Source organism: Balaenoptera ricei, chromosome 2, assembly GCF_028023285.1.
Source record: "Balaenoptera ricei isolate mBalRic1 chromosome 2, mBalRic1.hap2, whole genome shotgun sequence".
Classification (NCBI taxonomy): Eukaryota; Metazoa; Chordata; class Mammalia; order Artiodactyla; family Balaenopteridae; genus Balaenoptera; species Balaenoptera ricei.
The window spans coordinates 93965669-94109847 of NC_082640.1; the positions used below are offsets into that span (position 1 = coordinate 93965669).

Genomic DNA, 144179 nt, shown 5'->3' on the forward strand with positions numbered 1-144179 from the left:
GACGCATGCAAATGCAATCCACACAAAGTTATCACCTCACACTAGTCGCAATGACCATCAGTAAAAAGTCTACAAACAATAGATGTTGAAGAAGTTGTGGAGAATAGCATGACCTATAGCTCTAAGTGGGATGTGAAGTGGTAACAGCCAATAATAGGAACAGAATGGCAGTGCGTTGAAAAGGTAAACATTGAGTTACCATATGGTCCGGAAGGCTCACTATTGGGCCTGGCACCTGTGAAGACCAGAATCAAAACGCCACAGATGGAACATCGTGTATTGCAGCAGTATTTACCATAGCCAAGACGTGGAAGCAACAAAAATGTCCATCATCAGATGAATGGACGAAAGAGAGGTCCGTGTACACAATGGAATATCACACACAGAAAAGAATTGAAACAATGCCGTTTGCAGCACCATAGATGACGCTACAGATAATCATGCAACTTGAGGTAAGTCACAAAGCGAGAGACACATATCCTATGATATCACGTATAGGTGTTATGTAAAAATTGATATTAATGAACTTATTTCCCCAGAGAAGGACACTCACATATTCAGAAAACAAACTTGTGGTTAACCAAATGGAAAGGTGTCAGGAATGTATAACGGAGGAGATTGGGTTTAACAGACATATGCTAATACTTATAAAATATCGAATCGCCAAAGACATACCAAATACCAAGAGAGGTCTACACAACATTCTGTAATAACCTATATGGAACAGGATCCAAACATGAAAAGATATATGTATCAATGAAACAGATTCTGTACACCTAGAACCAACACAACATTGCAACCAAATTTGCTCTGAGAAAAATAAAAATTAAACTAAGAATACCAACACCAAATAAGAAGACAGAAGTCTGAGGGGGTTTGTCCTGGCACATTCCACTCTAATTTGCGACCTACAAACAGGACTTCCAGGAAGGCTCTGTTGCCCTAGTAACCAGAGTTGGGAATATAGAAATGCCGCCGATTTGTGGCCGTTTCCTGCAACAGCAGCTTTAAACCCAGTGCTATTGGTCACTGCATATTCACAATTACTACAGGGTTGTAAATGACACCTGCCCTCAGAAAATGTCCTGGTGTAGGTAATGGCCAAAAGAATTCAGAAGACGGCCAATGTTTTCAAGGAAACAGTTTGAAGAGGTAAGTTTTACTCTTTTCCTGTTACAAGAAAAAAAAAACCGGACGTGGATAAAAGCTCAATATCGGGAATTATTAGACGCATGCAAATCCAAAGTACAAAAAGGTATCACCACCGAACACTCAAAATGCCATCAGTAAAACGTCTACAAACGATAAATGCTGAAGGGGTTTTAGAGAACTGTGTACCCTCTACTTGCTGGTGGGATGGAAACTGGTAACAGCCAGTAGTGAGAACAGAATGGAGGTGCATTTAAAGGTAAAACTTGAACTACCATATGATCTAGTAGGCCCACTGCTGGCCCTATCCCCTGAGAAGACCAGAATCCGAAAGACACAGGCTGGCAATCCTGCACTGCATCAATATTTAGCAGAGCCAAGGCTTGGAAGCAACCAAAATGTCCATCAACCGATGAACGCACCAAGAAGAAGTGGTCCATGTACACAATGGAATATTCGCCGTGGAAAAGAATGAAACACTGCTCTTTCCGGCACCATAGGTGAGCCTAGAGATAATCACAGAACATGAGGTAAGTTGGAAAGCAGACGACAAATATCCTGTGATATCACTACTAGGTGTTACCTAACAACTGACACAAGCGAACATATTTCCACAGAGAAAGACACTCACAGACATAGAGAATAAACTAGGGTTATCTAAATGGAAAGGTGGGAGGAATGGATACATTAAGATTAGGGTTACCATACACATACAAATACATATTAAATACATATATCAAAAAGACCGATCCTATACCAAGGTAGGTCTACTGAACGCTCTGTAATAATTTACATGGGGGCTTCCTTGGTGGGGCGGTGGTTAAGAATCCGCCTGCCAATGCAGGGGACACAGGTTCGATCCCTGGTCCGCGAAGATCCCACATGCTGCAGAGCAATTAAGCCCGTGCACCACAACCACTGAGCCTGCGCTCTAGAGGCCACGAGCCACAACTACTGAGCCCACACGCCACAACTCCTGAAGCCCACACGCCGAGAGCCTGTGCTGTGCAACAAGAGAAGCCACTGCAGTGAGCAGACCGTGCACCGCAACGACGACTAGCCCCCGCTCACCGCAGCTGGAGAAAGCACACATGCAGCAACGAAGATCCAACTCGGCCAAAAATAAATATATAAAATAAATTTATTTTAAAAAATAATAATTTACCTGGGAAGAGGGTCTGTACATGAATAGATATATACAATGTTCTATTGAACCTGATTGTGTGCACCTAGATCACAATATTGTAATCAGTGCACCAATTTAAAAATTAAAACCACTAACAACAATTAATGAGACATAAACTTATTGGGGTTTTTCCTGGCACTTTCCATTCTAATTTACAACCTAGGAACAATTGCATCGAAATTGCTCATCATCAGAAATTAATAAAGACATGCAAATCCAATCTATAAAAAAGGTTCACCTCACAGCAGTCAGAATGATCATCAGCAAAACAGTCCACAAACAATACATGCTGAAGGGGTTTTAGAGAACTGTGGACCCTCTAGCTGCTGTTGGGATGTCAACTGGTAACAGCCAGTAGTGAGAACAGAAAGGAGGTGCGTTTAAAGGTAAAAGTTGAGCTACCATATGATCTGGTAGGCCCACTACTGGCCCTATCACCTGAGAAGACCAGAATCAAAAAGACACAGGCTGACAATCCTACACTGCATCACTATTTACCCTAGCCAAGACTTGGAACAACCAAAATGTCCATTAACCGGGGAATTCACCAAGAAGAACTGGTCCATCTACACAATGGATATTAGCCATGGAAAAGCATGAAACAGTGCTGTTTACACCACCATAGAAGGACCTAGACATAATCACACAACTTGAAGTAAGAAAGAAACCAAAAGAAAGATATTCTATGATATCACTTATGGTTGTTACCTAAAAAATGATACCCATGAACTTATTTCCAAGAAAAGGCCACTCATGGATTACGAATCCAAAATTACCTTTACCCAAATGGAAAGGTGTGAGGAATGGATAAATTAGGATATGGGGCTGACAGACCTATACTAATACATAGGAAACATATAATCACCAAAGACCTATGGAATACCTAGAGGTCTATTCAACACTCTGTAATAACGTACATGGGAAAGGATCCAAAGATGAATAGATAGATATATAGATATAATGAGCCAGATTCTGTACACCTAGAACATACACAACATTTTTATCAAATTTCTTCTGATAAAAAATAAAAATTAAGTTTAAAAACAAAGAAGAAGTAAGGAGATATAAGCTGTTGGGAGTTTGCCTTGGCATATTCCACTCTAATTTACAGCCTGCTAACACGATTTCCAGGAAGGCTCTGTTGCCCAAGTACCCTGAGTTGTAAATGTAGAAATTTTGCCGCCTTGTGGCCGTTTCCCGCAAGAGCAGCTTTAAACCACGGCTAATGGTCACTTAATATTCACAAGGACTCACGGCTGTAAAAGACAGCTGCCCTCTAAAAAATGTTCTGAGGTAGGGAGTGGCCAAAAAACTCAAATGAGAGCAAATTTTTCAAGAAGATCGTATGAGAGGTAAGTTTTACACACTCTTTAAAAAAAAAACGAGGGAAAATGGATAAAAGTTCAACATGAGGAATTATTAGACTCATGCAAATCTAATCTACAAAAAGGTTTCAACACACACCAGACGAATGACCATCAGCAAAAAGTCTACAAACAATAAATGCTGAAGAGGTTTTAGAGAACTGTGTCCCCTCTAGCTGCTGGTGAGATGTAAAGTGGTAGGAGCCAATAATGAGAACAGAAGGGAACTGCGTTTCAAAGTAATAACTGAGGTACCATTCAATCCAGCAGGCCCACCGCTGGGCCTTTCACCTGAGAAGGCCAGAGTCGAGAAGACACAGGCTGGCAAAGGTGCACTGCAGCAATATTCACAAAAACCAAGACATGGAAGCAACCAAGATGTGCATCAACAGATGAATGGACAATGATGAAGTGGTCCATGTACACAATGGAATATTAGCCTTGGAAAACAATGAAACACTGCTCTTTGCAGCACCATAGATGATCCTAGAGATAATCACAGAACATAAGGTTAGTCGGAAAGCAAAAGACAAATATCTTATGATATCCCTTATAGGTGTTATCTAACAACTGACACAAATCAACTTATTTCCACAGAGAAAGACACTCACAGACTTAGAAAACAAACTATGGTTATCTAAAAGGAAAGGTGGGAGAAATGGATAAATTAAGATTAGGGTTACCCTACGTATACCAATACATATTAAATACATATATCAAAAAGACCGACCGTATACCAAGGAGGGTCTACTGAACACTCTGTATTAATTTACATGGGAAGAGGATCTGTACATGAATAGATATATATAATGTACAAATGAACCAGATTGTGTACACCTAGAACGAATAGTATTCTAATCATTACCCTGATTAAAATAATTAAATTAAAACAACAAAGAAGATGTACTGAGATATAAACTTATGGGGGTTTTCCTGGCACATTCCATTCTAATTGACAACCTAGGAATATGACTTCTCGGGAATCTCTGCTGCCCTAGTAACCAGGTTTGGGAATGGAGAAACGCTGCCGCCGTGTGGCCGTTTCCCACAACAGCAGCTTTCAACCCAGTGCTAATGGTCACTAAATATTAACAACAATTGCAAGCCTGTAAGTGACAGGCGCCCTCAAAAAAAATCCTGGGGTCGAAAATCGACCAAACAATTCAAAAGAGGGCAAGGTTTTAAGAAGAAAATTTCGAGACATATATTTTACTCGCACTTTTTTTTAAACAACAACAAAAAGGCGTGGAAAACTGCTCATCATTAGGAATTATTAAAGACATGCAAATCCAATCTACAAAAACGTATCACCTCACACCGGTGAGAATGACCATCAGCAAAACTTCTGCAAACAATAAATGCTGAAGGGGCTGTGGAGAAATGCCTACCCTCAGCTCTAAGTGGGACTAAAGTGGTTAGAGCCACCAATGAATACAGAATGGAGGTGCTTTTAAAAGGTACACATTGAGCTACCATGTGATTCAACAGGCCCACTCCTGGGACTATGACCTAAGAAGACAGAATTAGAAAGACACAGGCAGGCAAAACTGCACTGCAGCACTTTTACAACAGCCAAGACAGAGAAGCTACCAAAAAGTCCATCAACAGATGAATGGGAAAGAACTGGTACATGTACAGGTGGAATATTAGCCAAGGAAAAAATGGAACAATGCCGTTTGCAGCACCATAGATGAGTCTAGAGGTAATCACATCTTGAAGTAAGTCAGAAAGCAAAGGACACATATCCGTTGATGTCACTTATTGGTGTTACCTACAAATGGATACCAATGATGATTTTTCCACAAAGAAGGTAATCAAAGATTCAATCAACAAACGTATGGTTAACCAAATGCAAAGGTGTGAGGACTGGATAAATTAGGATATTGGGGTAAACAGAGATATACCAACACATGTGAAATATATAAGCACCAAAGACCTATGGAATACCAAGAGAAGACTACTCAACATTGCATCATAACCCACATGGGAAATGGATCCGAAGATGAATCGATATATGTATATGTATAGAAGAACCACATCTTGCACACCTAGAACAAACAAAACATTGTAATCAAATTTGCTGTGATAACAAATAAAAATTACATTAAGAAAACCAACAAGAAGTAATGAGACATAAACATATGGGGGGTTTTCCTGGCACATTCCATTCTAATTTACAAGTTGGAACATTACACCCAGGAAGGCTCTTTTGCCCTAGTAACCAGATGTAGGAATGGATGTACTGAGACATAAACTTATGGTGTTTTTCTCGGTAGCAAAACCCCCATACGGCTTTTTGGAGGTAAGCTGGGGTGAAGGTAGAGAGTGGCATGGACATATATACACTACCAAGTGTAAAATAGAGAGCTAGTGGGAAGCAGCCGCACAGCACAGGGATATCAGCTCAGTGCTTTGTGACCACCTAGAAGGGGGCTGATAGAGACGCAAGAGGGAGAAGATATGGGGATATATGTGTATGTGTAGTGATTCACTGTCTTATACAGTGCAAACTAACACACCATTGTAAAGCAGTTATACTCCAATAAAGATGTTTAAAAAATAAATAAAAACTGCCAACATACAAAAGTCCAGGACCAGATTGCTTCACAGGCAAATTCTATCAAACATTTAGAGAAGATCCACCAGATGGCAGACAGCAGAAGCAAGAAGAACCACAATCCTGCAGCCTGTGTTACAAAAACCACATTCACAGAAAAGTAGACAAGATGAAAAGGCAGAGGGCTATATACCAGATGAAGGAGAAAGATAAAACCCCAGAAAAACAACTAAATGAAGTGGAGATAGGCAACCTTCCAGAAAAAAGAATTCAGAATAATGATAGTGAAGATGATCCCGGACCTTGGGAAAAGAATGGAGGCAAAGATCGAGGAGATGCAAGAAATTTTTAACAAACACCTAGAAGAATTAAAGAACAAACAAACAGAGATGAACAATACAATAACTGAAATGAAAACTACACTAGAAGGAATCAATAGCAGAATAACTGAGGCAGAAGAATGTATAAGTGACCTGGAAGACAGAATGGTGGAATTCACTGCTGTGGAACAGAATAAAGAAAAAAGAATAAAAAGAAATTAAGACAGCCTAAGAGACCTCGGGGACAACATTAAACGCAACAACATTCGCATTATAGGGGTCCCAGAAGGAGAAGAGAGAGAGAAAGGACCCGAGAAAATATTTGAAGAGATTATAGTTGGAAACTTCCCTAACATGGGAAAGGAAATAGCCACCCAAGTCCAGGAAGTGTAGAGAGTCCCATACAGGATAAACCCAAGGAGAAACACTCCAAGACACATAGTAATCAAACTGGCAAAAATTGAAGACAAAGAAAAATTATTGAAAGCAGCAAGGGAAAAATGACAAATAACATACAAGGGAACTCCCATAAGGTTAACAGCTGATTTCTCAGCAGAAACTCTACAAGCCAGAAGGTAGTGACATGATACACTTAAAGTGTTGAAAGGGAAGAACCTACAGCCAGGATTACTCTACCCGGCAAGGATCTCATGCAGATTCAATGGAGAAATCAAAAGCTTTCCAGACAAGCATAAGCTAAGAGAATTCAGCACCACCAAACCAGCTCTACAACAAATGCTAAAGGAACTTCTCTAAGTGGGAAACACAACAGAAGAAAAGGACCTACAAAAACACACCCAAAACAATTAAGAAAATGGTCATAGGAACATACAAATCGATAATTACCTTAAACGTGAATGGATTAAATGGTCCAACCAAAAGACACAGGCTTGCTGAATGGATACAAAAACAAGACCCATCTATATGCTATCTACAAGAGACCCACTTCAGACCTAGGGACATATACAGGCTGAAAGTGACGGGATGGATAAAGATATTCCATGCAAATGGAAATCAAAAGAAAGCTGGAGTAGCAATACTCATATCAGATAAAATAGACTTTAAAATAAAGAATGTTACAAGAGACAAGGAAGGACACTACATAATGATCAAGGGATCAATCCAAGAAGAAGATATAACAATTGTAAATATTTATGCACCCAACATAGGAGCACCTCAATACATAAGGCAAATACTAACAGCCATAAAAGGGGAAATCGACAGTAACACAATCATAGTGGAGGACTTTAACACCCCACTTTCACCAATGGACAGATCATCCAAAATGAAAATAAATAAGGAAACAGAAGCTTTAAATGACACAATAGACCAGATAGGTTTAATTGATATTTATAGGACATTCCATCCAGAAACAGCAGATTACACTTTCTCCTCAAGTGTGCACGGAATATTCTCCAGGATAGATCACATCTTGGGTCACAAATCAAGCCACAGTAAATTTACAAAAATTAAAATCATATCAAGCATCTTTTCTGACCACAACACTATGAGATTAGAAAAGAAATACAGGGGAAAAAGTGTAAAAAACACAAACACATGGAGGCTAAACAATAAGTTACTAAATAAGCAAGAGATCACTGAAGAAATCAAAGAGGAAATCAAAAAATACCTAGAGACAAATGACAATGAAAACACGACAATCCAAAACCTATGGGATGCAGCAAAAGCATTTCTAAGCTATACCAGCCTTCCTCAAGAAACATCTCAAATAAAATATCCAACCTTACACCTAAAGGAACTAGAGAAAGAAGAACAAACAAAACCCAAAGTTAGCAGAAGGAAAGAAATCATACAGATCAGAGCAGAAATAAATGAAATAGAAACAAAGGAAACAATAGCAATGATCAATAAAATTAAAAGCTGGTTCTTTGAGGAGATAAACAAAATTGATAAACCATTAGCCAGACTCATCAAGAAAAAGAGGGAGAGGACTCAAATCAATAAAATTAGAAATGAAAAAGGAGAAGTTATAACAGACACCACAGAAATACAAAGCATCCTAAGAGACTACTACAAGCAACTCTATGCCAATAAAATGGACAACCTGGAAGAAACGGACAAATTCTTAGAAAGATATAACCTTCCAAGACTGAACCAGGAAGAAATAGAAAATATGAACAGACCAATCACAAGTAATGAAATTGAAACTGTGATTAAACATCTTCCAACAAACAAAAGTCCAGGACCAGATGGCTTCACAGGTGAATTCTATCAAACATTTAGAGAGGAGCTAACACCCATCCTTCTCAAACCCTTCCCAAAAATTGCAGAGGAAGGAACACTCCCAAACACATTCTATGAGGCCACCATCACCCACCAAAACCAGACAAACATACTACAAAAAAAGAAAATTACAGACCAATATCACTGATGAATATAGACGCAAAAATCCTCAACGAAATACTAGCAAACAGAATCCAACAACACATTAAAAGGATCATACACCATGTTCAAGTGGGATTTATCCCAGGGATGCAAGGATTCTTCAATAGACGTAAATCAATCAATGTGATAAACCATATTGACAAATTGAAGAATAAAAACCATATGATCATCTCAATAGATGCAGAAAAAGCTTTCAACAAAATTCAACACCCATTTATGATAAACACTCTCCAGAAAGTGGGCATGGAGGGAACCTACCTCAACATAATAAAGGCCATATACAACAAACCCACAGCAAACATCATTCTCAATGTTGAAAAACTGAAAGCATTTCCTCTCAGATCAGGAACAAGACAAGGATGTCTACTCTCACCACTATTATTCAACATAGTTTTGGTAGTCCTAGCCATGGCAATCAGAGAAGAAAAAGAAATAAAAGGAATACAGATTGGAAAAGAAGAAGTAAAACTGTCACTGTTTGCAGATGACATGATACAATACGTAGAGAATCCTGAAGATGCCACCAGAAAACTACGAGAGCTAATCAATGAATTTGGTAAAGTTGCAGGACACAAAATTAATGCACAGAAATCTCTTGCATTCCTATACAGTAATGATGAAAAATCTGAAAGAGAAATTAAGGAAACACTCCCATTTACCACTGCAACAAAAAGAGTAAAATACCTAGGAATAAACCTACTGAGGGAGACAAAAGACCTGTATGCAGAAAACTATAAGACACTGATGAAAGAAGTTAAAGATGATACCAACAGATGGAGAGATATACCATGTTCTTGGATTGGAAGAATCAATATTGTGAAAATGATTATACTACCCAAAGCAATCTACAGATTCAATGCAATCCTTATCAAATTACCAATGGCATTTTTTACGGAACTAGAATAAAAAATCTTAAAATTTGTATGGAGACACAAAAGACCCCAAATAGCCAAAGCAATCTTGAGAAAGAAAAACGGAGCTGGAGGAATCAGACACCCTGACTTCAGACTCTATTAGAAAGCTACAGTAACCAAAACAGCATGGTACTGGCACAAAAACAGAAATATAGATCAATGGAACAGGATAGAAAGCCCAGAGTTAAACCCACACACATCTGGTCACCTTATCTTTGATAAAGGAGGCAAGAATATACAATGGAGAAAAGACAGCCTCTTCAATAAGTGGTGCTGGGAAACCTGGACAGCTACATGTAAAAGAATGAAATTAGAACACTCCCTAACACCATACACAAAAACAAACTCAAAATGGATTAAAGACCTAAATGTAAGACCGCATGCTGTAAAACTCTTAGAGTATAGGCAGAATACACTTCGACGTAAATCTCAGCAATATCTTTTTTGATCTGTCTTCTAGAGCAGTGGAAATAAAAACAAAAGTAAACAAAACGGACCTAATTAAACTCAAAAGCTTTTGCAGAGGAAAATAAACCATACACAAAATGAAAAGACAACCCACAGAATTAAAATATTTGCAAACAATGAGACCTAGATTAATTTCCAAAATTTCCACACAGCTCATGCAGCTCAATATCAAAAAAAACAAACAACCCAATTGAAAAATGGGCAGAAGACCTAAATAAAGATTTCTCCAAAGACATACAGATGACCAAGAGGTACATGAAAAATGCTCAACATTGCTAATTATTAGAGAAATGCGGATCAAAACTACAATGAAATTCAACCTCACACTGGTCAGAATGGCCATCATCAAAAGGCCTACAAACAATAAATGCTGGAGAAGGTGTGGAGAAAAGGGAACCCTCTTACACTGTTGGTGGGAATGTAAACTGGTATAGCCACTATGGAGAACAGTATGGAAGTTCCTTAAGAAACTAAAAATAGAGCTACTCTATGATCCAGCAATCCCACTCCTGGGCATATATCTGGAGAAAAACATGGTTCGAAAGGATACATCCACCCCAATGTTCATTGCAGCGCTGTTTACAATAGCCAAGCCATAGAAGCAACCTAAATGTCCATTGACAGATTTATGTATAAAGGTGTGGTACATATATACAATGGAATATTACTCAGGCATAAAAAATGAAATAATGCTATTTACAGTAACATGGATGGAGCTGGAGATGATCACACTAAGTGAAGTAAGTCAGACAGAGAAAGACAAATATCATATGATATCATTTATACGTGTAATTTTTAAAATGATACAAATGAACCTATTTACAAAACAGAAACAACTCAAAGACTTAGAGAATGAACTTATGTTTATTGGGGGGAATTGTTGAGGGGAGGGATACATCGGGAGTTTGGGATTGACATGCACACACACACTACTATATTTAAAATAGATAACCAACAAGGACCTACTGTATAGCACAGGGAACTCTGTTCAATATCCTGTAATAACCTAAATGGGAAAAGAATTTGAAAAAGAATAGATACATGTATATGTATAACTGAATCACTTTGCTGTACACCTGAAACTAACACTGTTAGTTTAACAACACTGTTAATCAACTATTCTCCAATATAAAATAAAAATTTAAAAAAAGAAATTGAAGGTACAAATAAATTCTGTGCTCATGGATTAGAAGAATCAATATTGTTAAAATGTGTGCTCTACACAAAGCAACCTACTGATTCATTGCAATTCCTATAAAAATTCCAAGGACATTTTTTCACAGAAATAGAACAAATAATCCTAAAATTTATATGGAACCACTGAAGACCCCTAATAGCCAAAGCAATCCTGAGAAAGAGGAACAACACTGGAGGCATCACACGTACTGATGTCAAACTATATTACAGAGCTACAGTAATAAGAAGAGTATGGTATTGGCATAAAAACGGACACATAGGTTAATGAGAGATAAGTTAATAGGTTAACAGAATGGAGAGCCCAGAAATAAACCCAACCACATATGGTTAACTAATTTATGACAGAGGAGCCAAGAATAGGCAGTGGAAAAAAGGCAGTCTCTTCAATAAATGGTTTTGGGAAAACTGGACAGCAACACACAAAAGAATGAAACTAGACTACTATCTTACACTATATACAAAAATCAACTCAAAATGGATTAAAGACTTGAATATAAGACCTGAAATCATAAAACTCCTAGAAGAAAACATAGGTGGTAAGTTCCTTGATATAGGTCTTGGCAATGATTTTTTTTGGATTTGACACTAAAAGCAAAGGCAACAAAAGCAAAAACAAACAACTGGGACTACATCAAACTGAAAAACTTCTATACAGCAAAAGAAACCATTAACAAAATGAAAAGGCAACCTACTGAATGGGAGAAAATATTTCAGATTGTACATCTGGGATGTACGGGATTAATATCCAAAATAAATAAAGAACAAACTCAATAGCAAAAAAATAACCTGATTAAAAATGGGCAGAAGATCTGAGTAGATGTTTTTTCAAAGAAGACATATAGATGGCCAATAGGTACAGGAAAATATGTTGAACATCACTAATCATCAGGTAAATGCAAATTAAAACCATGATGAGATATCACCTCACACTTCTCATAATGGCTATTTTCAAAAAGACAAGAGATAACAAGTGTTAGTGAGGATGTGGAGCAGCAACCCTCTTGCACTGTTGGTGGGAACGTAAATTTGTGCAGCCACTATTGAAAACAGTATGAAGGTTCCTCAAAAAATTAAAAATAGAACTACCATATGATCCAGCAATTCTACTTCTGGGTATTTAGCTGAGAAAATGAAAACACTAACTCAAAAAGATATATACACCCCTATATTCATTACAGCCTTATTTACAACAGCCAAGATATGGAAGCCAGCTAAGTTTCTACTGTTAGACGAATGGATAAGGAAAATGTGATATACATACAATGGAATATTATTTAGCCATAAAAAGAATGAAATCTTGCCAATTTTGACAACATGGATGGACCTCACTGGCATTTTGCTAAGTGAAATAAGTCAGACAGAAATACAAGTACCATATGATCTCTTAAAAGAGGAAAATATAAATCCCAAACTCATAGATACAGAGAACTGACTGGTGGTTGCCAGAGGAGGGGGTTGGTGGTGGTGGGGGGAATAGAAGAAGATGTTGAAAAGATACAAACTTCCATTTATATAATAAGTCCTGAGGATGTAATGTACAACATGCTGAGTATAGTTAATAATATTGTATTACATATTTGTAAGCTGCTAAGAGAGTAGATCTTAAAACTTCTCACCACAAGGAAAAAAAAAAGGTTTTAACTATGTGAGGTGATGGATGTTAACTAAACTTACTGTGACAATCATTTTGCATTATATATACATATACATACATTTATCAAATCATCATTATGTTGTACACCTAAACCTAATGCTGTATGTCAATTATATCTCAATAAAACTGGAGGGAAAAAAAACCAACCAAACAACTGATTGCCTGTTCCCCCCAAATGTGAAATAAAGACTTAAATGTGCAAAAGGTCAATGTCACCAGCAGATCTGTACAACAAGAAATGTGAAAGGAATGTAAAGGCAGTCAGTCTTTGAAGCCAAAAGAAAATGATACCAGATGGAGGTTTGGATCTACACAAAAGAGTGAAGAGCACCAGTAGCGGTAACTATATAGATAAATTATATAAAGACTTTTACCTCACTATTTATATCTCTTTAAAAGACAATTGAATAGGAGAGGAGAAGATGGCAGAAGAGTAAGACGCGGAGATCACCTTCCTCCCCACAGATACATCAGAAATACATCTACACGTGGAACTGCTCCTATAGAACACCCACTGAACGCTGGCAGAAGACGTCAGACCTCCCAAAAGGCAAGAAACTCCCCACGCACCTGGGTAGGGCAAAAGAAAAAAGAAATAACAGGGACAAAAGAATAGGGACGGGACCTGCACCAGTGGGAGGGAGCTGTGAAGGAGGAAAGGTTTCCACACACTAGGAAGCCGCTCCGTGGGCGGAGACTGCGGGTGGCGGAGGGGGGAAGCTTCGGAGCCACGGAGGAGAGCACAGCCACAGGGGTGCAGAGGGCAAAGTGGAGAGATTCCCGCACAGAGGATCGGTGCCAACCAGCACTCACCAGACCGAGAGGCATGTCTGCTCACCCACCGGGGCGGGTGGGGGCTGGGAGCTGAGGCTCGGGCTTCAATCGGATCGCAGGGAGAGGACTGGGGTTGGCTGCGTGATCACAGCCTGAAGGGGGCTAATGCGCCACAGCTAGCCGGGAGGGAGTCCGGGAAAAGGTCTGGAGCTGCCGAACAGGCAAGAGACTTTTTCTTGCCTCTTTGTTTCCTGGTGCACGAGGAGAGGGGATTAAGAGCCCGCTTAAAAGAGCTCCAGAGATGGGCGCGAGCCACGGCTATCAGTGCCGACCCCAGAGATGGGCATGAGATGCTAAGGCTGCTGCTGCCGACGCCACCAAGAAGCCTGTGTGCAAGCACAGGTCACTATCCACACTGCCCCTCCCGGGAGCCTGTGCAGCCCGCCACTGCCAGGGTCCCGTGATCCAGGGACACCTTCCCCGGGAGAACACACGGCGCGCCTCAGGCTGATGCAACGTCACGCTGGCCTCTGCAGCTGCAGGCTCGCCCCGCCTCCGTACCCCTCCCTCCCCCCGGCCTGAGTGAGCCAGAGCCCCCTAATCAGCTGCTACTTTAAACCCGTCCTGTCTGGGTGGGGACGAGATGCTCTCAGGCGACCTACATGCAGAGGCAGGGCCAAATCGAAAGCTGAACCCCAGGAGCTCTGCGGACAAAGAAGAGAAAGGGAAATTTCTCCCAGCAGCCTCAGAAGCAGCGGATTAAAGCTCCACAAACAACTTGATGTACCTGCATCTGTGGAATACCTGAATACACAATGAATCATCCCAAATTGAGGAGGTGGTCTTTGGGAGCAAGATATATTATTTTTTCTCCTTTTCCTCTTTTTGTGAGTGTGTATGTGTATGCTTCTGTGAGAGATTTTGTCTGTATAGCTTTGCTTTCACCATTTGTCCTAGGGTTCTGTCCGTCCGTTTTTTTTGTTCGTTTGTTTTACTTAAAAATTTTTTTTTCTTTTTTTCTTAATAATTATTATTATTATTTTTTATAAATTTATTTATTTTATTTATTTATTATTTTTGGCTGCGTTGGGTCTTCGTTGCTACTCTACTTGGCGCTGCACGGGCTTCTCACTGCAGTGCCTTCTCTTGTTGTGGAGCATGGCCTCTAGGCACATGGGCTTCAGCAGTTGTGGCACGCTGGCTCAGCAGTTGTGGAGCCCAGGCTTAGTTGCTCCGCTGCATGTGGGATCTTCGCAGGCCAAGGCTCGAACCCGTGTCCCCTGCATTGGCAGGCGGATGCCTAACCACTGCGCCACCAGAGAAGCCCTTAACAATTATTTTTTATTTTATTTTAATAACTTTATTTTATCTTACTTTATTTTATTTTATCCTCTTTCTTTTTTTTCTTTCTATTTTTTCTCCCTTTTATTCTGAGCCATGTGGATGAAAGGCTCATGGTGCTCCAGCCAGGCATCAGGGCTGTGCCTCTGAGGTGGGAGAGCCAACTTCAGGACACTGGTCCACAAGAGACCTCCCAGCTCCACGTAATACCAAACGGCAAAAATCTCTCAGAGATCTCCATCTCAACATCAAGACCCAGCTTCACTCAACAACCAGCAAGCTACAGTGCTGGACACCCTATGCCAAACAACTGGCAAGACAGGAACACAGCCCCATCCATTAGCAGAGAGGCTGCCTAAAATCATAATAAGGTCACAGACACCCCAAAACACACCACCGGATGTGGACCTGCCCATCAGAAAGACAAGATCCAGCCTCATCCACCAGAACACAGGCACTAGTTCCCTCCACCAGGAGCCTACACAACCCACTGAACCAACCTTAGCCACTGGGGACAGATACCAAAAACAACAGGAACTACGAACCTGCAGCCTGCAAAAAGGAGACCCCAAACACAGTAAGATAACAAAAATGAGAAGACAGAAAAACACACAGCAGATGAAGGAGCAGGGTTAAAACACACCAGACCTAACAAAAGAAGAGGAAATAGGCAGTCTACCTGAAAAAGAATTCAGAATAATGATAGTAAAGATGATCCAAAATCTTGGAAATAGAATAGACAAAATGCAAGAAACACTTAACAAGGACATAGAAGAACTAAAGAGGAACCAAGCAACGATGAAAAACACAATAAATGAAATTAAAAATACTCTAGAAGGGATCAATAGCAGAATAACTGAGGCAGAAGAACGGATAAGTGACCTGGAAGATAAAATAGTGGAAATAACTACTGCAGAGCAGAATAAAGAATTAAGAATGAAAAGAGCTGAGGACAGTCTCAGAGACCTCTGGGACAACATTAAACGCACCAACATTCGAATTATAGGGGTCCCAGAAGAAGAAGAGAAAAAGAAAGGGACTGAGAAAATATTTGAAGAGATTATAGTTGAAAACTTCCCTAATATGGGAAAGGAAATAGTTAATCAAGTCCTGGAAGCACAGAGAGTCCCATACAGGATAAATCCAAGGAGAAACATGCCAAGACACATATTAATCAAACTATCAAAAACTAAATATAAAGAAAACATATTAAACGCAGCAAGGGAGGGCTTCCCTGGTGGTGCAGTGGTTGGGAGTCTGCCTGTCAATGCAGGGGACACGGGTTCGAGCCCTGGTCTGGGAAGAAACCAGATGCCGCGGAGCAACTAGGCCCGTGAGCCACAATTACTGAGCCTGCGCGTCTGGAGCCTGTGCTCCGCAACGAGAGACCGCGATAGTGAGAGGCCTGCGTACTGCGATGAAGAGTGGTCCCCACTTGCCACAACTAGAGAAAGCCCTCGCACAGAAACAAAGACGCAACACAGCCATAAATTAATTAATTAATTAATTAATTTTAAAAAAAGCTAAAAAATTTTAAAAAAAGCAGCAAGGGAAAAACAACAAATAACACACAAGGGAATCCCCATAAGGTTAACAGCTGATCTTTCAGCAGAAACTCTGCAAGCCAGAAGGGAGTGGCAGAACATATTTAAAGTGATGAAGGAGAAAAACCTACAACCAAGATTACTCTACCCAGCAAGGATCTCATTCAGATTTGATGGAGAAATTAAAACCCTTACAGACAAGCAAAAGCTGAGAGAGTTCAGCACCACCAAACCAGCTTTACAACAAATGTTAAAGGAACTTCTCTAGGCAAGAAACACAAGAGAAGGAAAACACCTACAATAACAAACCAAAAACATTTAAGAAAATGGGAATAGGAACATACACATCAATAATTACCTTAAATGTAAATGGATTAAATGCTCCCACCAAAAGACACAGACTGGCTGAATGGATACAGAAACAAGACCCATATATATGCTGTCTACAAGAGACCCACTTCAGACCTAGGGACACAGACAGACTGAAAGTGAGGGGATGGAAAAAGATATTCCATGCAAATGGAAATCAAAAGAAAGCTGGAGTAGCAATACTCATATCAGACAAAATAGACTTTAAAGTAAAGACTATTACAAGAGACAAAGAAGAACACTATATAATATCAAGGGATCGATCCAAGAAGAAGGTATAACAATTGTAAATATTTATGGACCCAACATAGGAGCACTTCAATACATAAGGCAAATACTAACAGCCATAAAAGGGGAAATCAACACTAACACAATCATAGTAAGGGACTTTAACACCCCACTTTCACCAATGGACAGATCATCCAAAATGAAAATAAATAAGGAAACACAAGCTTTAAATGATACATTAAACAGGATGGACTTAATTGATATTTATAGGACATTCCACCCCAAAACAACAGAATACACATTTTTCTCAAGTGCTCATGGAACATTCTCCAGGATAGATCATATCTTGGGTCACAAATCAAGCCTTGGTAAATTTAAGAAAATTGAAATCGTATCAAGTATCTTTTCCGACCACAACGCTATGAGACTAGATATCAATTACAGGAAAAGATCTGTAAAACTTACAAACACATGGAGGCTACACAATGCACTACTTAATAACGAAGTGATCACTGAAGAAATCAAAGGGGAAATCAAAAAATACCTACAAACAAATGACAATGGAGACACGACGACCCAAAACCTATGGGATACAGCAAAAGCAGTTCTAAGAGGGAAGTTTATAGCAATACAAGCCTACATCAAGAAACAGGAAACATCTCGAATAAACAACCTAACCTTGTACCTAAAGCAATTAGAGAAAGAAGAACAAAAAACCCCCAAAGTTAGCAGAAGGAAAGAAATCATAAAGATCAGATCAGAAATAAATGAAAAAGAAATGAAGGAAACAATAGCAATGATCAATAAAATTAAAAGCTGGTTCTTTGAGGAGATAAACAAAATTGATAAACCATTAGCCAGACTCATCAAGAAGAAAAGGGAGAAGACTCAAATCAATAAAATTAGAAATGAAAAAGGAGAAGTAACAACTGACACTGTAGAAATACAAACGATCATGAGAGATTAGTACAAGCAACTCTATGCGAATAAAATGGACAACCTGGAAGAAATGGACAAATTCTTAGAAATGATCAACGTGCCAAAACTGAACCAGGAAGAAATAGAAAATATGAACAGACCAATCACAAGCACTGAAATTGAAACTGTGATAAAAAATCTTCCAACAAACAAAAGCCCAGGACCAGATGGCTTCACAGGCAAATTCTATCACACATTTAGAGAAGAGCTAACACCTATCCTTCTCAAATTCTTCCAAAATATTGCAGAGGGAGAAACACTCCCCAACTCATTCTACAAGGCCACCATCACCCTGATACCAAAACCAGACAAAGATGTCACAAAGAAAGAAAACTAAAGGCCAATATCACTGATGAACACAGATGCAAACATCCTCAACAAAATACTAGCAAACAGAATCCAACAGCACATTAAAAGGATCATACACCATAATCAAGTGGGGTTTATTCCAGGAATGCAAAGATTCTTCAATATACGCAAATCAATCAACGTGATACACCATATTAACAAATTGAAGGAGAAAAACCATATGATCATCTCAATAGATGCAGAGAAAGCTTTCGACAAAATTCAACACTCATTTATCATAAAAGCCCTGCAGAAAGTAGGCATAGAGGGAACTTTCCTCAACATAATAAAGGCCATATATGACAAATCCACAGCCAACATCGTCCTCAATGGTGAAAAACTGAAACCATTTCCACTAAGATCAGGAACAAGACAAGGTTGCCCACTCTCACCACTATTATTCAACATAGTTTTGGAAGTTTTAGCCACAGCAATCAGAGAAGAAAAAGAAATAAAAGGAATCCAAATCGGAAAAGAAGAAGTAAAGCTGTCACTGTTTGCAGATGACATGATACTATATATAGAGAATCCTAAAGAGGCTACCAGAAAACTACTAGAGCTAATCAATGAATTTGGTAAAGTAGCAGGATACAAAATTAATGCACAGAAATCTCTGGCATTCCAATACACTAATGATGAAAAATCTGAAAGTGAAATTAAGAAGACACTCCCATTTACCATTGCAACAAAAAGAATAAAATATCTAGGAATAAACCTACCTAAGGAGACAAAAGACCTGTATGCAGAAATTTATAGGACACTGATGAAAGAACTTAAAGATGATACAAATAGATGGAGAGATATACCATGTTCTTGGATTGGAAGAATCAACATTGTGAAAATGACTCTACTACCCAAAGCAATCTACAGATTCAATGCAATCCCTATCAAACTACAACTGGCATTTTTCACAGAACTAGAACAACAAATTTCACAATTTGTATGGAAACACAAAAGACCCCGAATAGCCAAAGCAATCTTGAGAACGAAAAATGGAGCTGGAGGAATCAGGCTCCCTGACTTCAGACTATACTACAAAGCTACAGTAATCAAGACAGTATGGTACTGGCACAAAAACAGAAACATAGATCAATGGAACAGGATAGAAAGCCCAGAGATAAACCCACACACATATGGTCACCTTATCTTTGATAAAAGAGGCAAGCATATACAGTGGAGAAAAGACAGCCTCTTCAATAAGTGGTGCTGGGAAAACTGGACAGGTACATGTAAAAGTATGAAATTAGAACACTCCCTAACACTGTACACAAAAATAAACTCAAAATGGATTAAAGACCTAAATGTAAGGCCAGACACTATCAAACTCTTAGAGGAAAACATAGGCAGAACACTCTATGACATAAATCACAGCAAGATCCTTTTTGACCCACCTCCTAGAGAAATGGAAATAAAAACAAAAATAAACAAATGGGACCTAATGAAATTTAAAAGCTTTTGCACAGCAAAGGAAACCATAAACAAGACCAAAAGACAACCCTCAGAATGGGAGAAGATATTTTCAAATGAAGCAACTGACAAAGGATTAATCTCCAAGATTTACAAGCAGCTCATGCAGCTCAATAACAAAAAAACAAACAACCCAATCCAAAAATGGGCAGAAGACCTAAACAGACATTTCTCCAAAGAAGATATACAGATTGCCAACAATCACATGAAAGAATGCTCAACATCACTAATCATTAGACAAATGCAAATGTAAACTACAATGAGATATCATCTCACACCGGTCAGAATGGCCATCATCAAAAAATCTAGAAACAATAAATGCTGGAGAGGGTGTGGAGAAAAGGGAACACTCTTGCACTGTTGGTGGGCATGTAAATTCATACAGCCACTATGGAGAACAGTATGGAGGTTCCTTAAAAAACTAAAAATAGAACTACCATACGACCCAGCAATCCCACTACTGGGCATATACCCTGAGAAAACCATAATTCAAAAAGAGTCATGTACCACAATGTTCATTGCAGCTCTATTTACAATAGCCAGGACATGGAAGCAACCTAAATGTCCATCATCGGATGAATGGATAAAGAAGATGTGGCACATATATACAATGGAATATTACTCAGCCATAAAAAGAAATGAAATGGAGTTATTTGTAGTGAGGTGGATGGAGTTAGAGTCTGCTTTACAGAGTGAAGTAAGTCAGAAAGAGAAAAACAAATACAGTATGCTAACACATATATATGGAATCTAAGGGGGAAAAAAAGGTCATGAAGAACCTAGTGGCAAGACGGGAATAAAGACACAGACCTACTAGAGAATGGACTTGAGGATATGGGGAGGGGGAAGGGTAAGATGTGACAAAGTGAGAGAGTGGCATGGACATATATACACTACCAAATGTAAAATAGATAGCTAGTGGGAAGCAGCCGCATAGCACAGGGAGATCAGCTCTGTGCTTTGTGACCACCTAGAGGGGTGGGATAGGGAGGGAGGGTGGGAGGGAGATGCAAGAGGAAAGAGATATGGGAACCTATTGTATATGTATAACTGATTCACTTTGTTATAAAGCAGAAACTAACACACCACTGTAAAGCAATTATACTCCAATAAAGATGTTAAAAAAAAGACAATTGAATATATACACTACTATATATAAAATAGATAACAAATGAAAACCGACTGTATAGCACAGGGAACTCTGCTCAATGCTATGTGGTGACCTAACCGGGAAGGAAATCCAAGGAAGAGGGGATATACATATACGTGTGGCTGATTCACTGCTGTAAAGCAGAAACTAACACAACATTGTAAAACAACTATACTCCAATAAAAAAAAGACAATGGATTGCTTGAAGCAAAAATAATAAAAATATACTTCTGGTTTTATAACCTATGTACTGGTGAAATACATGACAAAAATATCACCAAGACTAGGAGAGAAAAATGAAAGTATATTGTCAAAAAGTTCTTACACTATGTGTAAAATGGTGTATTGCTTGAAGATAGACTGTGATAAACAGTATAAACTAAAGTAAAATAACACAAAATAAGGTAACTAATAAGCGAAGAAAGGAAGTAAGGTGAAATTATAAAAAAGTTTTCATTAGTCCACAAGACAGCAGAAAGAGAGAAAAAAAGGACCAAAGGACAGATGAGACCATAGCAAGATGGTAGATTTAAACCAACCATATCAACAATTACATCATACGTAAATATTGTAAACCACAGATCAGCAAACATTTTCTTAAAGGCCATATAGTACATATTTTACCTTTGCAAGTTATAAAGTCTCTGTTGTCACTACCTAACTCTGCTGTTGTAGCACAAATGCAGCCACAGTCAATACATAAAGAAATGGATGTGGCTGTGTTCCAATAAAACATTTACAAAAACAGGCAGCATAGCAGGCCATAGTTTACTAGTCCCTTGTTTACCTCAATTCAAAGGCAGAAATAGATTGGGGAAAAAAGCAAGACCTAAATATATGCTGCCTACAAAAAAATATTTTAATATGATACCCACCGATTAAAAGTAAAATGATGGAAAAAGATATACCATGCTAATATGAATCAAAAGAAAGCTGGAGGGCCTATGTTAATATTAGCCAGAGTACATCTAGAGAGCAAAAGGAGGGATAGGGTTCAAAGAGAGTCAGCAAGCAGAAAGATGGCTGCATCTTCTGCCAAATGGATCAGGTTGCCAATAGATATTTCATTGCCAGACTCCTAGGAACGAGGCCAACCAAATAAGACAGAAAAGGACTTGTCGAACCTCCTTCATGTGGGTGTGCCTTTAGCCCTTGCTACTGTACTAGAAGGGTCGAAGGAGCTAGAAAGAATGGAGGAATCCTAAGCTTCTTTCTGAGAGGAAGGAAAGAATAGTGACTAACAGTGTGGGCTCTTGTGTCAGACTTCCTGAATTTGAATCTTAATTTTACCATTTACAAACCGAGTGAGAGTGAGTGAGTTTCTTAATCTCTTTTAATCTGGAAAATGGGGATAAGATTTGTACCTTATGGGCTTCCCATGAGAATTACATGAGTTAATACATGTGAAGCATTTAGTACAGCACCTGGCACATAGTCAGTACTTAATAAATGTGAACTATGATAATGACACTGATGTTGCCAACCACTGTGGTATTCCTTTGGAGAAAATGAAGCATTGTACCCTGTTTGTGCAACAATCTTTAAGTTGACACAATGACCCCCATCCTCTAGGAGTAAAATGTTCTTAAATATAAGTACCATTTGGAAAATAGATAACTAATAAGGACATACTATATAGCACAGAGAACTCTACTCAATACTCTGGAATGAACTGTATGGGAAAAGAATCTAAAAAAAGAGTGGATATATGTATATGTAAAAAAAAGTACCATTTGGGGTGGCATGACTTAACCCAGGTGAATAAGGAAAAACTCAGTTTTCCACATTTCCCCCCTACTCTCACACTCCTACAACACACAATACTTCTGACACCAGATGTGTGGGAGTTTTCTCCCACTATGAAATTCTTGGATACTGGTTGGTGTCTTAAAATTCAACTCAATTCTGACATTATCTACCTGGAGATAGCATGAGAGCCCACAGGATAAAGGCTCAGTCCTACAAGGTTGCCCCTGCTTCAGATGCCAATTGCAAGTCCACGTTGTTACCTGTGCTTCTGACTAACCGGCTATAGATCAGAAGTTCCAATGACTTCCTCTTTGGTTTTGATTAATTTTCTACAGCATCTCACAGAATTCAGAGAAACATTTTCCTTACTAGATCACCAGTTTATTTTAAAATGATAAAACTCAGGAATAGCCAGTTGGAGGAGAAGCATAGGGCAAGGTATGGAAAAAGGACTTGGAGCTTCCATGCCCTCTCTGAGGGCACCACTCTCCCCAAATCTCCACATGTTCACCAACCCAGAAGTTCTCCAAACCCTGTCTTTTTGGTTTTCTTATGGAGACTTCATTATACAGGCATGACTGATTAAATTATGCCTATATAATTAAATCATTGCTGATTGATTCAACCTCCAGCTCCTCTCCCCTCCCCAGAGGTTGGTGTGGGACTGAAAGTTCCAACCCTCTAATCATGGTTGGCTATAATGGCAACCTGCCCCCATGCTATGTTACCTAGGGGCTTTCCAAAAGTCACTTCATTAACAACAAAAGACACCTTTATGGCTCTCATCACAGGAAATTCTGAGGTCTAGGAGCTCCATGCCAGAAAGGAGACAAAGACTAATATATATTTCTTATTATAAATCACAAGATCACACCAGGTTTCAGCAACTTGAAACCAGGTGTAGGTGAAATCCAGCCCACACCTTTTTTGTGCAGTCTGCAAGCTAAGAATGCTTTTTACGTTTTTAAATAGTTAAAACCATTTTGTGACATATGAAAATGATAACATTCAAATTTCAGTGTCCATTAAGTTGTATTGGAATCAGCCATGCTCACTCATTGGCATATTGTCTGTGAGTGTTTTCAGCCACAACAGCAGAGTTCAGGAGTTGCAACAGTTCAGAGACAGCGTGCCCCACAAAGCCTAATATATTTATTATCAGGCCTTTTACAGAAAAAAAATTTGCCAACAAGCTTGACTTAATGCATCCTTGAACTTCCCCTTTGTTTCTAAATGACCACAAACACTACACAAAGTGCAGCTTGGAAACTGCCGACCCAGATATCTCCATCCCAAGTGGCAGAGTCCCAATCTTTCTCTGGCCAGGTCCTCACCTTGGTATAGCGACTTTCTTCTGCTGGGAGTTTAATCTTCTTTGGAGCTTGGCAAAAAGCTTCTTTGGAGCTGATCTTCAAGTCCGGGGTCTGGTCCTCAGCTTTTTCTGCCCTTCTACTGCAGGAGACAGGAGACTCTTTATGTGCTGCTAAGGAGGCCCTGGGCTTTCCCACATAGCTTTCAGTTGGCAATTAATTGCTCTCAGCTTTTTATTATCTTTTTCCTTTTAGAAGGTCAAACAAGCTTAGCAATAGCCACCTGATTTCATTATCCTTTGAGTCCCTATTTCTCCATGATCTCAAACACCTGATATAAAACATTAGCTGACGTATTCCTTTCCACTGCTATACCATTCCAGCTTCCCACCAATGAAAGTTCTAACGACTGAACCACCACATTGTTCCAGTGGCTATTTGTGCTCAATCTACTGTCAGCCATGAGGGCCTTATTGCAAACAGGGTGGTGAAGCACTCAGCTCCAAAACCCTATCAGTGGCCTCATTCTGGGACCACATATGGTTAGGGTTCACATTTGGTAAATATAAATACAGGACTCTCAGTTAAGTAAGAATTTCGGAAAAACAAAATTTTTAGTGTAGGTATATCCCATGCCTTATCCGGGACATATTTATACTAAAAAAATTGTTGTTCTTTATCTGAAATTAAAATTTAGCTGGGCATCCTGTATTTCACCTGGTAACTCTACAACAGGTTGGGTTCCTCAGGAAGCAAACTCTGAGATGGAGTTTAGCTAGTAGGATGTCATTAAAGAGTGCCCTTGTTATCAATACCTTTGGAAGGATTGGAGGAGAAAGAAGCAAGAGGGCAGAAGGAAAAGTCAGTCTGTGATGCAGGTCCAGTGACAGATTTGGCTGAGCCCTGGGGATCTCTGGCACTAGAATGGCCATTTAGAGTAGTTCCAAGTTGGGCTGAGTTGTCCAGGCCCTTATACTTACACTGATCCGTCAATGGATGAGGGAGTGCTTTCTGGGTGGAGGGGATCTCTGCAGACGAGGTAATTCCTGAAGGGGCTGACGGCTGAAGGCTATATGCCAACAGCCCTCCCAGCACCAGGGGCAGAAAGTCTTTCCTGAGGTGGAATCCATGTAGTGAGTGCATCACAGTGTCTACTACGCTTGGAGAGAGGATTAAAACATTGAGCAGAGAGAACAGATAATATTTAAGGACTTTTCCACTTGAGCATCTATGATTAAGTGAAATAATGTGTTCAGATTGCCTAGAAGAGACCATGGCCCATAGCTGGTAAGCACCAGGCAGTAGTTGTGTTGATGTCTCTGAAACTTTGGGCAGGAAGGGTTGTCCAGTGGTGAGGCAGTTTTTAGAGTAACACGTGGCACTGCTTCAGCATGCTTATCTACCAACAGTCAGAAGGTGATGACTGTTGAGAAATTCTTTGGTGGGGAGTGGTCTCTGCCTGACTAGGCTTGATTTGGCATTTTCCTCTAGATAGAGCTTTTCAAAAAGGAATGCCTTTTGAAAAAATCTTCAAAGTTAATTATTTTCTCTTTCCTGTTACAGAGACCAGATCCTTCCTTTGAAAGTGGCAGAGTGAGTTGGAAAACATGATCATAAAGTCAGGAAACAGTGTCTCATGTTTACCTTGGCACTTAAGCTGTGATGTTGGGTGAATCTTCTCTGGCCTCACTTTTCTAGGCTTTTAAATGAGAGGGTTGGAGTGGGTATTCTGTGAAGGTTCTATCTAGTGTTGACCATTTGTAATCCTGTGATTGTGTATGTGGCCTCTTGGCAAATGAGTTTGGGACACTGACCATGCCAGATTGCTAGACACAAGACTTTAGCAATTTTAAAATTAATTTTTTAGATTTTAGAGAGTAGTTTAACCACCACTTTTCAAGTAGCTCAGTTTTTGAGGCTGATCATGGCAAATTGCTTGGAGGGAAAGGTAGGAAGACAAGTTAATTTCTTTCTTATTTTAAATCTTAGAGTGAACAGCTCTAAGATTGAATATGTTAACATCCCATGCAAGGTCTGAATGGTTCAATTAAAGGGGCAAGGCTATGTTCTTCATGGACTTTTATTTCTTTTTTGCTTTGTATTATTTTAATGACAAAAGTCATCAGTAGTGCATGCCTGGGCCTCCCAGTAACAGAGACACTTCTAGGGAAGGTTATAAAGAAGCTCTGTAGATCAAGGCAGCAGGTTCTTGAATTGTTTTTTCATTATTTGAGGGCAGTTTTATTGTAAATTTGTTGTGTGGCTAAGGGACCATTTTTTGGTGACATGAAGTGTTAACTACCTCATCAAACAGACCAATAGATAGAAACTGTTGATGCTGTGCCCCTCACTCATCTCTGCAGCCCTTGAATAAGGCTGTAAGAATAACAAGGTCACTCTGGTTACCTGTAGGGATGAACTATAAAAGTTGCATTTATAATTTATTAATCATATAATTTTTAGAGCATTTCTCAGTTCACATAGAAAAATCAAAGGAGGTAAGTAGTACTATTATCCACATTTTACATATGAGACAGAGGCTCTGAGGGATTGAGAGACTTGCCCAAATTCACACAAATCCAATTTTAAAAATTTCTTCTTTTTTATTTTTAGCCTAAAAAGTCATGTCCTTTGTAGTTGCCTCACCTAAGCCAATAAGTTAGCAAATATTCATTGCATTTATGTCTGTAAGTATCTAGTTTTAGTAACTAGTTGTACCTTCTTCATGTTTTCCTATAGAGAAAGCATAGTCCATATCAATGATTTTTTTCAGTATTCCAAAGAGCTAGCAAACTGTGAGAGTTTGAACAGAGGAGCAACAAATATAATTCTACCACAATATTGGTTTTTGGTTGTTATTTTTTCTTTTAAATGTTACATGTAAATTAATAAGAGGTAAAGATAACACTACACTGGTTTCAACATGTGATTGTGCCCAGCAATGATTATTTTTATTGACTAATTAGATTAAAGTTAAATAAATTCCAACCAAAAAAGAGACGTTCACCTTGATTCATTTGTTGTTCAGAATAGTTAACAATCTGTGGTTACAGATTGTATATTATGGCTTTTAATGCAGTGTGGTACACCAGGTCACAGCAGCTGCATGAAGACTGAAAAGCCTGATCACGAACTTCTCCTTCATATGGTTTGTGATCAGCCAGTCACAGCCAAAGTGTAGTCTGTGCAGCTAGAAAATGACACCTGGTTCTTCAAGCATTTTGGTGTCTCATTTGACTTTTTTATCTTGCAAACTTGGAAGGTAAGAAACTGTGAAGGTACCTAAGATCAGAATTCTTCATTTTAAAACTTTTCCCCCAGGACTCTTTCTTTGTCATAACACCTGTGCTTAGTGATACGTTGAGACCATAACCACCACATGGTTTCAATAGGACACATTATCAGTTTGCAAGAAAATGCTTTGAAATAGGGTTCACCCACATTTGAGGTTGGGAGGGGTGGTTTTATTTACTTTCTGGTGGGAAGCTATCTGCTTTAGATTAAAGAAGAATTAGAGAATTATCTGGTTTGATTCTGACATCAGAAGTGCAGACATTTGGAAAGTGCTTTAAAGTAACTTTGGTTATAAGTGACAATGTAAACTGCTAAAATGATATCTTGACTTAAAAACATTAGGTGGGGGGGCTTTCCTGGTGGCGCAGTGGTTGAGAGTCTGCCTGCTGATGCAGGGGACACGGGTTCGGGCCCTGGTCTGGGAGGATCCCACATGCCGCGGAGCAACTGGGCCCGTGAGCCACAACTACTGAGCCTGCGCGTCTGGAGCCTGTGCTCCCAACAAGAGAGGCCGCGATAGTGAGAGGCCCGCGCACCGTGATGAGGAGTGGCCCCCGCTTGCCGCAACTGGAGAAAGCCCTTGCACAGAAACGAAGACCCAACACAGCCAAAAAAAAAAAAAAAAAAAAAAGCCAGACCCTAGTTAAAGTGGTCAGGACAAACTTAAAAAAAAAACAAAAAACAAAAAAAAACATTAGGTGGTATATTCTATTTTAGCAGTGAGCTCAAATCTTTTCTCTCTCTCTTTTTTTTTTTTTAAATCAAACACTGTTTGGAAAGTGAAACCAGGAAAGAATGAGTAAAATCTGAATTCTTTTCACTCTGTAAAGACAAACTTGTCACCCTTATTATGAAATTACTAATTTTTGTTTGTTGGTCAAACTCAGTTGTCCTTATATTACTCTGCATAGCAAAAAAAAAAAAAAAAAAAGAGAGAGAGAGAGAGAGAAATCCCAGTATAAACTTCGCTAGTAGTGAGTATAGGATTCCTTACCAAAAATTAAGGGTGCTAAGATAGCTCAAATATCAAGACTAGGGTTTCTAAAACTTTTTTTCTAAAAGAAATATGTGCTAACTCAATAAGTAACCTCTTTTGGTTGCTACTGTATATACAATTAGTATTGTATATATAACTATCACTATGAAATTATACACATATTCAGGTCCCCTATGTCCAGAAACAGCAATGCATATTTTTAAATAGTTTAAAAGAAGACTAGTATATATTAAACACATTGATCTTGAACATGAAACTCTATTTTACTTTGTTATAAAACATGAATCTGAAGAGAGTATTTTTTAAAAGCTGTGATGACATGACACAACCAATCTAATTAAAAAGTGGGGGAAAAAGTTTCAAATACCCATTATTTTGAGAACACAACAACAATAAATTCCCTAATAGCTGCCTAGGTTTATTCAGGGTGTGGGGAGATTTAAATATTTAAATCTGTACATCCCCTAAGTTTTAAAATGCTTCTATTAATAAGGTATAAAACTTAGGGCTCAGGGCCACTGAGAATCGATTTGGCTGCAGTGAAAAAGTTTCAGAAGCTCTCCCCCCAACACATTCATGTACTCAGTGAGGGCAAGTTGCTGAAAAATGTTTACATAAGTATTTCCCTAGGTGTCTTTCCTGGCTGCAGGACCACAGAAACTTTCCAGATTCCTTTCGACTCTCAGTGGCGCTGCCTGGACCTCAGTGCTGGGCTGAAAGATGTTTGAAGAACTGAATTGGCAGAAAATATGCGTATCTAAGGGCATTTAGGAGCAGGTTAAATTGGATTTTCTCCTTGCATCCGAACGAACCAGATCATATTCTTTAAAACTATATTAGGGTAAGAACAGTTCATTAACTACTTTTTGGGAGGGCCACTTAATTTTATGCTGTTCTCACCCTTCTTCTTTACCAAAAACTCAAGCCATATAAATGACCACTTTTTCATCTGGAACAAAACAAAATATAACAAACAGGCTCAGGTGAATAAGCCCTTTAAAGAATCAGGCTCACTTTATATTTTAGATCAGGGGTTGGCAAACTTTTGCTGTAAAGGGCCAGAGAGTAAATGTTTTCGGTTTTGGGGGCTGTTACTCAACTTTCTTGCAGTGATTCAACTCTGCCAGTGTAGAGGAAAAGTAGTCATATACTAAAATACATAACCAAATGCCTGTGACCGTGTGGAATAAAACTTTGTTTACAAAAACAGACGATGGGCTGGCTTTGGCCCGAGGGTCATAGTTTGCTCATCCCTCTTCTAGATAATAACCACGAATGGTGCCTCTCTTCTGAAAACTGCAAAGTGTTTCCCAAGGTTCTCGCCAGAGTAATGCCCACTAGCACAGAATTTACTCTGATAGCAGATCCACATCTGTGGCAGAAGAACCCTGCAAGACCTGAGGATTCGATGTTTATGACCCAACCTGCGTAACAGCATGATCAGAAATTGATAGGAACCTGGAAGGGCCTGTTTCTGTTTCATTAGGAAACACGAGCAGGTAGCTGTTCCTGGCTTTTGCTAATCTTGGAGTGGTAATCAGGAGCTGAGGATAATGGCCACTCTGGTGCTCTGGTGGCAGGTGCAGATGCAGAGAAAGGTAATAAATTAGGGGTAATAAGGTACCTCAGCAGCCTTAAGGGGTCAGTGCGGCTTCCAAGGCACCAAGTCATCACTAAGGAATTTGTTGCTCAAGCAATCAGGCTGATCAACTCAGAGGTAAAATTGCTCAGCATGTGGCTAAAAACCAAAAAAACAAAACCAAATATGTAAAAGTTGTGAGAGTGGCAACAGCTAAGAATCACAGAATTCCCTACAACTTGAGGAAATCTTACCAATCATCCTAGCCAGCCCTTTCAAATTACCAGTGGGGAAAACAAAACCTAAAGAGGGACAGGTAACTTGCCCAGCTAGTTTGTAAAGGAATCACCAAATATCAGCCATTTTTGAGTTCCAATCTGTTATTTTCTCCTACAGAATCTGAATTAAAAGGGGGTCACCAACCATATAAATACCCATGTCATGTGATTATGACAGCTAAGTACCTGACCACCCTTAAAGACAAGTTTTCTATTGGGATATAAATGGTACCAGAGAACAGCTGAAATTTACTGAGGGGAATAGAATGCACCCCATCACTGTTTTAATGTAGCTGACAAAAACTGTACAGGATAAAGCATTAAATGGCCATCTTCCCACGAATATAAATTCTGGTCTCTCATATTGTATGATAACATGGCAAGAACAGATGCGGACGTTCTTAAATCGAAGTTTGCATTTATCTGTTTCCCTCCTAACAAATCAAAGGCAAATGTTATCCTCATATCTTTGGTGTCCGTGACATAGAGGATCCCTCGGGCAATGAAGGCGTTGCCAGCCTTGGATTTGGGGTACGTGGTGTTGATGTGCTGCACCACAGAGAAGGTCCTCTCGTTCAGCTGTGCGACAAGGATGCTCGAGCCATCCACACTGGAAGCATAGATAATCCAAAGGCCCTTTTCATCTACAGCTAAATTGAAGTACGTCTTGGAATTTGCAAAGAGGTATTTTCGATCAAAATACAAGGCATTTTCAAGCTTCAGAGTTTGGGATGTCTCTTTGCCAAATTCAAATCTGAAATGTATAAAAAAGTAGATATGAGCCACCATTTTTGTGGACAAGGGTGGTTTTTTAGGCTCCTCCATTAAACTGGGGTGGGGCCTGGGATTCTGCGTTTCTAGTAAGTTCCCAGGTTGTGCTCATTCTACTGTTCCGTCTGCAGTGCTGTGAGCAGCAAGGATGTAGAGGATGGTGACTACATCCCAGTGTCCACCTACTAGCCATGTGACCCCGATAAAACTCCTTAACCTCCTGAATCCTCAGGTGTTTGCTGACCTCCTGAAATGCACTCTCAAAGTTGCAAGGGGCCTTGAAAGATAATCTAGTCCAGTCGTTTCATTTTACTAATGAGAAAAGGAGAAGTGACTGGCCCAGGAACACAGGTAAGTATCAGAGCCAGAGTTTAAACTCAGGCTTTTGACTCCAAGTTTGGGGGTTCTTCCTCTACTCCATGCTGGAGTTTTAAGACAAAAATTTCACAGGAGGCTCAACGAAGGAAGTCACCAACTGAGAAGGGAAGCAGCAAAGTCATGGCTGTGATGTCATTTTTCTTGTCTGATAAGTGACTGGATCAATGAAGTGACGGCATGAAATCCCATGCCCCTCAGCTCCCAGAGGCCGTCTGATTTGGCAGACTCCACATCTAGATCATATCAAAAGTGGATTATGATTCAACTGCAGGAATGAAAATTCAGGAACTTTAGGCTAAAGGAAAAGTAAAACACTAGAGGGCGCCATTGAGCAGCAGAAGAACTGTGAAGGGTGTGAAGCTGCGGGTATGCACTGGAACATGGCGAGCTTGAAACCAATCAAGAAACCCTGAAGTAAGCTTGAAAAGAAACAAGAGTGAGGGCTTGAGAAAGCCCTGTTTGCCCATCTCAGCTCTCGGGGTTCTCCTTCCTCTGAATGCCCGGGATTCAGGACTGCCATTGGGTTCCTGACTAGTACTGGCACCTACAACTGCATTCCTTGATGAGGCTTGCCTCTCCCAGCAAAAAAGGGGTCTAATTCCAGTCTGCCTCTCCTTCTCCTCCCAGTCTGTGGCCTGGCACTGGAGCAGGGCCGCAGCATAGGTCTCCTAACCAGTGCCTCACGCAAATTTAGTGTCATTAGAGGACACTCTTTCTTAGGGTGGCCAGTCCTCCTTTGGGCTCATTTACCCCAGAACTCCCCTCCTACCACCCCATGTAACAGCGGTCCCCGGGAGCCACAGGATTGAATGAGAACAAATGTCACAGAAAGGAGTGTGTCTGGGGAGAGAGGGCTTCTGAATGGGAGGAGGGTCAGCTATCTTGTTCTGTTAGCACAAGATGCTGTCCAGATGACGAGGTGGTGCAGAAGCCCAGTAGAGGGGGGTGAGAGGCACAGGAGGGGATGCTTCCAGCCACGGCTGACACGTGTGTCTAATGTGGCTGGTTTAACTGCACGATGTACTAGGAGACCTGCCCCCATCCTAGCCTAGCTCTGCAGCACCAACAAGGTTGTTGAAGCTGGATCTCACAGAGGGAGAGAGAGAAGGGACCCAGTCCTCCCTCAAGATCCTTGTCTCTTGTTTGGAATGACGAGGACCATGGCTTTTGTAACACTGGAATTGTCATTTCAGAGGGGGGTACAGTGGAGGGCTGCAGAGGCTCTGGTCCGCCTTTGCATTTTTAATGAGGACATGGAGGTCACAGGAGGTGGAGTCTCTCCTCTGAGGCCACAAGTAAGTAGGCAGGAGAGTTGGAACTTGAGTTCACTGCTCTCTTGATTTGCCCAAGATGACCCGCTTCTGCCTCTAAAGCCCAGAACTTGATTTCTTCTGGAGCCATGCAGACAACTTTCAGCAATTCTTGTGTGAAGCCAGGAAGCTTGGGCTGCTGCCCTGGGCACCGACTACCTGTGTGGCCACCTCCCCTCCCCGTGGGAAAGCGGAGGGAGCAGGGGAGGTGGCCTGGCAAGGGCTTCGTCAGGATGACAGAGCGAGCTGAAGGCGGGGACCCTGACTTTGCCTTGCAGTCTCTAGTCCTTGGTGATCTCAGCCGTGACATGAAATTCTTCATACCTGTCATTTTTCAGAACAAAACCGATTTCGGGGTATGATACCTTCCTGCTAGAGGGAGCTCTGGGTTCCGTTGCTTCCTTTCCCAAAGGATGAGAAAGCTGCTGCTGCTATCACTCCAGGCCTTCTTTCTGGCCCTGACCTTACTCTTGGTGTCCAGACCAGCAATAAATGCAGATATGGGGCTCACTCATCATGTCCTGTGGTTCATTTCGTCAGCAAACCCTCACTGACCTCTGGCTGTGTGTCACCCCTGGGGACATAAAGATGATGGAGCCACAGTCCCTTCCCCTAAGTAGTTGAAGGATGGGCTGCGGGGCAGAGAGGAGGGTGCCAGGGGCCCCAGGGGACTCACCTCACTATGGTGTTGGAGCCTCCTTTGTGGTAGTAGAGAGAGTTGTTGTGCACGGTGTGCCCACAGCCATGGAAATAGTAAGGGAGGTGGATGAGCGTGTAACTGCCGTTCAGCAGTGAGGTCTGGTCCTGGAATTCCTTTACCCTGAGGCCTGCAGGAGGGAAGCCAGCGAAAGGCAATCACGCTTGGGAGTGAGTCGGGGGAGGAAGTTAAAAGGACGGAAGGTGAGAGTGAGATGTCCTGTAAGGGTCCTTGTTCAGCTTCAAGAGTCTCAGGCTCTCAAACTCAAAGGCCAATTCTCTTCTATGGATTCCCGAACCATCTTTTTTTTTAGTTGTTTTTTTTTTAACATCTTTAGTGGAGTATAATTGCTTTACAGTGTTGTGCTGGTTTCTGCTGTATAACAAAGTGAATCAGCTATACGTATACATATATCCCCATATCCCCTCCCTCTTGCATCTCCCTCCCTCCCACCCTCCCTATCCCACCCCTCTAGGTGGTCACAAAGCACAGAGCTGATCTCCCTGTGCTATGCAGCTGCTTCCCACTAGCTATCTATTTACATTTGGTAGTGTATATATGTCCATGACACTCTCTCACTTCATCCCAGCTTACCCTTTCCCCTCCCCGTGTCCTCAATTCCATTGTCTACGTCTGTGTCTTTATTCCTGTCCTGCCCCTAGGTTCTTCAGAACCATTTTTTTTTAGATTCCATATATATATGCGTTAGCATACGGTATTTGTTTTTCTCCTTCTAACTGACTTCACTCTGTATGACAGACTCTAGGTCCTGCCACCTCACTACAAATAACTCAGTTTTGTTTCTTTTTCCGAACCATCTTTTCAACATAGTAACCACAGAGTTGGCTTTGATCCTCCCAGGAAAATGGCATCACCCTCTCCCCTACAATTTTATAAAATTTTCTATCAGGCTGACATAGGCCTGTATCGGGAAGAGCACCGTGCAGTCACCTTCTGCCTCTTGCACTCCACAGTGGCCATGCTGACTCATGACCTTGCTCTTTCCTTTTGAGCCACAGAATCCTTCTCAGCTGCTCATCCAGGCAGTTACTGCCAGCTGATGTGTGAGCCTTGATGAAATGAAGCAGCGTATCTCAGCTATTGCTCTGACTAGTAGGTATGGCCAGGCCTCTTCTGGCATGAGGCCACTGCTACTACCACTGGCAATTCCTGACCACATTCCTTTGAGGCAGTGTGACTAGGGTCATGCTCAGATGCAGCAGACCTGCAAGATGACACTTCACCGTCTCCCCTGGGCTCTCTGCCCACAGATATCTGAGAAAAGTGGCCAAAAGTACTCTCCTTAAAGAAAGATAGCCCATGCAAAAGAATTTGTCTCCGACATTTCTTCCACATTACGGTTTTTGGGGTTTATAAAGCCATCAGTCATAATGCTATTTGTTTCCTTCTGGACACTTTGCTGAAAATTGGAATAAGCTACACTGAGGGAGCTTATTGCCCCTCAGCGTAGCCCTGGTCATGTCCCTGTGACCTGAACTGCAAGGCTTGTCACCAGTGTGCTCAACTGAGAAAAGTATTCTGCCTACTCATTTGGGCTTTCTAAAATAAAGAGCAAGTCTGTTACACCAATTAGCAGGGACTTCAGACACAGAAATAGGATAAGCCTGAAAGGAGGCAACGGATGAAAGATACAATTACAACACAGATCCGCCAAGTGAAAGCACCTGAAAAATGTTCAGTCACCCAGATCCGTTCATCACTCTTGTTAGCAGACTCTCTTATCCAAGTCCCAAACGTCTCTTTAACTTTCAAAACTTGTGTTGGATTTCCAATGGACGTGATCATGGATTCTACCAAAAGAAGAGAAAGGAAAGTTACTCACCTACCAATTATGACTTTTAGTCATCTGATTTCTGAATTTTAAAACAGGATGCTTAGTTTCTGTACCTGCTTGCAGGGAATGGTGTTCACTGACTTTCTCATCAGCTTTTCCAACCAAGGTATCATCATTTGGTACAGCACACGTCTCACCTAAAAGAACAACAACAACGATAATCAGAGCAAACTAGTTGGCACAGTGAGATTTGTATAACTTTATAACTGGTTACACATCCTCAATCCAGACTCTAGTTCCATAAGCATCCTTTACAATAGGCTCACCGAGGTTTTTGCTCGCTTGCTTTTAAGCACCAAGTCATACACTTCCAAATTTTTTCCCCTCCCTGGGGAGTTCCTAACAAGCATTCCATGACCATAGTTGCTAACATACTACAATCAGGCAAATGTCACCTGAGTCAGCCATCCAAGCCCTGAGCAACCTGGGAGAAAGACAGGCTTACTGACATGTTCCTGGCCCCTCTGGGCCAGTGGGAATCTATCACAGTCTGCATTTTTCTGGAGGGACTTTCACTTTCAGGGAAGCTGATGGGGATGAGGGAGCAGTCTCATGATGGGGTGACCCACTTTACCCTGTCTTCCTGAACTGCCAGGGAGTAGAATCACAGAGGAAGAAGGAGCCTAGAGGCAGCCCAGCACAGAGAGATTTGAGCCTCTTCCCACCCCATTTCCCACCTGTTTCTGCTTGAAGGCCTGTGGGACCCAGGTCCTTGAGGGGCACCTGATTCATAGTTGGTTTGAGGCTACAACTGAGCTCAAATTCATCCTCCTTGGCTTGTCATTGTTACCCTTAGCAAACAGGCTTAATTCAGACCTTTGGTGGAGAGGTGGCTCGGGGTGGCAGAAGTAGGACAGGAGGCAGGGAGGAATATGGTCAGTGTGAAGACGAGAGGGAGTGGACTGCCTGGGGGTAAGGACCCCCTACCTGGGGGCAGGTCGGGGCAAATCAGGCTTTCTGAGAAAGGCCAGGCCCACTTCCCTAGACAAATTCTGAGGATTTCCAATCACCCTGTGGTTGCTTGATAGAAAGGAGCACCTCCACTGTCACTAAGGAAACTCACAGAATAAACTAGAGAGGTTTCTTTATCAGCAAAATAAGGAGGCAGGACCCTCCGCAGTCTCTAATCTTCCTTCAGCTGGATATGAGCCTGTGTCTCTCTGAAGCCCTTTGTCACCCGACGAGAGCAGTCTCAGGATCTGTTAGACTCCCCCCCACGCAATGCTGCCGTCCTGGGTTTCGTCTGGAGTTTCCGCTTAGGGGATTGGGCTTCGCACAAGAGGGGGACAGAGAGACCCTCCCATTCTTAGTCTGAAGAAAAGGCCCTCATTAAATCATGTAGCGCCCACCAGCTTCTAAGGCTGTGGGAGTGGGATGGGGGTTAAAGAAAGGGAGTTGGAGCAGGAGAGAGGGTCAAGTTCAGATGCTGGGTGCAACGAGGACTCATTTCCAGGAGGAAAAGTGGAAGATAACGGCCTCTCTTTTAAAGCAGTTTTCACAACCCTGGAGCCCATCCCCTGCAGACCAGCCTCTTGGTAGACAGGCAAGGTGGAGGAGAGCACCTCTCCAGCACCCTTCTCACTGCTGACAGAGCCTCTGGCAAATCAGAATTCCCAAAGAGCAAGGTCAGACCTCCCCTCTGCTCAGGGGAAGGTTCCCACTGAGCTCACAATCCAAGGGAGGCTGAACAAAGGGTGATGCTAATGGAGGGGGTGGCACTGACCCGGGGTGGGAGCAGCTCTGCGGTGATTTAACAGCCAGCTAACTGCTGGGGAGGACTGTAAGCAGGCTCCATTTACTGGGGGTGGTAACATCTTTGAAAGCTCAGATTCACCCACTCTGACTGTGTGTGCTCCCCAAATGTCTTCCAGAAACAACAGTGCACCAGACAGAATGAGAGACTGTTTAGGAAAGTGGCAATGAAATCCATGGCAAGTGACAAAGAAACTCCAGTCAGGACCCTCCTCTCTGCCAGGGAGCAAGGCATCAAGTTGTGCTTTCTCACGGCCTAAGTTAGGTGAATTAGTCCCTGGTCACCACTGTGGGGAGAAGTTCTAGCTCTACCCTAGAAGGATTTCCCATTAATATGGCCCTTGATTTCTCCTTAGCTTTCAACCCCATGGCCACCCCTGTAACAACTGGCCGAAGAACAAACCGTCCAGGCCTGCCAGAGATCAGGTGTCCCTTGGCCTTGACTGGCTTATTCTCAAAGTGTGGACTTCCGTCTCCGAAAGAAGATGCTCTAAGCAGGGGCTTTACAGGCAGGCACATCTGGGTTTGAATCCTAGCTCTGTCACTTACTAACTGAGTGATCGTGGACAGGCTATGTAGTTCCTCGGGGTTTCAGCTTTGTATCTGTAAACTGGTAAGAATACGACTCTTATGTCATAGGACTGTTGTAGAATTAAATGAACTGAGCACTTAGCCCTGTGCCTGGAACATCAACATTAGTGGTGGTGATGGTAGTACTGGGGTGTTGTGGGAAGTTAGCTGATCTGAATCTCCCCATCATCTCCATCTCCCCAGCATCAGTCAAGCCCTTCATGCTCCAGGGATGGCGGATCTGGCATGGAGGAGCAAAGAGTCTGGTGATAAGTGAAGGGAGAGGGATGAGGCCAGGGGGTGGGAGGCCCAATTCTAAACCTGCCACCAGTCCTCACCCCAGGCAGACTGCTCAGGCCTCCCAGGAACATGTTGCAAGGGGGGAACACTCGCTTTGGGCAAAATTTCCCTCTGTTTAAAACAAATCTGGTCACAAAGCCTGGGTGAAGCCTGAGAGTTTGGGATCATTAACTGAAGAGGTGGTTCCCTGGGGAAGGGGTGGGTGACCTGGGCACTGGCCGTTGAACATGTTTGGCTGCCGAGGGCCTTTGGATCTTCTGCTTCCGGGGGGCCCTGGGGGACCCGGAGGGCCCGGGGGCCCAGGTGGGCCGGGTGGGCCTTGGTCACCTTTGGCACCTGGAGAAAGAGAGAGAGAAGCAGGGATGGGGGTTGATTAAAGAGCCATAGGCAGAGATGGGCTTCACACAAGAGAGAAGGGGACCCAGCATCTCCAGGAAGGCTTGCTGAGTCCCCCTTGCCAGACATAGCTGTCCTCCAGCACTTGTTCACACAGAGTCGAGGGAGCACCCATAGCAGGTGCTGAGTTCCAACTATGTGTCAGGAACTGTGCTAGGAATTTTATAGATCTCCTCCCCTTTGTCCTTCTCAGCCACTCTGTGAGATAGTATCAGCGGTTCCTCAGTGACCCGAGTCTCAGGGAAGTTCAGTGCTTTGCCCCAGGTCACAACTGGAATAGAGCTGGGACTCACCCTTAGGGGTGTCTTGCTCCTAAGCTCATCCTTTTTTCGTTGGCTGATGTTTGGAAAGCTCAACCCTGACTACTTATTAGAATCACCCAAGGAGCTCAAACACAATTCTAATGCCTGGGCCCCATCCCAGATCAATTAGATCAAAAAATGGTGGGGAAGCTGGTCATCTGTAGTTTTAAAAACTTCCTAAGATGCTTTCAGGTATGAGAAACATGCCTCTATGTGGTAGAAGAAATCAGGGGCTCCTGTCCTGCTTTGTGACCTTGGGCAGGCAGCTTAACCCTCCGAGACTGGTTCTTCATTTCCAGATTGTCTCATACTCCCTGTCCTGACTTGTGAGAATCCATTGAAGTCATTGGGGTGAGTGCTCGGACAGTTGGATTCTCTACACATCAGCAGGTGGAATCCCTACACACTTCTAGCTTCAGGTGGCCAGTGTGGGTACAGCCCCTTGCAGGGGCCATTGGTTATGGAACTTTCATAAAGATGCCGCTAGGCTGGGATATTCAATCCTTTTGTTCTACCCTCCTTTCCTGGGCTGACTGGTGATCTAAGATCTCTTTAGCTGCCTCTTCCCAGCCCCACCAAATAAGCACTTTCAGTCGCTTTAGAGTGGGCAAGCAGGGGTCACAGAGGCTAACGGCAGGTCTAAGCCCACTGTGGAAGGGGCAGAGATCTGTAGGCAGGGCAAACACAATCCAACCCTCCTATTCCTTCTCTGCTCTCTGGCCAGAGGACACACTCAGCTCTGGCCTGTTCTCTAGAACTGGGGTACACTCAGAGATGTTGCTTTCCTGAATGGTTTGTGGTCACCCTCACTTGTTTGGTAGTATAGGGGAGTGTGGTATTCTGGATGTGTAGATTTCCCGTATAACTGAGTATAACATGACCTTATATTTTCAAAGTATATTCACATATATATGATCCTGTCAAAACACTTATTAAATTTTATGTATTTTACATGGCAACTTCCCTGTTTGTTAAACAAAGCATGCTAAACCTAATTTGATCTTTCCTTGGTGCTTTGGTCTTAGCACAGTACCTGGCAAATAGCAGGTGCTCAGTAAATTTTGAATGGCTGGATGGGCAACTGATTCAGGGTCATTGTTCTGAACACCTATCATCCTAACTTCTTGAGGACAGATATTATGTCTTAACTCATTTTCATATTCCTATTTCCAGCTACTAGCAAAATCTCTAATTCATAAATGGTGTCCTCTGATATTAAAAAATGCTTATTGAACACATTAATAGGATAGTTATGTTTTTATGGTATAAATGGTCTCCAAAGTAGCGTGCTTTTAAAATTCTTCTGCCTCTTTCCGTGCCATGACCATCAGCTGTCGCCTACTCTTTCCACCATGTAATTGTCTTTCTGAGGCTTGCTGTGCCTCCACCTCCTCCCCCATAGACAGCAATTATCTGTTTTTAACCTGGGCTGGAAACCAGAAAAAGAAGATCAGCAATGATGTCTGCCCCAATTCTATGTCAAAAGTCTTAGGATAAGGGCCTGAGGATGGCTCTAGCTCAACTCTGAAGCTGTGCTTTCTGTCTGTTGTCCTCTGAGGTATCTGAAATTGCTCGCTTACTTGTCTTGTTCTGGATTGTGCTGGATTTAATAGCTATTTAGAAAAAGGAAGCTTCCTTCATCCGAAATCCATCCAGCCATGACACTTAGACCGGCATTATCTCAACTACTCATGCTTAGATATCAGATTTGGTCTCACCAACATTGGGCTTACATGCATGGTTCTCTCCTTGTTGAAAGCACAGAACTCTAAAACATGCTGCGAAACAGATGGGCACATAAGGCAGCTAAGGAGAGAAGACCCGGAGCAGCCTTGGTACTAGAAGCCAGGCCAATTTCTGGGCCCATTCACCCTGGGAGAGAGCCTGAGCGCCAGCCCCTTACCTGAAGGAAGCACATCATTAGACACGTCCCCTTTGTCTCCTTTGTCACCCTTCTGCCCTGCTGGGCCCTCGTTTCCAGTCAAGCCCAGCTCACCAGGGTCTCCCTTTTCCCCTGGAGTTCCTGTGGCTCCAGGTGGCCCTGAGAAAAAATGATTTATTAGCCTGTTGTGCAGGAAATTCTGGCACACTAACTACTTTGTAATATTGTACTTTGTATTTTTAAGGTGAAGTAGCTTCAGAAACCAAATACATAACACTTCATAACCATTTTAGGACAGCAGCATGTTCTCAATTCATGAAAGAATAGTATCTCCAGGTGGTTCTGTTGAATTCTTTTCAGAGACATTTGGCTGGGCCAACAGGTTGGAGAGGAGTGAACCCCTAGAAGGACAGTCACAGCAAGAGCAGAAAGAAGGTAAAGCCTAATTGGAAGTCTGCCCTCCCCCACCCCACGCCCTCCTCACCCCAGCAGGAAGGACTGAGAACTCAGAGGGGTTTGTTTGGCACCATAAGGGTGGATGTTGTCCTCTGCATTATCTGGTATATTCCTCACAACATTGTAGTGGTAGGCTGGTCAGTTATCCTTACTCTCATTTTATAGAAGTTGGAACTAAGGCCTACAGGGGTTACAACTGATGCTGAGTGAGAAGCAAAAATCTTGATTCCAACTCCAATGCCCTTTTCTGTGACATTCCAATGCAAAATGCTTTTAATCAAAGTAGCAAAACAGGTAAAGCTGCTTTAGGACAAGCATTACAAGGGATGGTGATAGTGTGAACAAAATGTAATGGAGGAAATCTCTGTCTCTGCTCACAGGGAGGCATCACTATAGGAACTACAGTCCTACCACCCACAGCTAGGAATAGTCAAGATCTATGCCGTGACTCATCTCAGCATTGTACTACAGCAGCATAGTATTCTGATGCCTGGGAGAAAGGAAGCAAACAACATGCATAATATGATTGCCTTGGCTCATAGTAGTTTCCACACAGCAGCTCAGGGAGGGGGAACCTAAACAAAGCCTAGCAATTTCACTGAGGTGAGGAGACAAAAAGTTGAGCTTGGGGAGATAAAGGTGGCTAGCATTCATGAGACAGAATATGAGAGAGGGGGTAATCATGTAGAAAGAGCTCTGGAGAACTTCAGAGGTGTTTCCTCGAGTCTTTGTCAGAGTAATAGTCTGTGCAGGGTGAAAGTCTACAAGGTAGGGAAAAGAATGAACAGAAAGCCACTCACTATACAACTCTCAGAGCTTGCACAGGGAAAGGTTCTCATTCCCACCAGTCAAAGCAGAGAGATCTCAGAATGGTGGGCTGTTAGGTCAAGTCCTTGGAAAGTCTTGTCTTAGTAGTGAGGCTAAATTAGCCCAAGAGTCAAGGCTGCTGTGGATGTATCACAACAAAGCTTAAAAACAAGCTTCAAAAGGATTAAACTGAGCAGAAAGTAGTTTAACTGCCCAGCCAAACGTCTCTAAACTGTAGTTTAAACTACTGAAAGTAGTTTAATCATTTAGTCAATGTAATGTAGCATATTAATAATTTAAGCAAGAAAAAAATTATATGACCATCTTGGTGGAGGCAGAAAAGACATTTGATAAAATTCAACACCCATTCTTAATAAAAATTCTCATCAAATGAGGAATAGAAAGAAGGGGACTTCCCTGGTGGTGCAGTGGTTAAGAATTCGCCTGCCAATGCAGGGGACACGGGTTCGAGACCTGGTCCGGGAAGATCCCACATGCCACGGAGCAACTAAGCCCGTGCACCACAACTACTGAGCCTGCTCTCTAGAGCCTGCAAGCCACAACTACTGACCCCACGCGCCACAACAACTGAGCCCGTGTGCTGCAACTACTGAATCCCTTGTGCCTAGAGCCCGTGCTCCGCAACAAGAGAAGCCGCTGCAATGAGAAGTCCACGTACCGCAACGAAGAGTAGCCCCCACTCGCCACAACCAGAGAAAGCCCACGCACAGCAATGAAGACCCAAAGCAGCCAAAAATAAATGAATAAACAAATAAAAATTTATGAAAAAAAGAAGAGGAATAGAAGGAAACTTCCTCAATCTGAAAAAGGGCATCTATGAAAAAACCTACAGCTAACATCATCCTTAATGATGAAAGACTAAATGATTTCCCCCTAAGATCAGGAAAAAGACAATGGTATCTATTCTCATCACTTTTATTTCACACTGTACTGGAGGTTCTAGCCAGTGCAGTAAAGCAAAGAAAAAGAAATAAAGGCAAACAGATTAGAAAGGATGAATTAAAATTGTCTTTATATGCAGACGACATGATTATTTATGTAGAAAATCTATAAAAAAGCTGCTAGAACTCATGAGCACCTAGGCACACTGAGAGGGAAAGTGATTACTTACTACTGTGCAAAGGTATTGCCAGATATGGATCAGTTAATACGATACCCTATTGCAGGGATCATTTGCTCATTTTGACAAGAGCCTCCTGGAGATATTGCTCAATAGAGATATTTTTCAAAGTGGCAGAGACTTCAGGCAATAGGGAAGAGCCAGAGGCATGTTTTAGTGCAAAACTTCAGTTTCTCTCCACCTCTTTAACCAAGAGGGCTTAGCATTCATTGTTTTTTCTAATTACCTTGCCAGTCCCAAGCCCCTTCTTACAGGTTCTGGCTGAGTGACTGCCCATTCACCCCTCTCCTGTGCCCCATCAACCTGGCCAATCCCCATTCTCCAATTGTCATTCTGTGCCATTGCAATTGTCCTCCCCCCAGATTTAAGACCAATTCTGAACCCTACCCCCAACTTTCTACCAGCCCCATAGGATTCCTATATAGCTGTCCCAAGAGAATCATAGAATTACAGATCGGAAGGCACCTTAGGGGTCACTTAGATTAACCTCCCATCCAACCCTGAAAGCCCCTCTCCACCACCCGATTGGCTCCTTTCAAGTCCTTGCAGCAATGCGGAGGTTATTATATCACATCACACCACAGAGAGCGCTGGAATACTCTGCACTGCCATCGGAGGCCATTATTCCCTAAAACATACATCTGGAGCTCTTAGCAGCTTTCCTTTATGCCGAGGGAATGATAAGGTCTTCCAGGTTCAAGGCACCCTACACAGACCATCCCAAGGAAGTCGGCAGTATACGAAAGAAACTTAAAGTGTTGATCACTGTTAAAAAATGTGGTGAACAAAGAAACATTCACCAGATTTCAGCCAACTACTAAAAAAAAAACTCAATGGAAACCATGCAGTTCAGCTGTAGATGGGGGTCAGAAGCCCCCGGTTCCCTGCCTCTGCCAGGGGTGATCTTGGGTGTCACCTTGTACTGATGGAGTTGCTGGGGACACAGTGGAAGAGGATGTGAAGAAGAGCAGGGACCTCTCTTAATCAGGGACCTCTGCATGAGCACACGTTCTTTTGTCAGTATTTTAAATAGGCAATTTAGCACATTATCTGAAGGACACAAAAGAGAACGTTGCCATAGTGTCCAGCCAGCACAATGCGCCGAGTATAACTGATACCTTCTAAAGGTGTCACATGACCTACATTCAGCAATGCTCAGGGAAATGGTATCTTCTAGTTACTTAAGGGGTTTCTTTTTTCAGGCATTTATTCTAGTCACAAAGAGCCTCTCTGCATCATCGTTTGATTTCCCCTTCTTTTCTTTTATTCCTTCCTCTTATGCATTTTTCCCCCTTTCTCAAAAAGGCAAGGTGTGAAATAGAAAAATGTTCATACTGTAATGCAGCTGTTATAATGCAGCCTGCACAGGGGCAGGTGTTTAAAGCTCAGGATACTAAGGACCTTTGCTTATGGATGTATTCTGACTCTCAGCTGTGTGTGCATGATAATTTTTAAGCTTTCATTAAGAAAGGGTAGGGGATGTTTTGTCTACGTACCGTCTTTGCTGCCTCCACAAAGTTTTCCCTTGTCTTGCTTGGTGAAACCACCTTGGCCACGCACAGAAGTATACCGCCACGTCATCAGAGGACTTGAATGTGGCACTTTCTACCTTCCCCTGACTCAGCTGTGCACAGGGACACTGTTAAACATTGTGTGGCCTGGACCCTGGCATTGTTGTCCCGTGATTCCTGGCAGGCTTTGAGTCAGCACATTCTGCCAGGGAAGAAAGGCCAGATTCCTCTTGTTTCGCTCGGGCGCTGGGTGTGGCTTTCTGCTATTTTCCTTCCCCAGTGGTGCCCACTCAAAACAAGCTGTTTTCCCAGCTTTAGAGTTTGGGGTTGTGTGACCAGCTGGGGTCAACGCCATCATCTTCACTGCAAGGGGTGAGGGAGGACATCTTATTTTTGGCAGGACCATCTGTCTCCGACTGAGGCAGAGGAAAGGGAGCCGAGGGTGTTGGGCAAAACCCAGACCCAAGACTGGGATGAATAAGGAGGAGGGCGTTTACTTCTGTTTTGGTGGAGATTCGATTCTTAGAGAAGACACTGAGGCATTAACTCAAGTAAGAAAGTGAGAGGCAGATGGAGAGAAAGAAAAGGCTTGGTTTTGAGGCATAGCACGTCAAACTTCGAAAAAGACGCTAGTTGCAAAATTGACAACATGTAAGTCCAGTTCTTCTCTCTAAATCTAAGTCGGTGTTTTCAAATAAATACAGGCATTTCCACTCAGATTTCCTTCCTCACCCTTGGAAACAACAACAACAGTAATATCTAACACTAACATAGCACTTGCTATGTGTCAGGCCCTATTCTAAGCACTTTATATATATATATTAATTAATTTAATCTTCCTAACAACACTATGAGGCAGATACTATGACTGTTCTCATTTTACAGATAAGGAAACAGAGTGATTAAGTAACTTGCCCAAGTGCACACAGCTAGTAAGCGGAAGATCTGGGACCCAAACCAAGACTTCAAGCTCTGGCTCTGGCCTACTGCACCCTTGTTCTTAGCATCCCTAAAGTCAGACACTGAGGGTTATCTTCGTATTTCAATATCCCGGAAACAGCTGTTGGTCTAAAGCTCTAAACTCTGGTTTCGTCAGGTTAGTCTTCTTCTCAAGAGCCCACAGTGGCTCCCGGTGGCCTCCTGCAGACATGGAGCTGAAGGCCCTGACCCCACACCAGGCTCACCTGGGTCCCCTCTTATACGCAGGGGCAACCTCCTTAGAAGTTCCTCCGAGCGTGGCTTTTCTGTTCTCCCCCTGCAATGCCCTCCCCATCTCCCCTCTGTTTGTCTCCAAGATGTTGATCACACTTGTCTCTCTTGTCCTTTACACTTGTCTCTACTGTACAATCCGTCCTCTACACTGGATCCTATTTGTTCATTATCTGCACAGGAAAGTTCAGATTTTTCTACCAGCAGTATTCTCTGCTGTGTAGTATAAAGCATCTTCATATCAGAATAACCAGTTATTGAATTCATCCTGGATATACACTATATCTTCTCTTTCAACAGGACTGTAAGCTCTTATGGACAGAAACTATGTTCTATTCTTCTCATTCATGCATTCCTTCATTTTTCACTCATTAATTACTTACTGAGCCTCAGCTGGGGTTGGCTGAGAGCTATGCCAAATAATAGTCTCTCTTTCATAGGCAAACACTAGAGCAGGCTGTTTAAAAACCAGAAGCCATGCTAGAGTTGTTGGAAGACAACCTCTTTAGAGTACAGAGGAGACCAAGGCCCGATGAGGGACTGACCCGCCCAAGGCCTCAGAGCCAGTCGGGGTTCGAGGCAGGTGCTCCCGGAACTCCTTTCCTGGCTCCCCTCTGCCAGGAGAGCAGGGACCATTCTGCCTGCCTGACAGGTTAGTACTCATTGAACTGTGCGTTCCTGCACACGTCCTGCGGGCCTCTCGGAAGGGCTGGCGCTCTCCCACCCTCCCGGGAAGACTCAGGGTCAGACTCAGCATCATCCTTCGACAATTAACAGCACTAGCTCCCGAGGCCCAGCCTTCCTTCCCTCGGCTCCTGCTCTGCGGCACCTCCAGTAACGCCACTCTCACAGCTTGGGCCCAACCCCCTTGAGCCTAGACGTTTAGTGCAGTCGTGTTTAAGAGCAGGAGTCCAGGAGTCAGAGAGGCCTGGGTTCAAGTCCCGCCTCCTCCACTTATTAGCTTTTGGACATTAGACAAGTTATGTCCATTAGTTCAACCATGACTTGATTGTCCTCTTTCGCTGGCTGTTCCAGGCTCTGGAGGTTGAGTCTAAGCGAGAGTGACATGGCCTGGTTCTCAAGGACCTCACGTTCTCCCTAGGGAGTCAGACCATCAGCATATCAACAGGCAACGCTGGGAGAGAATTTCAGGGAGGGATATGTTATTGGAAAAGAGCAGGAAATGTGACTGAGTTGCTGAGGCAGGTGCCAGACACAGAGGTCAGGGACAATCTTGAAGAGGAGGTGGCTTATAAGCTGAGATCTGCTCTGTGGGAAGGACAGGCCTCAAGAAGGGCCGGGCCACAGCAGTGCAAAGGCCCTGGGACAAGGGTGGGCCTGACCTGTTTGGAAAACAGAAAGATAAGGTTTCTTCATCTGGGAAAAATACGGCTGGTAAAAATACCCATCTCCTTGGGGTTGTTGTGAAGACTAAATGAGGTGAGTGTAGAGAGGACTTAGTAGCGTGCCTGACAGTAAATGTCAGCTATTTACTATTGTTCAGAGGATCACTGCTAGAGGGCACGGTCCAGCCTAACCCTGTCCTATCTCTGTGGAACACAGTCTCTTTTTCCTGATTTTGGTAATAGCACTTGTTGTTCCCTCTTTCTGGAATGCACACCCACTCCTCCCTTCTCCCACCCCTTGCCTGGCAAACCACTAACAATCCTGGAACTCTCAGCTGAAATGACGGCCCTTCCTTCTCCACAGCCATGACCCTGGCCCAGCAAGTCACATCCTGCATGAGACCCTGTGGCTGACAGAGAGACCCAGACCACTAACCTGAAGGCTCTGGAAGGGCCTGGCCCCCGCCTCCCATCTCACCTTGCTGCATGCCCCCTCCCCCAGCTGCCCCAGCAGGGCCTTGGCAGGTGTGTGCACTCCACCTGGACCACCCTCTGCCTCGCCCTCATCCCTCAGGTCTGACCTCAGACATTACCTCCCGACCCGCCCTCTCTGCACTGTAGCTTATAACACCCTGTTCTTTCCTTCAAATGTGCACCTCACATTGTGATTACAGATGTATTTGTGTTGACTATTTATGTCTGCCTCCCCACCAAAGATGGAAAGTTCCACAATAGGGGCTACGTCTATATTGTTTCCCCACTAGTACTTGGAACCCTCTCAGTAAGTATTTGCTGATGAATGTTCCCATCGTCTCCTGGTGTTCTTCCTGCTGCTCAGTCTGTCCTTGGCCTCATTTGCTGGCTCCTCCCCTCCTACTTGGTCACTAGATGCTGTTACTTCTCAGGGCTTGACCCAGGCTCTCCTCTGCTAGTAGCTCCCTCCCTAAGGGACTGCATCCTGGCCCACAAGCCCACTGCCTTGGGTGACGCCCTAATGTATACCTCTAGCCCCGGGGTCTTCTCCAACTGCAGACCTGCATCTTCAAGGCCCCCTGACACCTCCTCCTGGATGTTTCAAGGTATTTCAAACTCAGCACATCCCATGCTGAGCCATGACTGTCTCCCTGGACCTGAGTCAGTCTAGGGCCCCTCACCTCAGGGAAGAGCAGTCAGGCAGGATGAAAATCTCACAGTCAGTCTTGGTGGTCCCTTCCCCTTCCTTCTCATATCCACCTTCCCCCAAGTCCTGTTGATTTCACCCCCAAATATCACTCAGCTCATCGGCCTTTGCCCACCCCACCTGTATCCCTTCTGCCCTCATGCTGAGTAGCTTCTGCCCTGTTTCCCTAACAGCAGCACTTGTGCGCTCGCTCCAGTGTGTCCCCCACCAGCAGCAGCGGGGGTATTACAGAAAGGCAGATCTGATCATGTCACTCTCCTACTTGAAACCCCTTCGTGGCTTCTCATGGCTCCCAGAATAGAGCCAATTCCCCTCTGTGGCCCTGCCAGCTCTGGTCCCTCCTCCCACTCCCTGCAATTCTGTTGATTGCTGGGTGGGATGGGAATCCACCCTGGGCTCAGGAAGGGAGCAGGGGAGGGAAAGCATAGCTGTGCGGCTTTGGCAGGGTGACGGGGACAGCACAGCCCTTGCTCTGGAGTCGGATGGTCCAGGCTAGAGTCTGAGCTGGCCGAGGGCTGAGCAATGCTTCCAACAACCTATTCATAGAGCTAGCCTTTTCAAAGCCTCCTCCTTTCCCTCCTGCAGGCTCCTTTGTGTGGCTGCCAGTGAGGTGTGCAGGGCAGGTGTCTGAGTACAAACCCCAGTTCTTAAAATGCTCAGGGCTAACCTGATTCGGTCTTGTTACCTCTCTGGTTTCAACTTGACCATGCTCACTTCTCATCCTTTCTGTCCGGCTACGCTGGCTTCCCTGCTGCTCCTCAGCGTCTGCAGGCACACTGGACCTACAGGCTCCGCTGGAACCCTCTCCCCCAGACAGTCCGCCACCTGCGCTCTCCTCTCCTCCAGGTGTCTGCTCAAAGGTCCCTTCTCAGGGGGCCTCACCTGGCCTCCCAGTCTACAGTCACGCCCCACCCTACACACTTCCTATCCCCTCCCCTTGCTCTATTTTTCTCTTTAGCACTTAGCACCGCGTAACAGACAATATATTCTACTTATTTATCTTGTTCATTGTCCATCTGCCCAGACTAGGATGTCAGCCTCATGAGGGCAGAGATTTTGTCAGCTTTTTCATTTCTGGATCTCCAGCATCTAGAATAACACCTGCCACATAAATACGTCTTATAGAAATAAATAGACTTTTTCTTTTCTGCCCTCACTGGGTTGTGGGCTGCATGCTAAGCATATCTCTTCAAAGCTAGAGATCTGTCTCAGACCTTTTTGGAGCTACCCCTTTCTCACCTGACCCACATCCAGTGCTGTATGGTGGTCCCTCCCCCTCACTGTTGGCTCTCATAATACTCATTACTGAATCCTCAGGACCAGATCACATTTCTGGGGTCTTTCTGGGATAAACCAAGTGCCTGAACACTGACGGTCATCATTAATTGATGCTGATATTCATTTATAATTATAGTTATTATCTGACATGTAAGGGTCCATTCTGCTCTGCAGTTCTGGCTGTAACTGCTGGACTTCTGGGGACGGAGTTGACATGGGCTGCGTGGGCCCATTTTCACAGAGGCTGCCCCTGGGAACACAGGTATGCAGGCTTTTGGCAAGTGGCAGAGCCCCTCAACAATTTTCTCCCTTTCCACTGGCTCTCACTCAAATTGTTTAAGAGCAGAAACACTGGAAGAGGTTCCTGTGTTGTCTGGAAGAGTTGTTCTAGTGGTTCTTCTAAACTGGGGCCTGTCCAGGTGAGTTGGGGCAGTGTAACCAAGAGATTGAAAATAAATAAGAGAGTCGGTGGAGCCTCCACCCTCAGCTGCGGCTAAGAACCAGGCCTTCCTCAAAGCGCCCTGAGGAGTCTCTAACCCCTGCCCTCACGCCTCCACTGTGCCATGTGCCAGCTCTCTTCAGGTGACTCTGCCCCGGCCTTCCCCATGGACTTCCCAGGACTGGTGCTCAGAGCCCCTCAGAACTCGCCCTGCCCCAGCCTCCAACCCCCAGACCCTGCCAGGCCCTAGCTGAGCCCCTGCTGGTCACTGCTCCCTGACACATCTGACACCTTGGTGTTTCCAGGTCTTTGCTTGGGTGGTGGCAATGCCACCACTCACAGCAGGGCAGAGGAGGTCTCTCAGAGATGCCAGCCACATCTTCTTAATAGTCCTGTGACCCCTGGACAGGAGACCCTGACAGCTGGGACCACACAACCTGAGTGTCAGCCTGGATGCTGCCTTCCTACTCAAATCATTCTAGTGATTCCTCCAGCCAGGAAAACCTAGGGGTCAATATCAGTCAACTGATTTTCAGTCAAACATAAAAATTTACTGGGCAGGAGGAGGCGGTGAGAGGGTCGGGCAGGAACGACACTTGAAAGAACTTGGGGTACCAGCACAGACAGCCTTCACAGCCCGTGTAGTGGCCCTCCCCAGGACTGCTCACTCCTGCCCCTTCCATCTGTCTGTCTGCATCAGAGCAAGCAGAGGAGTGGACATCAGCTCTCAGGTATACTGCTTCTCTCAGGCAGACTGGATATAAATCTTATTGGGGTTGGACCAAAGAGAAGGCCCTTGCCGCCCCAGAACACAGCAGCTTCCAGGCAAGCATTAACCAGCCTTGCATTCAGAGATGCAGCACTTTTCCCCCACTGCACCAGCTTTGGTTCATCCCAAATGCAATAATAGAGACAAAAAACAAGGAAATGAATTAGAAGAGTGACAAAATACCCATTTTTCCTCTTTTTCCATTTGCTCCTTTTTCGCCTTTTGGGCCCTGGGGACCAGGCTGTCCATCTGATCCGTTGTGTCCTGGTAACCCACCAATTCCTGGAGGTCCTGCATCAAAACACGGGAAATGGGAACATTTAAAAAAATCTTCACAGAAGTTAACATGATTTCCTTTAGCCAGTGAAACTGGCCAGGCATTGACGCCTCTTCCAGATCTTCTCCTGCTTCTTCCTTTCTTTCTCTACCTTCCCTGCCCCCGCCTGAAGCAGTGACAGGTGGCGAATGGTGACAGCAAGTTCTCAAGTGGGAGGGAACAGGAGAGCTGGTGATTGGGGCAGAGAGAAGGAGGGGGACACAGTGATAGTCAAGGTTGCCTTCAGACTCTTCTTCCTTCCCTGCTTCAGTCCCTTCTGAGTGATCCTGGGGAGCCAGCCACCCATATCCTTCCCATGAACTTGGAAAAATCCATGGGTCCTTACCTGCTGGGCCAGGTGGTCCTACAACAGAAAAAAAAATTTAGATGGTAAACCACAGATGGAAGAAAGTGAAGCCAACACCACAACCCAAAAAACAAAGAGCACCTTCCCCCTCTTAAAACGTACTAACCATCTATGGGCCCTAAGGAACCGCCCCATGCCTTTTACTTAGAACTCAGTATATTTGCCCAAAGATTCTAAGAAACAATTCAACAAAGACCCATTTGCCAATCAAAACCACTTTTGCTTAAGTTCCAATGGACTAAGAATAATTTCTAAGTGGCTTCACTATAGACTCATAAATCAGTCATCTCTCAAGCAATCAACTTAATTAAATGAGGTTTGGTGACAATGTGGGTGGGCACTAGTGCAGCCCTGGCAAAGGTAGGTGTCAGGAAGTGCTGCTTTTGCATGGCTGAGATCCAGCTGTCCCAGGAGCAGCCCCAAATACGCTCATCCAGCCAGCCTGTCTCCTCTAGGCCGCCAAGGGGAATTGAGAGCAGAAGCTGGTTTGCTTGGTCTCTATTTTGTTGCATAAAATAGCCTGAGAAAACTTGAGGGCCCAGATCAGGTAACAGATACCTTTCTTAGTGTGTAATTACCCAAGGATCTAAGGGGTTCAGGTGAATAACTTACACATAATCTAACACAATAATTTTGCTTCCACAAATAGCCTTAGTGACAATTATTCCATTTAAGCACTCGGACAAGCCAGTGAGGTCATGACATGAACAGTTGAGGGTCTTTTGCTTCTCCGGACCACATATAACAATCACCAATGTTGGAGTGGGTAGGTCTTTCTAAAGATCCAAGCCTGTGACTCTTCAGAAAACCACCATTTATACTGATGAATCTAGTGGCAGGGCAAGAATAAAGATGCAGATGTAGAGAATGGACTTGAGGACACAGTGGGAGAAGGGTAAGCTGGGACGAAGTGAGAGAGTAGCATTGACATATATATACTACCAAATGTAAAATGGATGGTTAGTAGAAAGCTGCTGCATAGCACAGGGAGATCAGCTCGATGCTTTGTGACGACCTAGAGGGGTGGCATAGGGAGGGTGGGAGGGAGGCTCAAGAAGGAGGGGATATGGGGGTATAGGTATACATATAGCTGATTCACTTTCTTGTACAGCAGAAACTAACACATACAACATTGAATAGCAGTTATACTCCAATAAAGATATCTATATATACACATATATATATCTATATATATATATAAAAGAAAACCACCATTTACAAAGCACTTCTGTGTGCACCACAATCTTCCCATAAGTAGAAATCTTTTTTTTTTTTTATATTTATGTATTTATTTATTTATTTATGGCTGTGTTGGGTCTTCGTTTCTGTGCGAGGGCTTTCTCCATTTGCGGCAAGTGGGGGCCACTCTTCATCGCGGTGCGCGGGCCTCTCACTATCGCGGCCTCTCTTGTTGCGGAGCACAGGCTCCAGACGCGCAGGCTCAGTAATTGTGGCTCACGGGCCCAGTTGCTCCGCGGCATGTGGGATCCTCCCAGGCCAGGGCTCGAACCCGTGTGCCCTGCACTGGCAGGCAGACTCTCAACCACTGCGCCACCAGGGAAGCCCTCCCATAAGTAGAAATCTTGATCCTTGTGTCTGCTGTGTTTACGACCTATCTGAGGAAGGTGAATACTTTGAAACCACAATGAGATGAGGGAGCTACAGAGAAGCAAACCCCTACAGAGGTGCCAGGGAAGTCTGGGCACATGGCAGTCGGAGAAGGCTCTCAGAGAGAGTGAGCCTTGAGCTGTGGCTCTGAAGACACAGTGGCCTGACATGGCTGCAGGGGTGAGGGCTGGGCATCCCATGCAGGAGACCAGCTGGAGAAAAGGTACAGGGGTGGGAGCTTGCGTGATTCAGGGTGAGAGAAAGGAGGAAGAATGGCTCAGCGGGAGTGTGTAGAGATGAGGCTGAAGTGTGTTCTTGGCAGAGGGATGTGGGGCAGCAGCACTTGAAGACCAAGTGGAGGGGTGTAGACGGTATGTGCCAGGCAGTGCGGAGCTACAGTAGATTGATTCTTAAGCAGGGGGGGATGACACTGAAATCAGCGTGTGTTTGATATCCTCTCTGTAGATGGATATGGAATAGAACTAGGGAGTGAGATGAGAGAGAGAAAGAGACAGGGAAGGAAGGGGGTGGGGCAGGGAGAAAATATCCAGAGGATCTTTGTAGTTAAAGTTTGGGACAAGGTTGTGGATAAATGCGGTTGGTGACTGTAGAGTTCTAGAGGGAGCTAGACATTCGAGAGGTATTTCAGCAGAAGAATGGGCAGGACATGTCCATGTCTGATTGGGTAGGAGACAGCTGAGGAGGCCTCTCAGACGACTGAGCCTGGATACTGATGAGCCTATTTGACAGAAATGAAAACTTTGGGAAGAATACGTGTTTGAAGGTATGCTTTCAGTACATACAGTCCTATGTTGGGCAAAAATGATTTGCTGAAAACAGCACGGCATTTTCTACGGTCAGTGTAGCCTGTAGTCAGTGTGGTCAGTTTACCGCCAGATGGCGCACACATGCCCTGGTAAGGAGGTGATATGGCCCTTTGAGAGCTGTCAGAAGAAATCAATCAATCGTCAGTCCCGACTGCAGATGGAGCCAAATTCAGATGTGCAGATTGGTAGAAAAAGGTAAACAAGCAAGAATCAACTGTATATAGTAGGTTTCAAGAGTTCTCAGGGAGGGATACATTGGGAGATTGGGACTGACATATACACATTACTCTATATAAAATAGATAACTAATAAGAACCTCCTGTATAGCACAGGGAACTCTACTCCATATTCTGTAATGATCTATATGGGAAAAGAATCTAAAAAAGAGTGGATATATGTATACACATAACTGATTTACTTTGCTGTACAGCAGAAACTAACACAACATTGTAAATCAACTATACTCCAATAAAAATTAATTAAAAAAAAAGGACAGTCCAATAACCATTTCCATGCAGTGGAGTATTGGAAAGAGGTCCTGGCTGGAGCTGTATACTTAGGACACATTAGTTATGGCCAAGGGTATCACTATGATGAAGTGTTTAGATTAGGGTTTCTTGACACTGACCTGAGATCCTTGATACCCTATGGCTACAGTTTTTACACATTTGAGGCCACAAAATCAACTAGAATGCTTGTAAAAATGCAGTTACCTGGGCCCCATCTGGAGATTCTGATTCGGTTTGGATTTAGAGTAAGGCCCAGGAACTGGCATTTTTACCAAGCACCACAGGTGTATGGGATGCAGGTGGTCCTGGGTCCCCTCGACCTGATGTGAAAATTTTCTGGGAAAAGAGTCAGTCACTCTCCTTAAAGGGGTTCCAGACCCTAGAAATATTGGGAGCTACTAGCCTTCAGGTAAGAGTGAAATGTCTGAGCCAAATTTGGGGATGTAGAGAGGGGGACACACCCCATCTGGAGGGAGGAAGGTGATAGAAGAAGCACCAGGAAAGAGAGAGAGTGTGATCTGAAGATGGAAGAGGGAAGCCAGCAGGTCTCATGCCTTGAAGCTAGAGAATTTCAGAAGAGAAAGGATGACAAACGGTTCCAAAGAGCTCAGGAGCAGAGTGCTACAGTGATGATGACCGTCCCAATATCCTGGGATGCCAATTGAGCTGCTCACGGCCCCTTACACCCAGAAGAAGCCCCAAATATGAGTCATTATAATAATGTCAAATGTCAAATGTGTGCCTACTAGCTATTTAGCAAACCATCTTTCAGGATGTTTTTTTAGCTCCTGACCCTTCTCCTCTTCTGGAATAACAGACCCTCTAGGAACACATGTGGGCAGCCACGTTCATGTTAACACTGTACGCAGGGCTGTTTCCTGGGCCTGCCAGCAGTGCAGCTACACAGGACTGCATGCTAAGAAGGGAGCTCCCTGCTTGGGTTTAAATGCTCTGCAGTTGCCGTTTGGACATTGTTTTTTTTGTTTTTTTTTTTTTTAACATCTTTATTGGAGTATAATTGCTTTACAATGGTGTGTTAGTTTCTGCTTTATAACAAAGTAAATCAGTTATACATATACATATGTTCCCATATCTCTTCCCTCTTGGGTCTCCCTCCCTCCCACCCTCCCTATCCCACCCCTCTAGGTGGTCACAAACCACCGAGCTGATCTCCCTGTGCTAAGCGGCTGCTTCCCACTAGCTATCTATTTTACGTTTGGTAGTGTATATACGTCCATGCCACTCTCTCACTTTGTCACAGCTTACCCCTCCCCCTCCCCATATCCTCAAGTCCATTCTCTAGTAGGTCTGTGTCTTTATTCCCGTCTTACCCCTAGGTTCTTCATGACCTTTTTTGCTTTTTTCTTAGATCGTTTGGACAATCTTAATCATTTTTTCTTTGAATTTGTGCTTTGTAAGTGAAGTCTGATGGGACAGTGGAGCATGGCCCGGGGCTTTGAGTCTTGATTTATATGTGGCCCTGCCTTCTATCTCCTCCCTGCCTCCCCAGGACAGATTTTCCCCTGCCTGCTCCTGTGCCCCTTGAGGTGTCCTCCCCACTCCCTGCCCCATCAGTGACTGCTGCCACCTGCCACCCCAGTGGGGGCCCAGGCTCGAGTGCAGGGGAGGCTAGGGTTGGATGTGTGCCCTGCGTGCTTTTGTCCCAGGGAGCCCCTGTGCCTGTGAGGGTGTGTACTCATGCGGTGAGTATCCCATGCCTCAAGGAGTACGACATTAAGTAGCAAATAAAAAGCCCCACCATGGCAGGTCAAGAGAGGTTGTGGAAGAAAGGAAAAAGCCTTTTTCCTGCTTCATGAACAAGGGACCCTGCATTTTCATTTTGCACTGGGCCCTGCAAATGGCTCTGATTACCCCACCCAACACTCCTAGCTGGAGTTGATTAGAATTGGGTAGATACGTGATAGGAGCTGAACCACTTAGATTTTTTTCTCCTTGCAATCTAAAGTTGACCCACAATGCCCCTACTTATGTGAAGTAGAGGTCTGTGGATGGCCATGCACAGTGAAAAATGTCAGTCTGCAGGGAGAAGAAAATGAAGGAGAGAGAAGCAGAGATGAGGGACTGGGTGTCTGCTAGAGAGTCAGAAAGGCTGAGAGAGGAGCTGTGTGGGTTCCCAGTGGCTTTCCAGTTCCTGGCTCCAGCCCCCTGGGTCAGGCTGCTTCCCCTGCCCTCCTGGTCTGTCTGTGAGATACCCTTCTGTCTCATGAGGCAAGCTTTGTTTTCACCAGACTGGGTTTCATTGTCATCTTCCTGGACCCACAGACAGATTGCGTTTCCCTGCCTTCCTTCCATGGTGGGGGTGGGGAAGTGAGATACCTCCAGACCTGACCTTTTAAAGCACCCAGTGGGTGCCATCCTTTGTTCCCCTCTTTTCCCTTGGGAGTGATCTTGGTGCCTGGTGCTCAGATGATGGAGCTACGAGACGGCAGCACTTGGCTCTCTGAGTTTCCAGAACTGCGTAGGAGAGTCACCCAAATTTCGCTGGACTTCGTGGAGTGGGAAATAAGCCTTTGCTGTGTTAAGCTGCTGAGATTTTAAGGTTTAATTGTTACCAGAGCATGGCCAAACCCAGCTTGACAAACACATCCCTCTATCTTTTTAATAATTTATAACCTCTCACCCGCTTTTCCTCAGATAAGCTCTAACGGGTTCCTGCTACAAGCAAACAGTAGAATCTTAATTGAGACAGGATATATAGGCACCAGAGTTATGGAGAGTGAATAATAAAGAAGTGTAAGTGTAAGTCTCACTCCCTGTCTTCAAGGGCAGGCGCTGGCCAGTGGCTAACGCTACAGGCTTCTGGAAAACCTGACTCCTTGGATCCTCCCACCACAGCCATTCCAAGTCATAGGAGAAGATGCTTATCTCTAATTTCCTTTTAGTAGCCTCTGCTTTCCCCCTGGGATGGTATCAGAACTGATGTTGCCTGACCCAAGTGACCTGCTTAGCACAGCAATGACCACAGAGGAAGTGGCTACACATTTCCCAAAGCCTTGCTGGTAGAGGAAAAAAAGAAGCCAAAAAATCCAAATAGATTTATCATTGCAACAAAAAGAATAAAATACATAGGAATAAACCTACCTAAGGGGACAAAAGACCTATATGCAGAAAACTATAAGACACTGAAGAAAGAAATTAAAGATGATACAAACAGATGGAGAGATATACCATGTTCTTGGATTGGAAGAATCAACATTGTGAAAATGACTATACTGCCCAAAGCAATCTACAGATTCAATGCAATCCCTATCAAACTACCAATGGCATTTTTCACAGAACTAGAACAAAAAATTTCACAGTTTGTATGGAAACACAAAAGACTCCGAATAGCCAAAGCCATCTTGAGAAAGAAAAACAGAGCTGGAGGAATCAGGTTCCCTGACTTCAAACTATAGTACAAAGCTACAGTAATCAAAACAGTATGGTACTGGCACAAAAACAGAAATATAGATCAATGGAACAGGATAGAAAGCCCAGAGATAAACCCACGTACATATGGTCACCTTATCTTTGATAAAGGAGGCAAGAATAAACAATGAAGAAAATACAGCCTCTTCAATAAGTGGTGCTGGGTAAACTGGACAGCTACATGTAAAAGAATGAAATTAGAACACTCCCTAACACCATACACAAAAATAAACTCAAAATGGATTAAAGACCTAAATGTAAGGCCAGACACTATCAAACTCTTAGAGGAAAACATAGGCAGAACACTCTATGACATAAATCACAGCAAGATCCTTTTTTGACCCACCTCCTAGAGAAAAGGAAATAAAAACAAAAATAAACAAATGAGACCTAATGAAACTTAAAAGCTTTTGCACAGCAAAGGAAAACATAAACAAGATGAAAAGACAACCCTAGAATGGAAGAAAGTATTTGCAAACGAAGCAACTGACAAAGGATTAATCTCCAAAATATACAAGCAGCTCAGGCAACTCAATATCAAAAAAACAAACAACCCAATCCAAAAATGGGTGGAAGACCTAAACAGACATTTCTCCAAAGAAGATATACAGATTGCCAACAAACACGTGAAAGGATGCTCAACATCACTAATCATTAAAGAAGTGCAAATCAAAACCACAGTGAGGTGTCACCTCACACCAGTCAGAATGGCCATCACCAAAAATCTACAAACAATAAATGCTGGAGAGGGTGTGGAGAAAAGGGAACCCTCTTACACTGTTGGTGGGAATGTAAATTGATACAGCCACTATGGAGAACAGTATGGAGGTTCCTTAAAAAACTAAAAATAGAACTACCATATGACCCAGCAATACCCTGAGAAAACCAGAATTCAAAAAGAGTCATGTACCACAATGTTCATTGCAGCACTATTTACAGTAGTCAGGACATGGAAGCAACCTAAGTGTCCATCGACAGATTAATGGATAAAAAAGATGTGGCATATATATACAATGGAATATTACTCAGCCATAAAAAGAAACGAAATTGAGTTATTTGTAGTGAGGTGGAAGGACCTAGAGTCTGTCATACAGAGTGAAGTAAGTCAGAAAGAGAAAAACAAATACTGTATGCTAACACACATATATGGAATCTAAAAAAAAAAAAAAGGTTCTGAAGAACCTAGGGGCAGGACAGGAATAAAGATGCAGACATAGAGAATGGACTTGAGGACACGGGGAGGGGGAAGGGTAAGCTGGGACGAAGTGAGAGAGTGGCATGGACATATATACACTACCAAATGTAAAATAGCTAGCTAGTGGGAAGCAGCTGCATAGCACAGGGAGATCAGCTCGGTGCTTTGTGACCACCTGGGGGGGTGAGATAGGGAGGGTGAGAGGGAGACGCAAGAGGGAGGGGATATGGGGATATATGTATACGTATAGCTGATTTGTTATACAGCAGAAACTAACACAACATTGTAAAGCAATTATACTCCAATAAAGATGTTAAAAAAAAAAAAAGAGAGAGAGACATGTCCCACAGTGTTCATCACAGCACTATTTACAATAACCAGGACATGGAAGCAACCTAAGTGTCCATCGACAGATGAATGGATAAAGAAGATGTGGCACATATATACAATGGAATATTACTCAGCCATAAAAAGAAGTGAAATTGAGTTATTTGCAGTGAGGTGGATGGACCTAGAGTCTGTCATATAGAGTGAAGTAAGTCAGAAAGAAAAACAAATACTGTATGCTAACACATATATATGGAATCTAAAAAAAAATGGTTCTGACGAACCTAGGGGCAGGACAGAAATAAAGATGTAGACGTAGAGAATGGACTTGAGGACATGGGGAGGGGGAAGGGCAAGCTGGGATGAAGTGAGAGAGTAGCATTGACATATATACACTACCAAGTGTAAAATAGATAGCTAGTGGGAAGCAGCTGCAAAGCACAGGGAGATCAGCTCGGTGCTTTGTGACCACCTAGAGGGGTGGGATAGGGAGGGTGGGAGGGAGACGCAACAGGGAGAGTATATGGGGACATATGTATAGGTATAGCTGATTCACTTTGTCATACAGCAGAAACTAACACAACATTGTAAAGCAATTATACTCCAATAATGATGTTAAAAAAAAAAAAAGTAAGGCCTGGTTCTGCTGCCATAGGAAGAGCTAGTGAAAGATGCAACTTCATAAACCTGATATTTCCAGGTCTGGAACACCTCCGAGGTCTGTAGTCTTGACTCTCTCCTACTCCTACTCCCAGCAAGGACTCCCTGGGGCTCAGGATTCATGCCAGCCACGGCTTCAGTGCCAGAGAGGAGCTCTGGCCAGAGTGGGGGTGGTCCCCTCTTTCCCTTGGGAGGCAGGCATGCTTGCCTTAAGGGATGGCCTGACAGGGTCCAAGCCCGAATCCACATTTGGAGCCCGAATCCACCAACACTAAAACAACTTGCTAGTTTGCTCAGTAAGGCCAGTTGAGTGAAAACATCATCAGCTACAGTAGCTGTTCTGAGAGTGGCCTATCCATTTGTTTACCAAAGGTTGAACTGTCTACAGCTTTGAGGCCTCAGTTCCCACCCTCTGTGTGCTGGTCCATCCTCTGCAACCACCCCTGCTGCCAGCTATTCTGCCAGTCCCAGGGCACCTGACGTGGGAAAGTATGTATCTTTCCTCACATGCCCCCATTAAACTGAAGCTTTGGTCCAATCTCATTTATTTGGTGCATTTCAACTTTGGATTATGACCATGGCAACCTTAAAAATGAGTAGAGTAGGGATGGCAAATAGGTTTTTTTGTTTGTTTTTTTGTTTTTATTTTTTTTTGGCCGCATTGGGTCCTAGTTGCGGCACGCGGGATCTTTGTTGAGGTACGCGGGCTCTTTGTTGCGGTGCATGGGCTTCTCTCTTGTTGTGGCGTGTGGGTTTTCTCTCTCTAGTTGTGGCATGCAGGTTTTCTCTTCTTTAGCTGTGGCGCACAGGCTCCAGGGTGCGTGGGCTCTGTAGTCGTGGCAGGTGGGTTCCAGAGTGCGTGGGCTCTGTAGTTTGCAGCACGCGGGCTCTCTAGTTGAGGTGTGTGAGCTCAGTAGTTGTGGCGCATGGGCTTAGTTGCCCCGTGGCATGTGGGATCTTAGTTCCCTGATGAGGAATCGAACCCGTGTCCCCTGCATTGGAAGGCAGATTCTTTACCACTGGACCACGAGGGAAGCCCCAGCAAATAGGTTTTATTTCAAGTGCCAATTCTAATCAATTAGTACAACTTTCTGCAACACCAGAAAAGAATGACCTGAGACCTGAGGCCATGCTCGGCAGCAACTGTGATCCACTATTGATGTCTGCCTGGAAATAGGATAAGAAGTGTTATCACTGGGTTGGAGTCTCATGGCTGCAAGGAGAATGGGCACTGTGGATTTCAAGCAACTCTGTTGCAACAAGCAGTTCAGCAATATTATGGTTTAGAGATTTTCCAACAAGCCCCTATATGGAGGCCACTGGAGGTGAAGAATTACCCAAGACCTGCCTTCTTCAAGATACCTGCTCTTCCAGAAGACATGCTTCTGGGGTCCCAAGGAAACCTGCGCTCAGGGGTAAGATGCATCCAGAAAACATGTCATTTGACAAACTCTGCACTAGCAAAAACCCCAGACTACTCTAGCTAGTGAACTGCCCTCACTATTCACCTGAGATGTCACCAGCTGCACAAAACTACACGGCATCTGTCTTTGTCCCCAGAGCAACCACAGCTGAGTCCTGGGAAAGGGACAGGAATGGGGTTTCATGGTCACAGCTGGACTAGCTTCAAGTCACATGCACCTGCTTTTTTAAAGATGAATCTAGTGTGGAGCTAGATCTTGTTCTCAGGCCCCAAGCCCAGGGTCTGCCCTGGCAATCCTTCCTGAAGGCATTTTCTGCAAGCTCTGGACCAAGGCTCTCTGTGCCTCTCCCCAAAGTTCCCCAATTCAGTCCTGGGTCCTGTCACCTCCCCACCCCCAATCCAGGCAGCTTGGCCTATCCCTAGGTACCTCCTTGCCTTGCAACTTGCACTTTTCACACCTAAGTTTTAATTGAAGGGCTTTCTGTGTACAAGGAGGCCCACTTTCAAGCTATCATGAAAAATGAAGAGGCTGGCATTTGAAAAGCATTTTTAGATGCCAAAGAATAACCTCCTCAACCCATTTCCAGCATAGATGCGATCCCGCCAGCCTCTCCTAAGTGGTCTTAATAGCTCCAGCCCACACTCACTGAACAGCTTGGCTCTCATTCTATCACTATAAAAATCAGAAAGGAAGAGGCTTTTCCTGTGCCTCTCAACAGGGCTTTTGTGCCTGTAATTCCATCCATTTGAGCATTTTTCTAGCGCTCATTACTGTCACACACGGGAACGCTGAAAAGGGACTCCCAGAGATGGAAGAAAGGTGCTTAAGCCACAAGGGTTTCAGAATAAAGGATCAAGCTGTTCTGAAGATATTTAATTTTCTGTGAGGGCTGAAATGTGACTTGAGTAACTCAATTAGCATTTTCTAAGAAGCCAGAGGATTATAGCTTTTCTCTCTGAGGCTAAACTAAGCAAACAAGAGTCAGACTTGGACACAGGGTTCCTCAGAGAAGCATCTTTCTTACCAGCCCACCACTCCCATTAATCACTTACATAAATCACAGGTTTAGTCATTCAACAGACTCAACCAGAGCTCCTAAAGCACGGCAGGTAACGAGAGGTACTGGGGAGAATATTGCAGAAGAGGTTTCTTGCAACTCCACACACACTGTGCACTGTGAAGTGACCAGGACCTCCCCAGAGCCTGGGGCCATAGACTGAGGAGATCCAACACAAGCTTCAGATGGCTTCAAAGTCTTGTGGTTATCTTTAAAGTCCATGAGAGCTGTGCATTTACTCCGTAAAAGGAGTTTTTCTTTCTTTTTTAAATTGAAGTAGAGTTGACCTACAATATTATATTAGTTTCAGGTATACTACATAGTGATTCAACATTTATATACATTATAAATTGATCACCATAAGTCTAGTAATTTGTCACAGTACAAAGTTACTGCAATAATACTGACTATATTCCCTATGCTGGACACTACATCCCCATGACTCATTTATTTTATAACTGTAAGTTTGTACCCCTTAATCTCCCTCACTTATTTCACTTACCCCCTAATCCCCCTTTCCTCCCTGTTTGTTCTCTATATCTGTGAGTCTGTTTCTGTTTTATGTTTGTTCATTTGTTTTGTTTTCTAGTTTCCACATATAAGTGAAATCATACAATATTTGTCTTTCTCTGTCAGACTTAATTCACTTAGCATATTACCCTCTAGGTCCATCCATTTTGCTGCAAATGGCAAAATTTCATTCTTTTTTAATGGCTGAGTAGTATTCCATTGTATGTATATACCACATCTTCTTTAACCATTCATCTATCAATGGGCACTTGGGTTGCTTTCATATTTTGGATATTGTAAATAATGCTGCAATGAACATAGGGGTGCATATATCTTTTCTAATTAGTTTTTTGTTTTCTTCAGATAAATACTCAGATGTGGAATTGCTGGATCATATGGTAGTTCTATTTTTAATCTTTGAGGAACCTCCATACTGTTTTCCATCGTGGCTGCACCAATTTATAATCCCACCAACAGGGCATGAGAGTCCCCTTTTCCCCATCTCCTTGACACTTGTTTTTAGTTGTCATTTTGATAACAGTCATTCTAACAGGAGTGAGGTGATATCTCATTGTGGTTTTGAATTGCATTTCCTTGATGATTAGTGAAGTTGAGCATCTTTTCACGTGTCCGTTGGTCCTTTGTATGTCTTCCTTAGAAAAATGCCTGTTCATGTCCTCTACCCATTTTTTAATTGAATTGTTTGTTTTTTTGATATTGAGTTGTTTGAGCTTTTTATATATTTTGCATATTAACCCCTTAACAGATACATCAGTTGCAAATATCTTCTCCCATTTGTTTGGTTGCCTTTTCGTTCTGTTGATGGTTTCCTTTGCTGTGCAAAAGATTCTTATGTAGTCCCATTTGTTTATTTTTGCTTTAGTTGCCCTTGCCTGAGGAGACAGAGCCAAAAAAATATGACTAAGACTGATGTCAAAGAGTGTACTACCTGTTTTCTTCTTACATTTAAGTCATTAATCCATATTGAGTTTATTTTTGCATATGGTATGAGAAAGTGGTCTTGTTTCATTTTTTTGCATGTGGCTGTCCAGTTTCCCCAACACCATTTTATTGAAGAGACTGTCTTTTCTCCACTGTCTGTTATTGGCTTCCTTATCATAAATTAATTGACCATATAAGCATGGCTTTATTTCCAGGCTCTCTATTCTGTTCCATTGATCTATGTGCCTGTTTCTGTGCCAGAACCATACAGTTTTGATCACTATATCATTGTAATAGTGTTTGAAATCAGGAAGTTCGAAGTTCTTTGTTCTTCTTCCTTAAGATTGCTTTGGCTATTTGGGGTTTTTGTGGTTTTACACAAATTTTAGGATTATTTGTTTCAGTTCTGTGAAAAATAACATTGGCATTTTGATAGGGATTTTATTGACTCTGTAGATTGCCCTGGGTAGTATAGTCATTTTAATTTTAACAGTATTAATTCTACCAGTCAGTGAATACAACATATCTTTCCATCTGTTTGTGTCATCTTCAGTTTCTTTCATCAGTGTTTTGTAGTTTTCCGAGTACAGGTCTTTTATCTCCTTAGTTAGAGGTTCATATAAAACAACTTATGTTATAGTAGTCTATTTTAAGTTGATAGTAACTTAAGTTTGAGCACATTTTAAAAGCACTACATTTTTACTTCCCCTCCCTTCATTTTATGTCTTTAGCATCATATGTTACATCTTTTTGTGTATCTCTTAACAGATTATTTTAGATATATTTTACTACTTTTGCTTTTTAACCTTAATATTAGCTTTCTAGGTAGTTGATCCACTACCTTTACTACATATTTGCCTTTACCACTGAAATTTTTTTCTTTCATAATTTTCTTATTTCTAATTATGGTCTTTTCTTTTTCATTTAAAGAAGTCCTTTTAACATTTCTTGTAAGGCCTCTTTAGTGGTAATGAATTCCTTCACAAGCTTTTGCTTGTCTGGGAAACTCTTTATGTCTCCTTTAATTCTGAGTGATAACCTTGTTGGGTAAAGTATTATTGGTTGTAAATTTTTTCCTTTCAGTACTTTCAGTATATCATGGCACTTCCTTCTGGCTATAAAGTTTCTGCTGAAAAATCAGCTGATAGTCTTATGGGGGTTTCCTTGTACATGACTAGTTTTTTTATTACTGCTTATAAGATTCTTTAACTTTTGACATTTTAATTATAATGTGTCTTGGTGTGGGCCTCTTTGGGTTCATCTTTTTGGGGATTCCCTGTGCTTCCTGGACTTGGATGTCTGTTTCCTTTGCCAAGTTAGGGAAGTTTTCAGATATTATTTCTTCAAGTAGGTTTTCTGTCCCTTTCTCTCTCTCTCTCTTTTCTTCTTCTGGGACCCCTGTAATTCAAATGTTAGTATGCTTGACCCAGAGGTCCCTTAAATTATCTCATTGTTTAAAATTCTTTTTTCTTTTCACTGTTTTGATTAGGTGATTTTCACTATTCTGTCTTCCAGATTGCTGATCTGTTCTGCATCCTCTAATCTGCTATTGATTCATTCTAGTGTATTTTTCATTTCAATTATTGTATCCTTCAGTTCTGATTGGTTCTTTTTTATATTTTCTTTCTCTTTGTTGAAATTCTCACTGAGTTCATCCATTGTTCTCTAGAGTCAGTGGGCATCTTTATGACTATTACTTTGAACTCTTTATCTTGTAAATTGCTTATCTCTGTTTAATTTAGTTCCTTTTCTGATGTTTTGTCTTGTTTTTTCATTTGGAAGGTATTCCTTTGTCTCTTTATTTTGCCTCACTCTCTGTGTTTGTTTCTGTGTATTAGGGATGTTGGCTACATCTCCTAGTCTTGGAAGAGTGGCCTTACGTGAAAGGTGTCCTGTGGGGCTCAGTGGTGCAATCCCCCCTGGTCACCAGAGCACTGCTGTGGGCATACTGATGCATGGGGCTGGCCTTCAGTGCAACTGACTTCGAGGCCAGTCTGGGACTATTGTGGGTGCTCTGTAGTGCGGGGCTGGCCCCCTGGAGTGGGAGCCACTTTGGAGGGGTGCTGGTGCCAGCCAGGGCTGCCCAGCGGTTGGGGCAGGGCAGAAAGTGTTTTGGAGGGACCAGCTGGAGTGGGTCCTCAGGGGAAAGTCAGGGTGGGGCACACAGTGTTAGTCAGGTTGATGGACAGTGACAGAAATGGTGCCTGCCCGTGGCTCCATCCCCAAAACAAGTCCCTCCAGATCCCTGCCCCTCCAGTGCATGCCTTAAAATTCATCAGTGATTCTCCTTCTCATGTGACCCAAGCACTTTTCAAGCTGCTGCCTCTGTGCTGGGAGTCAGAGTGAGTGAATGTGTGTGCAAGCCCTTCAGGAGCGTCTCAGTCTCCCACAGCCCTTCCGCTCTCCTGAACGTAAACCTCACTGGTTTGCAAAGCCAGGCATTATGGGGGCTTGTCTTCCCGGTACAGATCCCCCAGGCTGGGGAGCCTGATGTGGGGCTTGTAGCCCTTGCTCCTCAGGGGGAATCTCTGTGGCTGTGACATCCCTCCTGTGTGTGGGTTGCTGCACTGGGGGTGTGGGTTGGACTAGACTGTGTCTCTGCCACTCCTGCCTGTCTCACTGTGTCCTTTGCTTTCTGTTCTTAGTTTAGAAAATCTGTTCTGCTAGTCTTCAGGTAGTTCTCAGAGATAGTTGTTCTATAAGTAATTGTAGTTTCGGTGTGTCCATGGGAGGGAGTGAGCTCAGGGTCTTCCCACTCTGCCCTCTGGATGTGGACCTCTCCATAATACACGTTTAATGCAAAAATAATTTCCCTCTGTTTCCTAAGAATGCTACAGCCCCTTCTCAGAGGCAGGAAATGCAGTGTCTGAAATCAGGCACCGTAGGCCCATCCTTGGGCCTGGTTAGTGCCTGGCTGGGGCAGAGGGTGATGAATGGGGTGACTGGTCTCAGTTCAAGGTACCACACATTTCTAATTACCCAAGACCTAGTTATTTTCCATGGCCATATTACTATGGCCATACTGAAAATATTATTATTTTTCATAATTACATTATAATTGGCTTTTAGCCCAGTAAAAACATCTGGTAAAAGCAAACCAACATGTATTTTCATAACCTAAAGGGTTCCTAGGTATTCATTCTGTCCCTGGCCCATTGGCCAGCACAGGTGTTCCCCACATGAGCTTCTGAAGGGCAGGAGGCAGGCGTCCCTGCCCTGAGACGAGAGGCCGGTCTCTGTGAGACTCTGGAATAATCACATCAAGACCATTCCCCTGGGACTTCCCTGGCGGTCCAGTGGTTAAGAATGTGCTTCCACTGCAGGGGGTGCGGGTTCAATCTCTGGTCAGGGAACTAAGATCTTGATCAGCCAAAAGAAAACAAGAAAAAAGACCACTCCCCTCTTCCCCTGCCCCATCCATCAGCCATTCCAGGTCTTAAGGCTTGATGTGCCTTGAGGTTAATTCCCTCCCTCCTTTCTACTTGTCCTTGATTCATTGAGTGGAGGGGGACAGAGTATGACCAACCTCCAGTCCCACCCAGCACATAGTAGGCACCACACAAAGCACTCTTCATAAAAAGTATTTTCTTAACTAATTAGCGGTTTGCATCTAGAGCTTCCCATTCAAGCAATATGTATGATATAGGGAAATAATTACTTCTGGTAAGAGCTCTCTACTATTTAGCAAGGTCTTTTTCCTTTCTTTTCCCGTTTAAAAAACTAATGGAAATAAGGAAAACATCAATGGCCTCAGTTCAGGGTACCACACATTTCTAATTACCCAAGACCTAGTTACTTTCCATGGCTGTATTTCTATGGCAATACCAAAAATATTATTTTCCAAAATTATATTACTATTGATTTTCAGCCCATTGAAAACATCTGGTATACAAGTAAACCAACATATATTTTTATAACCTAAGGAGTTCCTAGGTGTTCATTCTGCCCCAGCCCTTTGGCCAGCATATGTGTTTCCCACATAAGCTGCTATTGGTCAGTGCTCAGCCAGCCTACCTGTCAGGCAGATACCCCTGGTGCTGTTGCACAGGTCCACCATCACTCGGATCTGCAGGAAGAGAGGACCATTAATAGCGGTATGGTAGGCAGTGGACCCTGAACTTGCCCTTTATTCAGAGAAGCAGAAAGCAATTATAAAAATTTACAAAATAACTTCAGGAGAATATGTAGAAGTCTGAGGAAAAGTTGCCCTAAAACTGAAAAGAAACCCTTAAAAGATCTAAAGATTTTTTTATATCTGCAGCTCATCTATCAACATTGTCAACAGAATCTCCTTGATTTCTACCAAACTCTGAGAAAGCCGAGGATGGGGAAGGAATCACCAAATCTACATCCAGGCTGGCCCCCCCATTGTCTGAAGGGCTCAGTCTGTGGGTCTGAATAAAGAGGGCTGGTGAGCTTAGCAGTCAGAAGCAAACACTTAACTATCTGAGTGAGTACGGGTGAGGTACTTAACTCCTTGACACTTTGGTTTCCTCCGAAATTGTAGATTATATGAGTAGCTGTCTTGAAGGTTAGGCAGCTCCATGTCTGGCATGTGGAAACTGCCCTTAGAGTGATTCTCATGCCATGTGGACACTGCCTACTTGCCACTGGATGGCCACCTGGAATACATGGTCACTGCATTGTGGTACCATCCTGACACCTGGTTCCCACACACCACTTTACTCTCCTCCCCCCATCCATTTTTCATGCTGCTGCTAATGAGCTTCACAAAACCCAAATCTGATCAGGTCAGCCCTGCTTCAAACACTTTTGTGACTCCTTGCTGCTCTAAAGATACAGCAAAATTCCTCCTTCTCTGGCCTCAGCTCACACCATTCCCCCCTCCCTTTCTGTTCTCTAGTTCCACTCTGCCTCAGTTTGCTCATCTGTAAAATGGGGCTATTTGTAGTACTTACATCTTAGGATTGTTGTGAAGCTTAAGTGAAGTTATATGTGAAGCTCTTAGAACACTGCCTGGCGTGTAGGAAGCACACACAAAAGTGTTTTCTGTTTTGTGGAGGTAGCAGAGAGTGCAGATAGAGGCATGAATCCTGAAGTCAAACTGCTTGTGTTCTAATCATGGCTTTGCCATTCACAAGCAGTGTGACCTTGGGAAAGTTACTTAACCTCTCTGTGCTGCAGTGTCCTTGTCTGTAAATGGAGTTAACAGTACCTACCTTACTTAAAGCATGGTTATGTGGATAAATGAGTGAATACATGCAATACTCTTACAACAGGGCCCGGCATATGATAAGCAAACTCTATTTATGCTATTGTTTTGATGGTTCCTTGGATATGCCTGGAATGACTTAGATAATTTATCAATTTACCATCCAAGAATTTCAAATTTATACATAGAGCAATTTTTAGACCCAAATAATGTGGCATTTCAAAACTGTGGGAAGAAACATTATTAGTTGGGAAATGGAGTTGAGACAGCTGGATAGACACGTGGGGAAAAATAAAAAAGATGGATCGCTATTTCACTCCTTACACTAAACAAGTTAAGTGAGCCCCATTAATCAAAAAATTAAAAGTTAAAAGCAAACTAGTGAAAATACTGAAGGAAACCTTGGGAAAAATATTTATAATGGTATTAGAGTAGGAAAGACTTTTCTAAGAAAGAAACAACCCTCATGCTGTATATAGGAAAAATGTGATAAATTCAACTGTCTAATAATTTAAAATTTCTGCAAGAGGTAAAATACTACAAGCAATAACAAAGGAGAAACACAAACTTAGAAAAATAATTGCAAAGGGCTTGTATATAGAGCTGTTACAAAGCAATAAGTAAAGGGAAAAAAACAAAAACAAAAACAAAGGAAAATGGGCATTGGACCCAGGCAGAAAGTTCAAAGAAAAAAAATAGTGCCCTATCTTCACTTATAGTTGAAGAAAAACATCAAATTATGAAATACTATTTTTACTTCTTAGGTTTGCTAATAAAAAGAATAACAGAGCACTTCTCACAAGGGTGTCAGGAAAGTAACACTCTCATATTGTGTTGATGGAAATGTAAAGGGATACTGCCTCTTTGGAGGGCATTTTGACAATATCTACTAAAATTTAAATGGATCTACATTTTGACTCATCAATTACACTTTGAGATTTATTCTACAGATACACTCATATATGCATGAGAAGATGTAAGTACAAAGATGGTTGTTGCAAAAATGTGGGCAAAAGCAAAAACTAGAAACAACCTAAATAATTATCAGTGAGGTCTGGTTAGAGAAATTGTAGCATATTCACATAAGGAAATACCGTGAAAAACAGTAAATTTAAATCCATAAAGCTGATATTGAAAGATCTCCAAGATAAATGAAAAAATACAAGGTACAGAGCAGTATGTATAGTGTCCTTTCATTTATATAAAAAAGTAGTACATACGAAAATGCTACTTTAGGCTTCTCTCTTGCTGCTTTCCAGATTCTCTCTTTGTCTTTGACTTTCTAGAATATTTCTGGAGAGAAACCTAAGAAGGAGAACTGAAACCTAAAAACTCCTCCTCAAGTAAGGAGCAGTAGAGAGCCAGGGTCAGAGGGAGCTATACTAAGCATGATTCGCCCTTCTGTTTTATTCAAAATTTTCGCTGATTTCTCTCTCAATGAAACTCTTTGTAAAAAGAACATGTTTTGATTTGAAGGGAAAATTTGTTTTGTCTTCTACCTAGGTTTATTTTGTTTGCTAGGAGATCCAGAGGGAAACTTGTACGGTATTTACTTTTTGTGAAGTGTGTCAGCAGGTGCTTATTGACTGCTTTAGAAATTTATTGTGAAATATATCATACATATCACAAAAATATGAAAGGTGTGCCAACAGTTTAAAGATGAACAATAAAACAAACATGTATACACCACCTTCAGCTAAGCAAGGCTTTAGAGCATCCCAGGTGCCCCTCCCAAAACACACCCTTCCCTCCTAGCCACAACCACTCCCTGAGCTGAAGTATATTGGGCCGTGAAACTCTCCCTTTTGTACAGATAGCAACAGAGAGGCTTAGTGAGGTGAGGTCATTTATTCAAGGTCACACAGCTTGCTCTTGGAACAGCCAGGCTCAGCTCCAGGTTTCCTGATTCCAGGTTTACTGCACTTTCTATTATGGCTCTGATGAGCATCTTAACGTAACCAGAAGAAATTTCGATTCACTGTGTTTAGTCATGCTCATAAATTAATGCAATCAGCTGCACTACAAAATTTATCATCTTAAAAAAATGTATAATTGTCCATTGAGAGGACCATTAGAGGCTTCACAATGCTTCATTTGTTGCCTGGGGGATCACAGCAGAAGGAGTAGTTAGAAACAACAGAAGCATCAATAGGGAAAATTAACCTTCCTCTCTTTTATGCTCATCACTGGTCTGCAGTTGGCACAGCTTCTATAAAAAATGATGAAGAAGGAGTTTTCATTTCCTGATCTTTTGGCTTCATTTATATGCTAAAAGTTAATTTAGATATTTACCAGTAAATTGTGTTAATCTTCACTCGGGAATATTCTTTTAACAAACATGGTCTATATAAGATTGTATCAAGGTAAAACATGGTATGAAAAGGTATGGCCATAAGAAAACCAGAAACTTTTTTTTTTTTTTCTGATAATAATGATTAAGAGTTTGGATGAAAATAAGAAAATTCAAAAATTGAAAGTCACAAAATCTAGCTTGTCAAATTAAGGAGTCATATTTGGTATACAAGGCTTCCTAGATCTTGATTTAGGATTTGAGAATGGTGAAGTTGGAAGAGGCCTTAGAGCTCATTGTCCTGGGAGTGTCAGGCAGGAGCCATCCAGGACGTGGCCCTGCCCCTTCTTGAGGCCATCTCCCCCTGCTCTCCCCCATTGCTCTGCTCCAATCACACTGGCCATCATCACTGGTCTTTGCCATGCCTTACAAGGCATGGGGACTTGTTTTCAGCTTTGACAACATATGGCAGCAATGGGAGAAAAGACAGCCAAAATGGGTCCCATTAGTGGCCTGACCAGACCTTCCAGTTTTCTCTCTGGATACAGAACTGGTCTCACTGGATTAGTAGAACTCATGGGATCTTAGGAAATTCATGGGCAAGGAAGGGGCTCCTGAAGAAAAGTAATGGACTTCTTGCTAATCTGGCATCAGATGGCTTGAGCTGGCTCTAATTCAAACTAAAAATAGATGGGACTAATTTGGCAGTCTATGAGAAAGAAAATGCTATGAACTGGGAATCTCACTTGCAGGAAGCTTATACAAGGATATCTGGGCAAGAATGCTTATTGCAACATTGTGATGGCAAAGGCATGCAAAAAATCTAAATGTTCATCAGTAAGGCACTTGTTAAACAGATGAGAAAGAATGAAGTAGGTCTATATGTACTAATCTGGAAAGATGGCCTTGGCATACTGTTAAGTGATAAAAGCAAGGTGCAGCCCAAGCCATATAACACAATACAACTTTTTGGTTGAAAAAGAATATTTAGATATGTCTGGATAAGTGCAGAGAAAAGTTGGAAGGCTCATGAACCAAACCATTAACAATTTTTTTTTCTCCTGGAGACTGAGACTAGGAGATAAAAGGGGTCTTTTCATTTCTTAGTTTATATTGTTTTAAAAGATATGTTGGGATTATGGGTGAATTTTACTTTGCTATGCTTTTAATAATTCAGAGAGAGAGAAGAGAGCATGCAAGCATTACATGAACCCAAAAGATGGGTCTAATGACCCAGCTTTCCCTGGGAATCCAAATATCATGCCTTCACAATAACCCCCATCACTTGGAATAACTTGGACAGATCTCTGTTGCTTCTAGACAAATGAACGTAGAATGAACTAGAACAGCTGTCTAGTGACTTTCAAATTGTTCATTAGTCATAAGATTCTTCTTTTTCCCACATAAATTGCCAACCCTCCAAATAAAAAAACAAATAGAATGAAGCTACTCTGGGTTAACTTATGTGTAAAATGAGAGGGTTGGACTAGACAGATGATTTCAAACTCTGCTCCCAGGAGGAATCAGGGGAGGAAGTGGGGAGGGACACCTGGAGACCTAGAGTCAGGGGAGGAGGGATAAGAAAGCTGAGGTCCAAAGAAAGCAAGTGAAGTAGCTGGCCCAGCCTCCCCTAGCTGGTTCCAGAATAGAGTCCTGTTTTTCTCCCGCATCTACTTTTTCATACCATTTAGCCTTTGCAAAAGGAATTGTCTGAAATTCAACAGGAAATGCAAATTTTTGCTTTAGTCTACTTTGAATGTGAACAAGATATTAGATTTTTACCAGTTGATTATGCATCAACTTCAAGAAATCTCTTCTGTGCAAAAGAGAAAGGTTTAATCAAAAGTGTTTCTCATCAGAATGAATAGAGCTAAATGCCGTGTGCTACCACTGCTCATCAGAACACAAAACCTCAGGTGGTTGGCTGGCCTCCCTCTTGAACTCCCTTCCTCTCACCCTTTACTCTCAGGACTGATTCACGAAAAAGTAAGGGAGCAAACCTGCCTGTCATCATCAGTTTACGTATTGCTAAAATAATGTGTCCTGTCACGGCTTCTCTGAAGTTCTCCAAGTACAGGTTCTGGTTTGCTGGGGGGAACAATGTTTAAACTCCAAGTCACCTTTCAGATCTGACCTATTTTGTAACTTAAATTCCATTTTCTTAGACAACTGAATACCCTTTATGGTGCTCCTTAATTATGCAAATTGCTGTTATTTTGTGTATGCACATGATCCTTTAGAAAACATTGAGCTATGAATGTGGTGGCCCAGCTGCTGGAGGGTTAGACCACAGGTATTGGCGGAATCCCTCATGGGGTCTGAAGCTGCGGTGAGCTACCCTGGACTCATCCCTCTGAAAGGCAGGAATTCACACTGGGACCAAGACATGGTGATGACAATCTGCAAACCGCAACAGGAAGGTGGGGTTTGCTATGTACGGGGTGAAATACTGAGGCACGACTTTCTTCCTGCAGCCCCACAGGAAGATCAGCCAAAGGTCTGGGCATTTTTCGCAAGTGAACAAACCGTGGCCATCCCACACTAATGGCCTGGGGCCGAGTGCTCTTGTCAGTTGAAACTGGTATCCTCGGAGCCCAGCTAAATCCTAACGAGTCTTCCCCAAAGACCTCCATTCCCACTAACTGCCCCCTTTACAGCCCAGCAGCATCACCACGTGGCTGCTTGTTGGCACGCTCCGTCATGTTTTTCGGGCTCCTCAACCAGACAGGCTCCTATTGGTAGGGACTGTACTACGTACTCTTCCTGTGCACCGCACTCACTCATCTGGTCCCTTTGCCAGCATTAGAATGGCATTGAGCACATAGTAGATATTCAATAAATACTTCATTATTGACTACTCAATCAATTGGGAGGGGAATGTGCTCTTCAACCAATGATATTATTCCTTTTTTGACCAGCAGTATATGGGAACCGAACATCTAGCATGTGGTTACCTGTTTCTCTTTGTGCCTGTTTGCTTAAGATAACCTTATTTTGGCAAAAACTCCACTAATCCCTCGAAAATAGGAGCCTGGAGATGCTAGGGTTATCCTATAGGGTCCCTGATACATGGCTAACAGAAAATAACAGAAACATTTCATGCTGCCTTGAGTAGAAATACCTGGTTAGGGCTGAGTTGGCCAGGTAGAGACTGGGGTGCTGAATGAAAAGGAGTCTCAAACATCAATGAAAATGCAATGCCATAGGGAAAACATGGTATTCCCCAGCTCTTCCTGTTTTTCTAAGTAGATCAGAATGGAGGTGAAGACCAGCCTGCCCTCCAAGGGGCAGGGGTCTCAGACTACTTGTCCCTAAGGCATTTATTTTCCTGAGTAGCTTACAAGGGCTGAACTGAATTGCTAGTGACGGTGCGGCCTCCCATCGCCCTCTTTCTCACCCTGCCTCAGTAATTGCCTGGATTCTCTAATAAAATGCTGAACAAATAGTTAACATGTATTGGTTTAGAGTCCACCCACAGCCTTGGCCAGCCTTCTTGCACACAAAGGCTGGGGAGTAACAGAAGTTGAAGCAGCTCAGGCTGGGCCCAGGCCTCCTCAGCAATCCCAGTTGGAAGGGGCAGTTCCAGCAAACGCCCTCACCCAATGTCTCCGGCAAAATTACTTTCAGCTGGGATCAGGACCAGGGGGCGGGGTGGGGAACAGCCCTGTGACATTTATGAACCCTGGGGACACCTAAAAATGCATGACAGAAGTCCCTGAAGGAGCAATTCCTTCCCCAGGTGTGCTTGGAGGCCTTCTTTAGGTCTGACCTGATGGGGGAGATGAGTGACTTGTTTCTTGTTGACTGAGCGGGATCCCCTACTAGCTCCCCAGCCCCTTGACAAAACAGGACTCATGGCAATACTTACCCCAGGGAGTGGCTGTGAGGAGTAAACGAAGGAGTCCTTATAAAAACAACTTTTTGGTGTTCGTACTAGTGTTACATAAACATGATTGTCTCATGATTTGAATGTAAATCAGCTGATCCTGCTTTTTAAAAAATCGTCAATTCATATACTATTTTAATCAAAGCCTGATTACTAGTTTCTAAATGTAAAACAGAGTAGGATTTATAGAAATAGCCAGATATAAATTGATAAGTGCCCTAACCCACTAAATATAAGCCTCGATTGGTATTATGACTCTCTTCCTAAACCATTCCCTTCTCCCACCAGGAGCCCCTCAGGTGCCAGCAAGCCCCAGTTCTCAGCCTTGTCCTGTCTGCAGTTCAAGCAGCTGCCTCTCAGGAATGGCCTGTCCTTTTGCATTTCCTCCTGTCGCCTGCTTAGTTGGGAGCTGCTGACAGCCTGGACTCCTCACGCTAACATGCTGACCCGGCTCCAGAACCAGGAGTGATGGGCCACTCTCAGAGGAGGCTCAGAACGCCTTCTCCCACTATCTCCTGTGCTCACACCTTTCTTCCTCCAGGTCGGAGATAGACTCAAACATGGAGACAACATGATGTTTTATCTACTTATACTGCATCTCATCCTGACACAGTTCTCCCCCGGTCATAAAAAAAAGAAAAAGTAGCAGCTAAAAATCAAGTTACTAAGTTCAAATCCAACTTTAAGAAGTTGTTTTGTATTGAATTGCCTATTTTCAAGCCCAGCAATTTTACAATTTATTCTGGCCAGTTGTTTCTTAAAGGGGAAAAGCTCTTTCTATCTCTGTATTTTAAACACATGCAAATGTAATGGAATAGCTTTCAAGTGAAATTATATGTAACTATGAGAAAATATAGGTAACTATTTGATCTTGAGACCTTGAGGTAGGAAAGAATATTTTAAGCACAAAAGCAAAAGAAGAACCTGTAAACGAAGGACTTTATAGATCTGACTACATGAAAATGGAAAATTTTAAATACTCCCCACCAAAAAAACCCCCAGCAAACAGAATTAAAAGATAACACCCAGGGCTGAACGGTGTGGTGTAAAGAACATGAGTTTTGGGAGTCAGATACAGCTAAGTCTGATCTGAGTGCCAATTCCTTCACTCACTGGCTCTGTGTCATTGAACAGGATGCTCTCTAAGCCTCAGTGACCTGTCTGTAAAATGGGAATAATCATAATAATGATAAGAATAGCAACTACCTCATAAGGTTGTTACTAGGATAAGGACTTTTTTGACACACATACCTAAAGCTCTTAGCATAGTGCCTGGCAAGTTTTAGGTTCTCAATAAATGTTATAATCATTACTAAGGGAAAAATATTGCAACATGTGTAATACACAAAAAGCAAATAGTTTTTCTATATAAAAGGTATTTGTAAATTAGTAAGGAAAAACTTTTTTAAACAAATTAAAAAATGAGTTAAAACATGAAAAAACTCACACAATGATTTCAAATCACCAATAAACATATGAAAAAAAAATTCATCCTCACTGTAATCAAACACCTGCAGCCCCCTCCCTGATGTTAGGGATTCAACCTGTCCCAGGGTTGGGTCCCACTTATTTATTTATTTATTTATTTACTTAGTGTCCTACAATTCAACTCAATTCTTCCTTTTAAAAAATTGTGTTTCAGGTGTACAGTATTATAGTTCAACATCTGTATACAGTAGAGTAGACTACCCTAAGTCTAGCTACCATCCATCAACATACAGTTGACTACTTTCACCCAACCCTCCAACCTCCTTCCCCTCTGGTAATCACTAATCTCTTCTCTGTATCTATTAGTTTGTTTTATTTTGTTTCTTGGGTTTTTTGTTTAAGATTTCACACTTGAGTGAAATCATATGGTATTTGGCTTTCTCCATCTAATTTCAATTAGCATAATACTCTCAAGGTCCATCTATGTTCTCACAAATGGCAAGACTTCATTATTTTTTATGGCTGAATAGTATTCCATTCCATCTTCTTTATCCATTCATTCATCGATGGGCACTTAGGTTGTTTCCATATCTTGGCTATTGTAAATAATGCTGCAATGAACAAAGGGGTGCATATATCTTTTCAAATTAGTGTTTTTGTGTTCTTCGGGTAAATACCCAGAAGTGGAATAGCTGGGTCACATGGTAGTTATATTTTTAATTTTTTGAGGAATCTCCCTACTAATTTCCACAGTGGCTGCACCAATTTACAGTACCACCAATAGTGCATAAGGGTTCCCTTTTCTCCACATTCTCCCCAATATTTGTTATTCCCTGTATTTTCAATAATAGCCATTCTAACAAGTGTGAGGTGATATCTCATTGTGGTTTTGATTTGTATTTCCCTGATAACTAGTGATGTTGAACATTTTTTTCATGTGCCTGTTGGCCATCTCTATATCTTCTTCGGAAAAATGTCTATTCAGATCCTCTGTCCATTTCTTGAATCAGGTTTTTTGTTGTTGTTGATGTAGGAGTTTTTAAATATATTTTGGATAATAACCCCTTATCGGATATATGATTTGCAAATAACTTCTACCATTCAGTAGATTGTTCTTCGTTTTGTTGATGGTTTCCTTTGCTCTGCAGAAGCTTTTTACTTTGATTTGGTCCCATTTGTTTATTTTTGCTTTTGTTTCCCTTGCCTTTGGAGTAAGATCCACAAAAACATAGCTAAGACTGATGTCAATCAGGTTACTGCCTATGTTTTCTTCTAGTAATCGTTATGGTTTCAGGTCTTTCTTTCAAGTCTTTAATCTATTTTGAGTTAATTTTTGTGTATGGTGTAAGACAGTGGTCTAGTTTCTTTCTTCCTTTCTTTTCTTTTTTTTTTTCTTGGCATATGGCTGTCCAGTTTTCACAACAATATTTACTGAAGAGACTGTCTTTCTCCATTGTATGTTCTCTGCTGCTCCTTTGTCATATATTAATTGTCCATATATGTGTAGGTTAATTTCTTAGTTCTTAATTCTGTTCCACTGATCTATGTGTCTGTTTTTGTGTCAGTATCAGTATCAGTATAGTATAGTATAGTATAATATAGTATAGTATAGTATAGTATAGTATAGTATAGTATAGTATAGTTTGAAATCAGGGAATGTGATACTTCCCCAGCTTTGTTCTTCTTTATCAAGATTATTTTGGCTATTCAGGGTCTTTTGTAGTTCTGTACAAATTTTAGAATTATTTGTTTAAGTTCTGTGAAATTTGTCATTGACATTTTGATAGTGATTGTGTTGAATCTGTAGATTGCTTTGGGTAGTTTGGACACTTTAACAATATTAATTATTGCAATCCATGAGCACAGAATATCTTTCCACTTATTTATGTCTCCTTCAGTTTCTTTCATTAATGTCTTGTAGTTTTCAACATATAGGTCTTTTACCTCCTTGGTTAACTTTTTTTTATAAATTTATTTATTTATATTTATTTTTGGCTGCATTGGGTCTTTGTTTCTGTGTGCAGGCTTTCTCTAGTTGTGGCAAGCGGGGGCTACTCTTTGTTGTGGTGCACGGGCTTCTCATTGCGGTGGCTTCTCTTGTTGAGGAGCATGGGCTCTAAGTGCACAGGCTTCAGTAGTTGTGGCTCATGGGCTCTAGAGCGCAGGCTCAGTAGTTGTGGCACATGGGCTTAGTTGCTCCATGGCATGTAGGATCTTCCCGGACCAGGGCTCGAACCCATGTCCCCTGCATTGGCAGGCAGATCCTAAACCACTGCACCACCAGGGAAGCCCCTCCTTAGTTAATTTTATTCCTAGGTATTTTATTCTTTTTGATTTGGGTTTGCATTGCTAATGGGTTTGTTTTCTTAATTTCTCTTTCTGATAGTTTGTTCTTAGTGTATAGATATGTCACAGATTTTTTTTTTTTTTTTTTTGTCCACACCAAGCAGCTCTGAGGGATCTTAGTTCCCTAACCAGGGACCAAACCTGGGCCTCCTGCAGTGGAAGCGCAGAATCCTAACCACTGGACTGCCAGGGAATTCCCGCCACAGATTTTTATATATTGATTCTGTATCCTGCTACTGTTCTGAATTCATTTATTAGTTCCAACAATTTTTTGATAGAGTCTAGGGTTTTCTATGTATATTATCATGTCATCTGAAAATAGTGACAGCTTTTACTTCTTCCTTTCCTATTTGTATACTTTTTATTAATTTTTCTTGCCAAATTGCTGTGGCTAGAACTTCCAATACTATGTTGAGCAACAGTGGTTAGAGTGGGCATCCTTGTCTTGTTTCTGATCTTAGAGGAAAAGTTTTCAGCTTTTTGTTGTTGAGTGTGATGTTAGTTGTGGGTCTGTCATATATGGCCTTTATTATGCTGAGGTATGTTCCTTCTATACCCACGTTGTTGAGAGTTTTCATCATTAATGGATGTTGAATTTTGACAAGTGCTTTTTCTGCATCTATTGTATTAAAATACATCTAGTCTAAAATGTGAAGTGGATAGCTGGTGGGAGGCAGCTTCATGGCACAGGGAGATCAGCTCGGTGCTCTGTGACCACCTAGCGGGGTGGGATAGGGAGGGTGGGAGGGAGACGCAGAGGGAGGAGATATGGGGATGTATGTGTGCATGTGGCTGATTCACTTTGTTGTACAGCATAAACTAGCACAACATTGTGAAGCAATTATACTCCAATAAAGATGTTAAAAAAAATAAAATAAAATACATCTGGTCTAATGTGTCATTTAAGTCTGCTGTTTCCTTATTGATTTTCTGTCTGTATGGTTTATCCATTGATGTAAATGGGGTGTTACAGTTCCCTACTATTATTATATTGCTTTTAATTTCTCCCTTTAAGTCCATTACTATTTGCTTTATATATCTTGGTGCTCCTCTGTTGGGTGCATATACATTTATAAATGTTACATCTTCTTACTGGATTGACCCCTTTATCATTATCTAATGCCCTTCTTTGTCTTTTATTACAGTCTTTGTTTAAAGCCTGTTTTGTCTGATGTGAGTATATCTACTCCAGCTTTCTTTTCTTTTCCATTTACACAGAATATTTTTTCTGTTCTTCACCTTTAGTCTGTGTGTGTACTTACTTCTTCTTCTTTTTTTTTTTTGCAAAAACCTTACCTCTTCTTATTTTTTTGTTGTACTTTTTTTTAACTTTTTATTTTATACTGGAGTGTAGCCAATTAACAATGTTGTGATAGTTTCAGATGCACAGCAAAGCAACTCAGCCATACATATACACGTATCCATTCTCCCCCAGACTCCCCTCCCATCCAGGCTGCCACATAATATTGAGCAGAGTTCCCTGTGCTATACAGTAGGTCCTTGTTGGTTATCCTTTTTTTTTTAAAATTAATTAATTTATTTATTTTTGGCTGTGTTGGGTCTTCATTTTTTTTTCCTGTGCGAGGGCTTTCTCCAGTTGTGGCAAGCGGGGGCCTCTCTTCATCGCGGTGCGCGGGCCTCTCACCGTCGCGGCCTCTCCTGCTGCGGAGCACAGGCTCCAGATGCGCAGGCTCAGTAGTTGTGGCTCATGGGCCTAGTTGCTCTGCGGCATGTGGGATCCTCCCAGACCAGGGCTCGAACCCGTGTCCCCTGCACTGGCAGGCAGACTCTCAACCACTGCGCCACCAGGGAAGCCCCTGGTTATCCTTTTTAAATATAGTAGTGTGTGTGTGTACTTACTTCTGAAGTGAGTCTCTTGTAGGCAGTATATAGATGAGTCTTGTTTGTTTGTTTGTTTCAATCCATTCAGCTACTTTGTCTTTTGATTGGAAATTTTATTCCATCTACATTTAAAGTAATTATTGATAGGTATGTACTTATTGCCATTTTGTTAATTGTTTTCTGGCTGTTTTTGTGGTTCCTATTTGTTCCTTTCTTCTTCTCTTTCTCTCTATCTTTGTGTTTTGGTGGTTTTCTTTAGCGGTATGTTTCAATTCATTTCTCATTTTCTTTTGGGTATTTACTATAAGTTTTTTCCCTGTGGTTACCATGAGGTTCACATATAACATCCTATGTAAATAGCAGTCTGTTTCAAGTTGGTAGCAACTTAAATGTGAACACATTCCAAAACTTTATACTTTTACACCCCTCCACATTTCATACTTGTGATGAGACATTTTAAATCTTTTAATTTTATGTAGCCCTTAACTAATTATTTTAATTGTAGTTAATTTTACTACTTTTGTTTTTTTAACATTCCTGGTTGCTTTATAGGTGATTATCCACCAGCTTTATATAATATTTACTTTTTCCAGTGAAATCTTTTACTTTCATACGTTTTCATATCATTAATTAGTGCCATTTTTTTCAACTTAAAGAAGTCCCTTTAATATTTCTTATTAGAGCCAGTTTAGTGGTGGTGAATGTCTTTAGCTTTTGCTTAACTGGGAAACTCAATTTTTCCTTCAATTCTGAATGATCGCCTTGCTTGGTAGAGAATTCTTGATTGGAAGCTTTTTCCTTTCAACACTTTGAATATGTTATGCCACTCCCTTCTGGCCCATAAGGTTTCTGCTGAAAAATTTGCTGATAGTCATATGGGGTTTTTCTTGTATGTAACAAGTTGTTTTTCCCTTGCTGATCTTAAGATTCTCTCTTTATCCTTAACTTTTACCATTTTAATCATAATGTATCTTAGTGTATCTTTGGGTTCATCTTATTTGGAACTCTAGGCTCCCTGGTCTTGAATGTCTGTTTCCTTCCCCAGATTAGGAAAGTTTTCAGCCACAATTTCTTCAAATAATTATTCTGGCCTTTTCTCTCTCTCTCTTCTCCTTTTGGAACCCCTATAATGCAAATGTCATCCCACTTGATGTTGTCCCAAAGTTCCCTTAGGGTATTCTTCATTTTTTTAAATTATTTTTTTTCATTTTGCTGCTCTGTTTGGGTGAGTTCCATTGCTTTGTCTTCCAGTTCACTGATTTCTTCTTCTACCTCATCCAATCTGCTGTTGAACCCCTCTAGTGGATTTTTTTCAATTCATTTACAACTTCTGTTTGGTATTTTCTTATATATTCTATCTTTTTGTGAAATTCTCACTGCGTTTGTCCATTCTTCTCCTGAGTTCAGTCAGCATCTTTATGATCATTATTATGAACACTTTATCAGGTATATTGCTTATCTCCATTTCACTTAGTTCCTATTTTGAGGTTTTGCCTTGTTCTTTTAATTGGAACATATTCCTCTGTCTCCTCATTTTGCCTAATTTTCTGTGTTTGTTTCTACGTATTAGGTAAATCAGCTACCTTTCCTAGTCTTGAAGAAGTGGCCTTATGTAGGAGATGTCCTGTGAGGCTCAGAAGTGCAATCCCACCTGGCCACCAGTGCCAGTAATCAGGGGTGTCCCCTATGTGGGCTGCATGTACCCTCCTGTTATGTCCAGGTTGTAGCTACTCCTGCGGTACACTGGTGGGTGGAGCTGGCCCCATGAATGGTTGTGCAGCCTGGTTGTGGTGGCTGTTGTATGCTGGTGGGTGGGGCTAGCCCTTGAAATGGCTGTGTGGCCTGCCACGGTGGCTTCCAGGCACTGGTGGATGAGTTATTGCACAGCTGGCTGTAAGGCCTGGCCAAGGCACAGGGGTAGGCAGGGCTCTTGGTGGGGCATGCCCGTTGAGGCTAACAGGTTATATAGAGATTTCCAAAATGGCGCCCTCCAGTGCCAGTATTAGCAAGGCGGCCTGAGATCACAAAAATGGCTCTCATCAGTGTCTCAGTCCCAGGGTAGTGTCCTAACTGGTTCCTGCCTCTTTGGTAGATACTTCAAGATGAGTAAGTGGGTCCCCCTCACCTATGGTCCAGGCACTTTCAATCTGGTGTTTTTGCACTGATTTTCAGGTTGAGTGAGTCTGTGCATGAGCGTTTTAAGCAGTGGTTTTCTGTTCCCTAGAGTTCCATAATTTTCCCGGACATATTTCCTGTTGGTTTTCAAAGCCAGGTGTTTTGGGTGCTCATCTCTCCCGTGCATGATCTAAGGGCTGGGTTGCCTCATGTGGAGCTCAAATCCCTTGCTCCTCAGAAAAAAACTCTGCCTTTGTGATCCTTCCCGATTGTGGATTTCCATGGCTAGGGTGTGTTTTTTTCCTTGGCATGAGCATATTTCTCTTTCTCTTGTTCACCTTCATGTTGTCCTTTTACCTTTTGTTCTGGAGACTCTGTTCATCCAGTCTTCATGTCCTTTTCAGAGGGAATTATTCCATATGTAGTTGTAGATTTGTTGTGTCTGTGGGTGGAGGTGAGTTCAGGATCTTCCTATGCTGCCATCTTGAACCCTCTCCTGGGCCCTGCTCTTTTAAACATCAAACTACCAAGCCTCTAATATCTTCTCCCACCCAATCTGGCCAATGATTCTTCAATTTAGGATGTATTAGAATCACCTAGAGTGTAATCTACATACAGATTTCCAGACTCAACCTTCACTGATTCTGACTCAGCAGATCCAGAATGTAGCCCAGACATCAGCATTTTTAAACAGATGCTCCCAGGTCTTTTTGATGAAGATGACCCCCACCCACACTTTGAGAAGTTCTACCCTGTGCCATCAAAAACAAGGGCTTGTTCCAGCGTCTTTCAGTTCCTGCAGTCTCTCTCTCTCTTTTTTCCTCTCCCAGAAAACTCCCTGTGAACTCAGACCTTGAGAACAGAGTCCTGACTAACGAGGTGGGGGTCTTTTTGTTTTTCTCCTGATGATTCTTCAGCAATTAAAAAAAAAAAAAAACCAGAAAGGATCACAGGGTAACTTCTCCATAAGTCACCATGCTTTGTTAACTTATTAACATGCAAAACACTTTTAAAATTAAGAGTTTTTATATCTTTCTGTATTTTCCAAGTTACTGTAATGGAAACATTAACAATCAGAAAAAAAGTTGCAAAACTCCTAGTCATTCTCACTCTTCGTATATCATCCTAGCTGTAGCTCTGATGTCGCTTTCCCAAAAGTCTTTCTCCCCCATCTCAGGTTGGAGATGTTCTTATCTCCCCCACAGCATCCCTCACTTCTCCCATCAGGGCACTCTTGTCATTGCCTGGTTACTTGTTTGTTCCCCACTAATTGTAAGCATTTCGGGGAGGGGAAGTATATATCTTGTTTATTTTTATAACCTCAACACATAGCCAGTAGCTTTCCACATAGTAAGCTGTGAATGAATGAATTCTTCATTCCTCAGCAGGAAACAGAACATTCAAGAAGCTAGAGGCAAGACCGAACATGTTAAATAGAAATTTAAAAAATATAAAAAAACACCCAATTCAAACTTATAGAAATGAAAGTTAGAATGTCTGAGGTGAAAAGTACACTGAGTGGGACTAAGAGCAGAGGAAAGATTAATGAATTTGAAGACGTAACAATAGAAACTAGACAAAATGGAACACATGGAGAAAAAAGACTTAAAAAGCAAACAGGTCATCAGTGAGCTGTGGAAAAACTTAAAGTAGCCCAATACATGTGTAATTAGAGTCCCTGGCTGGCAGGATGGGCAGAAAAATATTTGAAGAAATAATGGCAGAAAATTTCCCAATTTTAATGAGAACTATAAACCCACATTTCCAATAAGCTCAGCAAAACACAAGCAAAAGAAACATGAAGAAAATGACACTAAGGCATATAATAATAAAACTGCTTAAAACATTCAGTAAAGGGTAAATCTTAGGGGCAGTCAGAGGAAGAAAAGACACAACCCACAGAGAGGAACAAAGACAAGAACAGCAGGCTTCTCACTGCAAACAGGCAAGTGAGAAGATAGTGGGGTGGCATCTTTCAAGTACTAAAAGGGAAACATTCTCAATTCTATACTCAAAATAATTTTCCAGAATGAAGGCCAGGACTTCAGACATTTTTTACATCTCCCTCTATCATGCTCCACCTAAAATGAACCACCTGCCGTTCAAGGGCCTTTTTCCCTTTCTGAAGCCCTGCCCATCTCCCAAGTTTCAGGTCAAATGCCACCTTCTTCTTGAAACCCTTCCTGATTGCCCACTGGATTTTATTCTTACTTCTCTTAGGGTCTTACCATCCTTTGCTCTGTCATATGTGCTTGAGGATTTTCCCCTCCCACTGGCCGATGAATTCCCTGAGGGCTCCTTTCTTGTTTTTCCTATCACCACAGTGTGCACCCACACTGCCCAGAACAGGCGCTTAGCATCTGTTATACTGACTTACATATTACCTAATCCCTGAAAGATTTCTTTTAAACTTCTTTCCAAGACATTTCTGACGACTTAGAAGTACCTATTTATTCATTAACAAATACTTGATAAGTTGGGCCCCATGTTTATAAAGGTAAGACAATCCCTGGGTATAAAAAGCTTGCAATATAGTTAATTAATTTAATTAGTTGTTTATACAAGAGTTTTAAGTAAAATAATCTGGGTTTAATAAGGAGTAGATAAACTCTTGGTTAGAGCTTCCCTGTGTCCAGGTCATGAGTATTATCATGCTCAGCATCTCCACTATTTCCTGGGTATACCTCCAACTGGAATTCCTTCCCTCCCAGGCTCTGGTATTCAGCTGTCTCTTCAATATCTTCACTTGAACATCTAACAGAAATCTCAATGTCAACATACCCCAAACTGAACTCCTGATATTCCCCTCAAAATTGTTCCATCTGCAATTCTTCTATCTCATTAATGGCAATTCTATCTTTCCGCTGCTTGGCCACTAACCCTGAAGTCACTGAACTCCTTTTTCCCCCGCTCATATTCAAGTTGTCAGCAAATTCCATCAGCTGGACATCAGACATATCTAGACACTGCCCACTTATCACTCTACTGCTACCACCCTGGCCTCAGCCACTGTCTTTTTTCACTGCAGTAGCTAAATAAATGGCCTCCCTGCTACCACTGCCCACCCTCCCCACACAGAGAGTCTAGTCCTATCATAGTGATCCTTTGAAAAGGCAGGTCAGATCATATCACTCCTCTGCCTAAAATCCTCCAAAGACTCCCCATAAAGGCCAATGTCTTCACAACAGCCTGCAAGGCCCTACTTGAACTGGTCCTCTTGTCCTTCTTTCCCCCAGTTATCCTCTCCCAGTCTTCTTGCTGTTCCTTGTGCTCTGGGGACACTCTCCTATCTCAGGGTCTTTGCACTTGCTGTTCCCTCTGCCTGAACAGCCCTCCCCTAGATTTCCACATGGCTCACTCCCTCACCTCCTTCAAGTTTTTGCTCAAATGTCACCTTCTTAGTGAGGCCTTCCCCACCCAGAAGACTTCCAATTGCATCTTCCCCTTCCTGCTCCCTAATCCTCAACGCTGTTTTATTGTTCTTCACAGCACTCATCACTTTCTAATATTGTAGATAATTTACTTATTTACTTTGGTTCTTGTCTGCTCCTCCCCCCTTCCCCCACCAAACATAAACCCCAACAGGACAGGGATTTGCATGGTTTGTTCATACTGTTTCTTGTGCACCCACAGTTGTGCCTGTGATATAGTAGGTGCTCAGTAACTACATGCCGAAACTAACACACACCTCCAAAACTCTTAGTATGAAAAGAAACTAGGTTCAGAAACTGGCAGATACCTTAGTCTATATTTGCCCTTGCTGAGTTGTGGATGCATTTTATGAGTGAAGAGGTATTCATCAAATACCTCACTAGAGGTCTAGCGAAGAGTGGAGATATATTTAAAGAGACAAGGTGACCAAAGATGACAAATTAGAGACCAAAACTGTACACAAAGTTTTAGTTGTGTGATACAGACAATAAGTGCAGAAGAGGTTAGGGGTGGAAGAGATGAGTGCTTTGAAGTGAGCTAAGAATCACTTGTCTCCCCCAGGCCTCTAATGGAGTTTTCTGAAGCAGGAGTACTGCTGGAATAATCTCTCACTAACTGTTAATAACAATATTTTGTGCTCACATTGTTCCCTTCAACAAGCATCTTCAGTTAATTTTTGATTTTTATCTAAGCATTCTTATCGTCACCTTATAGTCAGAAAAGTATACATAAACCATAGTTAAGTAACTTGTCCAATGTTGGGGGAATGGACAAAGAATTAATCCATTATCTCAAACTCTGCCCTTTGGCATTCTTTGTATATAGCAAAAACATTTGTGACGATGTTTTGTCAACCTACTCCCTGCTCAGCCCCCTCCTCCCTCCGCTCAGAGAATAGCTACAAGTGGTTAGCCCAGAAAATATTTAGAGGAGGTCCTTGGGTTGAGATGCTCACCCACAAAATAATTGTTGATGATGTTAGCATCAGAAAACTGGCTGGATGGAACTGTTGGTTTGACAAACATGCTGTTCCTATGGGGTTCAGAAAGATTTGGTCTATGAAAGGATAAATGCATGAGTTCACCTTGAACATGAATAAAATATTTGCAAATTATCCTTAGTATAATTAACGTCCCTAAATTCAATACCCAGCATATATATATATATATATATATATATATATATATATATATATATATATATATATTTTGAACCCACGAACCATAAAAATGACTATCTGGGAAATAACATTCTTTCTAGAAGTCTGTGTGTTTCCCTTATGGCACCCGAGATACCAGACCTTGGAGTTATTCTAGAACCTGCCCTTTCTCTGGCAAGTTCTATTGATTCAATCTCCATTGTTTTAATTACAAGGCTTCAAAATTCCCTGAAGCACAAAAAGGAAGGATTTGAGAGATACTAAATATCAGTAACAACAAGGTAACATATATTGAGTTCTAGGCACCATGCTAAGGACTTCACATGGATTACTGAATTGAATCCTTATGATAACACCTAAGGTAGATACTACTGTCATTACCTTATTAAAAATGAGGAAACTGAGATTCAGAGAGGTTGAGTGATCTGTTAAAGGTCACACAGCTAAGAGGGGAGCTAGGAGTAAACACATAGTATGATTCCAGCACTCATTATAAAGGCTTTCGGGTCTGCCTTTTACTTTTTAGACTTGTAAAGACCTCTCTCATGGAGAAGACACAATTCTTCTTGGAAGAAATGGGTTCTCCTTTCCTTGAATGTTCTTTCACGCTTCAGTTTTCCTTCCCTCTTTTTTCCTCTCTTTTCATCTCATATTCAGTCTCAAAACAAATTTAGCATCCTCACTTCTAAACTAACCCACTTTAGGTTCCTCAGTTCTGCCCATGATGCCACCATCTTTGGATGGATCTGGACCAGGTGGCTCCTTTCTCTTTCTTATATCCAATTAGTTCCCAAGTTCAATGCATTCTTATTTCTTGGTATTTCTAGGGTCTATATCTTCTCCATTTTTGATGCCATCACCTTAGCCAGACAGAAACATTTCCTGCCTGGACTAATGCAATAATGTCCTAACTTTCTTCCTGCCTCTTGTCTCTCCCCTGTGCAGTCCTTCCTGCATTGTACAGCCAGACCAGTCTTATAAAACCACATTCTTCATGATTGCCCCATGAAAAATTCTCCCAATTACCCATCAGATTCATTCTCAACTTTTCAAAAGTAGAAATTCAAGGCTCTCTCTCATGTAGTCATCTTAATTCCTCTCCCACAGCCCAAACTCCCCAGTGCAGGAAAGCTTCTTGCTCTTCCAAGCCTTGTACCACATTCATTCCTGTCCCTAGACCTTGGCTCAAGTTATTACCTGCACTTGGAATGATTTTCCCTCCTTGCCTGCTCAAATCTCACCAACCCTTCAATGCCCATTTCAAGTTCTGTCTCCTCCATGAAACCTGCCTTCATCACTTTAGTGAGGATTGATTTTCTCTCTTTGTCACTGCCCTGATGCTTACTGTAAAGGATTTTTCTCTAAAGGTCTTCCTGTTCAGAGGGATTGATTCCAAGGTCCTCAAGTGCTGCCTAAAGGGAGAGGGCCTTTTCTACCTTTGAGTGAAAGGATTCCAGACCCCAATTACACTAAGTTACTGAAAAACTGGGGAATTATTTTGCAGCTGCCAGCTCATCATTTTAGCTTGGGTACAGTTATCCACAACACATTTCCAAGTCCTTCTCAGTTTTTACATACAGCCCGTGTAGGATCTCCAAAGTTCCCAGCACTTTGATAAGCACAAGAAACTTTCTGAGTGGCAAGATGAAGGGGTTATTCTACCTATTGCGTTCAGAACAAATTGCATTTTAAGTGATCTTTAGTTGGCATTGTTATTTTAACTCTACCTTTCAGTAAAGAAAATTGTGTCTCAACTTTAGTCAGACTAGAAGTAAATTATATCTACTTAAAATATAGAGCTATTAAAATCCAAAGAGCTACATAAAAAAAAAGCAACTGATGGGCTGAAAAATGCTCCCTTTGTAGAAGAATTACAACCTAAAATCATCATCTTGTTTTACACAACATGACCTTTAGTCTGTAGATAAAATGCATGTAAATGAAGCTTGAATGTCAACTAGATTTGGTCAAGGATTTTTTCTTGTGGGGAGGGGAGGGAGGGAAGGAGAGTTTGAATAATGTAGATTTTTTTAAAAAATGTCTTTTTTTCCATATAAGTATGTTTTATCAGATATAAAGACTATTTTGATAGTTCTCACATAGGTACCTATATCCTAGAGAACATGAGACCCCTAAGAAGTAAACTGTTCTCCTTTCTTAGAAGTTTTTTGCTCTACCTTCCACTCACATTTTGTCAATTTTCCAAATGAAAGCACCCAAAACTTTTTTCAGGACTGCCACCAACAGGAATCATCAGGAGTTAACAACAGCTACGCCAGTCAGAAATGGGGTGAATGTGACTCTCTTCTAGTGGGTGTCAAACCTCGTCATCAGTGGCCATGAAGAAGGGGTGAGGCCCCAGGAAAGCCTGAACTGTTGAAGAAGCCTTGTTGCCATATCAAGGCTAATTCTGTTTTGTTTTCAATGACAAGATGATTTAGGTTGGTGTGATGCCACCCTAGGCTTCAAAAGGCCAAATATGATCCCGAAGCAGCAGCTGATAAAAGCACATATGATCAGACAACTTGGCATTCTGAAGAAAGTGGAGATGAAGAGTAAACCCAGAAACAAGATACTGAGGGCTTTGGGCAAGGAGGGCTGCATGATAAAGTCATAGTGATTAATCTCAGTAACAGCAACAATGAACACTTACTGGAACTCTGACTATAGCAGGCACTGTCCTTTACCTACATTGTTTCCCTTAAACCTCCCAACAGCCCTGTGAGGTGCATGCTATTATCTCAGTCTTACAGAGGAGGAAACTGAGGATTGGGGAAATTAAAAGACTTGCCCAAGGTCGCCCAGCTACCAAGCTGTGGGCCCGGGATGAGAATCCGTCTGACTCGTGGGTCAGACGACTGCCACAACATACCTCAGGGAAGCATCAGGGAGAGAGAATTTGGCTGCAAACCTGACTGTGAAGAAGGAATCCCAGGTCTCTCAAGTTAAGGGCAGGAATACAGTGGCTGAAGGTGGCAGTAGAGCCACGTGGAGGTGAGCTTGGACCAGCCAAAGATGGATCCTGAGACACGGGCTTTACGGAGGATGAACAGCCATTTGGCATTGGAAGACCCGTGATTTGAGCAGTTGTTCCGCAACTCAGGACCTCAGAGCAGGTCCAAATGGTTTAATGCCTTTCATGTGGTCAACACAACTTCCCTGTCCCTACGGGTCCAGATGCTCAGTCTTGACCCATTTGTTTCTCACATAAGTCCTTAGAGAATCATGACAACTGTACATCTACACTGAATGCTTTATTTGCATGTGTGCAAAATATGTGTCAATGAAGAAAGTGTCTGAAGGATGTAGCTAAGGGGCCAACTCTCTCCTGTCTTCCTCACATACCATCATGACCTGATACGTGAGTGAAGTTTATGGGTGTGTTCACAGTACCAATACCAGACACAGTCTTAGCAGAGATGTAGCTTCAAATTCTCTCTTACCCTTGATACCTGGAAATGGCTTCTAACATGCAAATTAACCCCACAGTGTCAGGTGTGACATCCCAAATGCCCACGTGCACACGCTGCTATGAGGAAGGCCACGGAAACCCACCTCCCAGTCTCTCCATGTGGGTTATTACTTTGGCTGCCTAGTCTTTTTTTGTTCTGCTCTATCAGGCCTCTGAGCTCTCATCAGGGTCCACTTCATGTGACAGGACCTATATATGTATATGTTTCTCCCCTTCAACTGAAGAGAATAGATGGGGTGTGAAACAAGGCCTAGATATGGGGTTAAATGGGTGGCTAAAAGCTGTCCTAACATTGACTGCTCTTGACTTGGGAAGTCAGCTTAGGGGGAGCAAAGGCTTGAGGGCTGGCTCAGCCCCACAGCCTCCCTCTAGAGTGAAACCACAGTCTCAGGGCAGCTCTGTCCTGGGCTCTGTTTCCTTGTGGGAGGTCTTAAACTCCAGGGTTAACCCTATGCTAGAAGAACCCTGATTTTACTAAATTAGCTCTCCAAAGGAACCATCCCTAGCACCCCTCCGTTCCCATGGACCACTGTCTAAATGAGAGGTCAGCAAACTTTTCTGCAAAGGACAAGACAGAAAATATATTAGGCTTCGTGGGCCGTATGGTCTCTGGTGCAACTACTCAGTTCTCCGGTTGTCATGTGTCAAGCAGCCACAGACAATACATAAACAAGTGGGCATGGATGTATTCCAATAAAACTTTATGGTTACTGAAACTTGAATTTCATATAATGTTCATGTGTCATAAAATATTATTCCTCTTTTGATTTTTTTTCCTATCCATTTATAAATTTAAAAATCATTCTTAAGTCATGGGCTGCACAAAAACAAGTAGCAGGCTTGATGTGACCTTAGGCCATAGTTTGTTAACCCCTGGTCTAAATCCTCAGCTTTTACACCCTGGAAGTGACCCAGTTCAAGGAGTGGGAAAGGCAGGGGTTACCTTCCTTTCCTTCAAGGAAATATAGCATCCATACAAGCAGAAGCTGTAACTACAGGTAATGTGATTTTTGTCCCCTGTAAACAAGATAATGTATAGATCCATATAAGTGTACCTCATAGCAGTCATCATGAAAAGTTCTGTTTGCTATAATGTGTTACTGCTTAACATAGCTGGAATCTCCTCCTTGAGAATGAACTTCAGAACACATGTTTTTGAAAAGCCATAGTGACAGGAAATCTCCATCCTCCGAAGGTGGAGTTAATGTTTAGAGACAGCCAGAAACAAAACAAAATGAAACAAACCAAACCAAACTGAATGCAAAAAACCATCTCCATTTAACCACCAATAATGATAACAATGGCATAGATACCACTATCCTTCCAGAACCAGGCTGGGAAATCAGTGGTGGGGGTGGAGGTTGTGCTGGAACTAAATAAAGCCATTTTTGTTCAAAACTACTCATGATTATGAGATGAGCCTGCTGCAAACTAAGCTTGGAAGTCTTAACGTGGCCCCTAACAATGTGAGTGTTGTCTGGCCAACACACTGCCAGTCAATTCAAAAACATTTTGAGGGAATTTTTGTCAATACTTCAAAGCCAAGAGATTTCACATAAAAAGTCAGATTTGGGCTTCCCTGGTGGCGCAGTGGTTGAGAATCTGTCTGCCAATGCAGGGGACACAGGTTCGAGCCCTGGTCTGGGAAGATCCCACATGCTGCGGAGCAACTAGGCCCGTGAGCCACAATTACTGAGCCTGCGCGTCTGGAGCCTGTGCTCCGCAACAAGAGAGGCCGCGATAGTGACAGGCCCCCGCACCGTGATGAAGAGGGGCCCCCGCTCGCCGCAACTAGAGAAAGCCCTTGCACAGAAACGAAGACCCAACACAACCAAAAATAAATAAATAAATAAAATTTAAAAAAAAAAAAAGTCAGAATTTTTACTTTTCTTGACAAAATCAAAAGATCAGGCACACTGGGCTCTCATTCTCATACAGCAACCACCAGCAAAAGCCTCCCCTTATAGACACAGCACATGAACCTTGGGCTGGAGCAGTCCCTACCATGCCCTATGGCCCCCAGCCCAGGGGCAGCTGCCATGTAACCTCGTGCTTATGGCCTTTTCACTCACGATAAGAGTAACACAATCACATGGTTCAAAAGTCAAAATGATGCACAAAGCTATGCAGTGAAAGTCTCATTCCCACCTCATCCCCACCCTCCCTAATACTTTTGTTAATTTCATTTATTTTTTCCCCCTTCTTCCTTACACTTTTGTCACTTAAAATATATCCTGGGGATTGTTCCCATAGCAGAACATAGAGAATTTACTTATTCTTGTTTTACAGCTACCTCGTATCCCAGTGGATGTATAGGTCAGTTTATTTAACTAGTCCTGTAGTGGACACAGGTTAATAGTCTTTTGTTTTTACAAATATTCTGCAATGAATAACTATGTGCATACGTCATTTCAGAGGTGATAAAGTCTGTTGTGCAGGATAAATTCCCACAAGCAAGATTACTGGGTCAGAGGGTAAATGTGTTTGTAATCCAAAGGTATTGCCAAATTGGCTTCCATATGGGTTGTAGCATTTTGCACTCCAAACAGCAATTCAAGAGCATGTCTGTTTCCCTTCAGTTTCCCCAACCAAATATGTCGAAAAACTTTTGCAGTTGTCATTCTGACAGGTAAAAATTATATTTCAGAGCAGTTGTAATTTGCATTTTTGAATCAAGAGTTCTTTTCCTGTGTTTTTAAGAGAAATTTGTATTTCTTTTCCTGAGAACTATCTGTTCCATACTCCTACTGGATTCCTATTTCTGTTGCAGATTTCCCTATTAAATTCTTATCTTTTACATCAACTTCTAGAACTGCTATATATATTCAGAAGAGTAGCCCTGTACCTATGATATGAGCTGCAAATATTTCTTTCCAGTTTGTCATTTATCTTTTGCCTCTGTTTATGGTGTATGCATTTGTTTTTATTGTTGTTTGTGATGCAGTTTTGCTGTTGTGTGTGCTTTTTAAATGGGGTTAAATTTACTTATTTATTGTTTGCTTCAGGCTTTTCAGTTATAGTTTGAAAGAAAGGTATTCCCCATTCCAAAATTAAAAATGAATTTACTCATATTTTCTTCTAGCAATTTTAGAGTTTCATTTTTTAAATGTAAATCTTTGATCCATTTAAAGCTTGTTAAGGTGCACATTGTGAGAAGCAAAACTTCCTTGGGTGCTCGACCCAAGATTTCAGGGAGGATGATAAAGCTACCAGAACATCAATAAGAGTGAGACCTGAAGAATGGGTGAGAGAGAGCAGCTGATGAGAGGAAGAGTGAGAAGAGGGGTGGCGAGGGAGTGGAGACTAAACAGAAGCAGCATCTCCTGCAGGAGTTCCTGGCAGATGGGTTCCATTACTGGTCAAGCTCAGTGGTACCCAGGGCCCCTTTTACTTTTCTCCAAAGTACCCACTTACTTTTAAAGATTTAATGTGTTTGGCTGTACCAAACTAACTGTACTTAAGTAATAATTAGTTATGTTGCCCTTTTAACAAAGTCATTTACAGCTGCCAATCAGTTTCCGGTCAGACTGTGCTAACCAGAATGACCACGCTGAGTTGATGTACTTTCAGCCAAAAGCACAGAACTTAGAAGTGTCAGTTGGCTTAAGAAGGCTCATCTTGGATAAATGAGCCATTTTGGAAGACTTTTTAAAATGCTGAAATTAGTCTGCATACAGCTTACTTCTTTGTTCCTAGATCTCTAAGGACATGGGACTTCTGATTTCACCTTCATTCAAGACCTACTGGTGCTATATAAAAGGGTGAGGGAAAGTGTAGACTTCAACCTTAAGAAGTGGGCACACTGACCTCCATGCTGTACACTAAATAGTTCTCTTAGCAGCTTTTCTACTCAAGGTGCCCTGAGAAAGTTCTTAAAAATTGTTTCCTCATGTGAATAATCCTCTGTTCTGAGAAAAACAGAGAGTAAAAATGAGAAAAATCTGCAAAGGTGAATGGTGAAATTGTTGCTAAAATAAAGTATGTAAAAGGTTTTTCACCAATTAAGTTGGTTCCTCTGCCCAAAGTAGAGGCCTCAAGGGAGAACTGATGAGCGTGAGATGCTTAACACAGCTGACCGTCATCGGGAAGGCACGCCAAGGTCCTCTGTGTTGGTGAGTGGGCACCCACCCCTAACAATTAATTCAGAATCTCTGGGAGGTGGGGCCTAGGCATCAGTCATGTTTAAACTCCCCATACGATTTCAACATGCAACCACTGCTATGGAACGGTGTTATTCAAAGTGTTGTTCTCAGACCAGCAGCACTGATGTCAGCGGGAACTTGCTACAAATGCAGAAGCTCAGGCCCCAACTTAGACCTTCTCAATCGGAATCTGTATTTTCACAAGATCCCCAAAATATTCACAAGCACATTAAAGTTAAAGAAGCCATGGTCTAGAGGAGCTTTTCTCAAAGTGTGGCACCTAGACCACCTGCATCAAACTCATCAAGGGGTTGGGAAGGTGGGGGAATGGGGATCAGGGGACTTCTTAAGGAAGCCGATTCTGGAGATTATAATTCTACAAGTCTGAGGGTGGGGCCCTGAAATCTGCATTTTTAATATGTTCCTAGGTGATCCCTAAGCCTACTGTTTGAGAACTACTCCCAAGAGGAATATGATGGTGGCTTTCTCCTGGCCTGCATAGAAAGTCCCTCAGTGACTCCAAAAGGTCAAAGCACACCCATTGCAAGTGGGGGATGAGTTGGGGATAATCTACAAGTGCTTCTCAGCCTGACAAATGTAATGTTTCTGCTGACTTGCAACAGAGCAGGTGGTGGTAGTTAAATCAGCTTTCATATTGACACAGAAATGAGTCTCTGCGTTCTCTTGGGTTAGTGACTGAACAGGATGCAATTTGGATACATAAGCCTCTACCTTAAAAGCAGAATTAAAAATATAAAATGTTGATGTTCAGATGCATCCTTCTCAGACGGTTTCAAAAACCCCTCAAAATGCGTGGTGGAGAGCCAAGAAAGAGTGAATTCCCTTAAGGAGATTTCTTCGTTTTACAGAGTTCTTTTTTTTTGAAATTTTTGCTTGGGCCCAGATTTCTAAATGATAACGTGGGTAAAAACTGAATCCAGGAATGGAAAATGTGATCTTTCTCATAAGATGTGTTTGAAGTGTGTAGTACTTCCATGTAGTCTTATTTTATCTTTTTCATATAAAATACTCCTTGATTGATTGATTGATTTTTGGCTGCGTTGGGTCCCTGCTGCTGCCCGCGGGCCCTCTCCAGCCGCGGCGAGCCGGGGCCACTCTCAGCTGCGGTGCTTGGGCCCCTCATTGCGGTGGCCCCTCCCACCGCAGAGCATGGGCTCCAGGCGCGCGGGCCTCAGCAGTTGTGGCTCCCAGGCTCAGTAGTTGTGGCTCACACGGGGGCTCCAGAGCGCAGGCTCAGCAGCTGTGGCACAGGGGCCCAGCCGCTCTGCCGCATGTGGGATCCTCCCGGACCAGGGCTCGAACTCTTCCCCCCCTCCTCTTCCCTCCTCCCTCCCTCCTCGCATTGGCAGGTGGACTCCCAACCACTGGGCCACCAGGGAGGTCCTCCATGTAGTTTTAAAAGCACTTCAGCTCATGTAAGATATTTAAAAGCTTCTATAACAGGTTTAAGTGGATTTATCTTCAAATACCTAGGATTCCAAAATATGGCTCACACTTGACTTGAGGTGACAGAACTGAAATCTTTGTAATTTTAAAGTGAAATAAGACCATAGCGGTTGTAACGGATAATTAAATGGAATGGGGAACTGCAATGTGATCTAAATGTAATTGTTAGATAATTATTGAGTTAAAATCAGCAAAAGCAAAGAAAGTTAACACTGGAAAAAAGATTTTTGAGGCTTTGCTTTAAAGACTTTTTTAACAGCAGTGTTTCTTAAACCTTTTGGGAGGAGTGCAATGGAGCCCCTTTGAAAATCTAACGAAAAGCTATGGACTCGCCCTAGATGCACGCGCCTGCGAGAGCACACACTGACATTTTCTGAAGTTCCATAGACTTCTTAGAGCCCATATGATGAACCTCAGCTTTGACGTTGCGTTTTAAGAAAATTGCTCTATGTTGATTTCCACTATTTGTAACCACTTTAGACACAAGAGTAAGTTTCTCCGTAGAAAGCTCCCGGGGGGGTTGGTAAAATTAGGGCTGATTGTTTTCACTTAAACAGAGACTATTACGTCGGCAGTCTTGTGCTGATGAGCCGAGGCCAGGTGAAACGCCAGACCACTAGATCATGCCAGGGAAAGAATCCCTTTATTGAAGCAGCCTGCGCTCTCTCAGAAATGCTACCTCCGTGCTCTCAGGGGGCACCTACGAATTGCACAGGCACAGCCCGGGGCTGCTGTGGCTCCTGGCACACCAGAAGGTGAAAACTTATGTCCAAAGTTAGGAAGTAGGCTCTTAAAAACACTGCCTACTCCCCTCATTTATCTGCAGACTGAACGACGTCAGAGGTGGAAGACTTACCCCTTCACCCCCTCCCCCATTTAACAGATGAAGAAACTGACCCCAGAGGGCTAAGGTGCTTGCCAAGGTGACTTCCCCAGCGGGCTCACACCCAGGACCTCTCCCCACGGCACCCTGCCATCTGGCTAGGGGAGGAGAGGGCATCTAGGGCTCTCTCCCCACACTGTACGCCGCCCACCCCGGCGGGGGCGTCAAGGGGAGCTGAGCCCCCGCCTACCGGCACCATGGAGTACGTCATCATCAACAGCATGTCGTGGCTCTCGGCGCGGATGTGCTGCGCCGGCTCCCCGCCGTGGCTGCGCTTGTTGCGCGCGGCGCTCACAGGGTCTGGCGGTGGCGCGGGCGCCCGGCGAGGTGCGTGACTCAGCTCCGCCAGGAAGGCGCGCAGATCGCTGTCCTCGCGCTGCTCCCGGCCACGCTGCGCCTCCAGCGCCCGCAGCGCCGCGCTCAGCCCGCGCCACTGGCACAGCGCGAACACCGTGCCCGCAGCATTGAGCGCCGAGAGCAGGGCCACGGCGGCCAGGGCGCCGCGCAGCCCCCAGCCTGCGCCCCCGCGGCCTCGCTCCGCGCCTCCGGCCATGCTCTGCGCGCCTCGGGCCGGGTCGGGCAAGGCTCTGCCGCCTTTCAACCCCGCAGCCTTTATACGCTGTGGGCAAGCCGTGGGCTGGTGGCAGCGCCGTGAGTCACGCCGCCCTTTGGCCCGGCTGGCGGGGCGGGTTGGGGACAGTAATGGTGGCGCCCGAGTAGCCCGGAGGGACAGGCAGGCGGAGAGGGGGAGAGGAGCGAGTGGAATCAGTCCGCGGAGGGGGGCAGGGCTCACGCTCCTGGTGCCCGGCCAAGCAAACCAGCAAACCCGTCTCTCCTTCCTTCTCCCCCGCTGCCCTGCGCGTGGGCATTGCCGTGGCCCAGACGGGCAGAACGAGGGTCAGACTGAGGGGGAGAGCAGGAATTCTTATGGCCTGAGAAGTCGCTGGATTCCACCCCCTCCTCCCCCCACACTGCCCTCTCTGGAGAAAAGGATCAGCATGCCCAGATGCCAAGGCATGTGCCCACTGTCCCTGGGAGGTCTGCTGCTGGGCTGGGTCCCAGGCTGCCTATCATTCCTCCCCAGGGTCATAAGGCCTCATGTGGCCACTGAAGACCCCACTCGATCTTTCCTAGGAAGGGAATGGCTAGAGACAGGGAAACAGCTGGCATTGGAGGGTTAAAAGAGCCACCCATCAGAACCAGAAAAGCCCAGCCCTGCATGACAAGCAGGAATCATCTGTGAAGGGAGATTTTTCAGGATGTGACAGGCCAAGAACTCTCCCATGAGATCCATATCTAGGAGGTAGCAAGGTGATGAGAAAAAAAATTCCAGGGTAGAAATCAGGAGAACTGCTTCTAACCCTATCCTGCTGCTACCCAGCTGGGGGACTTTGAGCATGTCCCAAGACCACTCTGGACTGATTCTGAGGTGCTTTCTGGCTGAAGGGTTGGGACTCTGGGTCCCTGCTGGACCTTACCTTACTTAGCCTGTCTTACTTGAGGGGGCAGTTGCCTCGTACCTCCTGGCTACCCCTTCACAGCCCCAGCCATTTCCTGTTAGCTCATTTGCTTGCTGTGCCTCAAGGGCCACTGTCCTCCGCTCCCCCATGCAGAGTCACTTCTCAGTCTCCTCCAAGGACCTCTTCATCCCTATTTTTCTCAGCTTTCTCTAGAATGGCTCTGCCTCCCTGGGGCCCCAGGGCCTGCAGGAGGCCCTGGTGGTGTGGGAAGCCACAACTAGAAGACAAGATTGCGGTTTCCACAGCCCATTATCTCAGAGAAGGAGGTGGCTCCCTGCCACTGAGCCAGCTGGAGCTTCAAGGTTCTGTGTCAAGGTCTGGATTCCTGAGTTTTAATTGGGACATTGACCAACTTGCATATTCTTAAAAGAACATCCAGGATGAGGAATCAGGAAAGCATGAAGGCCCAAGTGGTTCATGAAGGACCTCAACTATGGGGACATGATGTCTGAGAGGGGATGGGGGTGATACAGACAACGTTGTTCAGTTCCTCCCAACTCCAACCTATTGGAAGAATTGCCATGTGCCCTCATCTCTTTTCATCTAGGCATAGGATGCCAACTGTCAGGCTTAGGACCAATGGGGAGAAGCCATGGAGAGACAGAGTTGGAGGTCAGCCCCAGTAAGATTTTCATTATGTCACTAAAAACTTACTGAGCGCCTACTGTGTGTTGGGCACAGTAATAGGTATTGGAGGTACAGAAATGAACAAGACAAGCAGCTTTTGCAGTGTAAGCAGTTGGAGTCCCACGGAGCCTCCTGAGCGTCTCTTTATCCTAACATTCATACAGTTTCTGTTGCCAGACCATCTGTCACCAATGCTCACCATTAACAACAGAGTATACAGCTCCTGAGGTTAGGGGTCACATCCTGTTTAACCCTGTCTCCCCCCAACACCCAGCACAGTCCCTGGCTTAAAATGGCCATTCAATAATTACCTGTTGAATGAGGAAATGAACAAACGCATGAAAGGCTGTATGGTGAGGGCAAGGCTATGTTAAATGATGTGTGTGTAGTGGTGGTAGGGCTTAAGAATGAAACCCTGCTTATGCCACAGAACAGGCCCCACCTTCCTTGGAAGGCTGCCTGTCTAATGGTCAGGAGAGTGAAAGTAGCCTGACACACACATCCCCACCCCTTCTGGTTCAGAGCCCACAGCCAGTAGAAGATGTTCAATGGACTTTAGTGTGGTTGGCTATGGGCTGTCTGAACTTGCTGATATCCATATACTGTGCCTGTGCTGTTGACCAACTTCTTAGTTCTTCCAGATCTTAGTTCTTTAGTTGGGTTATAGTATGCTTAAGGAAGGGACCTCTCTTCACTGTGTCCATCACAGCATGGACTTGTGCAAAGTAGTAATATTTGATTAATTGGTTGTCAATGCTTTTTTAGGAACAGAACTTTGAGTGGGTGGTAAACTTGGCCTTTTGTCTGAATACAGTGACTTTGAGGTTGGTTATGTGGGGCGCTTCAATCTGTGGCTTCCTAAGCCTCCTGAGACTTTTTGAGAGGCTGATATGTCTATGTAGGCTGCCCTGTCTAGTATCCTCTGGATGAGCTGGTACATTCTACTTATTATTAAAAAATAAAGTTAGCTATTAATCTGGCCTGTTTTGTTGATATAGGGGGTTCAAGATACAGCGAGGACATGGGGAGATATCTGAGTTTCCTTTTCTGGAGACCAAAGAAGCCAAGAACATCATGTGCTATCTTTACAATGAGAAGTAGTTTTTCCATTAAAAGGCAGATGCTTCGTTTCCAAAGGTTAAATAGAATGGTCCTCAGAAAATGATTCCAGCTGGTTAACTTTAGGGCCCTGAAGAATAAAATCCAATTCAAGAATATACTCCAATTTTAATTCCATGGCATTTTCTCCTGATTGTGAAGTGAATAATTTTCATTTACTTTAAGGCCTGGCACTTGGGTATTTTGGTCCAAAGGTTGGCAGCTATGTTGTGACTTCTGATGGTGCTTTGCTGCCTCCCCAGCCCCACCCTTCCTCTTTGCCACCGGTTAGGGAGAAAGTCTCTCTAATAATTGCCAGCATGTACGTCTATCTTCCGCCCAACCACCTCTGGTTTTAACTCCCCATTTCTACATTTTCACCCCAAGAAACTTCAAGCCACCCAACCGAAGTTAGAAATTCTCTCATTTTCCTTGTTTGTTCACTTGTTCATTCATTCAACCATTCATTTATCCACTTATTCAACAAATCAAGTGCTTACTATCTGCCAGGAACTGTGCCAGGAGCTAGGCATAAGATAGAGAGCAAACCCAGACACCATTCCTGCCTTCCTGAAGCTTACAGTCTAAGAGGGGAGACAGATTAACCAAGTACTCACAGATGCGAGGGTATAATTCTAAATGAGATGATGAGATAGATGCCCTGAAAAAAAAGCAGTGTGATTCTGTGAGATTATATCACCGAGGTACCTGTCCTAGACGTGGAGTGTGGTGCCAGGGAAGGCTTCCCATAGGAACTGATGGTGCTTGAGTTGGAAACTAAAGGTGAGTCATCATTAACTAGGTGACAGTTTGGGTGGGAGAGTTGCAGGCAGAGGGGAGAGCATGTGTGAGGCCCTATAGCAGGAGGTACCATGGCTTATTTGAGGAACCATTAAAGCGGCCAATGTGGCTGCAGCATGGAGAGCACTGGAAGCAAGGAGGGGAGGGAGTGAAATGAGGCAGGAGACAGAGTTAGGGGCCAGTCTCTGTGGGTGGGACTTTGTAGGGCTGGGGTCTTTATTGTAAGAGGAGTGGGAAGCCAGTGAGGGGTTTTAAGTGTATGTGTGTGTGTGGGGGGGGGTGGTTGGTTTGGTGGATGACAGATGACAGTGTTTCGTTTTCAAAGATTACCTTTTCTTGCAGGATTTGCAGTGGCTCCTGTCACTACAGAAACTATGTATGATCTCTGACAAGCACCAGGCTAAATCTCAGCCTTTAAACCCACTTTTCCAAATGAAATAAGAAAACATTGAGTTCTAGAAAGTGCCACTTTCTCTTTCACTGCACATTTAAAGGTAGTTGAAAAATAGAACTGCAACTAACATTTAGATGATTTGGCTAATCTTGATACTAGCTGGGGTTTTTATATAATACCCAGCAGATACTTGCATTTTCTGAGAAGTAAGCCTTTGGTGCATCAGGCTGAGACCACCAAATCAGGTTATGCCTAGGGTTGGGAATAAGGCTAGATGATATTGCTTCCCTTATGCGATTTTGGTCTAAGTTGATCAGGTAACAGATTTCCACCTATCATAGTTATAGTTTCTTAGGCCTTTGAGCAGCCCAATTATTGTTGGGCATGGAGCTGTCCAAGGTTGTACCGTAGTGCTATTTCAAATTTCCCCTCTACCCTTTCTGTGCTTTGTTTCCTTTGTTTGCAGTAAACATACCCCCATCTCATCCTGCCCTTTTAGCACATGGTAGCCAATTGTCACAGATTGGGTTCCCTGGAGCAGATACTGAGATGGAATTTGGGGTGCAAGATATATATTAGGGATCAGCACCTATGAAGGAAAGAGAGAGGAAGCAGGATTGGGCAGAAGGAGAAGTCCAACTCAGTGCAGTCCTGCCAAGCCTTGGCCAGCCCACTGGGAAGCTCTGGATTGAGTATTGCCCATCAGTGTCCTATCTCAGGCCAGAATGACTGGGCTTCCTCCCTCTTCTCTCTGGGTCACTGGGCAGATGTGGGCTGCCCTGGGGAGGGTGTGGCCTTGGGCCAGGTGGCTCTTGAAGCTGAGGCACACCTTGACCTCATTCCCTGCAGCAAGTCCTTCCTTGAAGGGGGACATGGGCACATCTCCATGTCCACATTTCCACCTGATTAGTGACAGACAGGTTCCCCAATTCCAACATTAGTAGACTCTTAATTGTAACTTTGTCGGACTGTTGAGAGAAGTCTTCTTTTTCATCTGGAGTTATGGCCTTTCAGTAAATTAAAAAAAGTGATTGTTTTCAGAGGCTGAAGGAAAAATATGAAGAGGAGCTCCAAGACTGGCTTTGAAATGGCTAAATCCGTGGAAGTAAGATAATACTGCAAAGCCCCACTTAAGAAACTTGAACTGCTGTTTTTGCAAGGACAAAACAAAGCTTTATATGTGTAGAGCAGTTCAGTTTTCAAAGTACTTTCTCATGTTATTTGAACCCCATAATAAGCCTGTGAAGTGAGCAGGGTAAGTCTTACAACCATTTCACAGATGGAAAAGCAAGGCTCAGGTGGGGTAAGTGCCTTGCTCAAGATCATCCTGTTGTAACCTCACCAGCATTTATCCATGCCCTCTCTTCATTGAAAGTGGGAACCTTCTTGGCCCAAATTTTGGCCAGTCGGGAATGCTCAAGATCATGGGCAGAAAGTAGGGAAAAATAGGGCAAGGAAAGGATTCAATTTGATGAAATGGAAAAGGGCTTAGAGTGGCACTTGGCTCCAAGGCTTAAAAACAAAGGCGGCGTAAGCACTGAATGCTAGAATGTGTGAGCTTCACAAGGGAGAGGAAACCAGTCCCCAGTCTAACATTTTATGGAGGGTTCACAGAGAGCAATGATGTCAGAATATGATTTCCTGGAGACTAGGTAGTGGAACCATAATCTCTGCATCTCAAGAGATGAATAGTGAACCTGAAAGAAAGATGAACTAGGAGTCTGAGAGCCCAGGACCTTTTCTTCCTGGGATCAGAAGCCAGAGTGACAAGCAAGATTATATATGCCTCATCTCTCCAGAGGCTAAGTGGGAGGGACCAAAAGGGATTCCTGCCAATTATCAAGACTGGAGAAGATGGCACTACATCTACAGAGCCAGAGGACTGAAGCCAGGCATTGGAGGACTGCCCCCAGCCAGGGGGAGTGCAGATCAGACTACAGACCCTGACTGCGATGACTTCTTTTTCTTTTTTTTTTTTTAAGAGATGTGCACAGCTGTGATACTGGGCTTTATCTCTCCTATCCTTCTCTCTCTCTCATTCTTTTCTTCATGATCTTACAAAACAATTAGGAATGAATTATTCTTGTGTGTCATTTTACCTTCTTTCTTTTTAAAACATGTTATTGTGGGAAAAACACTTAACATGAGCTCTACCTGCTTTACAGAGTTTTAAGTATATGATACAGTATTGCTGACTACAGGTACAATGTGGTACAGCAGATCTCTAGGATGTATTCATCTTGCTTAACTTAAAATATTATATCCTTTGATTAGTAACTCTCTATTTCATCTTCCCCTACTCACCCCCAGTCTCTGGCAACCACCATTCCACTCTTTGATGCTATGAACTTGACTATTTTAGATACCTCACATAAATGAAATCATGTAGTATTTGTCTTTCATGATGACTTTTTTCATAATGCCTTTTTAGCATAATGTCCTCAAGGCTCATCCATGTTGTCTCATATTGCAGAATTTCTTTCTTTTTTAAAGGCTGTATAATGTTCCATTGTGTGTATATACCACATTTTCTTTATCCATTCATCTGTTGATGGATATTTAGGTTGTTTCCACATCTTGGCTATTGTGAATAATGCTACAATGAACACAGAAGTGCAGAAATCTCCTTGACATCCTGATTTCAATTCTTTTGGGTGAATGCTCAAGAGTGGGATTGCTGGATCATGTGATAGTCCTATTTTTAACTTTTTGAGGAAACTTCATACTGTACCATAGCAGCTGTACCATTTTACAATCCTACCAACAGTATACAAAGGTTTCAGTTTCTCTACATTCTCACCAACACTGTTGACTTTTGGTTTTTTGATGATAGCCAGTGTGAAATGATATCTCATTATGGTTTAGATTTGCATTTTCATGATGATTAGTGATGCTGAGCAGTTTTTCATGTACCTGTTGGCCACTTGTTTGTATTATTTGGAGAAATGTCTATTTAAGTGGTTAGCCCATTTCTTTAATTGGGTTATTAGTTTTTGTGCCATGGAGTTGTAGGAGTTCCTTATATATTTTGGAGATTAACCCCTTATCAGACATATGGTTTGCAAATATTTTTGCCCATTCCATATGTTGCCTTTTTACTCTGTTGATTGTTTCTTTTGCTGTGCAGAAGCTTTTTAGTTCGATGTAGTCTCACTTGTCTATTTTGCTTCTGCTGCCTGTGCTTTTTGTGTTAGATCCACGAAATCATTACCAAGACCAATGTCATGAAGAATTTCCACTATGTTTTCTTCTAGAAGTTACAGAGTTTCAGGTCTTACATTTAAGTCTTTAATCCATTTTGAGTTGGTTTTTGTGTATGATATAAGGGTCCAATTTCATTCTTTTTTATACTTATATCCAGGTTTCTCAACACCATTTGTTGAAGAGACTATCATTTTCCTTTTGTGTATTTCTTAGCACACTTGTCAAAGATCAATTGATTGTATATGCATGAATTTATTTCCAGGTTCTCTATTCTGGTTCATTGTCTATACTTCTGTCTTCATGCCAGTACCATATGTTTTGACTACTATAGTTCTGTAATATATGTTGAAATCAGGAAGTGTGATGCCTCCAGCTTTGTTCTTCTTTCTCAAGATTGATTTGGCTATTCATGGTCTTTTGTGGGTCCATATGAATTTTAGAATTGTTTATCCTATTTCTGTAAAAAAACTGCCATAGGGATTTTGACAGGGATTGAATCTGTAGATAACTTTGGGTACTGTGGACATTTTAACAATATTAAGTCTTCTAATCCATGATCACAAACTATCTTTCCATTTGTGTATATTTTCTTTGATTTCTTTCACCAGTTTTGTAGTTTTCAGTATGTAAGTCTTTTACCTCCTTAGTTAAATTTATTCATAAGTATTTTATAATTTTGTGCTATTGTAAAGGGATTGTTCTCTTAATTCCCTTTTCAGATAGTTTGTTTTTCGTGTATAGAAACACAACTGATTTTTGTATCTTGCAACTTTACCAAATTTGTTTATTCTAACAGTTTCTACTGGAGTCTTTAGGGTTTTCTATTTATAAAATTGTGTTTTCTGCAAACAAGGACAAGTTTATTTCTTTCCTTCCAGTTTGGATGTCTTTTGTTTCTTTTCTTACCTATTTTCTCTGGTAGGACTTCCAGTACTATGTTGACTAAAAGTGGTGAATGTAGGCATCCTTACCTTGTTTCTGACCTTAGAGGAAAAGCTTTAGTTCTTCACTATTGAGTATGATGTTAGCTGTGGGCTTCTCATATATACCTTTATTATATGGAGGTACTTTTGTGCTGTTCTTAGTTTGTTGAGGGATTATTATCATGAAAGAATGTTGAATCTGTAAAATATTATTCTGTATCTATTGCAACAATCATGAGACTTTTTCCTTTATTCTGTTAATGTGGTGGCTCACATTAATTAATTTCCATCTGTTGAAAGATTTTAGCAACCCAGAGATAAATTCCATTTGGTTATGGTGTATGATTCTTTTAATGTGCTGTTGGATTCAATTTGCTAGTATTTTGTTGAGGATTTTTACATCTATATTTATCATGGATGTTAACCTGCAGGGTTTTTTTTGTGGTGTCTTTATCTGCCTTTGGTATCAGGGTAATGTTGGCCTCATAAAATGAGTGTGGAAATGCTCCCTCCTTTTAAATCTTTTGGAAGACTTTGAGAAGGACTGGCATTAATACTACTTTAAATGTTTGGTAGAATTCACCAGTGAAGCCATCTGGTCCTAGGCTTTACTTTTTTGGGAGGTTTTTGATTACTCATTCAATCGCTATACAAGTTACAGGTCTATTCATATTTTCTATGTCTTCATGATTCAGTCTTGGTAGAGTGTATGTTTCTAGAAACTTACCAATTTCTTCTAGGTCATCCAATTTGTTGGTGTATGATTATTCATAGTAGTCTCTTTTGATCCTTTTATTTCTGTGGCATGGGTGGTAATGTCTCTTCTTTCATTACTGATTTTATTTATTTGAGTCTTCTCTCTTTTGTTCTTAGTCTAGCTTAGGGTTTATCGATTTCGTTTATCTTTTCAAAGAACCAGTTCTTAGTTTTGTTGTTTTTTTCCTGTTGATTTTCTATACTCTATTTATTTCTGCTCTAATCTTTATTTCCATTCTTTGACTAACTTTGGCCTTAGTCTGTTCTTTGTTTTTCTTGAGGCGTAAAGTTAGGTTATTTGATATCTTCCTTCATTTTTAGTGTAGGCATTTATCTCAATAACATTTCCTCTTAGTATTTTTTTTGCTATATCCTGTATGTTTCGGTATGTTGTATTTTGTTTTTGTTTGTCTTGAGGTAGTTTTCTAATCTTCTTTTTGATCTCTTCTTTGAGCTAATTGTTGTTTAAGAGTGTGTTGTTTAATTTCCACACATTTGTGAATTTTCCAGTTTTCTTTCTGGTATTGATTTCTAGTTTCATTCCATTGTGGTCAGAAAAGATAATAATCTTAAATTTGTTAAGACTTGTTTTGTGACCTAACATGTGATCTACCCTGGAGAAAGTTCAATGTGTACTTGAGAAGAATGTGTGTTCTGCTGTTGGGCAGAATGTTCTGTGTATATCTGTTAGGGTCATTTGGTCTATAGTGTTGTTCAAGTCCCATGTTTTCTTATCAATCTTCTGTCTGAATGTTCTATCCATTATTGAAAGTGAGGTATTGAAATAGTCTACCGTTTTTCTATTGCTCTCTATTTTCCCCTTCAGTTCTGTTGATGTTTACTTATATGTTGAAGTGCTCTGATGTTGGGTGTGCATATACGTATATATACTGTTATAGCTTCCTGGTAGATTGACACTTTTATCTTATATACTTCTTTGTCTCTTGTAACAATTTTTGCCTTAAAGTTTATTTTGTCTGATATAAGCTTAGCCACTTTTACTCTCTTTTGGTTACCATTTGTATGGAATATCTTTTTCAATCTCTTCATTTTCAGCTACGTATGCCCTTAATCTAAACTGAGTTTCTTGTAGACAGCGTGTAGTTGGGTCTTGTTTTCTTATCCATCTAGTCACTCTTTGTCTTTTGATTGAGGAGTTTAATCCATTTACATTTAAAGTAATTATTTATAGGGAAGGATTTCCTATGACCATTATGTTAATTGTTTTCTGTTAATCTTGTAATTCTTTTGCCTGTCTTTTTCCTCTCTTGCTGTCTTACTTTGTATTTTGTTGATTTTTATTTTTGTATTGATAGGCCTCGATTCCTTTTTCTTTTGTGTAACTTTAGGTATTTTTGTGTCTATGGTTACTTTGAGGCTTACATAAAATATCTCGTAGTTATAACAATCTATTTTAAGCTGATAACTTAAATTCAATCACATACAAAAACTCCACCCTTTAATTTCTCCTGACCTTCATGTTACTGTTGTCACAATTTACATGTATTCATGTTGTATCTCTTTTAACATATTTTTTAGTTACAGTTATTTTTAGTACTTTTGTTTTTTAACTTATATACTAGAATTAAAAATGATTTACCCACCACCATTACAGTAATACAGAACTCTGCATTTGTGTATATATTTACCTTTACCAAGATTTTCATACTTTCTTATACTATTGTGTTGTTTTTAGTACCCTTTTATTTCAATTTGAAGAACTCCCCTTTAGCATTTATTATTAGGAGGTCTAGTGGTGATGAACTCCCTCAGCTTTTGTTTGGAAATTGTTTATCTTTTTTTTTTTTTTTTTTTGCTGCACCATACAGCATGCAGGATCTTAGTTCCCCGACCAGGGATTGAACCCACGCCCCCTGCAGTGGAAGCGTGGAGTCTTAACCACTGGACTGCCAGGGAAGTCCCTTATCTTCATTTTTGAAGGACAGTTTTGCCAGGTGTAGTATTTTTGGTGGCAGTTTTTTCCTTTGAGCACTATGAATATATCATACCATTCCCTTTTGGCCTGCAAGGTTTCTGCTGAGAAATCACTGATTGTTTTATGGTGGCTCACTTGTATGTGACAAGTTGCTTTTCCTTGCTGCTTTTAAAATTCTCTGTCTTTGACTTTTGACAATTTGATTATAATGTGCCTCAATGTGGGGTTTTGTGGTTTTTTGTTTTTTTTTTTTTTGGTTCATCTTATTTGATGTTTTTTGGGTTTCTTGGATCTGGATGTCTATTTCCTTCCCCATATTTGGGAAGTGTTCAGCCATTATTTCTTTGAATAAACTTTCTAGTCCATTCTCTCTTTGATCCTTCTGGGATTCTCACAATGCATCTATTGGTCTATTTTATAATGTCCCATAAGTCCCTAAAGTTTTCTACACTCTTTTTCATCCTTTTTGCTCTTCTGACTGAATTATTTTCAATGACTTGTCTTTGAGTTCACTGATCCTTTCTTCTATTTAATCTAGTGAGTTGCTGAGCTCTAGTAAAATTTTCAGTTTAGTTATTGTGTTTTTCAGCTCCATGATTCCTGTTTGGTCCTTTTTTAACATTTTCTATCTCTTAGTTAAAATTATAATTTTGTTCATGCATTGTTCTCTTGACCCCAGTATCTTTATGACAGTTATTTTGAATTCTCTGTCAGATAGATCATATAATTCCATTTCATTAGGGTAGTTCTCTGGAGATTTATGTTGTTACATTGTTTGGCACACCTTTTCCTCGGCTTTCCGTGTTAGTGTCTGTGCACTAGACAAAGCAGACTGGCCTTGTACAGGAGGAGACTCCCACCAATCAGCCTGGCCAGCAATTCTGAGGGCCTCTCAGTCTTTCATGCTAACCTAGTCCATTTCTTTTGTTCTTTGCAGTCCCCAGGTGTCTAGGGTCATTGGACACTCTGTCCAACTTCTTCCCTCCACAGGGAGAATCTGGGAACTGGGTTTTTAAAAAAAACCTGCTTGCTCTATGCTGAAACATGAAAGGATACTATGGTGACTGCCAGCCCAAATCTCTGTCTCTGTTCTCACTAGCCCCCAGGTGGCTAGATTTTGCCAGGTCACATCAACATTCCAAGACAAGCAAGTCAGAAGCTGGTCCTGTAGGAAACCCCCAGAAAGTTGTGGTATTAGAAGCCTGGGCGAAATATTTCCCTTGCCAAGGAGAATCAGGCAGCTATGGCCTTGATAAGGGGACTAATACCCACCATTTGTGGGTCTGCTCCTTCTTAAGGTACCCTAGTGGCTGTAACAGAGCCCAGAGAGCAGACATAAGAAAAGACTACCATAAGAGGGACCAGCAATACTTAGAAGAGGCTTGTATGAAACCAAGCCAATAGAGAACAATGATAACTTTAAAAATAAGATTAGGATGTAAAGATTGCAGTAGAGCACAAAAAGACTTTCTGAAACCAGAAGATAAGATCTGCAGACAATAAACAGCTCATTCAGCTCAATATTAAAGAAACAAACAACCCAATCCAAAAATGGGCAGAAGACCTAAATAGACATTTCTCCAAAGAAGACATACAGATGGCCAAGAAGCGCATGAAAAGATGCTCAACATCACTAATTATTAGAGAAATGCAAATCAAAACTATAATGAGGTATCACCTCACACCAGTTAGAATGGGCATCATCAGAAAATCTACAAACAACAAATGCTGGAGAGGGTGTGGAGAAAAGGGAACCCTCTTGCACTGTTGGTGGGAATGTAAATTGATACAGCCACTATGGAGAACAGTATGGCGGTTCCTTAAAAAACTAAAAATAGAATTACCATATGACCCAGCAATCCCACTACTGGGCATATACCCAGAGAAAACCGTAATTCAAAGACACATGCACCCCAATGTTCATTGCAGCACTATTTACAACAGCCAGGTCATGGAAGCAACCTAAATGCCCATCGGCAGACGAATGGATAAAGAAGTTGTGGTACATATATACAATGGAATATTACTCAGCCATAAAAGGGAATGAAATTGAGTCATTTGTTGAGACGTGGACGGATCTAGAGACTGCCATACAGAGTGAAGTAAGTCAGAAAGAGAAAAACAAATATCGTATATTAACGCATGTATGTGGAACCTAGAAAAATGGTACAGATGAACCGGTTTGCAGGGCAGAAGTTGAGACACAGATGTAGAGAACAAACGTATGGACACCAAGGGGGGCAAACCGCGGTGGGGTGGGGATGGTGGTGTGCTGAATTGGGCGATTGGGATTGACATGTATACACTGATGTGTATAAAATTGATGACTGATTAAAAAAAAAAAAGATCTTCAGACAAATTAAATAAATGGAAAAGAGGTAGTACTTAAGTAATAGGAAGTAAAATTTCCAAGCTAAATTAAAGGACTGAGTCTGCTGATTGGAAGGTTTCAGTAAGTTGTGGGCAAGACAAATGAGTCATAGCTTGGTAAATTCCTGAAGTCTGAGAATAAAAAGAAAACCTATACTCTTCCCGAAAGAAAGTACAAGTTACTTACAGAGGAAGAAGTATCACGGGGGCATCAACTTTCTTACCTATAACACCTGAGGCAGAGAAGACTGGAGTGAATCATGTGAAGATTACCAGAAAAAAATACTGCATACTGAGAATACTGTAGCAAGGTCTTACTCCCCTGTCAGAGTGATAGAAATATATTTGAGGATATGCAAGGATTCAAAGGACATGTCACCCACATCTTTCATCAGAGAAAAAGATGTTAAGAAAAGATCTAACCAAACAATGAATGAATCAGCTTAAAGGCTTCAGGATAGAGGGAGGATGGAAAAGAAAAAAAATAATGTTGAGCAAGAATCTGTACAATATATAATTAGTTATATTTGGATGGATAATAAAAGACCATTTAGGAATGTGTAATAGAAGTGCTCAAAATAGAAGAGACATATTTCAAGGGAAATGTTAATAATAGCCTGGAACTAAAAGTACTGAAGGAGAAAGAGGGGAAGTAAAAGTTTTCCACAGGTCTCATGTTGCCGTGTGAGAGTGGGAAGTGAAAGCATTCTAAAGATTTCATCCTGCAAAGGAGGAAGAACAGCAGGAGAACAGAGAATCTGGAGAAAATAGTTAGACACGTCTTCATATAATGGGTCTGACTGAGTGACACAAAGGAGGCAGCTGGTAGAATGGAAGACTAGAGCTCCCAAACTAACAAGGAAAATAAAAGAATTGAATAGCAACTTGAGTTCATTAATACAAAGGAAATGGGGGGGAGGGATGAAATAAATAATGAACATTAAGTGAAATAAAAGAAGTCATTGATGACTTGTTTGCTAAATACAATACATACTTTTCAGCCTAAAGGTCAGTCTTGTTTGACCTCTCTGCAACCTTTGGCACTCTTTATCACTCCCTCCTTCTTGTCATTCCTTCCTCCCTTGGCTTCCATGACATTACTTTCTTCTAGTTTTCCTCCTATTTCTCTGACCATTCCTTCTCAGCCTCCTTCAACTGCTCTTCAACCTCTGTTCACCTCGATGGCCAGTATTCTCCTGGGTTTTGCCTTACAGCCTCTCTATAGACTCTCTCTTGGTGACTTCACCTACTTCCAAAGCTTCTGACCACCACCTACCATGGAGGACTCCCAAGCTCTGTCTGTAGCCTAGGCTTCTCTTTTGAGCTCTAGACCCACAGGGCCAACTACCAATGGCCTCCATCTGGAGGCCCACAGTGACCTCAAACTCAACACATCCAAACTTTCCCCAAGTCTCCTACTCCTTTATTCCCTCAAAACAAAACAGAACAAAAACCCTTATCAAGCTGATGGAAGGAAATAGCATACCATTTTATTTTTTATTGCTTTATTAGTGATGGCAAGGTGTTAAAAAATATTTTATTAATCAATTGCATGTGTGTGTGTGTGTGTGTGTGTGTGTGTGTGTACACGAATCCTTTCCCCACTTGATATTCCTTATACCCCTTCCTTCCTCCCTGCCCCGTGCCTTAATTTGGGTCCCCATCATGCCTCAACCAGACTACTGCAGCACTTTCCCTAATGCTCTTCCTGTTCCCAGTCTGCTCGTTAATGCACCTATATTTGACTCTTCAGTCCCAGTGATATGTTTCTCATACAAATCTGATCATGTCACTCCCTTGCTTAAAATATTTCGGTTGCTTCCTATTGCCTTCAAAGTGAAAACCAAACTTGCTGGCATGGTTCACACAGGGCCCTCCATGATCTGACCCCTGCCTATTCCCTCTGGCCTGTCTCTCACGATTCCACACTGTGCCTTATATTCCTTCTTCCAGCTTCCGGGAGGTACCTGCTCCTTCCCTGCTCCCTGCCATAGCAGCACTCATCTCTAGCCTGTTTTGTCCTTCTTCCCTGCTCTATCTGCCCAACTTAAATTCATTCTTCAAAATTACGCTAAGTGAAATAAGTCAGACAGAGAAAGACAAATACCATACGATATCACTTATCAGTGAAATCTAAAACAAATAAAAGAAAAGAACAAACATAACAAAACAGAAATAGACTCAGATACAGAGAACAAACTAGTGGTTGCCAGAGGAGAGGGGAGTGGGAGGATGGGCAAAATAGGTAAAGAGGATTAAGAGGTACAAACTTACAGTTACAAAGTAAGTCATGGGGATGTTCTGTACAGCATAGGGAACATAACCAATAATATTGTAATAACTTGTACGGTGATAGATGGTAACTAGACTCATAGTGGTGACCATTTCATAATGTATAAAAATATTGAATCACTGTGTTTTATGCCTGAAGCTAACATAACATTGTATGTCAACTATACTTCAATAAATAGAACACTTCACCTCTGGTGGTCCCTCTGGAGAGCCTTCCTCATCCCTGACCCCCCCTCCTTGGGAGGGTAGCTGCCCCAGCTATGTGCTCCCACTGCAATTGTGTTTACCTATCCTGGTGTACATCCCCTCATTTTACAGTTGCCTTTTTACCGATCTTCCTGCCAGGCTGTGAGCTCCTTAAGTGTAGGCCTACATCTTGCTCATCATTATATTCTCAGAACTTAATGCGTGCCTGGCATACAGTAGACATTTAATGCATTTTTGAATGAGTGAGCAAATACCTGATAAAATGAAATATCTTTCCTACAGTTTCTTTCTGAGGCCTCCTTTCCTGACCACAGGATTCACTCGCAGAAGGGGAAGCAATCACAGTTGCACACTGCCATCTCCTCTGCCCAGTGAGAGAGGGTGCTCCTTTGAGAAACTTTCTCCAACCCAGGTGGTGTTTGAAGGGGGTTCTCTACATCTGCCTACCTTGTAAAACTTCCCTTTGGCCCTGGCCCTCTTGACCTTCCTGGGGAAGCACTACTAATACCCTTGTCTTTCCCCAAAGGTCCTCCCTGTTTCAAAAGAGACTCTAAGCCTGAATGTCCAAGCAGATACTGAAAAAGGGGCCAAAGCCCCAGGGGCCAGTCAGTTCTAAAGGCTGCCTTGTTCGCCTTCCCTCCCCTTCCTGTTTGCCATTGCCTGGTTCATGCTGAGTTTGGGGTGGGGTGGGGTCCTGTGTGCTGAAGCTGGGGCCTCCTCATACAGTGCTTCAGGGTATCTTAGGGTGGACTATGGCTATGATGGTGAGAGCCCAGGACTCTGGGATGGGGGACCAGAAGGCAGGAGGCAGGGCAGGGCAAGGACGTGGCTCAAACTTGTGTGGGAGTGTATTAGTTAAGGCTCTTCAGAGAAACAGAACCAATAGGATGTGTATATAGAAAAGTATAGATAATATATAGATAGTCTGCATACACACACACACGCATACACACACACACACACACACACAGACATTTATTATAAGGAGTTGGTTCATGTCATTATGGAGGGTGACACTATGTACAGGGTGTTGGCAAGCTGGAGACCTGGGAGTCTGATGGTGTGGTTCCAGTCTGAATGCCAGCAGGCTCAAGGCCCAGGAAGAGTCCATGTTTCAGCTCAAGGCCTAAGACAGGAAAAAGTCAATTTTTCAATTTGAAGACAGGCAGGAGGATTCTCTCTTACTTGAGGGAGTGTCAGGCTTTTTGCTCTATTCAGGGCTTCAACGGATTGGATGAGGCCTACCCACATTAGGGAGGGCAATCTGCTTTACTCAGCTGATTTAAATGTTAATCTCATCCCAAAATACACTCATAGAAACACCCAGAATGTTTGGCCAGGTAGCTGGGCACCCCATGGGCCAGTCAAGTTGCCACATAAAATTAACCATCACAGAGGGCAATAGGGTGAGCAGAAAACTCCTAACTCTAGCTTTTGGAAGATTCCCCCCCAACAACATACACCCCTGCCCTCTTATTTAGACTTCCCGGAGAGGGTGGTTCCACCTCCTAAGAGGCATTTTTGGAAATTTATGGAGGCATTTGTCACAATGATGGGGGTGGTGGTGCCACTGATACTTAGTGGACATGGGCAGAAATGTCAGATGTTCTACAGTGGTCAGGACAGTCCACACCACAAGGGACTATGTTGCTTGACTTTCAAACATCCCACTGGATGTTCATGTCTGTGAAAATCTTGTTCATAATTATCTGGGTCTAGCATCCAATTTCATTTTATATATAAACACAAAGGATTTTTTTTTTTACAGTTTTAACATACATTCAATTTCTCAGGAGTGCAAGATTGAATGAAGGTGGTAAATTTTGTTCAGAATTTTTACTGAGGGTTGTTCACCATTCTGGAAAATAATATGAATGGCAATGCCAATCACAGTAGTTGAGTGGCCCTTAAAACACATGTGTATCTGTGTGCATTTATATCTATTGCATTCATGGTCATTCTGCATGTAGGTGCAGACATCCAGCTGCTCACTAGATCTTCCAGTTGTAGTTGTGTACACATTTTTTTCAGGTATTGACATACTTATTATTTTACTTTAAAACTGCTTTTCTTTGTTTCTTGAATATAATGCAGTGAATGTATTAATTTTTCTGAAATTATGGATTTTAGAAGGGAAATTTTTTGTATAGGCAGATTGTTTTACCTCTGGTTTTCATTTGAGCATAACAAAGGGAGAATTACAAATGATTTGTTATAAAAAAGCATTGGGTTTAATGTGACTGAGAGCCACTATTCCAAGTGAGCCAGTGTCCTGAAGAAATGCTCATCTGTCTGTCAGTCCCAAGCCTGGCCCCAGGGGGCCTATGTACAGTGAGGAGACTGGGTCCCCAATAACTTTTTCTTCCACTTTAGGGTAACTTCAGAAATTAACGGATCCCTAGGCAAGTGGCTGATGTATCCTGCTCCTTAGTGTCACTGAGATATTACTTTGTTTAACTAAGGGATGGAAGGATCAAGAGGCTTTCTGCTTAGTTCCTCCCAGGAGCTTATAGGCTCCGCCTCCTCCATGAAGGCTGCCTGGATCAGTTCCACCTCAAGGAACCTCTCTCTTGCCTCTGCTGATCTTCCTACGCTTGCTCCATCTTAACTTCTTTCCATGAGTTCATTTCCTATCATCTCCTCAAATGGACTGTAAATTTCTTGAGGGGAGAGGTTGATGTGTCCTGTGTCCTAAGCTGCTCATTAAGAATGTTGAATGAATGAATGAATGAGTGAATAAATGAATGGATATATCATGTGGAGGGAATACTGGATTGCTTTACTAATTTAATCCCAGTGTCTGTGGAAATCAAATAGAAAGGACTGTTTTCTGCTTTCTAAACAGCCAGCTCACCAGCTAACCCCTTAGTGCTGCCTTGGGCTTTAATCAGCAATTTAACGAGCCCTGGCACCTGATTCTAGAAGAAATGGAGAACAGCAACGAGCTCAAGCAGGAGAGAGCTGGGCTATCACCAGTGTGACATATGGCACCATGTAACACCTGCCAGCTTCCATTTAGGTTACTTTACTTCTAAATGTTAGAAGTGTTCATTCTTTTGAGATGCTAGATAATTAAGACCTTTTATTGACTGCCTGAAACCAAGAATCTGAGCCACTTTTGGATGATTAGGAGTGTATACAAAGTAGTTGGAGGTGTAGTGGGTGTAGGGAACACAGTTCTGGATTTGGATTCAAAAGACTGGCTTGATCCCTGACTTTTCCACCAACTAGCTGTATGGCCATGGACAAGCCAGTTCATATTTCCAGGTTATAAGTCTATGAGTCAATGAAATGCAGTAAACAACTATTTAAAGGAACTACACAGTGATGCATTGGCAGAGATAGATGTGCCATGAAGCAAAAGATGCTTAAGCTTTAAAGCCCCTCATTACACTGACCCTTCCCAAGGCCCTGTGCCTTTGAGTTTGAATGCTGTCACATGTACACTGTTCCTTTCTTTAGGTACTTCGCATAACTTAGACAATTCTGATAAAAAAAAAATATGAGTGAAAGTCTAGATACCTGGGATTTACTAGTTTAATATTAAACTTGAGCCACATTGTACATTTTTTTGTAGTTGAGAATTGTCCCAGCAAGAATTTTCTTACTGTAAGGTCCATGTCATGTTCCTATTAGTTTTGCTATAGTCTTATTTCTCGTTGTCCAGGAGTTCTGGACATTTGACTTAAATACTGCAGATGCACTTTTCCTCCTTTGTTTTCCTAGAAGAGCTTTGCCTCTGGCCTCTTGGAAGGGATGGCTGGGTTAGGTAAATTATGCATTGAGTTGACATCGTTCAGTAGAACAGATCCTTATTCCATAGCAACCTGATTTGGACACCTGCCTTAATCAAACTGAGAGAATTTGGGGGGACTCAGGAATTCTCTTAATTGTTGGGTAAGTATGAGAGACAAGCTCCATGGTTTAGCGTCATATTGTTAGCCCAAGAAGACAGAGCAGAGGAAGCAGATGGTGAAGGAGGTGAACATCTTTAGGCTGAAATTTCTTACAAGCACCCAGAAGGCATCTCTCCTCAGCTTGCTTTTCAGAACCACTATAAGGGCCTTGCAGCCTGGTTTGCATACCCACCCTGATCAAAGTGGGGACTGTTTATCTGGGCTTAGGAATTCTCTTAATTAGTTTTTCTTGCTTACTGGTATTTTATTCCCTTTTGCCTGAAGGAGAGAAAGAACTGTTTTCTTTGTTTATTCTTCCTGGTCATTTTCACCAAAAACGAGGTTACATCTCCACTTCTGACTTCAATTTGTGTCGAAGACGAGCCCCAGTGTTTTGTTATTGTTTTGCCTATGACCTTTGTTTTCCCAGTATAATCACTTCCTCCTCAGAATTACGACCCACTAGGATCCGTATGGCTAACAGTAAAAACTCCAGATCAGTGGACAGCTGAAATGGGTTTACAGTTAACATTTACTTTGCCTGTCTGAAACCTGCATTATCCATTTATGCTTTTACTCATTTAAGTTTAATTTCCATGTTTGTTTGTTAGTTGGATTTAAATCCGCGTTTAGTTTTAAAACAGCTTTGAATTTGCCTTTTACCTTTTTGGCTCAGATTTACCTTTCAGTTTATATTATTTCCGTTTCACCCTCAACTAGCCATGAACCCCAGCTCTGATCAGTGTGACCTTGTCACCCAGCATGCATTACTTAATTTCTTCAGACTGGGGCTTAATAAACATGATGGTCCCTCTCTTTACAGTGTTTGAGTGTCCTATGAATTGGCTTTGTTTTATTCACTTTTGTTTCTGTTAGCATTTTTAGAACAATTTTCAAATTTATATGGGAGCACATTGTCATCATATGAGCCTAATGGTAATTAGGAATGGCTAGAATAAGTGCCAGCATAGTATTTATGATTTATAAATATTGATCTTGGGAAATGCTGAGAAATGTTTACATTTAAATAAGAAGAGTGTCTATCGTGTTGGGGGGTTGGAGGGCTGTCCTCTGAGAGGAGAATGTGGGAAGAGCCCAATTCTATGGGCTGCCTGGTTTTAAAATAGCACCAAGCTTGTCATTGTGCTGCCCAGTCTTCAAGGGGGCTGAGAGATGCTGTGAACAGAGCCAGAAGGGCCACATTTCTGTATAGGTTTAAAAAAAAAAAAGCAAGACCTCTGTCTCCTGGTTTTATGCATGACACAGACCCTCCTCCCTTCTGCCCTGCATGCCAGTCTCCTGCTGTCCTGTTACGGTTGGTGTCAGAAACCTTGCCTGTGGTGAAGTCCAGCCTGTGAGCTTCAGAGACTTGGAGTGTTTTCTTGTGGGGGGGAGGAATCCCTGCAGTGATTAGGAGGTGGAGAAGGGACAAAGTGTGGGGCAGTCTAGAATGGAAAGCACTGGCATCCTTCTCTCCCTCCCGCGTCTTCTCCGCAGGCCTTCTGAATGGCAGAGCTGAGACAGAGCTGACTTAGGGAGTGGGCTGCTTTCAGACACACCGGCAGAGGAGGTGGTGCAGGGTGCGGACATGTAGGTCTGTGCTGAACTTTACAGTTTGCAAGTGCTCTCACATGATCTCGTGGGGGTAGGTCAGAGGCTTCAGAACCATCTTATAGTCATAAAAATTGGATTTCAGAGTGGTTAAATGAATTTCCCAAGAGCACACAGTTTTTAAAGAAAGGGTAGAGCCAAACCCAAATCCAGAAATTTGGCATTGGAAGCCTCCCATGCCACAAAACATCTCCCTCTCTTGGTTCATCTTTGATGCCTCAAGTTCAACTCTTCAAAATTAATTTCTGTGGGAATGTAATGGATTTTTTTCTCCTATGAGACATCCATATTTCAATTCTTGAGGAAACATTAAGCCTGAGCATGAGTTAGTCAGATGGCTCCTTCCCACTTGAGTGCAGACACTATAGAAGGAATTTCTCGTCAGGCAGGGAGGAGAGGGCTGGAGAAGCCAGGCATGGCGGGCAACTGCAGGCCACCCAAGGGCCTGGACTCTTGGGGTGGTGGGGCTGTGAGGACAGGTCCAAAGAAGGCAGCCCAGGAGGCCACCGGAAGAGTAAGCTTGGGAGGAGGGCAGAAGGTCAACTGCCTTCTTTTTACTGGGCCAGCTAAGTGCCTGTCCAGGGCCCTTGTGGTTCCAGCAGTCATTTGGTACAGCAGAAAACACTGAATTCCTTGGAGCCATTGAAAGGCTTTCATTCAAGCCTCAATGGCTTTCATTGGAGGCTTGAAAGTTTGGAAGCTCTGTGTAAGAAGCAGTTTAGGAACAGTTCAGCCAGAAGTGGGTTGTGTTCCCTGCAGACCTATAATTCTAGGAACTGCACTGTTTCCTAATGGGATCACTGGTTATGGACTCATGGAACTGAAAAAGACTCCAGAGCCAGAGCGGAAGAGAAACTTAGAGGTCCTGCTGTCTGGGACTTGCCCAAGGCCACATGGTAAGTTAGTTTCACCCCAAACTGTTGCAATCAAATGTACTCACAAAGACCTCAGGAGGGAGTTTGGGGAGGGAAGGTGGAAAACATGTTGTCAAACATTAGAGTATGACAAGTTCTCCTGAGAAAGTTCTCTATTCTACCAGGAATTTAAAAAGTGACAACTGAAGGGGGCCTACGGTATATTTTTTTAAGCGGTTTGGTGGTGTTACTGACATTTGAGTATTTCCAGTTTGTTTTTACAGCTTGGGTGGTGAACAGCAACAAACTCTTACATCACACTTCTCTCTAAAAGCCAAAGCAGTTCCCTTCTGCAAATATAGTGTACAAAAAGAGAGAGGCATTTCCATATAGTAGCCCTCTGTATTAATTTTCCCTTTGTGCTTCCAAATCAGGCTAGGGGCTGCACAGTTCAGAGAAAGCCTCCATCTGTTCTGGGCAGATGAGGGGAAGAACACCGCCTGGCAAGCAGGCCGCCTTCCTCCGAAGAGGCCAGGGCCCTTGAACTCACAGAGGCGCTCCCCCCGCCCCCGCCAGCAAGGCGGCAGGAAAGCGCTCGCACCTGTGCACTCAGTCCACCTGCAGTCGCGGCGGGAAGGCCGCGCGTACAGGGGCATGGGAAACAGGGGCATGGGAATGGAGCTGCATCTCTACCTTCTCACCTCTGGCACAAGGGAGGAACGTGCTCCCTGGCTTAGCTGCTGCTGGCAGGAATTTCAGTTATCAGGCTTCTTTTCTACACAGCGTTTCTCTCGGTGTAGTTCACAGGATGTTGTTGAATTCCCCTTTCCTTCTTTTCAGGGAGCTCCTCTCCGTGAGGGCCTAGGCCTCCCCCTTCTCAGGACAGGGTCCTTGCCGCCTGCACACTGTCTCATGGGCCTCCAGGGCCAGAGGATGAGTCCCCAGTGCTGTCCATCTGCTCTGTTTCCGTCTGCTCAGTCCAGTAGATGTTCACTGAGGACAGACTCTGGGTCAGGCCTGGCGCGTGTGGCAATGGAACTCTCTGCTGTCTGACCCCGTGGCGCCTACAGGCCAGTGAGGGAGACAGCTATGGGGTCATGAAGGGAGAGGGCTGAGAGGGACCTCAGGAGTGGGGTTGATGATGCAGATTCCATGTCTCCCCAGACTGAGGTATCTCTTGTCTTGTTGGGGCCACAGAGAGCTTCAAGAATTGCCAGTGTCCGTAAACAGAGACTCTGGGAATGTCCTTCTGTCTTTCCCACTCACTTGGCACCTGACCGTGTACTGTTTTGTACTGGGCTGTTGTTTACCTGTGTCTCTGAGTTCTTGCCTCAGCCAGATGACAAGCCTCTTCAGGTGGTGCCGCCGAATTCCATCTGCTTTCCCTAGCGCTTCCTCAGCCCAGGGCCGGGGTGGAGGCAAGTGCTCCCTCCACAGGTGTTTGGCAAACACACTTGTGCTGCGGGGAGTCAGACAGCTGGGACCTGGGGTAGGGCTCATGGCCAGTGGAGGCCTCAGGGGCTTGTCTGGCTTCCTTTGGCCCCCTTCTCCCCAGAGTGTGGCTCTTGACACAACCTGATTTGCTCCCATACTTAAGACCAATGGCTCATGACATAGTGGTGAGCAAGGAACCGGGCCACAGGCTGTGCCATCGCACAGAGGGGAAAGAGCATTTGACAGGGGGATCTAGGTTTGGACCTCAGGTCCTCCAGTGCTTGTTAACTTGGGTCTCCATGTCTGTAAAACAGGATGATGATGTCTAGCTCCTAGCCTTGTGAAGATTAAAAGTAAATGTGTGTGAAAAAATGACTAATGTTTGATTGTTGCTTCATGGCCTATAAGGGATTTCTCATCCCTGATCTCATTTCAACCTCATAGTAGAGCAGGCATTATTATCATTTCCATTTTACAGATGAAAAACCTGAGGTTCAGAGAGTGTCGACCTACTAGAGATCACACACTATTAAGAGGTAAACTAGGCCTGGAGCCTAGCCTGATTCTGGCCAACCTCTGTTGCTGCCTGTCTAAAAGGACAGCTAGTACATGTGCAGTGTGGTACAGGGTTTTAAAGTCCTCTTGTGCCCACCAGCTGCTTATTTTTCCTAGAGGAATGTATAAATGCAACATATTGCTATATATAAAATACTTAGGGCATGATTTTCATGAAACTGCTGCAGCCAATGAAGCAATGAACCTTTGGTAATCATGTGGATACAACTGCTCAACTGGCTATCACTTATTGGTGACAATGACAGGTTATGAGGATTGTGTAAAAACTGTTTGTAAGAATGTCTACAAGGTTTAATTATTATCCCTGGTGAGATATTTTGACTATGCTACAACATGTGAAAGTGTTTGTGAGAACTGTATGTGCTTCTGCATCTGATAGAATCTGCTTATATCTTCAGAAAACTTTGTTATGAACAAATTCAAAACAGAAATATAGATCAATGGAACAGGATAGAAAGCCCAGAAATAAACCCATGCACCTATGGTCAATTAATCTATAACAAAGGAGGCAAGACTACACAATGGAGAAAAGACATTCTCTTCAATAAATGGTGCTGGGAAAACTGGACAGCTACATATAAAAAAATGAAATTAGAACATTCTTCAACACGATACACAAAATAAACTCAAAGTGGATTAAAGACCTAAATGTAAGACTGGATACTATAAAACTCTTAGAGGAAAACATAGGCAGAACACTCTTTGACATAAATTACAGCAATATCTTTTTTGATCCGTCTCCTAGTGTAATGGAAATAAAAACAAAAATAAACAAATGGGACCTAATTAAACTCAAAAGCTTTTGCACAGCAAAGGAAACCATAAACAAAACAAAAAGACAACCCACAGGATGGGAGAAAATATTTGCAAATGAAGTGACTGACAAGGGATTAATCTCCAAAATTTACGAACAGCTCATGTAGTTCAACATCAAAAAAAAACCAAACAACCCAATCAAAAAATGAGCAGAAGACCAAAATAAACGTTTCTCCAAAGAAGACATACACATGGTCAAGAGGCACATGAAAAGATGCTCAACATTGCTAATTATTAGAGAAATGCAAATCAAAACTACAATGAGATATCACCTCACACCAGTCAGAATGGCCATCAACAAAAATCTACAAACAATAAATGCTGGAGAGGGTGTGGAGAAAAGTGACCCCCTCCTACACTGTTGGTGTGAATGTAAGTTGGTGCAGCCACTATGGAAAACACTATGGATGTTTTTTTAAGAAACTAAAAATAGAGCTACCATATGATCCAGCAATCCCACTCCTGGGCATATATCTGGAGAAAATCATGGTTCAAAAGGATACATGCACCCCAATGTTCATTGCAGTGCTGTTTACAATAGCCAAGACATGGAAGCAACCTAAATGTCCATCGACAGATGAATGGATAAAGAAGATGTGGTACATACATACAATGGAATATTACTCAGCCACTAAAAAGAATGAAATAATGCCATTTGCAGCAACATGGATGGACCTGGAAGTTATCATACTAAGTGAAGTTAAGTCAGACAGAGAAAGACAAATATCATATGATATCACTCATATGTGGAATCTAATTAAAAATGGGGGCTTCCCTGGTGGCGCAGTGGTTAAGAATCCGCCTGCCAATGCAGGGGACACGGGTTCGAGCCCTGGTCTGGGAGGATCCCACATGCCGTGGAGCAATTGGGCCTGTGTGCCACAACTGCTGAGCCTGCGCTCTAGAGCCTGCGTGCTGCAGCTGCTGAGGCCCGTGCGCCTAGAGCCCGTGCTCCGCAACAGGAGAAGCCACCGCAATGAGAAGCCTGCGCACCGCAACGAGGGGTGGCCCCCGCTCGCTGCAACTAGAGAAAGCCCACGCACAGCAACGAAGACCCAACGCATCCAAAAATACATAAATAAAATAAATAAGTTTAAAAAAAAAAAGATACAAATGAACTTACTTACAAAACAGAAACAGACTCACTGAACTTAGAGAATGAACTTATGGTTACCAGGAGGGAATGGTAGGGGGGAGGGACAGATTGGGAGTTTGGGATTGACATGTACACACTGCTATATTTAAAATAGATAACCAACAAGGACCTACTGTATAGCACAGGGACCTCTGCTCAATGCTCTGTAATAACCTAAATGGGAAAAGAATAAATACACGTACATGTATAACTGAATCACTTTGCTATACACCTGAAACTAACACAACGTTGTTAATCAACTATACTGCAATATAAAATAAAAATTTTTAAAAATAAAAAAGAGAAAACTTTGTTATGAACAAATTTAAATTACTCTTTCATGTCTGATTTCAGATATTTTAAGTGGTGCATCAGAGAATAGGAATGTTGATTATAATGTTTATAAGGAAATGGATGAATATTCTACTCATAACTACTAAAATCTGCTAGACTTAGGCTAAACCTGATATATCAAGTTATAATAAAATAAGGTGAACATATTCCATCTTTAGCATGATTAGGGGAGAGGGTGTAGGGGTGAGAATCCTAGGCTGAGCCTGGAAAGCAACAGCGACTGTTTGGCCAAAGGAAAGGGAAGTTGTGCAAGACAAGAATGGGGTGGACTGGTGATGGCCCAGGGCAAAGTCTGGCAAAGTGCTTGGCCCCTCGTACTTGGGCAGTGAATGCAGGGGGACCAAGATCCATCCATTGCCTTCAGCTCTGCAGGCTACTTCTCAGGGTGTTTCCTGTGGAATTTCCAGAAGAGAGCCAGGGTGGTCAGCTTAGAGGAATATGTGATTCATTTTGGAACACTGGACATAACACGTTACTGGAAAGATACACACTGGATGACCTGCACAGTGAAACTCAACTTTCCAAATGCTGGCAATGATAGGAGATTCAGTTCCAATGACCAGTTGTTTACTGAATGGATGCCAGCGCAAATCAGAACAAATGCATTCTAACCATGACAGTCACAGGAAGGACACAAAGAACGGAGTGTTCCTGATCCCATGAAACAGCTCACTGGAATCTGTGAACTCTAGAACCTAGAATGGGAGGACTCTTATATCCCTGCCCCATGACCAGCCAAGACTAAGAGCTCTGGGAGGCCTGAGGTCACAGAGGTCTGGGTATCTGTGGGCCCACTCTCTCCCCAGAAGATCCCTCACCCACATGGGGCCATGTGCAGAGCATGGGTGGTGTGACTACTGGATGGGAGTCTGGCTCCTGACGGCAGGTGGAGTGAGCACAACTGGAATCTGGCAGGAGATCCTTGGCACTGGTCAACCCATCAAACGAGGTAAGTCCTTGGAGTCTGAGCAGGAACAGGAGACTATTCCATGCTTCGGCAGGGATTGGGAAGATGTTAGAATGTGGGGCTCAGAACAGGTATATGGAGTTGAACAAACATGGCTTTTTACCTCAACTTTGCCATCAACTGAGCAACACTGGGTAGGTGGCTTCATTTCTTTGAGCCTCTGTTTCTTCATCTTCATCTGTAAAATAGGGATGGGCATTATAACTCTCTTGTTAGGCCGTTGAGGGCAGTAAGTTAGATAATGTATGTAGAGCACGCAGCACTGTGCCTGACACTTGGAGACTTACTACACAGTAAAGGAGTACCCTGGCCACAGCAGCCTCATGGGGGTGGCTAAGCAGGGACCCCAGAAAGGGTCCTCTGACTTAAAGGTAGGTCTGGATCCTAGACTTCTGGCAATTCCCAAAGCTTCCTCTTGGAGGTTTGGGGGTGATTGGAGGGGTGCACAGTCCAGTTACCTGGCTATGTCAAAGTATAAAATATCCATTCTTACTCTTTCTGCCCCAGATCCTTTCAAAGGTAGAACAGAACTGTGGGATGACTCTGGACTAAGTGTCAAGAGAATTGAGACTGATTCTGTCACTCCCTGGCTGGGTGACCTTGGACAAGTCCTGTAACCTAGGCATGGATTTCTTCATTTGAAAATTGGGGGAAAGGTCATCTGCTCTATTTGTCTGTCATAGGATCAAATCCAACCTCTTTAGCCTGGCATTCAGACTCCTTTCATTATATTCCCTGATCTCAGCTCCTGTAAATCCTCTTCATACCCACATGGACCTGCGAAGCTAAACCTTTCTTAGCCTTTCCTTCATACCCAGACAGAACCTACTTGCCCAAATCTTCTGTGTCTAAACACCTTTGCATTCCCTACAGCATTTAGCACAGGGTCTTGCATAAAATAGATGATTATTTTATCGATTAGCATTAGGTTTGTTTACATGTGACAGGAAAATGAAAATAGTAGCTTAAACAAGATAGTAATTATTTCTCTCTCATGGAAAAGAGGTCCAACAGAAGTAGCCCAGGGCTGGGATGGTGGCTCCAGGTATCAGGGACAAATGCTCCTTCTGTCTTCCTGTTCCACCATTCTTAGCACATCATCTCATGGTACACTATGGCTGCCAAGTTCCAGACATCTCATTCTCATTCTCATTCAGCCAGCATAAAGGAGAGAAGAAAGAGCACAAAAGTTGTCTTCTCTCCCTTTAGGGAGACTTCCTGGATGCTACATGTGACTTCTGCTCATATCATCTTATTGGCTAGAACTTAGTCACATGGCCATTCTAGCCATAAGGGAGGCTGGGGAATATACTTTTTAACTGAGCATATTGCTATTTCTAATAAAATTGATAGGGAAAAGGGAGAGAAGAGATACTGACATACCCATATGGTTACCTCTGCCACAGTTATTAAAAGAATAAAAATTATGCAAATGCACTACCAAGTTTAAAGCCTCATACAATGGATGAGATTATGATTACAAAATACTTACCTTGTTCGAAATGGTACTGGTGTCCTGATCTTTAGGTTGGAAACAGCCCAATTCTTCTTCACCTCTGGTGGGAATGTGGTGACATGTTTTTTCATCGAATGACAATTCAGAGCTATAAGTGAAGATACATTTTGGCCCTTCTCCCTTACCACATTTTACGAATGAGGAAACTGAACTCCAGAGAGGCTAAGTAATTTGCCCATTGTCCCGTGACTAATGAAGGAGCTAGGACTAATGCTTGAGTTTCTGGACTCTATCAAGGGTTTTTCTGCTCCTCTGTGATGAGTGGCCCATTCAGGTTCTGGAGGCCTTGAATTCTGTGGGTCTCTCAACCCTGGCTGGGGACGCTGCTTGTCCAGCTCCCCTGTAGGCAGATCTAGGTCACCATGTTGTCAGCTGCATCCCTGCTGGTGTGCAGTTCAAAAAGCCTTCCATCTGGAGAGAGGGAAACATCAAGAAATAGAGGAGCGTGCTATTTAAATAATGAGGCTTTTTTGCTCACAGCAAATAATTACCTCCTTTCCTTTGTACCTAGAATGCACAGGGTCCTGAACGAGGTCCTGAAAAGAAGCGTAAGAAATGGTTGCTGCCCTTGAAGATGTGGATGTACAGATTCATTCTTCTTTTCATTCATTCATTAAAACATTATTTATTGAGCATCTACTAAATGTAGACACTAGGTGCAGCACTGGGGATACAACAGTGAACTGTAGAAGCAGACATGCTTCCTGCTCTGAAATCGCTTATAGTCCAGTGGAGGACAGAGACCAGTAAACAGGCAACTACAATATGGAATTAAAAGTGCCCTGATGGGAGGGGACAAGGTACTCCAGGTATGTCACCTGGACTAGGGTGTTGGGGGTAGGGTCAAGGCTTAGTGGGTGAGATAACATTGAAGTGGAGACCTGAAGACTGAGGATGTGTAGGCCAAGGGAGTGCTGTGTGAGGGGCACGGAGGGTGGAAAGGAAGAGTACTCCAGATAGAATGTCCAAAGGAGTGTGTGTGTGTGTGTGAGGACCTGAGAGGGCTTTATCATGACCAGAGTGGGACAGGCCTTGGTGACCATGGTGGAAGAGAGGCGTGGGGAATGTTGAGAAATGTGACTGGAAAGGTGGGCAGGACTTTGAAAGGCCTGTTGGAGAGTTTATATCTTATCTTGAGGCTAGTGGGATAAAATGCTTGAGGCATATTTGTATTTTAGAAAGAGTCCTCTAGCCTCAGGGTAGAGAATAGATTGGAGGGGCAGGTCTAGATGTGGGGAGACCACTTAGGAGGCTGTTGCAGTGCTGGTGGCCTGAACCAGAAAAAGGCCCTGAGAGGTAGACAGAAGTTGATGGATTTGAGATATCGCTGAGAGGTACAACCGACAGTCTTTGGTGACTAGCTGGAAGCAAGGAACTAGAAAGACAGAGGAAACTAACATTCATAAGGAAAAATGTTAAAATAACACAGACAGATGTTAAGAAACAAAGCCATGGAATAAGAGCTATCCAGAAAGAAAATGGCGCCATGATCCGTGTGTTTTAAGGAAGGGATAATTGCTGTGGGCTGGAAAGATATACGAGGGCTTCCTGGAAGAGTTGAGATTGGAGCTGGGCCTTGTGTATGGGTAGGATTTTGGTGAATGGAGAGGACATCACAGGCTGAACAATGATGCAAGTAGAAGTACTGAGGCACAACGGTGTGTGACTTTTTAGCAGATGGTTTGGTTGTCGTTTTCTTGGGAAAGCCACAAAGAGCTGGTTCTCCAGGGGGTGCAACTAAAACTTTTGCTGAAAGGAGGGACTGGGGAGATGAATCTCATTGCTCTTTCAGAGTGGCACAGAGTTCTTCGTGTATCCCAAGGCCATTTGTGTTGGAACCTCAAGGGGTCTGTGGACCACTAGACAGCCCAGCATGACCAAAACCCCACAGATCTCAGCTTCCACCAGGAAAAAGACAAAAGGTCCTCCTTCCCCCAAAGGAATGCTTTTATGCTTGTGGGTCTTTTGCAGTGACCCAGGTCCCCATGTTTAGAGCTGCTATACCAGGGTGCTGCTTTACAATTTCTTGACCCCTGCAGAACCCTGCCTGGCAGCCTGCATTGTGAGTGAGGCCTGTGGACCCAGCAGAAAGACTTCTTGAGCCCAAGACTGTGGAAGACACAGCTGCGTAACCGGGCCTGTGGAGCAGCCTCTCTGGCCCTAGGGGGCAAGTGTCCTGCCAGGCATCATGCCCTGTCTGACCACCCTGCCCCACACCTCTGGGTACTGGCTCCAGCTGATGGCCCCCTGATCTCACGTTCTCTGGCTCAAAACCTGCTGGCATCTTCTGTCTTGGTCCAGCCTCCAGTCTCTGACATTGCCTCTGATCTAAGGACTGCTGCAATCTTCCCAGGGAGCCCTTTCTCGGGGCATTGGCCCCTGACAGCGACCTATAAGGTAAATAATTATCACCTCCAATTGACCAGCAGCACCACTTAAGGAGCCACAGTGCCCTGGAGCTGTGCTGGACTCTTCATGCCTTCATTTCTAATGCTCACAATCCTTTTGCGAAGCACATGTTATCCCATCTTACCGAAGAAGAAACTGAGGGAGATTAAATGGCTATCCAAGGCCAACAAGCCAACTTGTCCACTGCCCTACACATCCTGTATGTGAGCCAGGGAAGTCTAGGAGATAATTTCAGCAGCATTGTGCTAGGCACTTCGAAAATGTTACATTTTATCCTCACAAGGACTTAACAAGATAAGTACTACTAATCTCTTTTTACAAGTGAGAAAACTGAGACTCAGAGGGGTTAAGTACTTATTCCAAGGTCACACAGCCAGGAAGTGGCAGAGGTGGGATCCAGACCTAAGTCTGTCACCAAAGCCTCCTCTCTCCACCTCTCCAGGTGCCTAAACAGGTGAGGGTCAAACCTCCTTTCCTGAATCAAGACTCCAATGCCCCGGTAGGAAAGCACAGTGATTCAGGGAAATAGTTACAGTGGAGTCATGTGCCCTGTCCTTTCCCAACCCACTCATGTGAGCCTTTAGAAGTTTTTATAGAGGGAAGAACCACGACCAGAGATGAGCGAGGGCTTTGCATGGCACCACCCTACCACTCTGTTTTCTCAGTCCCTTCTGCCCTCTTCATGCCTCATGGACATGGTTCCTGGGGTTTGGGCCCACGGCCCCAGCTTACAGGATGCCTACCCTCTGCTCCTCCTACCCCCAGCCTCCTGTTCCAAGGCCAAGACTACTCAGCTTTGATTCAGGTTGAATGAGTCATTAAGGGTAAAACAAAGAAGAGAAGGCCTATTCCCTTGCCAGGGACTGAACCCACCCACATTTTGACTTCTTTTTGTTTTGAAATGATGACACTATGCACTGACTCAGAGTTATCACACTCAAAGAGACTACTTTCTATTTTTCTTGAAAATGGAGGCAATGTGTGAATAAATGAGCTGAAAATGGCTCATGCAGGGAGGGAAAGAAGACCTCTGGGCACATCAATGCAGCATGGAGGCTGAATGAATGTGCAGGAATGTGAGGGGACAGAATTCCTTGGTGGAGAGGAGAGCCAAGTGGAAGCAGATGTGAGGGCCATGCAGCAAAGCCCTTCAAAGCTCCTCAATGGCAAAACCTGAAGAAACAACCACCAGTCCCCAAGCCTACTTGACTTAAAGCCAAGCACGTTCACAGGCACTAGAGGGACGGAAGAGAAGACTTTTTCAAAAGAGGCTTCATACACAGGGTGTGGGGATGGAGAACTTTTCTGTGTCTAATACCAGAGAGCCTCTCCAGCCAAGCAGCCTGGCTGGAGGGCAAATGAGGGAATGTGAAAGGGACAGAGCATCTTGGAGCTGACTCTCAACACTGTGTTCTTCTCGGGAGGAATGAACTGAGAGGATCTAATCTACTACATCCTACCCTTCTAAAGTGGGGTAACTGGCCCTGCGCCCAGTAGCTGTAGCTCACAGCTTGGCTCTGGCATTGCCCAGGGCCTCTGGTTCTTGGTGGTGGGAAAAGAGGACAGAATTGGATGCCAGAACAGTTGGCGCTCTCTCCAGCTTAGTGCTGGATGGTCTGGGGTAAAATTCTCAGCCTCTCTCAGACTATTTTCTCTGAGAAAACAGGAGGTGATTGCTCTCATCTACCTGGGAAGATAGTGGTTGGGAGGATGAAATGAGAAAATGCATGAAATGAGAACTACTCTGTTAACTGTAAGATGCTACACAAGTGGTAGTTATTATCGTGTTTACAGACATAGGGGATTAATGTATTCTGACAGACGACATTACACTAGGAATCCAAGGCAATGAGGGCATTCCATTCCATTCCTTAGCATCTGAAAAATATGATGACATTTGAAATGAGTTTACTGGGAGTGAAAGTTTTCTATAGAGCTTCCTTTCCTTTGCAATAAATTCCAGGCTTCCCACGGTGCTTGAAGGTTTCTGTAGGAAGCTGCTGGGGAAAGCCAACCTCCATTTTGGTTCTGTGAGCATCTCCATTTCAGTCATTTGCACCATTACAAAAGGTGCAAAACTCTTGGCAGGATAATGGTCTCTTGTTTCATAGCATTAGGTTTTGATAAATAATGTTATAATTTTTTTAATAGAAAAAGTCTACATAGGAACTGGGAAGTCCCTGGTAAGTTTCTTGATATATTCTAAAAATAGACTTTTATTAGATATAAAATGTGCAAACATTTCCTTCCATTCTGTGGGCTGTCTTTTCACTTTCTGGATAGCATTTTTGATGATAAAGTTTTTAACTTTGAGGAAATCCTATGTATCTATTTTTTTCTTTCATTGCTTGTACTTTCGTGTCAGATCTAAGAAACTATTACTAAATGTAAGGTGATAAAGATTTATTCCCTTGGTTTATTTGAGAGATTATAGAGACATCCCTCGGTATCCACTTTGCTAGGGTTTAGGTCTGTGGTCAGAGTCAGTGTCAGGACTTAGGGGTCAGGGTTAGGGTTAGGATTATGGTCAGGGTTGGAGAGTCAGGATAGAGGGTGATGGTTAAAGGGTCAGGGTCAGAGATTAGAGTTTAGGTGTCAGGATCGAGGGTCTAGAGTCCAAGGTTAGGGTTGTTAGGTTTAGGGTTATAGGTTAGGGGTTAGGGTTATAGGCTGTGGTGTTAGGGTTAGATTTAGGTTTAAGCATAACCCACCCTCATCCCCCTTCTCCTTCTCTGAGGCTTCCAGGATGGACATTATTCTCCTAGTAATTCCAACATTATCATATCTTTGCCTTGATAACTGGTCAGATTTTTCTGCTTCTTATCACATTGGATAATTTTAGATTGTAACCTGGACATTTTGTATGGTATGTAATGAGACTCTGGGTCCTCTTAAAATCAGTACAAAGTGACAAGACAAAAAAAAACTAAGAACTACCCTCATACTCTTTACGTAACAGGGTTATGTGAATTTTTCTGAGTGCCTCTATCCAGAGTTATAGGTTTTCTCTCAGGGATTTTAGGTACCTGAGCTGCTAGCATGGTGGCAGTGCAGTCTGGGGGCTACCTATGGCCTTAAAGCTGAACTAAAAGATAAAAAATATGAGAAAAAAGAACAGGGTTTTGTCCACACTCTCTGGCTTGTAGGGTCCAATCTTCCAGGTCATTTGGCCAGAAAAATGGGCTGTTTCTTGGAGTTGTTGCTGTACATGTCTGCCATGCAGTTTCATAACTCTGTACAGTAGTCACGGACAGGTCAAATCCAGGAGAAAAATCCCAGGAAACTTGCTGCTACCATATTGGTCATTCATCATATTTTGATTTTTTTCCCCAATCCCCCTGCTTTATTTACTGTTCAAAGTCCTCAGTTACTTGTCTTTGTTGTTGTTGTTGTTGTTCAGAGTGTTTAGTTGTAATCAGTGGGAGAGACAGAGTGCAGCATGCCTCCTCCATTTGGTTGGAACCAGAAGTCTAGCAACACACTTGGAATCCTTCTCTTTTGGTTGGTGCTCCCCAGAGTGTTACTGGCAGCAGCCCACTGATAGAACCTGTGTTTGGGGATCCTATATACCCTGGTCTGGTGGTGCCAGCTCCCAGGAGTCTATGGCTCCAAGTTTTCTGCCTTATTTGGGTAGACACTTGATATAGATGTTCACTCAGCAAAGATGTATTGTATGCCCCTATGTGCTATATCCTGGGGATACAAAAATGGCTAAAATATGGTCCCTGCCCTCAATGAGCTCACAGTCCAGTAGAATAACAGGAATTTGGACTAGAAATTTAGGACCCAAGCTTGAGATCTTTCTCGAGGTCTCTTGTGAGCCCCCAAACCACAACGCATTGTCAGAGAGCATTTCCCAGCCCAGTTCTGGGGCTTTGTCTTTCTAGAAAACATCTATATTGCCTCTCTCCTCTGAGGGCAACAAACCACAAAGCACTTCTACCAAACAGTATATAAAGTACTACTTTTAGTTTTGTGAACTCTACAAAATGCCAAGATTACTCTGTGTAGCAGTCTTCTTGCCTACCTACTATATATAGTCTTAGAGAACACAACCTGGTTTGGGGTTCCAGAACTCAAAAGGGAAGTGAAGACATTGGAGAGTGTCCAGAGTGACACTTGAAATGGAAAAAGAATGGAATCTGATATTTAAAAAAATAAGAGTGGGAGAAGCTGAGGCCACCTGCCAAGGAGATAATCCTTCATAAGGGAGATAAACTATCTCCCTCACTCCACCTCTGCGGCCTTTTCTATTTGAAAGCATTTACCTTCTCTTTCTACATCAAAGTAAGGCCAGAGTGTTGAATCTGGGAAAGGAGATAAAAATGGGAGGAAGAACAGGGGTCAGCCATTTAACTAGCACAAGTAGGTGCCATAAGTCGGCAAGGGTGCTCTGTGTGTCAATTGTCTTGCCATTCCCACCACAATCCAGCAAGACTTTGTGATAAGCGTTGTGGTTCCTATGGTACATAAGGAGACTGCAACTCAAAGGGTGACATGATTTTCTCAAGGTCTTAAGAGCAAAACATAGACTAGAACCCAGGTCTCCTGAGTATGGGTTCTGTTTTCTCCACTGCGTCAGCATCTAAGACTTTAGGGTCTAACTATGTTCCCTTCTCATACCACTAGAGCCATAGCAGTCTGCTGTGTGACAAGTGTGTCATTTTGAGGAGGACTTTGGGGAAAAGAGACCCTGCCCCTGACAATGGGATCTGGAGGCTCACAAGAGAGGAAGAAGTCCACTAGGAAGCCAGGTCCCAGGTTCTCCAGAACTAGATCTCCTTTGATCATAATTCAAGTAAGTGTTAATCCCCCTCTCTAAAAAAATAAAATAATCAGAAACTGACCATGATACAAAGGAAGAAAAGCTAAGTTAAGGGAGGGATCATTTTCCAAGACACTTTCCTCTGACCAGGAGGGTGATCTGGGGATAGAAGACTGTCCCCCATTACTCAGAAGCAGCAGAGGAGCAGGGTTATCCCTCCTAGTTCCCCCCTGCCTCAATGCTGGCCCTGGCTCAGAGGGGAGCTAAGAGCTTTGAGGTGGAAGGCTTCTCTCCTTCCTAACTGGTCAGTGAGGAGCAGCTTCTCCTCCTGCTCCAGGAGGGTCAGGGCTACCTGCATGTTGCATTGCAGACCAGACAGGGCTTCTCCTTGCCCATCTCCCTTCTGGCTCCTTTTCTCTCACCATCTCATGCCCTCTTTATAATTTAATAACAAGGAGAAAAGAAATGAACATTGATTGAGCTGCAACTGTAGCAGGCACTGTGCTAAGCACTTTACATTCATTAGTTTCTAGCAGAGGACCTAGTACACTGTTGGTGCTCAGTAGTTAATTAGCTCTTACCCTTCGTGTCTCCATCCTTCATTTCACTAGAATCCAGGTACGAGGCACTGGGTGACTGCGTTCAGTTTCATGACTGCTGAAGAGTAGAGACAAGAACAATATCAAAATGGCAGTGGTGGAAATGAGACTAGCATTAGGATGAATCACACACATTTCTCGAGGAGGAAACTGAGGCAACCCAGAAACTGACAGCTTAGCAGGGAGCCAAGTAAGAAGATATGTGGAAGCCTATGGAAACTTGGGGCCCAAGCAGCATCTCTTAGCATCAATTTGCACCCAAAAAGCGTCTTTAAAAGTTGGCTCACACTTGCCCCAGAGCAAGCAGCCTTTTACACCATTACAATGCTCTGTTCCAGATGTGACTAATTTTTAATCCCTGTAGTTCTCAATTAGTCATGAGCTAATTCTGTAAAAATGTCAGAGTAAGACCACATATGATTATATTTCTCTGGAAAGAGAAAGGAAGATTGCCTGAGAGCACTGGACCGCACCAAAATACAGGGTCCCAGCCAAAACCTTTGAAGGCTTGTGACGTCAACAGATTCCCTAGAGAGCTACCACGTCCTTTTGATTTTTTTGTGTATTATATTTTGAATGCCATCTTCTCCTCTCCTTGCCACTGCCTTGGCTGGGTCCTTGTCACTTTCACCGTAAACTCCCAACAGTCTCCCTGCCACCAATCCAGACAAACACAACCAACCATGGATTTTCATAAAACATTTGCTTTTGATGGATCCAAACAACTTTAGTGGCTTTCCACTGCATACAGGAAAGATCTAGACTCAATAATCAAAACCTTCCACAGCTGCCTGCTTTTCCAAACATCTCTACTTCCTGCTGTGAATTCCACCTTCAACACAACTGGTTCACTTATCGCTACACAAATATGCCTAGATTCCTCCAACCTTCCCAACTTTTTCCTGCCCCATGCCAGCACCCCACCCCCCTTCTCAGTCCTCATCACTGATGGGAGATTACCCTTCCTTCAAATATGGGCTCAAGGCTAGTCACCTGGTCTCTAGGCAACTTCCCCCTCCTCTGCAATTGCACCTTTGTCTGGACTCCTCGTGCCACATATAATTATCCTGTATTGTTATGTCTGTAATTTGTTTCCATGTGGGGATGTGACAGCAGCACTGTGCCATACTTTTCTCACAAAATAGGCACTTAATATTCTATTGCATAATCTACTAGAGCTTTGAAATTTCATTTAAAGATAACTTTATCATTCTAAATGTTTTATTGTTTTTAGTGGAGACTTAGGGCCCTTGAGATGGTAGAAGAAAAAGAGATGGAGGGTTTTCTTTTTAAAGCTATTTGTCCTTCCTGTGCATATTATATAACCTCTAATTATTTCCAATATTAAAGAAATAGTCCATCTGAACCCTTTAAAATGATTCAAATACTGAAATGATTCACCAGTTCAAAAGAAACTGGAGTGACCCTTGCAAAATTTTTTTTAAAAAGAAGAAAGAAAAAACAAATACTGGCTCTTCTGGGGGAAAAAATAAAATGGCTGTGCTTTTTTTTTTTTTTTTCAATATTCTAAAAGAATTGAAAATGCACCACAAAATGGTGGAGCTTGTTTTTGTGCCTTCGGTAGCAAGTAACAACATGAAAGAAAGTTCTAGGAAACGACTAAATTTCAGGGAAGAAACTTGCCATGTTTCAAGGGACAAAAGTGAAGGATTTGCCTTTGACGGAAACCCACTGTTGACACCTCCCCAGAGTGTAAATTTCATCTGCGGATTCTCTTCTCTATGCCAGTCTCCTGTTGGGTGGGAGAACTCACAGACCTGTAGCCAGCACCACTCCCCTGAGCATTCCTCTTGAGAAGGAAAGACATGGATTTAATCCCTACCGTGGGGATCCTTAGGAGGAGGGCAAGTCTTCTTTGCTTGGTTTTATATTTCAGCACCTCTCACTGAATGACTCCAGCTGGCCAGGATGCTCTCTTGCTTCCGAGCTTCTCAAAGGACTCCAGATCTTACATCCTCTGTCCTCAACATTTACTCCCTCCTTTACTGACTGTACTAGTTTTCTATTGCTATGTAACAAATTACCACAAACTTAGTGGCTTAAAACAATATAAATGTATCTCACGTGGGCCTGGAGTCCAAGTATGGGTTAGCTGGGTCCACTGCTCAGACTGAAATCAAGGTGTTGGCTGGGGCTGCAGTCTCATCTGAGGCTTAGGGCTCTCTTCCAAGCTCACTGCTTGTTGGTAGAAGTCAGTTCCAGCTCCTAGAGGCCACCTGCCATTCCCTGTCATGTGGCCCTCTCCACAACACGGCACATTGCTTCTTCAAGGTCAACAGAAGAGCATCTCTGCTGCTTGAAATCATTCTGACTTCTCTGAAGGCCTGAATTCTTTTAAAGGGTTCACCTGGTTAGTTCAGGACCACCCAGAGTAATCTCCCTTTAAATTATCTCGAAGTCACCTGATTAGGGTCATTGATTTCATTTACAAATCCCTTTTGCTATATAAGGTAACAATCACGAGAGTGAAATTACATCATATTCGTTAAGTCCTGCTCATTCTCAAGGGGTGGGGGCTTACACAGCCATGTGAACCAGGGGGCTGGAATCTTGGGGGCCACCTTAGAATTCCGCCTACCACATCTCCTTCCCTCCTGTCCTAGGTCAATGTGGCTCAGTCTTCCATTTCACATTTTGGCAGAATAAGATCCAGATAACTGTCATTCCTGAGCCTTTCTCTTGATGTGGTCCGCCTTGGCTTTCCTCTCTGGTTCATCACCTCCCAGCTCCTCTCTCATAGCCGCTTCCGCAGTGTGCCTGGTGAATCAATGCAAGTGTTCCCTCCTTTGTGACCGCCTTCCCTTTTTTCTTCCCCATCACCTTCACCCAAGCAGAATTGGGAGCTGTGCTAACATCCTGGATGGACCTCTGTGACCGCAGTCATTTGTCATACTGTGACCTTGGCACAACTGCCTCTCCTCTTGGCCGTGTGTCTCTTCATGGCAGGGATCTGTCATGTCCATTCCGTCACCTCAGGGCCAAAGACATGTACCAGGTGCTCAGTAAAGGTTGGATCAATGAATGGAAGGTCCAGCAGCAGGCCAGCAGAGAGTATGTGGGGACACAGAGGGAGTCGTCAGCTGGCCCAGAGCATGGGGGTGTCAAGGCAGCGGTGGAGGCCAGTGAGCAGCACCTGTGTTCACATGTTAAGGTTGTATTGGCTGAATTTGTTTTTGAGACAGTCCTAGCCATATGACTGTTTTCCCTGCTAGCTGAGTTTCCCTGCTAGCCATATGACATAGGTTATGCCCTCACAATTCTATTCTTAGGAATCTTCCAAAATCACATTTTCCTATAATGCATTGAAGAGTTGATACTCATGGGTGATGTCCTACATTGAAAGGAAGAGAAGCAGCCAAGGTGGGGGGCGGTAGTAAACTATCTATTTTGAAGTGCAACCCTAAAGTTTACCTTGTAGAGTTTATGCTCATGCATCTTTTTAAAAATAAATTTAAAACCTTGAATATTATGCTAAGAATTTTCTCTTGAAGGAAACAGAGGTATTGTCATGTCACTGGGAATTCCATGGCTTATGGAGATTCTCTTGGAAGACTTTCTAAGAGTGATAACTCCATCCTGTCCAATCTACTTTTCTTCTTTCAAAACAAAAAAATTAACTATCAAAGTAATATTTGGAAAATGCATAAAATTTAAAGAAAATAAACATCCCTCATCATCTCACTATCCACTGAAAACCATTTTAAGATGACTTGGGATGGAAAAAAATAGGGAGAGAGTTTTACTCCTGCAAAGGACTGCTGTCTCCCTTCAAGATTTTGCAGCAATCATTGGCTTAGTGATAGTGGGTGGAGGAGAAGCGTAAGTCATGTAAAGTTGACTTTATTTGGCAAGATTTACTGCCTGGCTGGCAGCTAAAGGGAGAAGAACGGGGAGAAAGCAAAGGTTTCCACAACACCCCCAAGACAAGGGATACACTTATGCAAACCTAGCACCAGGGAGAGGGCCAAGTGGGAAGTTCAACTCAACATTTATTGAGCCCTCAATGTATCTCCCAATCCAGAAAAGCAATGAAGATGTTAATCTTTGAAATCACTAACTAAATAAAATGTCAATATTTATTTTAAACAAAGTTGCCTGTAGAGCACACTGCAGGTTTCTAACAACCTTCTCCTCCTCCATCCTGTACTTCCCCCCCCCCCACCGGCCTTATATTTCTGGACTTCTCTGCTGTAATTGATGAACTTGGAAGGGCTGGAAGCTCTGCTCCTATTACTATATTGTCAGCCTGCAACACTTTCCATTTGGAGACCCTGCTGCATCCTGATCCCTGCCCTTTCCCTCACACTTGCTGCTTTGCAAGATCCATTCACACCTGTGACCCTAGGTCCTGCTTCTCCACTCTCAGCCTGGGAACTTCAGGTTCCTAGGGGACATTTCTTCTTACTGACCCAGCAGCACATGCAACTGCAACTCCAAGTTGAATTTGTCATGACGTGTCCCTTCAGCTTGGCCCCTCTCTCCCCTCCCACTGCCTCCTGCCCTTTAACAAGCTCCACTTGTCAGTCTCTTAGAAGGGCCCTCTCTTCAGTCATTGGCCATTCCCTGTGCACACACAACCTGCTGTTTTCACCTCCTTGTCTTTGCTCAGCCTGTTTCCACCACCAGGGAGGCAGATACTTCAAAACTCCTTCCTTTCAGAAACTTCTTTCCAGAAACTCTGCCTACCAAAATCCATCTGTATCTCCTACTTGGCACCTCCAAGTGCTCAGGTATTTGGGGTGGGCTCTGTGTTTTACATGTCTGTGTTGTTGCTATTCTTGACTTATTGGTAATGACAATACTAAGAATGATTACTATTAATTTAAGGGCTGCTAAGAGCCAGGACATATATCTTTCTAAAAGGCATAGACATAAAGAGAAGGAAAGCCACTCAGAATACTAAGGGGGGAGTCATTGGGAAGTGAAGGTTCACACCCTTACCTCCTTCAACCCTCCTCCCACTTCCCCTCTCCCAGCCCTCCCTTCAGTGCAGAGACTTCTGGGAACAGCAACATTCTAAGCTGTTAACAGCTGAAGCCTTCCCAGAGGCTTCTGTCCCACAGTGACAGTTGGCTGAAGACAGTGAAACAGAGAGGTCCTTTAGGAACGGTTGGGAGTGAGAAGGGGAGGGGAGGGGTAAGGACCAGCCTTAGGAAGAAGTAGACTCCAGGCCCGAGTTCCTCCTAACCTACTGGCATAGCACATTGTGCCATGGTTAGAGCCTCACTCCTCCCTTAGCCGTTTCTGCATGCCTCAGAAAGGGTTCACTGAGCTCAGCCTGCAGGGGACCCAGAGATGAATCAGACATGGATCCTGCCCTCGAGGAGCTTACTGTCTAGTGGTAGAAAATACCAAGTACCATAGCAAAGCCCATTCCAAGGGTCATGGGGCTTCAGAAGAGAGAAAGATGCAGGCTGGACATCAAGGAAGGGCTGCCAGAGGAGGTCGCATTTGAGCTGGACCTAGGAGGCTGAGAGGGAACTTTCCACAGGCAGAGATTGGAGGTGGTGCTAGTTATGGTGACGGACACCTTCAGTCCAAGACTGTGATCTGTAGGGGGGGATAGCTGGAGAAAGGTGAGAAAGAGGCCAGGAGACTCTGGGCATATTCTCTAGAAAGAGGACACCAAGGATGACACTGTGCCTCCTTTAACATTTTGCCCAATACTGCCCAGAGGAAAATAGGTTGTTGTTTATAGGGAGTAATGGTTAAAAGTTGAGAACTCAGGGTTGGAATGACAAGTGCTCTCTGAGGGTGGTTAGGCTGACCCTCAGCACCGTTATCCTATGTGTCTGTGATTTGGAAGGGGAGCCAGTGACATACCTTTGGGCCTAGACAAGGTCTCTCCATCAGTGAACGCCCTCAGGTGAGCAATGATGCTTCACAGTAGAATGGGAGATGGGACCCCAAAGAGTGAAGATGCTCAGGACTGTTCATTTGAATTTGCAAGAGTGTCAGGTCCATGTTTAGCTCATGTCTGCCAGCAGAAACAGTATGGGCACATGTTTTGAAAAGTGTAGGCAGATAGAAGTGAGAAGAGGACTGGAACTGACCCAAGGTGGGGAGAAGATGGCAATGAGTTGCTTGATGTGAACAAAAAAAAGTCAAGAAGGGGCAACAGGATGATAATAAAATACAAAAGGGGAAATGTATTTAAGAAGTTTATACTTTAAATATTTAATCCAGTTTTCCTTTCCCCCTTTGTTGCTGTTTAAGAATTGTAGCTCTACCATTTTGTGGAGATTACAGAAGGGATCTCGTAAAAATTTTTCTTTGGCAGGGAAATTGTTACCCAAATTTTACTCTTTTAAAAATGTTTATACAACTTTCAAGAACAATTTTTGCTTAATCTTTGGTGGCACCGCACCCTTTGGACTTTTGTTTTTAAGCCCAACCATAACCAGTATTTCTCCAGGATTCTAGTCATTCTCAGTGGGCTGAATTTAGCCAGCAGTAACCCTAGCCTTGGAAAGACAAAGCAACCCAAGGATACTTTATGGAAAAGAAACTGGCAGATAAATCAGGTCTAGACAATCAAAAGATAAAGAGCAGAAGACTCAGGCCTGAGAGAGCAGAATCATGTCTTGGATGGCCAGAAAAGAAAAGGAAGGCACGGTGGGTTAGCAAGAGTAGGGTCAGCATGCAGGCCTGTGGCCCTGATCCTGAGAAGCCTCAGGAGTGGCAAGGGGACATTCATTCTCTGCTCGACCTTTTATACACCTAGCTCAGTGGGAGGAGACTTGGCCTTGGAGGTGTAGCCCCTGCACCCAGAATTAGGTGAATCCTGCCTCTGGTCAACTCAGGACCAGAAAGGCTAAACTGACCTAATTTGGAAAGGATGCTTTGTGCCCCCTCAGGTGCATGCTCAGTGGCTGCCCTTCTAGGGTGGGAACTATAGAATAGTGCAAATAACCTCAGGGTATCAGAGGGGAGGACGCAAATGACAAGGGGCAACATGGCCAAGTCCAGTGTGAGAAATTGCCTTTGGGAATTTCCCCACATTGGTATTCTTTCAGCCTCCAAACTCAGTCCTGAGTCTTTCCAGCCTCTGTCTGCCTTGTAGTTTGCCTCCGAAGTCCAGCTTTCCTATGCCCGTTTTAAGCCCAAGCAAAGTACCTCTTCAACCCTTAATGTGGCAGGTCTCTTTGGATCTGATTTCTCTTCTGACAGCCATCCCCACCTGCCCCTGGTCTGACTCCGTTATCTTCCTTAGGGAGGTGGTTTCCTTTCTTAGCTTTCTGTTCACTTCTCTTCGCCTCTTTCTCCTTCCTGCTGTTGCTCTCATCACACTTTGCTGGCCTTCAATCATATTGGTGTCCAATTCAGTCTGTCCCCTACTATTGTTTTCTGTTTCTAGGGGTGGTGATTTTCCTGAAGGGAATGTCCTTCTTATTATATTTTTTAAACAAATAAAAAACCAGTTACACTAACAGGGAGCCCTGATCATTTGATACACTAAAAAGGCACAGAAGATGGATATAATTCAGGGGAAATGCTATTCCTCGTAGGAGGGAAAAGCAGCAGGAGCTGGTTCCCCGTGTAGGGCTAGGGCTAGAGGAGGAGCTGGAGGTGCGCCTGCTCAGACTCTGCAGGCCTCTGGCACAGGAGGTTCTAGAGCTGCAGGCCTGGCAGGCATGGTGGGAGCAGTCTCTTTAGGGTCTTATTCCCGAAACTCTCTGCTTTGACTATTGGCAGGGGAGCAAGGGGTCAGTTTTACTCAATGCTGTCACAAGTGACTCAAACCTCTTTCTATTGCACCCTGGAGATGACTTTGAAAAGCACCAAAATGATTTCTAAAGACTCTTAGCTCTAAACGACAAGTTAATAGGCTGTTTGTAGCCCTTCTTGTCAGTTGTGGCTTGGGGTAAAACATAGAGCACTCAGTAACTTACGTAGAAAAATGTTGGACGAGTCCAAACATTTGTTGGAATGATTCCAAAGAAGCCTAGAGAAGGAGTAAGTTGAGTTGAGATCATGGAGCTGCCCTTTAAGGACTTCTTAGGGGTCACTTCTCCCTCCAAATCCTCTTCATGAATTTCTATGAAGAAGAGAGTCTGAAGAGTGTTACTCAAACTGGGCTCAGGACTCCTGGTGGCTCAGGACTCCCAGGTGGGCTGACTGACAAACTGGAGGGGCGTGTTTATTTGTGGTGGTGTGGTCTGTCCTACCTCATCGGCTGCCTCTCCACTCTCCCTGTTGCTCAGACTGGCTCTGCATTCTCCTGCTTTCACACAGAGGCAGCTGCATAAATGAGAGCCCTCCCATCTCCATTTCTGCCGAGTTAAATCCTACCTCTCCTCCTGGCCCAGCTCAAATGTCACCACCTCTAGAACCTTGTATGAGTGTCCAGCTGGAAGTCAATGTTCCCTCCTCTAGACTCAGCGACCATTTGGTTGGGCTCTCCCTTAAACTCTAAAAGCTGGAGAGCATGTTAGTGAAGGTCTTGTCTCCCCCGCTAGGCCATAAGATAAAAGTGAAAGGAAGATTGCTGAGCCCCAAAGTCAGGATAAGCCAGAAAGGTGGACTTGTTTTCTCAGCCATTACATTCCTACAAAGGGGCTTCTCGTTCCCTCTCCCTCTCCATGTGGGGAAGTACCCCGAAAGGGTTCCTCATGGCCTTGTCTTTCCAAAGGCACAGCCAGGTCTGCAGATGTAGGATTTGAGCAGCTGCGGCAAGGCAACCCTGACCACATGGCCCATCCTTTCCAGGCTCCAGCTGACCTGATCAAAGGCCACTTTGGAAACAGCTCTGTCCTAAGAGCCACTAAGAGCTGTGGAGGCAGGAGTAGGGGAGGAAAGGCAAATATCAAAATTATTGTATGATCTTGGGTAGCAACTGGCTAGCCGGGGGATGAGAATGGCTGATAAAGCCTTTCACCTTTGGGGTCAGCAGCATGCCTGGCTGCATTGCAAGGAGGCCAGAACACCTATCAGCTGGGCAGCAGCTCCTGTGAATGAATCGCCTTTGTCTTGTTGGGGGCGGGGACGAGTGCGTGTTTATTTGCTCAACAGAAAGCCATGTAAACCAGGGATCAAAAGGAAGCCCTGGTGATGGCAAGAAGCCCAGGTGCCACGAGACAGAAGATGCCGCCCACAATGGCAAGGAGTACAGGGGGGCTTAGGAGGAAATGTCCTCTGTTTTGGCAGAAGGTTCCTCGCTTCTGAATGGAGCCTTCTGAGGCAGAGGACTGAAGGAGCCAGAAAATGCCTTTGTTGGTTCCCAGAAACCTGCCTGGAGCTGGCAGATGGGGGCCTGGCCTCGGGCACCTCACTTCCTAGCTTCCTGCTAGCCATATGAGCAACCTCATATTTGCAGTCAGCT

The 144179-nt window shown here is 43.0% G+C and overlaps 1 protein-coding gene across 1 annotated transcript; it reads right to left on the reverse strand.

The window, feature by feature from the left end:
• Positions 1–29039: 29039 nt before the first annotated feature.
• GLDN (gliomedin) lies at positions 29040–98621 on the reverse strand. Its single transcript, XM_059913303.1, has 10 exons — positions 97967–98621; positions 68156–68207; positions 51633–51650; positions 51154–51261; positions 40856–40993; positions 38462–38590; positions 35686–35769; positions 35463–35588; positions 33757–33907; positions 29040–31375 (listed from the first exon to the last, which is right to left on the reverse strand). Exons 1-10 carry the CDS (start codon positions 98327–98329, stop codon positions 30898–30900), a joined length of 1647 nt encoding a protein of 548 aa, XP_059769286.1. The 5' UTR covers positions 98330–98621; the 3' UTR covers positions 29040–30897.
• Between the last annotated feature and the right edge of the window lie 45558 nt (positions 98622–144179).

Coding starts and splice junctions, on each gene's coding strand:
- GLDN (XM_059913303.1), bottom strand. CDS start 98,329: ATGGCCGGAGGCGCGGAGCGAGGCCGCGGGGGCGCAGGCTGGGGGCTG. Junction 68,208..97,966: donor TGACGTACTCCATGGTGCCG/GTAGGCGGGGGC, acceptor CTCTTCCTGCAG/ATCCGAGTGATGGTGGACCT. Junction 35,770..38,461: donor GTTCAACGGCCAGTGCCCAG/GTCACCCACCCC, acceptor TTGTTCTTTTAG/GTGAGACGTGTGCTGTACCA.